This window comes from Erpetoichthys calabaricus, chromosome 6, assembly GCF_900747795.2.
Source record: "Erpetoichthys calabaricus chromosome 6, fErpCal1.3, whole genome shotgun sequence".
Classification (NCBI taxonomy): Eukaryota; Metazoa; Chordata; class Cladistia; order Polypteriformes; family Polypteridae; genus Erpetoichthys; species Erpetoichthys calabaricus.
The window spans coordinates 177,393,235-177,537,413 of record NC_041399.2 but is presented as its reverse complement, the minus strand read 5'-3'; the positions used below and the strand labels follow the sequence as shown (position 1 = coordinate 177,537,413).

At 37.4% G+C, this 144,179-nt stretch overlaps 2 protein-coding genes across 3 annotated transcripts in view; both read right to left on the bottom strand.

The window, feature by feature from the left end:
* The window catches only part of ptprn2 (protein tyrosine phosphatase receptor type N2), a 1,061,581-nt gene extending 1,053,762 nt beyond the window's left edge, over positions 1-7,819 (bottom strand). For both annotated transcript variants that reach the window (XM_028804141.2, XM_028804142.2), the window contains exon 1: positions 7,500-7,819. In XM_028804141.2, the coding sequence (XP_028659974.2) occupies positions 7,500-7,581 (82 nt within the window). In that variant the 5' untranslated portion in view covers positions 7,582-7,819. The remainder of the gene's footprint in view (positions 1-7,499) is intronic.
* A 39,948-nt stretch (positions 7,820-47,767) lies between these two features.
* ncapg2 (non-SMC condensin II complex, subunit G2) lies at positions 47,768-133,779 on the bottom strand. The gene is made up of 28 exons (XM_028804138.2): positions 133,663-133,779; positions 129,846-129,952; positions 126,170-126,361; positions 123,369-123,483; positions 123,063-123,220; positions 121,917-122,051; positions 120,906-121,000; positions 120,186-120,255; positions 119,908-119,994; positions 119,703-119,795; positions 119,142-119,267; positions 115,769-115,948; positions 100,710-100,862; positions 96,331-96,553; positions 88,165-88,268; positions 84,108-84,281; positions 78,148-78,218; positions 77,908-78,061; positions 76,202-76,375; positions 75,452-75,568; positions 73,725-73,871; positions 69,951-70,050; positions 69,553-69,743; positions 68,872-69,015; positions 66,778-66,881; positions 54,619-54,719; positions 49,355-49,457; positions 47,768-48,479 (listed from the first exon to the last, which is right to left on the bottom strand). Exons 2-28 carry the CDS (start codon positions 129,921-129,923, stop codon positions 48,428-48,430), a joined length of 3,441 nt encoding a protein of 1,146 aa, XP_028659971.1. The 5' UTR covers positions 129,924-129,952; positions 133,663-133,779; the 3' UTR covers positions 47,768-48,427.
* Positions 133,780-144,179: the final 10,400 nt, after the last annotated feature.

Sequence of the window (144,179 nt, the reverse complement as noted above, 5' to 3'; positions counted from 1 at the left end):
TGCAGTGGGCAGCGCTGCTGCCTTGCATTTAGGAGATCCGGGTTCATGTCCCGGGTCCTCCCTGTGTGGAGTTTGCATGTTCTCCCCCTGTCTGCATGGGTTTCCTCCGGGTACTCTGGTTTCCTCCCACAGTCCAAAGACATGTAGGTTAGGTGCATTGGTGATTCTAAATTGTCCCTAGTGTGTCTGCACGGCCTGTGGTTGGCTGGCGCCCTGCCTGGGGTTTGATTCCTGCCTTGCGCCCTGTGTTGTCTGGGATTGGCTCCAGCAGACCCCTGTGACCCTGTAGTTAAGTTATAGTGGGTTGGATAATGGATGGTCAATTAAAAATTTACTTATACATACACAGTTACAAGAATGTACAGTATACAATAAAACTTACATCTTACCCAAATAATATATACTTAAGCATAGTATATCTTATAGTGGAAAAATATCTAGAGTGAAATGTCTGTAGAAAAGTACAGTGAAATTGGTTTTGCCTATTATCATTATGTATAGTACGCATATATCAATAGTTTCAATGTACATGAATACTGTTAAATATAATGAACCCATGTACTTCACTGCTATTTAGTGGACAGCTCAGGTTCCGTGAACAAGGCTACATCATGGGCAGACATGGCACCTTGTGCAAGTCCAATACTGCCAGAGTTAGAACAGTTAGCCATTTTACATAAATCACACTTAGCCTGGAGAAATATATAATTGACATAGGGAAAAAAAGAGAGCAATAGTATGAGAGGTGCATATCTCACTCTTTTTTACATCCCAACAGATGACTGGGAATGCATGAGACACATCTCGCTTTTTCTTGCTCTAACATGAAGAGCAGGGAGTCTAAAAAAATAAGCATAAGGAAGGAGGACAGCGTGCTCTTTCTTGTATTAATGTATATCACAGAAAGGAAGAAGAAGAAAGAAAAAGTACATTGAGAAGAATGTCTTGTGGAGTAAGAATACAACAGACATTATCTCACTCTTTCTTGCTCCACTATGCACCCATTGTGAGTGAGACACTACAAGAGTATGAAAGTCCTTCTTGTTCTCAAATACAGAAAAAGAGTATGTCACGGCAATAATTTAGATTTTTATATTTTTCTCCTTCTTTATATGTGTGTTCATATACAATAAGAAAAAACACACACTGTGGGTGCCATTTCTGTTTGCCTGTCTGTCTGTCTATCCACATTTATTCTTCAGTGAAATTTGAGATGTCTCTATTTGAGCACACTGTACAATGTTCTGCAATTTCAAAATCTCCCATTGAAAAGTTGTGGTGAATTTGTCAACTCATCTATCTTAATATTCTGTGTGAATTAATTATGAATTCATTTACTGGTTCAAATTTAATTTGACAGCATTCCATTCAACTTGTGCATTTTTATATCTTCCTCTTTTACTTGTCAAAAAGCCGCACCAGATGGCAAAATCGATTCCAAATACAAGTTATTAAAAACACTGGAACAGGAATGAGACTGATACAGCGACTCGCTTTTCCTGCTGTGTGGTAAGTTAACTGCAAAAAATTGACTTCTCTAGAAATTCATGTAAGAGGAAGAGAATTATGTAAGTATTGCTCTGTAGGCAAAGATTGCACAAGTAAGTCTTCAGTATTTACATTACACTAATAACATGTGCATTATCAGCACATAATAATGAGTCAATGCTTTTCTGACATTACAATTTATCAGCAAAGCCTAGATCTTCTCTATGTCTTTGTCTGAAGCAGCCAACCATTTTAACTTAGAACTCAAACAAATATTTTAACTCTCCATCAAGTATTTCTTTAAAAATATTACAGTATGTTTAATAAATTTCAACTACTGTTAATGACAAACCCTCCACAGTCAACAACCAACAACAGGACATCAATCACACCATTTTTAAATTACTTCTGCAGGCTGTGAAAGCATTTGAGCCACCACAAGCCTATTTGGTCTACATTTTTAATTACATGAAATTGGAAAGTGCTGCTTAACAGAATGAGTTTACTGTAGAATACTAATGTATCTAACTGCATTCTGTTATCACTGTTATTTTTTAATATGACTTATTGTTTTTTAATAAACAAAAATGAAGCAACTGACTCTTTGATAAGGTTGTTTAAAAAATGTTAAATGCTCTAATTTTAAAAAAAGTAAAGTGATTCTCTGAACTCACCTAAATATTACACCATGTGTACATTTCCTAAGTTGTCTACTGCTAGTTCATGCCAAGCTGAATGTGTATGTTTAATTAATGAAAGCTAATTTTCTGCATTATATTATATATATATATATAGTGATAAGGACGCTGTATAGCGCCCGACCCAACACAGACTCACACTGAGGCACATGTAAAAGCACAAGAACTTATATTTTTCTTCACCTGTGGGGCACGTCTTCCCCGTGAACCCCACAGGCAATACACAGTCCCCCAAGCACTCAAGCCAACACAAAAACACTTTTCTGGCACCACAACTCCTCCCGTCTAGTTTCGTCCTCCACCTCCCGACTCTGACCCCTGAGTGGTGGTGGCTGGCCCCTTTTATAGCCCACCCGGAAGTGTTCCAGGTGCTTGACCACCTGGTCCCAATTGCACTTCCGGGTGGGGCTGAAGATTTGTCCAGCCGGGCTGTGGAATCCACGCAGCACTCCCTAGCGGCCACCCCAGCTCCCAACTGGGCTGTGGAGGACTCCTTCTCCCATGGAGCCCTGCGGGAGGTTGGGGAATCACCGTCGGCCAGAGAGGCTGCCACCAAGTGTCCCGGGGGAGGTATTGAGCTGCCCATGGTTGCTCACCTGGAACATATGCAGCAGGGGCGTCCCGGCTGGACATGGGACCCGGCCGCCCGTCACAATATATATATAAACAATTTATGCATATGATATATACAACTCCAAGGTATCCTGTCAAGCAGTGAAAAAATGTTTGTGGTTGCTGGTAACATTTGCCAAACATCAGTAACAGCAGAATTCTGTGAATTTCATTTTGTCATGTTTTATCACAGTGAAACTTTAACCTATAGTTACAAAAGTAAAATGTTTGCTACAAGCTTCTACAGGTTGTTCTTAATCCTATAACAAAGGGATTAACCAATACTTGGAAAACAGTGTCACAGCATGATAAATTAGTTTCAGTCAATAAGGGGTTATAAATAAAATATGGCTATTAGATACAATGTTAACATTATTTCTGATATTTTGGATTGATATGACAAAGTCTAATTCATAAAACACAGAAGCACAGCTCCACACAAGCTCCACACAAAACGTTTATTGGATATAAAGTTGGTCATGAGGTCTTTCTTCACTGTAAATGATAACAATAAAAAGCAGTATATATTAACTTGCTAATATCTTGTTAGGTCTAAGATAAAAAAATAGTCTTTTAAATGGAGCTCCACCCAGACAGGTGGGTTATCTACCAGAAAACCTCACCTTTCTGTATCACAGGCTGAAGCTTCTTTGTTAGTCGACCTTTAAATAAGAAGGCTAAGGCATTCAGTGAAAATCACTTGAAAGTAAAATCCATTAATCTGATATGTAAGGCTGCTCTGAATTGTACCTGAGTAAAATAATTAATAAATTACATTAAAAAATTGTATTTTATAGATTAGTTTCTGAAAGTAAGTTAACTGGCAAAGGTCAAAAATGTTTAAGGGAAAAAAGTTTCTCTTTTAAGTAGTATGTACACATCAATTTTTAATTTGCATATAAAACAAAATGCAGAAAAAAAAGAATAAAAAACAAAAGGAAATAATATCAATATTGGTTTTGGAATTGGCAGATACAACAAATGGAATATTGATTATCAGTATTGACCCAGAATTCGCATTATCAGTGCATCCCTAGTGACTATGGGTCACAACCTAATTTAAAAAGCCAATACGAAACTGATTTTAATGCAGCAGCTGTGGATCTCCCATCGACTATTCACAGTGAAATTTTGTTAAACAGCAAGTCAAGAATGCAACACAGATTGTGGTTATAAATGGAACCTAGAACAGCCTACATACGAATGCAAAAGGCTGAGAAAAAACATGTTAATCTTTTGTAATTAAACTTAATTTAACCTGTATAGTTAGGAAAGCATTCATACATCATTTAGTGTCTATTTAGTGCTTTCACTACAAGTTGTGATTTTAATGGCACTTAGAACATCCACCAGTACAAACAGAAAAAGCTCAATAGGAAAGCATTGGCCCATCTGTGAGTGTCTGTTTAGCATGTCCTCTGCTATGAAACTAAAGTACACAGTACTCCAGATCCATGACTCCTAACAGGTGAAGTAAAATACTGACCTTAATAATAATCTTTACAATACTCATTTATAGTGAAAATTTTCATAAAGATCCTTATACAAAAAATTTGAAAAAAATACTTTATAGGTTCATTGATTACCAAACATTCAAAAAGGGAGTTTTAGGAACTGAAGGTGAATTTCATTGTCTCTATATGCCATGTAATTGTTTTGAACTTTTATTGATTGTAAGAGTCAGCACAATGGAGCATAATCAAATCTTATTTAATTTACAATTATATGTAAAGCAACATACTGTATAAGGTCAACTATATAAAAAACAATGACATTTACTCAAGACTTTGCTGTCTATCGTGAACCATACATTTTGGGACAATCTCAGTAACAAGGGGGGGATCTCAAAAAATATATTAACTAGGCACAATTATATTCACCACAAACTGAAATTCAATTTATATAATCAAATAATAAACAGTAACTTTTCCCTCCACATCTTCAACCTTTATCCATTGCAAATAGTAGCATAAATTCAGCTGACAAAATAAAATTATTTTTCAGTGGACAGGTTTGTGTGGCTCAAACACATGACAACTTTACCACATGGTAATATGACAGGACGGCACAAAATTACAACACATGCCCAAAGAGGGTCAGAATAGATGAAAAACAATTAGCTGATGTTTTATAATGAGAATAAATTGTGATTTCTAGGTATGATCCATTAGAATTGTCTCCTAAACACAAACTCAACAATTTATAAAGTTACAGAAAGTACACATTTAAGCCAAATATCTCATAAGACATTTTAAAACCAACAAAATCCAGAAAATCCCTTGCTTTATAGCTTGCCATTAACTTCTGCTCGAATTTACATTTTTATATTTTTACATGCTTCCTAAATTGATACAGCTGTAAACAAAACTTGTTTCTACCAATGTCAAGCTAAGAAGTGGGTAAGGCATTTACTATGAATTTCCCAACATATTAATTTCCTCTTATTATCTTGCAAGTAATACCCAAATGCAGTAAAATAATGTTTCAGGAAAATACACTATTAGTTAACCAAGCATCTCTTCTAAGAGGGTACAGAATACAAAATGTTTCAAAGTGATGAATCTAATAACTTTATAATGTACACACACTTTTTCCAAATCTGTTTTCTTCCAGTATTAGTCATGGGAGCCAGTTGTACAGAAAAAACAATGAAGCAGTAAAAATCAGTTTCTGTGAATTATCACACATTGGGCCACTCTTTGTTATCCATTAACATGACAGTTTGTGTTTAAATTTTTTTGGGGGAACCAGAGACCCCAGAGGAAATCTATGAAAACACAAGGACATGCAGATTTCACACAGAAGGCATTTCAGCTTGGTCTATAGTGAGGTCGAAACCTCAAAGTATATCTTAAGCATTTTTCATTTATATGACCCTGGATATTGTTTACCTTAAAAATCTAACTGCCTCACAAGCATTTAAGGCTGTTACATGTCCTGATGGAGGTGCCTTCTGAGTGAAGTTGCATTTTGGCAACATGTTTACATGAATACTTATCAGATTTACTCAAACATTGCAAAGATCTGCTATTAGGTTAACTCGCAATACTAAACTGTCTCATTATATTTAAGTGTGTGAGTGAGCTTCAGAGTTCCCCGCTATTTAATTCTGTCCTGTCCACAGTCATTTTCTGCCGTGAACCAACTGAAACCCTGACAAATTCTAGTTTTTAACAACAGTACCTTGCAATTTATTTAGATATATATTTATTATAAGGGGGAAATTGCTTAGATAGATAGATAGATAGATAGATAGATAGATAGATAGATAGATAGATAGATAGATAGATAGATAGATAGATAGATAGATAGATAGATAGATAGATAGATAGATAGATAGATAGATAGATAGATAGATAGATAGATAGATAGAACTGACAGTGGAGTTGTACCTAGATTTCCACTCTGTTAGCTATGATAAACTTCAATGTCATGTACTACTCATAGTAGTATTTTACTATGGCTGTTTTGACTGTAGCCTGAACCTACTTCAGTATGACAAAATCTCTTGTTTTTCAAAATTGCTTCCATTTATTGTATATGTACAATTACACTTTATTTGCTTATACTGGTACAACTCAAGCAGCTCTGCCTAGTGACAAACCTTTAATAATTATCTTGATTTTTGCAAGGACTGCTGTTTGTGTATCACTTGACAACAGCTGTTAGCACATCAACATAAGGGGATTTCTGTGTGAATGAAAGAATCACAAAACAATAAAAATAAAACACTGAGATGCATGTGCTGCTTGTCGATAAAATGAAGATAGGTATCCTTAAACGACTGGTTACTAAAGAGTATGCTTTAAGTGGATCTAATGTGTCACCAAAAGGTGTTATTTGGATTTTTTCAGGTGATTTAATATCTACTGTAATTGATTCTTAAAAAGCCTTCGTTCATTAACAAGTTTAACACAGCACAGACTTTTGTTGTGCTTTGTAAAATATAAGACCACTACCGTACTCGTAATAAACTGTCCGAGATTTTGTTCTGCATGCACAGTATTGACTGGGATGAAATGTCCTCAATATTTTAAAAGTAGGCTGAGGGGTAAGCACTTTTTCTTTTCACTTTCCCTTCCTTCGCAACGAAAAGCCGATTATGTAATCTCACTCCCTTTTCCTATCATTGACCTGTCTGCTTACGGAGAATTCGAAAGCCTCCGATTAAGGCGCTATATTAAAAACTGGTGCATGTCCAATTCTGTTAATTCAAAACGTTTGAAGTGGTTCCTGCTTCGCTGTCGCTCTCCAAGGCTTTGCTGTTTTTCCACGTATCAGGAAGCGGAAAGCCCGTTCGGCACGTGTATTTTTCTTCGTGTGACACGCTAGGGATGCGCGTTCATTTTTCTTGCATTGTGTGCGGCTAGTTTTCAAAATGATGACGGAGTAAGATGGTAATACTGTACTTTAGAAGAGACAGATAAACTGTCCCGTGTTCAAGGTCATCGGACACGAAGATGCTCCCCAGACAGAAGTCATCGCTCCCAAGGAGTGCGCCCTGATGCCCTGAGTGCTCTGTCCCGGGGGAAGTGCAAGAGCAGGCACAATGCAACTTTAAGTGAGTCTTCACTCCGGGTTGCATGTTTGTGAAAAGGTGACAGACAGAGCAACTACAGATATATACCAGTAGATGCAACATCTCGGCGTGCGACAGTTGGTATCTAAAGCAGTCAAGGAGATGCGATACGGTCACCTTACCGAATTTTCTGTCGGCTGAGGCACTGGGATGTGTGAGGAGAGCCAAAAGGGCGATGAGAAATGAGGCGAGCGAATCCATCATTCTTGCTGATCCATTGCACGCTTTCGTTAACAATCCATGGTTTGGGAAGAGGGTGCGGATTATTTTGTTTGCCGGTGCGGGGAGGAATGAATGATAAGAAGCGAAGGACAGACGGGTGAGGGTAGTAGCTCGAGCGCTTCAACTCTCCGTCCGTCCTTCTGTCAGTCAGTCCGAAGCGTAGAATCAGCACTGTGAACAGCGGCCGATCCCGCCCACCCGTGACGTCACATGCACGCGTGCGCGCATCCTATAGGTGGCACACGCCGAACGCTCTTATGTGGTCAATAAAAGCGGCGAGTGGCCATACATTTAATTTTAAATGAATAAGAGCAGCGGATGCCCTGGCTCAGAGAGAAGTGCGTGTTTATAATGATAACATTCACGTAAAAGAGCCAGTTCCACGTTTCTCATGCTGCACATGTCGCTGTTTTTTTATGCATTGCTGTTGTCACCCTGGCTGGTACTGTCAGACAAACGACACGTGCTGTTTAAACCACATGAGGCCAGTCCCCCTTCGGCCCCGCAGCGTCACTTGCAAAGACCACGCAGGTGTCGGGGCACGTGAGCAGCGTGACGTGTGGACGGGAACGCCCGAAATGTGTTTAAACACAATAAAAACATGAAATCAGATCAGCATCATTCAAGATCTAATGGTAAATTACAGATAGGGTGATTCATGATATATTCCCAGATGTAGGTGTTCAGCTTTGTTTACAGTGCTTATTTGAAGATTGAGTGTAAGCACAGTGAATCCTAATCAATTTAAGGCACAAGGGACGAGTGTGGCTGGGATGGGCGCATCTCCTCATCTCATTGAAAACGCATCGCTGCTTTCCATACTGCATTTAGTAAAGTGCCTGTAAATGTAGAACAAGAAGGATGCTTTACAATGGTCGCCTTTTTGATGAATCAAACTTAAGTTTTAAATATTGGGTATGTATACATTGCCAATCAAAAGTCTGGATACACCCAGAAATGTACATGTTTTTGATAGAAATGGATATAACTATAGCTAAGACATTGCTACTGTCTCTAATGGTTATTACTGCTTGAAATGACTGTTATTTCATTTATTTTCACATATGGCTACAAAGCCCCATTTTCAGTAGCCATTCATTCAGTGTCCTAATGATCAACTCTCTTAGTTTATACTTAATTTGTCATGTTTAAATGTTAATTCATTATGAGAGAAATTCTTATAATTGCATTAGCACTTCTGAAACATGTTATTCTGTTCACTTGTAGGGAATAAATTAAATTCTGTGTTTTAATTAATAAAAAATTAAACCACACATACCCATCAATTTTGAAAGTTTATCAGTAGGGTGGCTTTAAGGTCACAGCGAAGAGTGAAGTAACTCTATTCTATTGGGAGGCTCACATTACAATTTCAGTAAATTTTAACATTGGTTTTAAAGTGCTTAATGGTCCTTACAACTCCAGGAGAATAGGTGGAAAAGCAGGTCAGTAACAGAAGAGAGTGTCCCTGCTTTCCCTGGTAGTGCAAGGCTATTTCCCAAGGTAATCTGGTTTTACTCCAACTACTTAAACATGTTGCAGGTTATGTTGACTGATATTAAATTCTCCTACCATGAGTGCTTTTGTGTAGGCAAGTATAGTATGTGATGCTGTTTCCTGCTTTGTGCCCTACGCTGCTGGGATAGTTCCTTGTTCCCACAATCCATAATTTAGTTTATGCCGGTTTAGTAAAAGATGGATGGCTTTAGTGTCAACATGTAACATGAATGTATTTGAATGGAGTTGTAAACGTTTTTGAGAATTTAGTGTAGACACATCGACAAAATACTTGGGCGATGCTTGAGTCTTCTCTCGTTTTTCCATTTTATGTATCAGACCAAAAATTCTTACACCAGTACAAGATGCACTACAAAGCAAAGAAGAATACATTATCCATGTACTGTACATGCCACTCTCCTTTTGGCACATATTTTGGAAATGTCCTCTGGTTTTTCATTTTTAGTCCAATCTCTCTATTATAATAAAAAAAAATCTTGGGACAAGACATGACTTTCACAGAAAGACACTTTCACGTCCCACAAGACGAGACTTTGTGCCATGAGATTTATCCACGCCTGGGGCCGGAAATAAAAGACAAAGATTAGATGACAAAGTAGAACCTCGTAAAGAATTCAAAAACGTTGATGCGATAAACATGCAGAGCAAGTTAGAGATAATGGAAATATGAAAACTCAAAAGTCCAAAAAAAAATGATAGTAAAGACCGCATTACCGCAAACCAATGGAAATTATTACTTGGTGAACTAACGGAACAGCAAAAAGAGATTGAATATATTGTTTGGATTTAAACTTTAAGTCGGAGACTTGTAGATTGTCTAATTCGTGTTGCCATTAGGGAAAAGTAGTGTTTCTTCCCAAAGACGAGGACTATAAAAGTTTTGTTGTTTGGTGAAAGTGAAATCCACATACGTGTAGTGCAAGCAGGGGTGCTGGCAAGCAAAACGAGCAGGGGGTAAAGCCACCTAGTTTTTCTAATTTTCTGCTTTCCATCCTCTGCTAATAACTCGCTTCTTTAAAACTTTCTCATATAGGACCTATCTATGCTTATTTAATCTCTCTTTAATCCAGCAGAGCTCATTTGCCTGAGGGATAATTGGGGCAATGGTAGCCCTAGCCACTCGCTGGATATGTACAGATTTTCTCTCTCTGTTTGGAAGTTCTCTTCTTTCAGTTTGACTCCACAGATGATTTCTGTGGAAAGGACCAATGGTATATATGGCTCATGAGTTGAAAAATGGGACTAAACAGTATGGTTAATTTAGATTCACATGTATCTCTGGTCACTGCCACAATCCTATATCCTAACTGCTTTATCTATAGCAAGGATGGCTGTAGTATGGCTTCCCTTTTCACCAGGATTCAGGTCTTTCCTTTGAAAATACAACCTTGCAATTAATGAATATACAGGGCTGGATTTATATTTGGGGGGCAGGTGTGCCAGTTTGTGTCAATGGGGAGAGTTGTTGTTTTACTATTATGTTAAAATTGGTGCAAATGTCATTCCCCTCTGTTTTTTACCTTTATGTGATTTCAACATAAATTTGAACACAACAATTAGATGTGTTCAATTTTTTGAATCCTAAGGCAATGCAAACAGATTATTAAGGAATACCATTTCTATTATGTCATTTTGTCCTGGAAAGGTAATTTTGTTGACAAAATGACAGGAAATGTACAGAATCTAAACATTTTGACCTCAAAACCATTTTGCTTTTTGTTTTTAAATTATTAAAGGATCCTGGTAAATAAATTCTTTTGTGATAGACTGATTTTGAAGCTATAATTAAAATAAAATTTTACATTGGTTTACATGATATTTTTTCCTTCTTTAAGTTTAATGTTTAAGGATTTTTGGGCAAAATGGTAAACTTGTCAAGGAAATGTGCACTGCAAAGACAAAATTCTAATTGTGTGGACTCGATAACTATTTTTGGGTAAAGTGAAAATTTTGTTTTGAAGTTTGCATTTTCCATAGAAACTGAGGATTATGTTGAAAAACATGCTTCAAACGTTTTTGACAATGGATTTACCTAAGGTAGGCATCACTGAACACAACTGACCACGTTTAGAGCGATTTATGTGTGTCAGGATTTCAGTCTGTGGACTTAATAACTCAAAAATAAATCATTTAGTTTGAATGAAACTTGGCAAAAGAATAGAATAGAAATATACTAGAAGAATATTGATTTTGAACAAAATCACTATACTAGATTTTGCTCTACAGAAATCATGATTGTGATGTTTTTGCTTACATTTAAATCTCCAGTACAGCAGAATTTGGAAAGAGAATGTTCATTTCTTCAACAAACCATACTACGTGCACTTCAGAAAAGGTCATCTAGGTGAGGCTAAGCATGTTTGGGCCCAGCCAGTACCTGGATTTGAGACCGTCTAGGAAAAGCTTGGGTTTCTGTTGGAACAGTCGTTAGTGAGGCCAGCAGGGGGTGCTTACCCTGTGATCTGAATGTGGACCCCAATGCCCCAGTGCAGTGAGGGGGACACCGTGCCATCCTTTGGATGAAACATAAAACCAAGGTCTTGACTCTTTGTGGTCATAAAAGATTCCTGGGCATCCTACATAAAGGGCAGGGTATTTTATAATGTCCAGCCTAAATTGCCCTCCTTGGCCTAGTCAATCTGGCCCCATTCCGGCTATCTCTCTCTCACCACTTTACCCACTTATTATGAAAAACACTTTGAGTAGTGAGAAAAGCGCTATATAAAGGCATGGGTTCAAGCAAGAATATAGCCCGTCACTTGGTTTGTGTAAATGTCAGTTTAAATGTAATGATAAAAACACAAAGTATTTTGCATTGGCCACAAAAACATTTGGACTAGGAGAGTGGAAATTTGAAAGTCAAACAGTCAATCCTTATGTAGCACACCACCAACACATGGATACTGGGACAGACTACTGCTGCTTGCAGCCACATTCAGTTTCTATACATTCAAGAAAAGTTCAATAAAAGATGGATGGATCCACAGAAGCCAGACTTGTAAAGGTGCAGATTTCAAACAGACAGATGTATTAGTACAATTTTCCTGAAAAGAAAAGTAAGGACAGTAAAACAGTTTATCAACCCTATGCATTTGGTTAGTATATTGCCAGACTGCCACAACCAAATAATATAAAATTTATTCTTGGGATAGAAATGTATGTGACAGATTTCTATTATGGGTCATTTTTTCTTATGCCAGTGTTTTCTAGTCTAATGCAAATGAGGAGGGTTTTGTAAGTAGGAGAGGATGCAATTGGAAAAAGGGAAGAGAAAGTCCAACAATACATTTTTGATTATAGATGTTATAACATCTTACTCAATCTTGTTGAATTAAACATGTTTGCACACAATACATGAAACTCTCTCAGACCACAGAACAGAGTAACCAACGTTAATATGCAAGATACAAGAGAGATAATATACTGTATAAAGATGTATTATGACATATTTTTATTGAACAAATAGGACATAGAGGTGAACAATCAAAAGGAATAGGATTTTGAACAAAGAAAAACAAACAAAACCCTACTATTTCCTTTAAGCTTCTTGTAAAGAGTAGTCCCACTCATCAAGTAGCAGTTTTTCTATAAAACCCTGCTGATCTTACTCTGACGCTACCTATAAAGATAGGTCCTGCCTGTCAAGCAGGAAAGACTTGTCCCTTGGCTTTCTATGTACCACACCAGACTCTCCTGTCTCTCTCAATCCCATATCTTTCCTCAAACCCATGACTTTTGCCTCATTATGTTCTTTTCTGTAGTTAAATGGGGTTTTCACCCAGTTGGTGTCCCAATATACTCCTTAGTGGTTTGTGTCCTCTGTTACACAATTATAAACTTTAAACTATGCTTTGTGCTCTTGCCTCTACTTGACAAAACTGAATTGATTTCCTGTTTATTTTACTTTCAGTAATTAATGTATTGGAGGAGACAGATTTGCAATGTAGATGGATCAGTTTTCTACTGCGTTTTCAAGGTTTGTCTAGAAAATGTAGGCACTGTGGGAAGTTCCTCATATATTTCCTCATGTTCAAAGCAATCTGGCACAGCATTTATGAGAATTGCAAAAAATTCATTCTGCACAAAAGGTTAATCATTATTGTGCTAAGGGGGATGTCTTCTGCACATCAGAAATGTATGAATAAAGAATTTCTGATACTTTTGGATTCTCTATCCATCCTCCTACAAACAATATCCTTAGTTAAAGCACCATGTGGACTCCTTAAAAGACTATCTGTATGCAAATTATGATTCCCAGCTATAAAAAATAGAAACAGCCAAAGTAGAAAGAACAGCTAACTGCATATGACCATCAGTATCTAACCTTCCTGAAATACAATTTTTGAGTTATTGCCATACATTAAACTTCATATTTGTTGCTCATTTTACACCTCACTTAAGACAGGTTATCAAACTTCACTCTTTGAAAATAATTGGTTAACATCTGCCTTCCTCTTAGTACAAGGCGGCTTCTCATCTGGCAGAATGTGCATGAATATTGATAATGAATATATACCGCTCAAACAAATTTAATCAGTTAATCAGTTTCAGCTGCTTTGGTGTTAATGAAATTAGCAACAGGTGCACTAGAGGGGCAACAATGAGATGACCCCCAGAATAGGAATGATTTAACAGGTGGAAGCCACTGACATTTTTCCCCCCCTCATCTTATCTGACTGTTTTTTCACTAGTTTTGCATTTGGCTACAGTCAGTGTCACTACAAGTAGCATGAGGCAATACCTGGTCCCTACAGAGGTTGCACAGGTAGTCCAACTTCTTCAGGATGGCACATCAATACGTGCCATTGCCAGAAGGTTTGTTGTGTCTCCCAGCACAGTCTCGGGGGCATGGAGGAGATTCCAGGAGACAGCCAGCTACTCTAGGAGAGTTGGACAGGGCCGTAGAAGGTCCTTATCCTATCAGCAGGACTAGTATCTGCTCCTTTGGGCAAGGACGAACAGGATGAGCACTGCCAGAACCCTACAAAATGACCTCCAGCAGGCCACTGGTGTGAATGTCTCTGACCAAACAATCAGAAACAGACTTCATGAGGGTGGCGTGAGGGTCCGATATCCTCTAGTGGGCCTTGTGCTTACTGCCCGGCACCATGGAGCTTGATTGGCATTTGCCATAGAATACAAGAACTGGCAAGTCCACCACTGGCACTCTGTGCTTTTCACAGATGAGAGCAGGTTCACCCTGAGCACATGTGACAGACGTGAAAGGGTCTGGAGAAGTCGTGGAGGTGTGTCAGTGGTGGTCTGGGTAGGCATATACATGGAGGGACACACTGTCTAAAGGCTAGACAATGGCACCTTGACTGCCATTAGTTATCGGAATGAAATCCTTGGACCCATTGTCAGACCCTATGATGGTGCACGGGGTCCTGAGTTCTGCCTGGTGCACAACAATGCCCGGCCTCATGTGGCGAGAGTATGCAGGCATTTACGGGGAAATGAAGGAATTGATACCATTGACTGGCCCATACGCTCGGCTGACCTAAATCCAATAGAACACCTCTGGGACAGAAACACTGCCAGGTTAATATTGCACCAGGTTGCATATTAAGAGGTCAACAAATTCAAGGACAGGAGGTCTGGTAAATTTTTTTAATACAGTTTCAAATGCATGTTAGTTACACATGTCCAACAGCAACTGAAGGGCTTTGTAACATTTTCTCTAACTCGAACTTTTAATTTTTTATTTTTCTTCCTAAGAGGAATGCACCCTAGTTCTAGGTTAGTTAGTCCATCCACCCATTGACTGAAACTGCTGAAACAATTTTTAAAGCTTTGCAGACAAACAAAGCCCAGCCCACTGAGTGTAACGGTGAACGTCCTGGATGAAGCATTAGTCCAAGGTAGGGCAGAAATTCAAATGTGTACATGAAAGTAAATCCAAATATAACATAGGAAAATGTTAACCAGTCATAGGGGAAATGATAGACAGAACTTATTATAACATAGGAAAATGGAAACCAGTCACAGGGGAAAATAAAAGAAATTATATTACAGCTAACAATTTCATTTATGCATTTTTAGAAGCAGCTTTTAATAATCCAACGTCATGGCAGAGAATAAATGCTCTTTTAGCAGCTTTAAGCATATACGGTATTATGGAAATTTACCTGTTTGTTATTTTTGTTCACCAACCCTACATAGTTATAACCAACAATGATACCACCAACATGTACAGCTTTACCTGCATGTTCACAGCTGCCTTAAACACAATGAAACTCCAGCGTGGCTGCTTTATAGCACCCCAGATGTATGGCTTCACCTATACTTGGGCAGTTTCCTCAAGAAAAGACATCTACTAGCTTGGCATAAGCATCACTCAACACCTATGCCACTTACTAAAGCAGATGGTGACTCGTAGTGGTGTTTCTTTTCGAAGGCGTTCCTTCTTAGCTGCTAACCTTTGTGGGAATATGTCAGTCACCCACAGTACATGCTCTCAATACTATACCTTGCAACCAAATAATATAAAATTGCTAGTTCAATAAAAAATAGCAATGAAACACAGTAAAACCAATAGCAAAATGCAAGAAATGTATTTGAGAAGAGTCTTATAGAACAGTACTAAGCTATTAAATAACATTGTGTCACATTCCAGAAAAAAATAACTGAAATTTCTAGCAGACTGTTCTTTTTTATTGAGGGTAGTGGTATTCAAAGGGTTAGATAAAAGATACAAGTTCAAGTTAATAAAAAAAATTAGATTTTAAGTCAACACCTAACAGTTTGCACTTACATCATTTAAAAGATTCAAAGTATCAAATAAAGATTTCACAGGTTAAACTGTAGCTTGCTTGAGCAGTTATGTATGGCTTGTTTGAAAAAACATTTATGTAGCATGCGTTTATTTTGGCTAATAAGTCAGTAAGTCACAATTCAGTATAGTGAGTTTAAATATTTATTAAATAAGTTTGGTCAATCACACATTCCATAACATGGAAACCAAACAGTGATAGTATATTCACTGGTCATATTCTCACACATCCAACTTCACTGAGCGAATGAATGGTTGCCAGCCAAACTAACGCCACATTCCTGGGAAGTTTGCCCGTAACACCAGAGCAAACACAGAGACACGGGAGACCACACAAACTGCACATACTCCAATTTCAACCTATGACTCCAGAGCTGTGGGGCAGCCATACCAACTACGGCACTCCCCTCTGGGCATTCTACATTTGATAAAATATTATAACTGAAATAACTAAAACACAACCATTACCGCAAGAATATAAAACAATTTAAATAATCCATTTACTGGCAAAATGATTAAAAGATAAAGTAAGCAGAACCTGAAAAGAGTATATATATGCATTTTAAATGTATAAAAAGAAATAACTTTGTCACAGTATATACATCTACTCAATATGTTTTAAATAAAATAAAGGTGGGAATTACCAAATGGGGTAATACACATAAAACAAAAACTATTACCACAAAAAAACTATTACACAAAAAGTAACCATATAGAAAAGTAGAATGTTCCCCAAAAAAGTAATACAGATCCAAATTTAATATCCCATATGTAATACAACAAATTATGTATATTCAGCAAAACAAAACTCAATAAAAAATGTTCTGTTCATGTCAGTGGATGATACAAAAAATTGTAAGTACATATATATACAGTACATTGTGATAACGACGCTGTATTGCGCCCGACCCAACACAGACTCACACTGAGGCACGTGTAAAACACAAAGGACTTTTATTTTTCTTCAGCTGGAGGGCACGTCTTCCCCATGAACCCCCCAGCCAAAACACAGTCCTAGTAAGCACAAATCCAAAACCACAAACACACTCCCGTTTGGCATCACCACTCCTCCTTGACAACCTCATCCTCTTCCTCCCAATTCTGGCACCTGAGTGGTGGTTGCTGGCCCTTTTTATAGCCCACCCGGAAGTACTCCAGGTGCTTGATCACCTGTTTCTGATTGCACTTCCAGGTGGGGCCGTATAGTTGTCCCGGCCGGCTCTGGGACCCATGCAGCACCCCCTGGTGGCCACCCCAGATCCCAACAGGGCTGTGGAGAACTCCATCTTCCATGGAGCCCTGTGGGAAACTGAGGAACCATCATCAGCCAGGGAGGCTGCCACCAAGCATCCCGGGGAAGGCACTGAGGAGACCATGGTTGCTCTCCCGGAACATATGCAGAAGGGGTGTCCCGGCCGGGAATGGACCCTGGCTGCCCGCCACAACATATATATTAAAATATTTATATTTATAAGCAAAAAAAAAAAATCTGTATATACAATAGATATACAGCAAACAACAGAAAACAAAAATAGAAAAAATAACAGAACAATAAAAAAATAATAAATAGTTTGAGCCAACTAGAAATAAAACGAACAGCCCATGTTGTTTACAATAATTATGAGAAATAATATCATGATGCTTAAGTAGGTATAACATGCTGGATTCAGAACCAAATCAATTATGCAAGATGCAGATCTGGCCTACGTGTTTCGAGGAAAACCTCTTCTTCAGAGCACAGCAAACTAATAATGAACTATGATTTAGGAACAGAAACAATCAATCATCTATCAGTCAACTGACCCAAAACCAAAAGCTAACCGATGTAAAAAAAAAATGACTTTCATTTCCGGTCACAGAGATACAGACATCTGTGTTATGTGGAGTGTGTGAGCTAGTATCAAGCCCCTCGGTTGATTTTCCTTGATATTTACTTTTTTTTCTTGGAACTTTGTGCTGAGCTGACCCCAACATTAAAAAAACAGACTGCCTGAAATCGGGCTCTACCTGTTCATATCCAGATTTTAAGAATGGCTGGCTTTCTAAGAAAAAGGCACCTATCAGAGGGAACTGCCCGAGAGTTAAGGAATATCTCAGCTAAGCTTCAGCTCCATCATGCTGACTGTACTGGAAGCCATAAACTGACCAATGAGCTGCTAAATTCAGTTTCTATACAGTGTGAATGTATAGGACAACATAAAAATGCAATTTGTAGCTGTGTCTGCTTTTCCAAATTTAATTGGGGAAATTGACAGCACTTAAATTGCAATAAGGGCACCTGGCGAAAATGATGCTGCTTTTCTTAGACATAAGCAGTGACATTCCATTAACACACAAGTCATCTGTAATGCGAAGATGAGACTGACAAACGTCTTGGCTCAATTAACTTGGTCAGCTCATAGTTTATTTATCCATTCATCCATTTTCCAACCCGCTGAATCCGAACACAGGGTCACGGGGGTCTGCTGGAGCCAATCCCAGCCAACACAGGGAACAAGGCAGGAACCAATCCCAGGCAGGGTGCCAACCCACCGCAGGACACACACAAACACACCCACACACCAAGCACACACTAGGGCCAATTTAGAATCGCCATTCCACCTAACCTGCATGACTTTGGACTGTGGGAGGAAACCGGAGCACCCGGAGGAAACCCACGCAGACACGGGGAGAACATGCAAACTCCACGCAGGGAGGACCCGGGAAGCGAACCCGGGTCCCCAGGTTACCCAACTGCGAGGCAGCAGCGCTACCCACTGCGCCACCGTGCCACCCTAGTTTATTTATTTTGAGGCAAAATAGCATTGATGGATGATTTGCTGAAGGTGCTGTACATTATAATAATGTGAGGTAATGTAAGGTAACTGCCTGTACCCTCACTTTTTCATTACTTTGCAAGGCATTTCCTTTGGCCATAAAAGTGGGAAAGCGATTCTTCTGAAAGTACAGCTGTAGACCATCCCTTGTTAAATAAACATGCCCATTATTTAGCTTTACTCTCATTCTGTGTGTGTGTAAACACCTTTCCACCTCTGTGTTCAATACAGCATTAGTCTTGAAGCTGCTGCAAACTGGTAACCATTTCATGCCGCTTAGTGCAATATTCTAGATTATTATGTTTTCATTCCTTTTCTTCTTCTCCTTCACCTACTACTTTGAATATTATTATCTTTGTAGTGAAATCTTAGTGTTAGTAACAAAACAATAAAATTGTTAATTATAAAATGATGCATTTGTTTTATAAATCCATCCACCTCAAACTGTTTCAGTGCATTACTTTTTATGTGAATTTTTTTCTATAAATGTTTTTCAGAAAATTTGATAACATTTTCATTGATTCAGAATTATAAATAATTATGCAACTTTTCAACACTTTAGTAAATTACATTTAGCAGACATCCATTATAATTAAGTAGTTACTGTATGTGCACTCTTGATAATTCAAGTACTGTGTTCAGCATCCTGCATTTCTTTTAAATCAAAGCATTTTGTTTATTCAGACAGTTTCCTCCCTTTAAGGTAAGAAATTTATGCAAATAACAACTGTGTAACCCGAATGTATTATACTTGTTAAAAAAATTACGATATACAAAATTGTGTCTAATATTGTTGGACTATTATTAAAAGGAAATTTTTTTGATGAATCCGTTTTTGTTACTCTTTTTTCAGTCTCTTATTTTGAATCATTTTAATTTGGTTTTGTAACTGTTCATAATTTTTTATATTCACAAGAAATATTAACTTTTTGAGACCACCTTGAGGCCTTTATTCTTCCATGAACACTGCCATTTTATGTGGATTACAGTTATGCTGCATTCACATGCTATCGGACAAAAACAAGTCAGAAATTCCATCAGAATCAGAAATTCCAGAATTCGAGCCAGCCAGTTTGGAGAAAAAGCTACTCAGGTTCTCTAGGTTGTGATGTAACACTGAACTTACACCTTAGTCAATTGTACAAAATTAAAAAGATAACCTGCTAAGCCAGAAATGCATGATTTGTAGTCAAACTGCATTTGGAGAGATGTGATACACATTTAGCACATTTAGTTTGCTGTTTTATTTTTACAAAACAAATACAGTTTATCTTTAAATTACTTTTTTGCAGACCAAGTAACACATCAAGAGTGACCTTGCATTTCTCTAAAAAGTCTCATAATAAATATACGTAAACACACTGATGTGTAAAGTTGGAGCTCCGAAAACTCAGACAGCATGTGAAAGTAGCATTACTAAACTAAGTGTCAGTCACATGACATGTTTTGTGATTAGCACCTGTAAGAAAATGATGGCATACAACATCTGACTTTAGTGTATTGGATGTCATGTCATTTTCTAACTCACTTAATCCAGATCAAGGTCGGATTTTGGGGATTCAGAGCTGGAGCCTATCTCATCAGGCATAGGGAGCAAGGCAAGAACAAAACCTGTTCATGGTGCTCGTATAGGATACACTTTAGAAGTCAATATCTGTTTTAGAGGTAGTTGGGGAAATTTAAGGTAAGTTTGCGATGGGATTTTTGGCAGAGTTCTTTGACACACATATACACACACACACACACACTCCAATTCTGGTTGACATCTCTGATTTGTTTATTCAAATCTTCTTTCTATTGGCTTTTGACCCATTCGTTTTTTGCCATATCCTACATTGGTTCGCTACCTTCCATTTGCTTCCACTCAATCTCATTCTGATCACAACAATTTCGCCACCAAAGCAGCCATTCGGTTTTTAGAATAACTGAACCAATATGTTACGTTGTGCATAATAACTATGAAGACTTTTCTGGTCTTAAACAGCTGTATGCTTCTCTTACTTTTATTCCTGAAAGGGAGTGACTGGTTGATTTTTGTAAAGCACAAATCATTGAATGCTTCCACCTGGTGACTTGAAGTAAATACAAAATAACAGATGCATTGACTGGTTTCTCAATTATGATTCTGATTTTATTTTATATAGTGCCTTTCATGCCGCACCATCTGTAATCACTTTTAGAGCAAACAAGAGTTCATTGTGAACAGACACAACGTATCAGATATGCCATCCTTATAAAATGAGTTTGTCTACAAGCCTTTCTTATATTTTGAATCCACACAGCATTACTTTTGTACTACAATTCATGCATTTTTTAAGACAGATTTAAAGAAGTTAATTTTACTCTTTGTACATTCCTTGGAGTTTTCTCCAAGGTTTACTTATAATTATTAAACTTACACCTTCCCAAGCAACCTGGCTAGGACTCCAAGCAAAGGTAATACATTAATAATTTAGGGTAGAAATTGAGACATTCTGTGCACTTTTCTTATTTGAAATTTTTGAAAAGAAACCAGAGGTCTTTAAATAAAAATCAAGGAGTCTAAATCTTGTGAATTTTTTTTGCCTTTCAGCACTTTCCTAAAATACAAAGTGGTACCGCAAAATTTAGTTTCCCCTTAGTGAATTTTTGAAACACGCCAGTCTTTTTGCAGGTATTACAAACTGTACTCGTCAATAACCACTTGAAAATAATTTTTTGTTCTTTCACTCAGATGAGTTCAAGTTGGTTATTACAGACAATATTTAATTAATTTTTAACAATATATTGCCAACATTTATAGATTTTAGTATCCCATGCCAATTAAACAAATAATATAATCAAGGTTTAGACATAATTTTGAAGTATACTTTTTGTTGTCTTGAATTGATTTTGCACTTCATTTCTGTATCTCTTGCGTCTTGGGCAAACAAACTCCTAGAGATTTGTTTTCAAAGGCTGAACATTTCTATAGTGTTTGCCATTCTTAATTTTGTCACTTACATGCGCAAACATGTTCTTACTTTCAGCTAGCATTACATCAATGCTGTCAGTTTCAGCTCAATGTATGAATTTGTAAAGGTTTAAAACAATAGGTTTAACTCTTATCTGATTTAATTAATATGATTTACTCAATAGCTTTATTCTCTTTTATAATCTGTTTTCATTCTTTGTTAATTTTTGATTGTCTCTAAATTTGCCACAAATCTGTAGCTGCAGCTCTTAACTTATTCTAATTTATTATTAAGTTCTGTTTTCCTATTTTTTAAGTACTCTGCTTACTGTAGCAGCTGCAAATTTTACTTGTACTGGTCATAGTCAACTTACTTTACTAATCTATGCCTTAACTTAAAACTTAGCCCTTCTATTTCATATCTACCTGTAACTAGTGCAGGCATGCTATTTGCCTGATTTGTCTACCAGACATCTCTGCTTGCATGGACCTGAGGTCTCCTAGTTTTGCCTAAAGCCAACCACTGTTTTCAATATGAAGACTTGAGATCTGCATCACACTGCAGTGCCTCTCTCACTTTCTGGAATACCACTTTTCACCGACACCCACATCAATGCTCTCACTAGGGCTGTTATCTGAATTATGGTGGACTTGGCCACCTCTCAGCACCTTGTGCTGAGTGCCCTCTCAATTTGTGATTGACTCTTGTATGATTTCCAGTCTTTGGTAGGTTATAATGTAAGACACTTAGTCAGTCCCAGAAACTGACACTATGCTAAGCAAAACAGTCACCTTCACTATAAATGTAGAAACTTTGCAAGGTAAAATAAATAAATGCATGCAATCAACTGATGTTAGCATATTCACAACAAGTCTTAGTGAGTGAATACTTTATTTTAATAGATACACACCTGGATAAAACATTAATGCAAAGCAGAACTAAAGACCCTATCACATAAGATCACATAAACAAATCAGTGCTGCCTGATGTTTTGCTAAGCAAAGCAAAGACATTGCTGCAAAAACTTTATTTAGTAATATATCTGTGAAATCTCTTTAAAAAATTATACAAACACACAACCACACACTTCAGTGGTCTATGAAATTAGCAATGCCATTGCAGTAATGGTAAAAGGTGAAAAATTACATTATGGGAAATACAGCGCAATTAATATGAATGCTGCACACTGGGGGAGCAGAAGAATAGTCCCATTTAAGAGAATTACTTAAATATGCATTAAATCAAAATTAAGGTAATGACATTTTAGGCATGCATTTTTAAGATCCTCTATAAAAGGTTGTGTTACAATAAGTATTGTGTTCCTTGAAATAATCTAGACTTTCTAATATTTAATTTATCTCAGTTTAACCCTCTTTTCAAGCTGTACATCTGTACACTGTTACAAACATATGAACATAAGATGTCTGAGAAATGTGAAGAGACCACTCAGTCCATTAAACTCATTTGGTTGGCTAATAGCAAAGTTGTCCAAATATCACTTCCAGATACTTGTTACATTTTAAATGGTTTTTTCTTAACTATTTGCAGTATTGTAGCTAAGTAAATATACTTAGTTACTGTACTTGAGTATACAGTACTTTGAAAATAAATCTACTTTACTTGGGTATGCTGCCATGTTCAGATACTGTCCTGAAGGAAGTCTGCAGAATGGAGTGGGGCTGATCTTCAGTCTTCTTCAAAGTGTACTTCTCAGTTCACATACTGTGCTTCACTCATCCTACCACATGTGTTGCTTACATGTTTTCTTAACAATATCCTCTCACAGGCACACTAACTCTGAGTACTTTCAGCCAACAAATTGGCTAGGGACATAAAGTTATATTTGCCTAACATAACAGATACAGCGATTTACTTCAAAATGAATACTTAATGTTTTAACATGAACAAAACTCAAATTTCCATTTGCAAGATTTCTTTACACATTTCACAAAATGTTCCCTGGGGTGAACCTGACATTAGGATGGCACAGGAACATAGAAGACCCTGCACAAGACCGCTATAAAGCAAACTCCCCTGGCAATGATTTTATTTCAGCTTGCTAGTATAGAAAGAAGTGTGTCACGGGGGTGGTAAGCTCTGGAGTTGAGTGCCCCTGAGGTAATATATCTAATGCCAACAGAGAGTGGCTTTGGATGTAACAGCCCCAGTTGGCTCAATAAATAAACAAATGAAAGTATAAAAAAGTAAAATAGAGCATTACAAGATGTTAGTAAGAAGACAAAAGAAAAAAAACACACATGATGTAAAAAAAATCTTCAAGCCTAAAACTCTGTCTCAGAATGATGAAACTGAAAATGTGGATCCACAAAAGCTTATTTCACCCACCTTATCCAAACCATAGACATTCGGAATAAGCTACCAAGTAGTCTGTTAGACAGTAAAACTTTAAGGACCTAGACTTTATGTTTTTTATAAGAATTAAGTGGATAGGACTGGTGACCTTTGTTGGGCTGAATGGCCTGTTCTCGTCTAGATTGTTCTAATGTTCTAATAACTTGTTTGACATGGTTTCCTACCTTCATTTATAATGCTTAATGAGCACAAAAACATCAAAGTTCATAAGCAAAAGGAACAAATTATAGGCAATAATTGTCAGAACAGAAAAAGTACAAAGAAAGAAGGCTTTCAGCATCATAATAACAAAAAAATGTTAAAAATAATTGAGTGTGGCTGATCCAAAGTGGACAAATGTAATATCTGAATCAGATATCTTTTTAACTTTCTAAAATTTTTATTTTTATACTGTATTGAGGATTTGTTCTGTTCTGTGTATTGTATTGTATTGACCCCTTTCTTTTTGACACCCACTGCACGCCCAACCTACCTGAAAGGGCTCTCTTTTTGAACTGCCTTTCCCAAGGTTTCTCCCATTTTTCCCTACAAGGTTTTTTTGGGAGTTTTTCCCTGTCTTCTTAGAGAGTCAAGGCTGGGGGGCTGTCAAGAGGCAGGGCCTGTTAAAGCCCATTGCAGCACTTCTTGTGTGATTTTGGGCTATACAAAAATAAATTGTATTGTATTGTAACAGGGAAAATGAGTACCAAGATGTCACATGCAGATACAGTGTTGTGTGATACAACCATATCAGTTGTGTGATATCACAATGTTGTTGACATCTACGATTTGGGTAATAAAGGTAGATCTCCAAGCAAAGAAAACAAAGAAAAACAAAATAAAATCAGGTAAAATGTCTGCAAGCACTGACAGAATACTCTTATGTGACAATGGACAATGGTTGGGAGTGAGTCAGAACACTTTCTGGTCAAAAGGGGGAAACAAAGTTGAGACAATGTTGTGAATTTAAGGGCGAGATACAGAAACTGCAGCACACTGTTCACAAGTGAGAAACATGGAAGCAGGGTGTTCATTTAAGATCCTCAGGTCAAAAATGGCTTGACAGACCTGATTCTTTAAGGGCTACATATGACTCAGGAGTGCCTCACATCCCTGCCTCTTTAGAGGGCTACCCGACCCTGGAAGTCTAAGGAATGAAATTTAATATCACCAAAAGCCACATATTATATTGAGTCTGGAATCAAGAGGAGAGCTTCAGACAAAGGCATATTCATTTGAGTAAGAATCCATAGACTGGGAGAAGAAAAAAAAGCCACTCTAGTCTGTTTAGGTAGAGCCACTGCATATGTTTCCAAGGATTTATATGTTTTTCTTACCTTATTTATATTAGCTCATTTTAATACATTTTTAACCTTTATATGGAGAGATGTGACCCCCTTTTTCTGTTAAGGTATACAGTAGACAACAGTTCCAAAATATTTTTTTTAGGAGTTACTTTGCAATTGGATACTGTGAATGCATATTCACTACCACTGGAGAACTCAGCTGAAGTCTGTTTTGTGAATAACCCAAAATCAAATATATTAAAAGCCTTCCTTTTTTATTTATTTATTTATTAAAATTAAATGTGCTCTACCAAGGTCATAGCCAATCCCTGTTAGGTTTTAATCGGCATAGAGGCACATCTAACAATAGCTGATATGAAGATCTTAATGAGCTGGTAGTGGAGTGGGAACAAAGCAAGTAAACAATAAAAGGTGGGATCAATCCATTTAAAGTTTTAAAAATAAAGAGCAATACTTTAAAATGAATCCTGCGATTACAGACAGCCAATGATGGTAAGCTAAAAGAGTAGTAATGGAACATCTTTTCTTAGCACCAGTCAATAATCTCACTGCAGCATTCTGTACTTTTTGCAAAGGCAATTGACTGATACCCATACACAAAGAATTTCAATAATCTAAATTAGATTAGATAAACTTCATTAATCACAATGAGAAATTCAGATGCATGGAGCAGCACAAAAATTAAAAAGGACAAATAATAGCCAATCCATCAAATAAATAAATGCGTGAAACACTCTCACTAAATCAGTAAATGATAATATTGCTTTCACCTTAGAGATCATTCTAAGCTCAAAAAAACCTACCCTTGATAAGTATGTTATCTTATTTATGAAATTTGAAGTCTGGATCAAAAATAACCCCTAGATTTATAACCCGTGATTTCACTTCTATTGACAAGTGCTCTAGGCGTTCAGAGATTCTCACAGTACTTTTAGGCAGACCAGACAAGATCACCTCAGATTTACTTTCATTCAGTTGGAGGAAATTATTGGTCAACCAGCCTTTAATCTCCCCAAAGCAGTCATAAAAGACCTTCAAAGAACAGGCATTGTTAAGTTTCACCGACCATTAAAGCAGTATATCATCAGAATAAGTGAAAAGAAATATTGTGTTTTCTAATCATCTACCCCAATAGTGGCATATAAATTGAAAAGAGTACAAGCCCAAATATAGAGCTCTCTGGAACTCCACAAGACAACAATAGATAAGAACTGATCTTCAATATTGGCAGGAATGTGCAGTTACAAATCAACTTTTATTGTGCAAATAAAAAAAATAATAAAAACAATCCAAAGTGTACTTTGAATCAAAGTGAATAATAAAACGTGATGAGAAAACTTAATAAAGTGAACAATAAACACATCAAAAAAGAATGCACAGTTTCTCTCAAATATTATTATTGCATTCATGGGCCCTTAAAAAATGAGCGTAGCCCCACTTTAACAGGTCTCTCTGTCTCCCTGATTATCTAGGCAGTGGTTCTCAAACTCGGTCCTGGGGACCAATTGTGGCTTTTGTTACAACCAGAGTCACAATTAGTGATAATAATTGATCTCATATATTTAGCTAGTCTTTCTTTATCTTCTGTTATTCTTCATTCAGAACTGGGCACAGCAATGTGATTTTTATATTTGTAGGACATTTAGAAACATTTCTGTTTTTGTTATAGTTTTAAATACTTATCTCTCTTTTCCTAATATTTTACCCTTTTTTCTGTGTACCGTTGCCCTTTCATTGTATCCTAATAATTACAGAAGAATTACAAACAAGCAGAACAGACACTTGGGCAAACCACACTAAATGATGAAAGGCTACAACTACTTCAGTGTCAGATCCACTAATCTGGAAAAAAAAGATTAAACATCTAGAACTCCTGGAATAGCAGAATGAAAAATCTGGGCGAAATATTGTTAAAAAGTTCAATTTCAGCCATGGCTGCAGAGCATACACAAGTACATTCTCCTCATGTGACTGCTTAGTACATTTTAATAAAACAGTTTTGTAATTTTGGCATTGACTCCAAAACACAGAAACTAGGAAATAACAGCTATTAACACTTATTTCGAATTGGAGTCCAATTTAAAACAGAAATTGGCTGGAACAAAAATCCCACAGCTACACTAAGTCCCCAGGACTGACAAACAACTCACCTCAAAATATGAAGTCCTTGCAGCCCAAATGCTCATCTTTTCCTAGGCAAAGACACAAAACAGACCACCTGAGATCTGATTTGATTTGATTTAATTTAAATGAATTATACATTGCGCTCAAATAAAACTGCGAACTCCTTCATGGGCGCGCGCTGGTGGCTTCAGCACCAAGGGGCCGAGTCACGTGCCCGCGCATTCCTTGAAAAAGGCGCGCGCGTGGCTGTTCACACACCATCGTTTGCGCCACTCAAGGCGAAGGCAAACACATCGTAGCTACCTGCCACTATCCAGTGCTTCTCACTATCAGCGGCAGTCCCAAACATGCACCAGGAACCGATAAGAAGTTAATGCCAATTGCACATGATCCACTTGTTTGCACGCTGCGTTCGAACCAGGTGCACCTGCCGATACCGACTTCAATCTCTTTGCTCGACACCGCATCCTCACCAGCGAGTCGGTAAGTAAAATCTGCTGTTTTTAAAGTGATAAAGGAAAATAAGGAACAAGCAAGACGGATATTGTGGATATTAATTATATAGCAGCATAACACTGCCTCTGCCAAATTAGTGAATTTGAATGTTATACATTACCTCTTTGGCAAGAGTTAGAGAGTGGAAGAGAAAGAAAATGAAATACACTATAGGACCAACAAGTATAATGCCCCTTTTGCGTTTTTCTCAGATTATAAAGTTACAGAGTCTACTAACACCATCTAACTTCAGTTATGGGTTTTTAATGGGCTCTTTTAGTATTCCAAGCAGGCTAAACGAAACACTGTGCCGCCAAATTACAGAAATTAATCCAAGTCTCTGTCAAATATTGAACTCTGTCAGTTCCTTGACATCTTATCGATCTCTTGGCTCACACGGCTTGTAGACATTTCACATAGTAGCATTTTATAGTCAAGTCTGCTTTAATAGTACATGAAGCTACCCACCACACAGAAGCATTTAAGATCTACATTTTAGATTTATTTCTACCTGTTAAGAAAATTTCACTTAGCATTCCTATATTTGCATGTGAGAGCACAACACCCTTGCCAGTCTAGAGAAAATGTTGGCTTTTGACCTTGATCCTATAATCATTTTATTTTTTCCATCATTTTATTCAATTGTTTATGGTTGTAAGTAAAATATGGATATTTTTGACCTTTGAAATCTCAGACCAATCACTTCAGACAATAGTTGTGCTGAAATGTCATGAAAAAAAAGAAAAAGACTTGTAGGTGAGGAGATTTTTAACACTTCAGTCCAGTTATAGTGTCAGCTTTGGTCACTATTGAAAAGCTGACTTTACGTTCACTAAAAGTATGATAAATTCTCTATGTGCTTATTATTCAGTTTGAGTCTTGTCGGACTAAGAGAAAAATTACAAAGGACCAAAATTATGTGGCCTCAAGTTGTTTGTTTTTAATAATAGGAATCTTGTGGAAATAATAGGAATTATCCTCCTGAAAAATAAGTCTATTATCATGACAACTGCATGAATAATATCTATTATGTGATGTCAATGATATTTTTTGCTTTGATATATTTAAAAGATTGGAAATGTCTTCAGAAAGTTGAAGGGAATACTATGCAGCACCCATGTAGACTGATCAAACCACATAGACACTCTGATGATCCTCATATCGGTCAAATGTTATAGTAGCCAACTGGGTCCTGGTTCAATGATGTGCCTTTACTAGATACATAATATGATATCCCAACTAAAAGCAGCCACTCTTTACCCAGTATGCATCCAATAAACAATTCCATGCCAATTGTGCAACTCCCACTACTTATATTTTTTTTTTAATCCAACAACAACAGCATTTAATGTAATGCTATAGTACATTTTCATACAACACATGTAGCTCAAATTGCTTTATATAATGCTAAAGAAATATACAATGCAAGTAAAAAGAAAATGAATAAATTAGAACTAGGTAAGTAGATGAACGAAAAAATAAATAAATGCCAAAAATAATAAATAACAATAAATCAATACATATTTGCATAAAACATATAAACAAGTAACCGATCAAATATAGTCCTTAATTATGGATTAAATTACTACATTCATTTTTAAAATCTCTAACAATTATAACAAGAAGTCCGCTCTTATGGTCAGATGGCCAGTAAGGACAGAAAAATAAAAACTCCACTTGGCAAGATGCTGGAGGAAAAAACCTGCAGGGTTGCGAGGTTGAATGGCAGCCCAGTTCCAACCAGGCTGTCCTCCTTGCAAAAATGTGCTTAAGCAAAGTAATTTATTGTTTTTATGCTTTGTTGTAGAAGATTCAATGTGGTGGGTCGCATTGACAATTTGAGTAACAACATTCCTACCAACCTCACAGGCAGCTGCAGAGTACTTTGATTGCATGGTGGAGCAAAAAAGCTGCTGCAAAAAAACGGAAAAGAAAACTGAGAACAGAGGTTATTAATGTTTGAAAATCCAAGAAGTATATGATAATCCAATAAACATATAGGGCCTCATGTACGAGGGCAATCCCAAAAGTAAGGTCTCCTATTTTTTTAGAAATACAAACAACCGTTTATTTTCTATAATGTTTACATCATTTTAAAGGTTAAAGACTTATTTGTTTTTCTACATAATCGCCATTTCGGTCGATGCATTTTTGTAGACGCTGTGGTAGTTTTAGAATGCCAGCTCGCCGCCATGTCCTTCAGGAAGCGTTGAACCTTATCTTTCGCCTCTTCGTCGGAGCAGAATCGCCTTCCGGACAAATGTTATTTCAACTTAGGGAACAGGTGGTAGTCACTGGGTGCCAAGTCCGGACTATAGGGTGGGTGGGTGATGAAGTACCAACCGCCGATCTTTACGCATGTTTTCCTCAACCTTCGCGACTGTCTCGTCGGAAATTGACAGTCTCCTGCGTGAACTTCGCACTTGTCGGTAGCGTTCAATGGGAGCTCCATTTTCAAGGGCTGCCAAGCCAAGATTGAGCAGCCCAGCAAAGCCGCACAAGCTTTGTTTGGGAGTGGAGGAAGCACCAATCACAACAGTGTGGCCAACAGCCGTACGAACAGTTTCTCTACGCCCCCACCGCTTTGGAGACCTTACTTTTGGGATTGCCCTCGTATAAATAAAAATGTTGCATATGCCCGTTTCCACGCTCACATTGCAATATATAATAACTAAATGTGGCGTAAAGCCACATACATTCTCACAGCAGCCTCTCCATTGTGTACACACTTGTCTGCTCGGTTTTGCAAACTGGTGGTACCTAGCATCAAAGCAGTGCTACTGTTTCTGTGTGGTCTCAGTCTTTTCAGATTCAGATTAGTGACATGGGACTTATCAAATACACCAAAATTAATTGCATATTGTTTACAAATTTAATTCACTTGATTGTAATCATTCTGTAACAATATAATGGTGCACTGAATGAACAAACTATTCCAAATACCATAGATGCTTTAGTGTTGTTACTGAAGTGCACCACTGAGAGTTTTTTAACCCATTGTATGTGTGTGTGGTATCATAGCTGCACAGCAGCAGGTCAGAAAGCCCTACAGCGGGTTGTGTAGAGAAAACAGAGGATTATCGGGATACAGTTTCCAGTCCTGGAAGATATTTATAGCACACACTGCCTAAGGAAAGCTACCAACATCTTCATGGATTCCACTCAGTCATGCTGCATTCTATTTGAACTTCTCCAATCTGGCTAACACTTCAGAGCCTTTCCTGCACATACCTTGAGGCTCAGAAACAGTTTCATCCCAAGAGCTATAAATGCACTCAATCACTCCATCAAGTGCACCCAGTAGAACTGCTTGTACTTATAATTACAATTACCTAACTGTAAACCTGCACTACAACTGTGCAACATTGCACAACCTGAGGCATTTTATGAACCATTGGCACTATCTGCACCGTATGTACATGTTTATTGTACTTATGCTCTCATATTGTGTATTTTTCATTGTTTTTATTGTATTATTATTATTCCTCTTCTCATTATTATTATTATTTTATCATTTTATAGGAAAATAAGTTTATGGAGGATCTGCATATTGAATCTCATTGTACCATACAATGACAATAAAGGAATTCAGTTCAATTCAATAGAAGAGAGAGCGTATTTACTGGCTTCTAAGTCGATTTAGATTTCCTAAAGCTATCCAATTGGAGATGTGTGCTGTTAGAATACTAGGATGTATACTTGATATCCATTAAAGTACGCATATTACATTTTACAAATAAATCATTAACTTCATTTAAATAACGTATACTGTTAACAATTAAACATGTGAGGGCACGGTGGCTCAACGGTAGCGATGAGCTGGTGCACCATCCAGGGATTGTTCCTGCCTCACACTTGATGCTTGATGGGATTGGTGCGACCCTGGATGGTTGGAATAATTAAATATGTATAACAAAGATTTTGCAATGTTCCATAAAAGTTCCAATCAGCGTTCTAAGCTTACAGCTGGTTTTACATTTATTACAGAGCTCATTGTGTGAGGATTGGTTGCATGGGGGTTGGTACATTTGACAGAGACAGTACTGCTGTTTTAAATTATGCCATTCAGGGTCGCATGTGTCTCAGCATGCATCTTGTGTTAGGTAGGAATAATCCCTGGACGAGGGTGCCAGCTCTTCACTACCACTGCGCCACCATGCCCCAAAATGTTTAATACATGCTTTAATGCATTTAACCATGAAAATGATACCAAGTATACATATTACTATTCTAAAATGTTCAGAGAGCTGTAATATCATGAATGTAATATATTCTGTGTTGCAAACACTGCCCGGGCGCTCCTGTTTACTAGAAAGAAAGCCTGTTTAAAAAGCATGTAGCAATTAATGACTGGGTTGAGGGACACATGCTACTTTAGTTGTGATTGGAGAAACTCTAGTAAATTAAACATAGATTTAAAGATAAATTTTCGACTTCTACTTTAATGGTAAATTCAACTATGAGATTAAAGTAGAAATTTTGAGATTAAAGTCTACTTTTCGACCTTATTTTCCTCACTGTGTCCCTAATTTTTTTTTTGTCTTTTCTCTATACCCTAAATACACTTCCGTATGACACTGTGACGGTGGGCTATGACTCACCTTTTCACCTCAACTTTGACATCTGACCACCTCTTTTTTATTTCAGGTGCTGTGCGTCTTTCTGAACTTGAACATGTGAGTGTCTCCACCACGTTGTATCACTCCATCACTTTCCTTTTGTTGCTTATTACACTGCTTAAGCCAACAAGTAGTACATTTTTCCTTGCCTCTACTTTGCATTCGTTGAAGATTTTTTTTTTTATTATTATTATTCCCATGCTTTTGCCATTGTCTTTTCACAAAACACTGAACTTAATGGGCTATTTATATTTGATTTGTTCTGTGTATTGTATTGTATTGACCCCCTTCTTTTTGACACCCACTGCACGCCCAACCTACCTGGAAAGGGGTCTCTTTTTGTACTGCCTTTCCCGAGGTTTCTTCCATTTTTTCCCTACAAGGGTTTTTTTGGGAGTTTTTCCTTGGCTTCTTAGATAGTCAAGGCTGGGGGGCTGTCAAGAGGCAGGGCCTGTTAAAGTCCACTGCGGCACTTCTTGTGTGATTTTGGGCTAAACAAAAATAAATTGTATTGTATTTGCATATTCAAAGGGGTGTAATTCTAGGAGGAGTCAGGGTGGGGCAACATGTGTGTGCATGTGCATTACTTTTCACACTGATTTATGGAGCTGAAGTGCATGGAAGTTGGCTTACGCAAGGTTTTCTGAATCTTAATTATTTTGTTCATACACCGTGTTTTAGTGTGAATTCTACACACAACGTTATATATATATTTTTTTTTTGTTCCAACTATATTAGCCTGCCGTATCTCTCTTGGTAAGACATTCCAGATTTCTGGGACATAACGGCAAAAATCACCTCATCCCTTTTTTATGCTTAGCTCTAGTAATAATAAGCAAAGCAGTGTTCAAGGATCTGAGAATACGGCTGGGAATAAAAGGGGCCATATTCTAAGTTAATATTTTTATCATAATATTACTTCACCATCCTCATAACATATCCCACTTGGACAACATAATTTACAACATAAATTTAAGCTAGAAAATTGAACTATTGCATTTAACTTAATTTTTTCTTTTGCTTGCTCTTTCTATTTTGTCCTGGTCAGTGCACTGCAATACAGAAACTCATTCCTGTTTAAAAAACATTAAGGCATTTATATAATCTCTGAAAAACTTAATTCAAGTTAATTGCACACTGAAACCTACAAATAAAGATACATTTTGGCAGTTGAATCTTCTTCCAGTTGTTTGCCTGGTGTGCAGTGTGCAGAGAAGAGTTTAAAGGTGAAAATGGGGTGGTAGAAGCAATGTGAAAAAATCAATGGGAGAGAAAAAACATTGAGGGAAATTAAATGTGCTACAGTATGCTTAGTGAAGTCATAACTCTCCCTATATAGGAGATTTGTTCCCATTTTCCTTCCTATGTGGAGGATAAAGTGATTTAGTGAGGTACTTGTATGTTACTGTTATTTTACATGTTCCACAAAGTGACCTGTTTTATTTCTTTTTATTTCATTCTTGCACAGTGCGGTTAAGAATGTCTTTGGATGCCTCCATGTTGTTTATAGTTGCCAATCACATGACCAGAAGTCACAGGATATATTTTGTCATTAGGGGCCATGTAAAAAAAGATGGCACTGTGCTTCAACTTGTATTTTAAATATAAAAACAAATCTTTCCAGGAATTACTTTAATTATCAATAAGATTTCTAGTTATGTTAGGTACTCTCCTTTCATTATTTTGGCTACCATTTGTGTATTTAATTTTTCAATTTTTGACCATGGCACTGATTTATGGACTACTCTAAGATGGCCTCCAAGGGTAAAACTCAAAAGCAAAATATTTAATACAAAAACATGAAACCCTACCTTGCTGGCTCAATATATTTGACCCCACCTTCTCATGATATCTGTGCCATTAAAGGTTGATTCAACATGAATGCTTATTAAAACAAATATATTCTACATCTAATTTGCTGCTGGTGTACTAATTCACTAATGAAATAAGTGAGTTCTGAAGATGGATGGATAGAGACAGACAGTCTCTACTCATCCTGAGCTTAAATGGTTTCTATTTAGAATAGCTCATTGTTTGATTAATATAAACTTGAAGTATAATATCTACAAGAGATCCTTATGAGGCTCTTTAAAAGTTTCTTAAATGAATAAAGTTGCAACAGTGATGGTATTCAAACATTAGAACATTCTAGACGAGAACAGGCCATTCAATCCAACAAAGCTCGCCAGTCCTATCCACTTATTTCTTAGAAAAAAAAATTAAGTCGAGTTTTGAAAGTCCCCAAAGTCTTACTGTCTACCACACCACCTGGTAGCTTATTCCAAGTGTCTATCGTTCTTTGTGTAAAGAAAAACTTCCTAATGTTTGTGCGAAATTTACCCTTAACAAGCTTCCAACTGTGTCCCTGTGTTGTTGATGAACTCATTTTAAAAGGACAGTCTCAATCCACTGTACTAATTCCCTTCATAATTTTAAACACTTCAATCATGTCACCTCTTAATCTTCTTTTGTTTAAACTATATAGGCTCAGTTCTTTTAATCTTTCCTCATAATTCAAAAATTCATATTAACTGGTAGACTATTGAACCTCAAACAGGGCAAAACATCAATAGGAAAATATTTTATAAATTTCAACACATTAGTGGCTGAAATGAACTCGAAAGGCACCACGTTAGTTTCAATCAGATCCATGCAAGGCCCAACACATGATTATAAGAACTTTATCGTCAAGTAACTGGCACATAATTTTTACACTACAGATACTTCTGAATGCAAAATTCACTGTTATGCAGCCTTAAGGACCTTTATATATTGAATAGCCTTGCTTTTACAAGTTGTGAAGCTACATCACTATTGGCCAAAATGGGTAGTTACCTGCCACTTGGTATGGGGAAGTATTAAAAAGACTTATAGGCCTTATTTCCTCTATAAATTTGTATTTCATACATGGCTACTCACCTTAACATGAAAAGGTTAAAGCAGCTGGCCTACTTCTTTCAGTTATATGTATGTAGTAGGCTCTATTTAATTTCATGTTTGTCCTAGCTGTGTTACACAATTAAAAAAAAAACAAGACTGCGGTTGACAACTCAGACCTCCACATCCCCTGTAGGTCATTCATTCTAAGATTTTGTCAATGGCATGGAAGCTGTTGTACTTTTCACATTACTGTGCAGACCAGAGTAAAGAATTGGCCTGTCAAATACAGAACTGTAAGTCAATATTACAATTTTATTAGGTAGTACAGTACATCTGGAAAGTATTCACAGTGCTTCACTTTTTCCACATTTTGTTATGTTACAGCCTTATTCCAAAATGGATTAAACTCATTTTTTCCTCAGAATTTTACACACAACACCCCATAATGGCAACGTGAAAAAAGTTTACTTGAGATTTTTGCAAATTTATTAAAAATAAAAAAATTGTGAAAAGTGAATACTTTCCGGATGCATTGTAAATATCCTGAACATGTCAGAGGCCTTATGATGAAGATGTCATGAAGAAAAATTTACTCTGGTGACAGTACACTTTTTCAGAATGTAACATCTAACATAATAATGCTGCCTTGCAGTAAGAAGACCCGGGTTCGCTTCCCGGGTCCTCCCTGCATGGAGTTTGCATGTTCTCCCCATGTCTGCGTGGGTTTCCTCCAGGTGCTCCAGTTTCCTCCCACAGTCCAAAGACATGCAGGTTAGATGTATTGGTGATCAAAAATTGTCCCTAGTGTGTGCTTGGTGTGTGAGCCTTGCGGTGGGCCCTGCCCAGGGTTTGTTTCCTGCCTTGCATCCTGTGTTGGCTGGGATTGGTTCCAGCAGACCCCCGTGACCCTGTAGTTAGGATATAGCGGGTTGGACAATGGATGGATGGATGTAGTGTACCGTCGATTCATTCAAGCCGTAATGGCGAGCGACGTCGGCATAACGCTTTCCTTCCATTCTTAGAAGATGCAGGACACTTGGGAGCCATCGTAGGGCTTAAAACAAAACGACAAGTTCACAAAAGGTTTGCTCACAACAATCGGACCACAAGCAAGGTATGCGATACACAGAGAACTGAGATGCGTCGGGGACCCTCACTCGCTGTTCTTGCAAGATTACACCGCTTTAGCAGCAGCCAATCTGCCCAAGAGAATGAAAATCCTGCTCCGATTGGTTGAGTCTCCTTTTTCAGCCAATAACGGGCCTAAGAAATCATCTGGGTACTGTAACGCAAAACTCTGTCTACCGTAGTGACTGCTGAAAACTGTATGCTTTGTTATGAATTGGCTGAAAAATACACTACAGGTAGGATGTACTTATTGATTTTTTCCACAATATAGCAGGGGTGCGATAGCTGAACCGTGATACAGTGGGGGATCACTGTATTAGAAATATATGTAATTTTCGAACGCTGAGATGACACCACATATATTGCCTCTAATTTTTTTTTTTTTTTACTGCTGAGCAGGTGTGACCTATATATATACAGATTCCAAAATAATATATTAATTCTAAGTCTAGGTCTGCTGCTAGTGGGTGTGGGTTGTTATGGTTGTTCCCTATGAGGCGCCATAAAGCTAGGACACACGATCGACACCCAGAGTTGGGTTTCTCTGTGAAACAAGTGAGCACCACAAAGCACCATTTACCTGATTGGCTGTCAGGAAGGGGTTGGGGGGAGATTCAATTTTCAATATGCCATGCTTGTAGTGTGAAACAATTATTCCTGGATGGCAGAAAATTCCACAGCAGGAGGCTTATTTATGAAATTTTTCTTTTATTCAAGTGTGAAAATGTATCTGTGCCAAAACAAAATTGGATTTATAAAACCTAGTGTATGCAAATATCTACTCAACATAGCTTGATAAATCACAATCACATTGAAGATGTGCAACGTGAATGCACTTCAAAACAAATATTGACATATACATTAAAGAAATGTTACTGCTTACAGTTAATAAAAGCAGCTTCACTCTCTCACTAGGTGTTCTTATTACAATATGAGAGCAGTAAAAGTACTTTGATTATGTTGGAAAAACTGTACACTGCTGCAAATTGCCTTTTAATATTGGCAGTAATGTTATTATTTATATATATATATATATATATATACATCAACATCATACAAAAACAATGTAGTGCCTCGTCAGTTGGTTAATGGCTTCCAGCACAGCAGGTATAATGGAGTGAAGCTTGGCTGAGATATTCCTGACCTATCGGTCAGTTCCCTGAGAAGTGACAACAGGTAGACTATGTAAACTAACAAAAAAAGAACAAAAAGTTATTCAGTACAAATATACAGCATTGAGCCTCTTAAAAAGGAATTACAATAGTCTGTACATCATATTCATCACTTTTGAGGTTTAATGTGTTTGTCATGTCAATGCACATAATAATGGCACAGTGATATGAATTATTATGTGTGAGTTGTCATTAAGGTTTGGTTGCCTGTTTGATCACGTGTCCCCAAGATATTTCATTATACTGTACATATCTAAACATTTCATAATCTGAAAATATCCAAAATGCTTCTGATGCCATGCATTTCAGATCAAGGATACTCAACCTGCTCTGATATTTACAGAGTCATTAATCATAGTGATGTCTAAAACAGTCAAATTTAGATTTGCATACAGTTTTGCGATGCTGCCACTAAAATTAGTTTTGCATGCGATTTCACAATTCTGAAAAGTTAAACCATTAAATTTGGAATTTTAAAGTTTTATATTTTTGCCTCTTGTTTACAACATCATGTAGGAGTGCAGACAATTTTTTTGAATGTGATGTACATTTACCACATGAATATTCACTAAAATACACCATCATGCACACTATTGTATTTTCTACACAGGAGAATACATACGGAAAATCACAGCTGCCAATCCTCCACCCTCTGCTCATTTTCCTAGCAACCACCTTATCCTTGTTGAGGATATGCATGGGACTTCCAGGGGTTTTTTTTAAACTAGAGGTCTTAATTTAAATAAGAAGTGACATGGCAGATGCATGCAGAGTTAATGCATAAAAACACTTCCAGATAGGCACTAAACTAAAATCAATTTTCTATTGTGAATGGCACGAACTCCACTGGATGCAAAACAATTTATTTTGTGTTTTTTTGTGAAACACTAATTTTGTTGCAAATTCAATTTTGTACAACTCATTTCATTTATCAGTTATTATAGGCTTTGAGGATATTAACATGTGTACAGGGTACAACAACATTTATTTATATAGCACATTTCCATACAAATAATGTAGCTCAGTGCTTTACATGATGAAGAGAGAGAAAAAAAGACAAAATAAGAATTAAAATAAGAGAACACTAACATAGAATGAAAGTAAGGTCCGATGGCCAGGGGGGACAGAAAAAAACAAAAAAAAAAAAAACTCCAGACGGCTGAAGAAAAAAATAAAATCTGCAGGGGTTCCAGGTCATGAGGCTGCCCAGCCCCCTCTAGGCATTCTACCTAACATAAATGACCTCAATCAGTCCTCATTGTATTCAGGGTTCTCATGGAAGGACTTGATAATGATGGTCACGTGGACTTCTGGTCTTTAATCCATCAATGTAGGGACATCAGGGTGCTTTAATTAGGTAGTGGTGGCACAGATCGCCACCACAGAAAAAGTACAGAAGAGAGAGTAGGGGTTAGTACGGATTTTGGAGCCACCATGAATAATAATGATAATTAATTGAATATACAGAGCATCAGGATTAAGCTAAAATGAAGCTATGAGAAAACCATGTTAAAGTAATGTGTTTTCAGCAGTGTTTTAAAGTGCTCCACTGCATTAGCCTGACAGTGAAATTCTTACTTACATATACTAATCAGCTTGCAACACATGGCAGGGACCCTCTGGGAGCTATAGTAGGACTTGATAGAGATTTAAATATATTTGATGAAAAATGTGAAATTTAAGAATAACATCAGGTGTACAGCAATTCAATAAAGCTAATGAAAAAAGAATGACAAGGATAATTTTCAAAACATGGCAACCTTTTGGAAAGTACTGTAAATATACTTCACTGTACTCCAAGCTATAAGACTATCCAGGACATTATATATGTAGTACAAGAATAGCCACTGCACTCTCTACATCAGGCAGTTTATATATGAATCCTATTAGCTTTACAAGTTGCTACTGTACACTAAGAATTCGCCTAGGAGTCCACTTCATCACATGGCAATTGTTAGTAACATATTTATATCCTTGGTATAAATTATTCAATAACAAACATTAAAAAGGGCACTTTTTACCTCATTGATGAATGTAATTCACAAGAAATCCAATTTACTATAAATTTAGATACTAAACAAGGAAGCTAATGAAGATACATATCTTTGATGATCTACTGAAAAAGCGTACATAAATATACCTTGTTTTAATGCTTAACTGTAAGAATAAAAGTGTTTGTCAAGAGGACTGCACATATGGTGGTTTGTTTTTAGAGAGAATAAAATTTCAAATTATTGTCTTGTTTATTAAAATATTAAATATTTTGTATGATTATCTTTTCAATTTGATCCTAGCTGTACAACCATGAGAAAATTACAACTTTCTGGTAGCAGTTTATAAATAAGAAAAAACCCACTTGAGGCCAATAGAAATTTCAATGAATCAGTTGTATGGCTGCAGAAGATATCCTGTATTTATAAATAATTAAAAATACAGTGATTCCCCCGCTATATCGCGGTTCAGCTATTGCGCCCCTGCAACATCATGGATTTATTAATATTATTATTATTATTACTAGGGGGCAGAGCCCCCTGCTCGCTTCTCTTGCCCACCCCCGCGTTTGCTTTACCGGATAAACAATTTAAAGAGATTGTTATTTTCATGGGAATTGTTACATATACATTATTTTCATTTTTACTTTAAAACTTTTGTAAAAACAATATTTGTCCTTTATTTCCTGCCCCGGGCGTGGTTAAATCTCTTTCTTGCGGGACTTGTAATGCTGCTCGCGTTGTGAAGGGGGGTCTGAACGGACGCTAAAGAGATGCGATCAGTTCAGCTGGTGTCTTGCTGCTGCCACTGGCCAGCTGTGTGTTGTGCTTGTCGCGCTTTGCGTCAATCACTTAAAAGCCTGTACAGCAGCTGTCATTTTGCCACTTTGCGTCTCTGCCACTCGCTTTGTGAAGGGGGAGCTGAAAGCACGTTAAGGAGAAGTGGACTTTGTGCTGCTTCTGCTAAGATGCTTGTTCTGCTTGTCGCTCTGCCCGTCAATCATTTAAAAGCCCTGTACAGCAGCTGTTCTCACTGTTCTGTCTCACTGCCTTGTCTTGCATGACGTTAAAATGTTTTATAATAGAGAGATGTTACTCATATTCTTAGCCCGACATCCACATATCATATGTGTTTACAAAGTGTGTTTTAATAAGTTTACATGTGTTTAAAGCGTGTGGAAGGGGTATTTTAAGGCTTAAGCTATAAAAAAAATGTTTATTTATATGGTCTTTCTATATCGTGGATTTTCACCTATCGCTGATGGGTCTGGAACATAACTTCCGCGATAGGCAGGGGATCACTGTAACAAAAATCTGGCAATTTCATGTTATCTTTAAACAGAAGATGAAGTGGGTAACATCCATCCATCCATTATCCAACCCACTATATCCTAACAGTGGGTAACATAAAAGCAGAAATGTTTTGTATTTTAGAGTGTGGCCCTAAGGTTCCTAATTCTGTCCCTAACAGACTTGTACTTGCCAGTTATGTAACTGTAGGAAAGAATGGAGGCAACTATGGATGTGTAAGTTGCTTTGGTTAAAAACCATCTTAATCATAGCAAGCACTTTTTTTTAGACATAATAATCTTTCCATATTTATAAAAGAAAATAACGATGAAAAGGTAGTTTCCATTTCCCGATTTCTCTATTATTATATATCTTTTACACTGAATTTTTAGATATTCAAACAAAATCAGTATTAGATGAAAGGCATCAGAAAGAAATAAAACTTTTAAAATCATAGATCATTTATCTTTAATGAAAAAAGGTATCCAACACCAACTGGCACTGAGAGAGGAAAGTATTAGTCACCAACTTAAATTAACTCAAATAAAAAGACAGACTCAGCTTAGTGAATAAACCAGGCTTGATTACAGCCAGCCTTATTCATGACAGAATTTATTTTGGCCCTTAATATCCGAGTCAAATTACCACATAAACAGTCAACAACCAGTAGAGGGGAAGCTGGTGCATGCATGTTGCTGCTGCTCCTACTATACCTATTAACAACAGTTTTCTTTAAAATTCATGTTAACCTTGCACTTTTTGTACTTCTTTCACCTTCTCTTACTGTATATATGGTTCATGGATGCAATTGACTGTGGTGGGCTAGTGCCCTGTGCTGGCTGGGATTGGCTCCAGAAGACCCCCGTGACCCTGTATTAGGATATTGCGGGCTGGAAAATGACTGACTGGATGCACTTGATTACTTTTTTAATTAAATTAAATTTTTTTTTTTTTGTGGACTTTGCCTTGACTGAGTTCGTAGCTTCAGGGACAACAGAATCTTTTTGTGGTTCACTGGGCTTGACTGGCTGATGCCTAATTTATGAACATTATTTCATTGCATCATGGAGATCTAGCAGCTGTGAATTTCCCATCTCCTTGATTATAACAGATGTGCCAGATTGCTGTAGATTACTTCTATATTTGCTTCAACTGGAGAAATGACGTGCTATCTACCTGACTTGCAGCACTGGGGCGATCACACCTATAATACCCAGCATTATATGTATGTGGCTGAATGTTGGAACCTGAATTCTGCTAGTTATCTGTCTGTGCATCTTATAATATCTCCCACTATGTTTCTTCTGGATTTTTTGCTGCTTTGCTATCGATGCTCATCTGTGACACCCAACCCCGCAAGTCTCACCTACACTGCTGAAATGTGCTCTACTACTGTCAGATAAGTATTCGTTCTCTACTATGCTGAAATAACTCTTGCGATAAACTCCTGCATATTAAACAGTTTGTCCAGAGAAAATGGTGAGACTTGAATGTCCTAAAAGATACTGGTATTGTGTTGAGCCTGATACATTTACATTGCAGGAATGGTTACCGCTACCACTGGGCTGAGAATGGAAAGTTTACTAGCAGCATTTGCTGAGGAATATGCCGTCTTACTCATGGCTATGGAAATAAGAGTGTCAGTGTGCCAGATTTTCAATATGCTAAAATAAACTCTGGTTATGGATCTGTGCACAACAAACCCTCACTAGCTAATATTGCATTGTTTAACACAAGATCTTTTCATGGCAAAGAAATCTTGTATGTGAATTAATTAGATTCCAACCTTGATATGCTATGCTTAACAGAAACTTGGCAAAAGCCAAACAAATTTAAGTCTGTAAACAGAAGTGACACCACCTGGATACATTTACTCCAGAGAGCAAGACAAGAAGGTGGGGTCGCACTAATTGTTATAACCAACTAACATCAAAAGAATCCCAATTGGCTGTCCACCGTCTTTTGAGTGTAAAACTAAGTAAATCTGGTCTCTACTGTGCATCCGGAAAGTATTCACAGCGCATCACTTTTTCCACATTTTGTTATGTTACAGCCTTATTCCAATATGGATTAAATTCATTTTTTTTCCTTTTTCCCTCAGAATTCTACACACAACACCCCATAATGACATGAAAAAAGTTTACTTGAGGTTTTTGCAAATTTATTAAAAATAAAAAAACTGAGAAAGCACATGTACATAAGTATTCACAGCCTTTGCCATGAAGCTCAAAATTAAGCTCAGGTGTATCCTATTTCCCCTGATCATCCTTGAGATGTTTCTGCAGCTTAATTGGAGTCCACATGTGGTAAATTCAGTTGATTTGACATGATTTGGAAAGGCACACACCTGTCTATATAAGGTCCCACAGTTGACAGTTCATGTCAGAGCACAAACCAAGCATGAAGTCAAAGGAATTGTCTGTAGACCTCCGAGACAGGATTGTCTCGAGGCACAAATCTGGGGAAGGTTACAGAAAATTACAGAAAAATGTCTGCTGCTTTGAAGGTCCCAATGAGCACAGTGGCCTCCACCATCCGTAAGTGGAAGAAGTTCGAAACCACCAGGACTCTTCCTAGAGCTGGCCGGCCATCTAAACTGAGCGATCGGGGGAGAAGGCCCTTAGTCAGGGAGGTGACCAAGAACCCGATGGTCATTCTGTCAGAGCTCCAGTGGTCCTCTGTGGAGAGAGGAGAACCTTTCAGAAGGACAACCATCTCTGCAGCAATCCACCAATCAGGCCTGTATGGTAGAGTGGCCAGACGGAAGCCACTCCTTAGTAAAAGGCACATGGCAGCCCGCCTGGAGTATGCCAAAAGGCACCCGGAGGACTCTCAGACCATGAGAAAGAAAATTCTCTGGTCTGATGAGACAAAGATTGAACTCTTTGATGTGAATGCCAGGCATCACGTTTGGAGGAAACCAGGCACCGCTCATCACCAGGCCAATACCATCCATACAGTGAAGCATGGTGGTGGCAGCATCATGCTGTGGGGATGTTTTTCAGTGGCAGGGACTGGGAGACTAGTCAGGATAAAGGGAAAGATGACTGCAGCAATGTACAGAGACATCCTGGATGAAAACCTGCTCCAGAGCGCTCTTGACCTGAGACTGCGGCGACGGTTCATCTTTCAGCAGGACAACGACCCTAAGCACACAGCCAAGATATCAAAGGAGTGGCTTCATGACAACTCTGTGAATGTCCTTGAGTGGCCCAGTCAGAGCCCAGACTTGAATCTGATTGAACATCTCTGGAGAGATCTTAAAATGGCTGTGCACCGACGCTTCCCATCCAACCTGATGGAGCTTGAGAGGTGCTGCGAAGAGGAATGGGCGAAACTGGCCAAGGATAGGTGTGCCAAGCTTGTGGCATCATATTCAAAAAGACTTGAGGCTGTAACTGCTGCCAGAGGTGCATCGACAAAGTATTGAGCAAAGGCTGTGAATACTTATGTACATGGGATTTCTCAGTTTTTTTTATTTTTTAATAAATTTGTAAAAACCTCAAGTAAACTTTTTTCACGTTGTCATTATGGGGTGTTGTGTGTAGAATTCTGAGGAAAAAAATTAATTTAATCCATTTTGGAATAGGGCTGTAACATAACAAAATGTGGAAAAAGTGAAACGTGAATACTTTCCAGATGCACTGTAAATCCTCTCCCAAAATACAATGGGTCTTTCCTATCTGATCTTACTGAATTATTAACCCTCTTAGGTTCCCTTTCCCAGACGGTCATTCTTTTTGGTGATTTCCACATCCATATTTACATTCCTTCATGTAAACTAAGAAATGAATTCCTGTCCTTGCTGGACTGTTTTGACATGTCGATTTCCCTACCTATTCTGGAGGGTCATATATTGGACCTGATCTGCACATATGGCTTATCTGGCGGCAACACTTAAAGGAATTAGGGATATGGGACCCTCTGATCATAAAACATCACTTTTCAACATCTCATTACCTCTCCCTTCTTTTACCTGTAAACGTCAAATTTCTAAAAATATCTGTCCTTCTATCCTTCTTGGATCTTTTTCAGTCCTTCCCTATTCCATCAACACTAGATAGTCTTGTTGTCTATTATACCTCAGTGCCCTTCATTCAGCACTACATAAAACAGCTCCTTTAACACATAAGGAGGTTTCCTTTAAGAGTTCAGATCCATAATACAATTTAGAATAACGGTCTATGAAAGCAGCTGGCCAACACCATGAGAGAATATCACATTAAACTGACCTCAATGTGGACACCCTGGCTCAATTACCTCCTCTACTGAAGTTTGTGAAAAATTCCTCCTTTTCCATAAAAATTCAAAATCTAATTAATTCCAATAGCATAAATCCATCATCCATGTACATTTTTCCCTGTCTTTCCACTGACACCACTTCTGTGTTTAGGGTAACTAATATTTGCTTATGGCAGCAGACACTTGACAAACCAGTATATTAATTCTGTTAGACTTCAGTGCAGCATCTGACGCTGTTAAAAATTACATTCTATTGTCCATACTGGAGAACATTCTGGCTATCTCTGGCACTGTCCTCCAGTAGTATAAGTCCTATCAGATATATAGGCAAGAGTTTGTTAGTCTTTACAACAGCAGATCCAACACAGCACCAGTCACACTAAGAGTTCTTCAGGGCTCTGTCCTCAGCCCTCTACTTTTCTGTATCTTTATGCTTCTGCTTTGCTATATTATACATAGCTTTGGACTGGGTTATCATTTTTACGCAGATGACACTCAACTCCATTTCAATTTTAAAGTGAAATTTCATCAGAGCATTCTCAGCTCACAACTTGTTTCAGTGAACATAAAACCTGGATAGAGCATAATTCTTTAAAATTAAATTGCAACAAAACACTGAGAAACTTGTCCATGTTTTTATCACATCCCCACATCGATTACTGAAACTCCCTACTGGCATCATAGCTCCAGTTGATTCAAAACTGCCGCAAGAATGCTTAACGAACCAGCAACAGTGAGTACTTTCACACCTATACTGATTTAGCATTACTGGCTCCTGATGTCTTACAGGATTGAATATAAAATTCTATTAATAACATACAGAGCTTGAAATGGCCTTGCCCCAGACTATATCAGTGACCTTCTCCATCCCTATGCTCCTATTTACCTCAGGTCCTCCGACTATGGCAAACTTGTTGTGCCCCACACTAAACCGCACTCTGTGGGTGACAGGGCCTTCAGCTATAGCACGCCCAGATTTTGGAATGACTTCCCGAAATTAAATAGATCAGCTGAATGAATCCATTCTTTTAAAAAAAAAATAAATAAAAAAAACAATTTAAAACTTACCTGTTCAGGAAGGCTTTTAACTTAACCTAACATTCTGACCCTTCTTTCAGTTTACCTCTTTGTCTGTGTAAAGCAAACATGGTATTCTACAGTAAAACCACCTTGGCAAAAATCAAACTTGGTGGTTGTAGTGTGACATTGAGTCTTAAAGCAGCAAAGAATCACTTTAAAGTATTCTGCTCTATATCAGAGAATTCTTAAATGGATCATTTGGTCATCCGTCTGAGAGCTGAAGCATATTTGGGTTATTTAGTAAGGCAATAATCCAAAATATAAAAGCAATGTAAAAAAAGGTTTTAGATTCACCTAGTCAAAGTCCAGAACTAAAGCCTTTAGAGATGATGCAGCAGGATATGAAACAAGCTATTCATAATTGAAAACCTACCAGGGATTCTGAAAATATAGCACTTCTACAAGAAAGTGAAATAAAATTCCTCCAAAGCGATGAGAAAGACCAACGCTGAATTAAAGGAAGAATCTGGCTGCATTGGTGCAACCAATTAAGTGTAGGGGGAAATACTTTTTCACACAGTACCAGTAATTTATTTACTCAGCAGGGATTGTGGAAGAGAGGAGAAAAAAAGTGCATGCAGGGTGGAATGGATGGAGAAGAGTGACAGGAGTAATTTGTGACAGACTGGTATCATCAAGAGTGAAAGAGGACGGTAGTGAGACCAGTTATGTTGTATGGGTTGGAGACGGTGGCACTGACCACAAAGCAGGAGACAGAGCTGGAGGTGGCAGAGTTAAAAATGTTAAGATTTGCATTGGGTGTGATGAGGATGGACAGGATTAGGAACGAGTACATTAGAGGGTCAACTCAGGTGGACGGTTTGGAGACAAAGCCAAAGAGGCGAGATTGCGTTGGTTTAGACATGTGCAGATTAGAGATGCTGTGTATACTGGGAAAAGGATGGTAAGGATAGAGCTGCCAGGCAAGAGGAAAACCTAAGAGAAGGTTCATGGATGTGGTGAGAGAGGACATGAAGGTGATGGGTGTAACAGAGCAAGAAGCAGACGACAGGAAGATATGGAAAAAGATGATCCGCTGTGGCAACCGCTAACTGCAACAGCCAAAAAGATGATGACCAGTAATTTATTTACTCAGATGCCCTTTATCTAATATTAGAATATTTTATTGAAGACCTGAAAAAAACTGCAGTGTCAAAAATTTGCAGGAACGGAGCAATTTAAGAAGTTGACAAATACTTTTCTAACAGCACTGTTGTAATCAAAGAATAAGTGCAATAACGAAAACACAAATCATAGTTTGTCATGTCCACCTGTACATTGCCTGAGTGAATAATGTTTGGCAATTGTTGTTAACTTTCTTTTCCTTAAAAAGATTACTAAATGGGGCTACACAATTTGTACCCCAATCCTTTGCATCTGTCTGTTCCTCATGTGAGAAGTGAAAGAGTGGCTTTATTGCTGGTTAAAATAAGTAAATTAACAAATAAATACATCTAAAGACTTGCTTTTATTTAACTGTAAATGTTCGAAAGACAGTTACAATTTCCAGCTGCATGCTATTGCTAACAGTGCATTTTGGTTTCATGAACAAAAATTGTGAAATGGCATTAGTTCATTGGTATCAGTGGGTTATCTATGCAAGAAAAAAAAAAAGTCCTGCCTGCTCTACTTTCATCATCAGTACGTAAACAAGTAATAACACAGACATACAAACAGCCGGTCTTGTATAATAAAAATATATCAGATATAAAATATACAGAATAAATATTTTTAAAAAAAATTTTGCACCAACATTACAATCTCCTTCAAATTTTTCAGTAATTGAAGAAAAAAGCTTGCAGTACTTTACAAAACTTTGCAACTGTTCATATTAATTACATGAAAAGTAATAAAGTGAAACACAAAACAGCAAATGTATAAATATCATACATGTTAATATTTTATAACATTAAAAATGAGAGTAACACTGTACATATACTTCACTAAAAAAAGGCAAGTAACACAGTTACATTTTTTTGTTGATATCAACACAAGTCCAACACCTTTTACTTCTACGCTCTACTAAATGTGACATAATTAAAATTATTTAGAAATATTTATTAGCCGTGGTCATACACACACAATCAAAGCAAGAAAATAAGTAATATATCATAACTGCAGAATTTTATTCACCAGCTGGACAGATAGTTGATACACTTTCCTAAAAAAAAAAAAAAAAAAAATTATCTTTTGTACGCTTGAACAAAACATCAGGTATGGTCTTGCAGGTTAAAGAAAATGTTAATCAATTAGAATTATAATTGAAAGAGCCTAGTAAAATAAACACACACAAAAATGGCATTCCACTGATAATAGCTTTAATGAACTTAGTTTTTTTGAACCTAGAAAGCAGCCCTATGGTTTATTTATTTAATATATTTTCTAAATTCATACGCTACAAAACAACAAAACACACTTCTGCTCAATGAAAATGAGGTGTTTGTCTCACACAGGACTGAAAAAAAAAATGTGTAAGAGTGTGCTTAACTGGTAAGAGGCTGCCCGAGGAAAGGCACCATAGGATGGCACAGGGCAAGACTAAGTTCTACAGGAAACCAGCAGGTAAAAGAGAGGGAGGGAGAGGGACAAACAGCAGGCAAGTTTCTGGGGCAAGTTGGGGCAGTGTGCCTTACATGTGTTCTGTTTATCCTATAAGAGCATTAGACACAGGCACCAGACCAAATGACTGAAAGTGATGTTGGGACTTGACTGGGAGTGACCTTTTTTCAAAGCTAAGTACAGACACCTGGATCTGGAGACATTAAGAGGGGGACTGTAGATGTGCAAAGGGGGACTTTACTATGGTAATATGGTAGATAAATGGCTCAGCATAACACTAGACAGACAATATCTGCTTAGAAAGACCCAGACGGAAGCAGGATTCTATTTATGTTCTGTTTATACATACTTTCAATTTACTCTTTTGTGGTCGCCACAATTAACCATTTTGTTTAATAAAACACTCTTTGGGTTATTTCTCATTGCCACAGGCTATGAGGGTCCCATTCTATTTATTAAACCTGATTTTAAATTTACCTTTCGAAAGAAAGATCATCTTCATTTAAAAGTTCACAGTGTGACTGCAGTCTTCTTTGAACAGAGGCAGTGGCAATCTTGATGCTAGTTTCTTTATATTTATCTGTTAAAAAATGAAAGCATTTTCATGATTTAATAAAATTTGGGATGGGAGCAAACAATGGATTTTAATGTGAACAGAAAAGGTCTAAATCCTACTTTTCACAAGCAACTGCTGTTTAAATAAAATATCTGTCTTAAAAGATTAAAAAAATACAATCTTCCAATTATAGTATAAATAGTGCTAACCATTCTTTAAGAATCATCCATGGAAAACTCAACTGAGTCATTAAGAAAAAATTGCTCTACATTCAATTTTACTTGTTTGTTCATTATTCTTTACTAGAGAAGACAGCAGAGGAGAGCTTAACATTAGCACTAGCCGTCAGAAGACAAAATAAGCAGCTTAATTTATTTTTGTTTTGTTCCCTGTTACAGTGAATCAACAGTAGAATGGTTTTAAAGGTTCAGCAGCATTTGGGAATGCAAACCACCCTGTACTTCAAGGAAGCACCAAATTTTATTTTTTTTTAAGGTAATGTCTCTGAGCAACAACCAGGTGCCAGGAGTTCAGCGAGTATACTAATTCACACAATTTCCTAAAGCAGCCAAGTTTGAATTACTTAGGAAATCAGAACCTTACTGTATTACACAAAGTTATATTTCCAAAAAAACAGAAATATGGGACAGTCTAAACAAACCAATGTTTGTCATTTTTTTCAAATTGGAGTTTAATGTAAATGGGCAAAATGGCACGTGAACATAATTCCTCAACACATTTTAATCACATTGTTTTAAAGGAGCTGAGGAAGCTCTGATGTACATTCTCCACAGAGCTTTTTACATCTGGACAAATCTGGCACTAAAGGCTATGGTCAGCTCTTTAATTCCACCATTGTCCTTAACACTTTCCAGTGTATCAGCTAGGGGAATACACTGGGGTCAAAGTTGTTTTATATGGAATGGTCTGCTAGAAAAGGAACACCACCTATCAAGAAGTCAAATGGCTGAATAAACTGATCAGATATGAGAGGTGCATTAAAGAACAGATCCTGGACTCACTGGAGAAAATGGCAGAGTGTGGATCATCTGCAGCCTGGAGCCTCCACCCTGGAGCTCCAAGTACCATGTGTTCACTTAATGGATAATTGTTATTATCTGAGTCAGGTAACCCTATTCACATCTAAAGCGTAACCGGATGGAGCTCTGCAGCTAGACTATTGGTATCGACGAGCCAGCTGTACCTGTTTGGAGCTACAGTATAGATTCTCTGGGCTATATATACTTGGAAAAATGGCCAACAACAAAATTAGAGACAGTCATGACTAATGCTGTCCATGAAGCACCAACAACACCATGGTGGACTAAAGCCCATGCTACGTTAGAAGACTTTTCCTCAGATTTTCATAATCTTAAGGTAGTTGGAGGCAAGTTTGAATGAAGCCGATTCCCTAATGCAACAAACATAACCACCGAGACCAACTAGTCTGGTACTGACTATGACAAAATCAGAAAGGCTTGATTTTTTCTTTAGTTGGAGGGGCTGGTTGTGTGCCCAGGAAAACTTAACAATGGACGTTTATTCATAAGTAAAATTTGATAAGGCAGTGACAAGAAATAAGGAACAGGCATGTTTTGAACCTCGCAAAAAGAAAAAAAAAGGCTTCTTTTTCTGATGTCTCATGGTGTACATACTAAAACTGAATGGGAAAAAGAAAAAATGTTTGAGACTGCAGCTCAGATCATCACAGCTGTGAACCCTTCGCACAGAGCCAGCTCTTTCATGCAGGAACACAGGGCTTTGGACCTCACAAAAAGAAGACAGGCTTAACTGTCTGATGTATCAGGATTTAACTACCACAACAATATGGAAAATAGAAAACAAATGGGCTGAGATTGCTGCTGAACACCCTGTAGTTGTTAACCCTTCATATAGTGCTGTCTCCGTTAGGCAGCACACTGTCAGCCAAAAAGGGAGAGCATATTGGTGCTACAACATTGTTCTTTAGCTGGTAAATGTGTATTGGCTCCGATTTTCAGTCGTGTAAACTGACATGGTGTAGTGAGGAGACCAGTGACTGTGGTCAGCAAATCTGACATACCCCACAACAAAAAGTTGCATAATATGACAGTAGACAGTAGTACTTAAGGGCTCTTCTGTGACTGTTTACTTCAGCTGCCATTAGATTATGCAATACCTTCTTCCATCCCATCTGTCTACACTGAAGCCAGACATATTGGCAATAAAATAGTATTTCTTTATATTATTATAACATTGTGAGTATAGTTCTTGATCCTGCACTTATGTAATAGTTTACCCCTTGTATCATGTTTTATGTTGCTGTTTTCAGCACAGGAATTTTCTTTTGGGAACAAAGATAAACAGATTGACTTGCTGGTTGGCGACCAGTCTATCTATATTTAAGCAAGATGAAAAAAATAATTATAGTGTCCACATTAGTCTTTCTTTGAATACATGTTGATTTTTGCAAATAGCATTTGCCTATATTAAAATAGTCCATGGTGAAAACAAGCTTTCAGAGGCCTTCAAACATCAAAGGTGGCAGACTGGCTGAAAAAAATGAGGGGACTATTTAAACTGTATAGGTAATACAAGAAATTAATTCAGTGAATGGCTGGATTTTTATTAATGAGATTACATTAAGACTACAACTTTCCAAGTCTCAAACAAGTAAATGACTGTAATTTTAAAGGAATTTTCTTCAAAGAGATTAATCCTCATTGTAAAAAAGCAGTGCCATCAGGTGTTGTATTAAGGCCTCTATAAACAAACCCTAAATGAATACATAGTATAATTTGTAACATGCAGCAGAGAAGCAAGTCAGGGTGTTACAGGAATAAAGCAGCTGCCTGAAATATTTATCTGGAGGAGGAGATTTTGAGCTGAGTGGAAATGGACCTGAAAAATACATGACTACTGTGTGGCCCTCTATCATATTTTGAATATCTGCCTTATGATGTGTTTCCATTCCTAAACTATACGTTATATTTTATCTTTCAATATTAAAATAACACTTATTACCCAACATTTAGTCTGTCTGTTAAACACCTACATTTCATAAATCTAGTTTCATTACATCTCTACAAAACAGAAGTGCTTTGTGGTTAACTAGCTATTTTTATAACCTTTGACTAATACACCAAACACCAAATAATTTAAAGGAAATTATATACATGCTGTAAATGTAAGTGGTCACTACACTGTATTACTATGCATTATTTAAAAAAAACATTCTTAGTTTTTCTAAATGGCTTAAAAGACCTTAGAAAAGCTGTCTCGTGTTTATTATTTGGTCATATAATAAGTTTTGGATTTCAGCCTACTGTCATACATTCTTGTTTACAATATTGATGTGTTGTAGGCTGAATGAACAATAAGGATTTCATTGTACTCTGCACAAATGATACTACTGTACTACTACTGCTCATGGTTAATAATTTTCTTTCACTATAAAGTATTCAACTTTACATGACATCTCTAATGTGGTATGGAAACAGAGGTAATAAGTTAATTAGTTAAACTGATTTATGCTTTTAATAATGGCATTAGAGCATGGAGAAGTGTTACATGCTGGTCAGACATGCAAGAAATAATTTACTGTACTCTGCACATGTAACAATACTACTACGACTGTTTTTGTATTTGTAAAAATATATATTGGTTAGTCTTTCCACAGAAGCAACACATTTATCTTGAAGTTCTAGTTGGAGAGTAGTCTGTGTGGACACTAAACACACTTTGTCTTAGAAATATAATAAACTCTCTTGACTCAATTCACTAATAATTGAAAACAGGTGTCCTTTAGAGCAAATGTACAGTAATTTAAGATAAACTGTTCATTACTGTACTCTCACAGATGATATTTCTACAGTGTCCTGGAAGGACTAAGGGGTACATGGAGTGTCCATCTGAGATTCTGGAAAATGGTCATATCTCCTTAATAATGTTAATGAAGTTTAACATAAGTTTTGCACAAATTTAATATAAACTAATCATGATAAAATAATAGTAATAATAATAACTGTGTTCATGTACATAAAATGTTGAATGGATTAGCAGTCAGATATTGTGGATTAAGTTGTGATTTGTGCAAATGCTACAAATCTGTACGCAATGAAGATCACTGCACAAAAATAAACTAAACTGATGAAAAATGTGAATCAAAAGAAAAGCAGATTATTGAAAGGCATTTTAAATTCTCAAGTACAGCATCTCACATGAGAATGCAGATGGTAAGTTAGTAAAAAATACTAATATATAGAAAAGAGTCTCTAAAAGCACCTCTGCAAATGCACACTACTTAATTTAATTTAAACTGAATATCCATAGTAATTAATCACTTAAATAATTGGTTAAAGTTTAGCAGTTGTAATTTTTTTTTTCCTTTTACAAAGGTGGATCCAAAATTCCCAGGAACTGATAAACAACTATCATACTACTTACAGCAATTCCTTTTTAGTCACTGTCACAATACCTTGAGATGCAATAATCATCTTTTGTTATCATGTCTATAGCCTCTTGTGATTTTTTTCCTGAATAACTAAAACAGATTTCCAAGACAGTAGTAAATTATCTTCCCTTCAGTCTCAATTTTAATTTGTGGAACAAAAAAATCTCACAGGATCTGGCAAACACTAGAGATGTGAAGAAACAAGGACATTGTTTTTGGTCAAAAACCTTTTGACCGATAACACGGTGTGTGCAAGTGTGCAGTTATGATGCAAAATCCAGTTTTAGACATGCCACTGCTCCTGACATTTTTTTCCAGATGCTTTCCCGCAGGTGTCTCAGCAGTTTGCTATAATGTTGCGGATTAACAGACTGTACGCAATCAACAAACTCTTTTTAAAAATATAAATAAATAAATCAATCAAATCAAAATCGCTGGTTTCATACACATGACTGTAGAATGCGTATCTCAACACACTTTTGCTCAGTGGACAAATTAATAAAACTGTAGGCATATGATACCTAGCGGCATAGTCAATACCTAACGTATACTTCTATCCTACTGACTGAATCGGTACCCTTCTACCCAAGACCAAATGAGTCTTTAAAAAGTTAATGCGTTATAAACTGGAGCTACAGACGATGTAACACTTTTTTTTCCCCAATTTACTATAGAACACGGATACAAATTAACAAAATATTTGACTATCATTTTCAAGGTTGATATTCAGATGTATTACATGAATAAACTTACTCAGCACGAGTACTTTTAATATGAAAAGGACAACAGCTAATGAATGAAGACCTTCCACTGCTTCAGATTCAACAGATTCAATCAACTCCATTAGAAGTGATCTGTAATGACAAAAAGGTATATTGAAACAATAACTAAAACAAGAAGGACATGGTCAGTAATTCAAGTTGTGTTTTTCACAATCGTGGCATACATTTATTTGTCCAGGAAATCTGAATTGTTAAGAAGTGAAGCTGTACATATACATTTAAAATAATAAAATGAAAACTTGTATTCCCCATCAGGTTACAGTTGTTGCCAGTGGGCCCCTAGAAAAAACACACAGTAAAACAGAAGCATTAAACGTTACTGAATGTGTTTACTTTGAAGAGCTGAATGTTCCAGTTATTAATTCATGTCTTGTAACTGCACATATTGGAAAAGTGAATGCCAAATCACAAAAGCATGCTTTATAATTTTTTTTCAATATTTCACCATTTTAAAAAAAAGGTTTGATTCCGTTTAGCTTATACCTTATCATGCATAATAAATAACCTTTTACCTGCAAATGCATGATTACTGGGAGCTAGATCAGAGAATACTTAAGTTGCAAATCTACTTTGAATAAAATGGAAACTATGCAATCATAATGCATAATCAGAATCATTGAAAATGATATGCAAAACTTATTTTACAGACTTATTCTTGATGAACATTACAGCTGGTATTTAAAAGAAGAAGAATGCATTAAATGCACAACACTCAGCTCATCTTGTGCTCTTGGCCCCTATCTTACAGATGAAACTAAACAGTATACTTGAGGCAGCTTTTGTCAATGCTTTGTAATGGTTTCAACTTTCTTCCTCTTGACGTTGGCAACAGCTTTTAAAATGATAAGCTTGACCTTAAAGTTAAGACTTGCTGCTACATGCTTTTTTGGCAATTATAAATTTAGAGCATATTCATACTGTTGTTCTAATGTGCCAGCAATAAAATTGTCCTGGACAGAATTTGGTCTCGTACATTACGGGAGATGGACGTCTGAACCGGAGCTCCGTTAGCAGCAGCTTTATTTTTCCTCTTATTTCTTATTATCCCGAGATATCCTGTATTTACCCAACCCGAGGAGTTTCTACTACGGTATATAAACATGAGCAACAGGAAAAGGGGTCAGAAAGAAACGGAAAAGAAACCTAAAGATACATCTAAGTCTAGACAAGCATGAAATCCAAGTGCAAGGCATGACCTTTCAGAGACTGAACTGGAACAGACAGGCGAAAGCACAGACTTCCCAGGACCCAGCTCCACTGCGTCGTCTCCAGTCGAGAGCGAAAATGGGAGTGAAGGTACAAATGATGCAGGTCACGATAGCTCACCGATTTCAGAAGATCACTTGAAACTGGAGATGGCCTTGCAGTCATCGCTTTCATCTACTCCCCGCGAGCTGGAAGCATCGGCTCTAACGGGGATTGGCACTTCACCCACGAAGCACAAATCTTAGCTCAACAAATCCACAAGCAAGAAGTTCGCAATGCAATCCCGGCAATCACCAACACGAACGGAGATAAAATCATTGACCATAAAAATATAATGCACACATTTAGAGAGACTACTATAAATCCTTATATTCTATTGAGTTTAAAGAAGACAACACACAATCTAATGCATTTCTGGATGCATTACAGATACCACAAAGAGATACTCTTAGTGCAGAGGAATTGGATAACCCAGCCACAGGGGATGCACAAACCAGTGTGTTTCTTTGTGCCGGTCCCAAGCCCAGATAAACGGGGAGGGTTACTTCAGGAAGGGCATCTGGTGTAAAATTTTACTAAATCAATATGTGGACAACAATACAAATTTTCATACCGGATCGGTCGAGCCCCCGGTTAACAACGACCGCAACCAGTACTGTTAGCCAACAGGGTGCTGGCGGAAATTGGGCTACTGTTGGCCGAAGAAAGAGAAGAAGACGGGGAAGACATGTCCGGAGGCAGGAGGAGAGGAGTAAAGTAAAGAGAGTGGAACTGAGGGTAGGAACTTTGAATGTTGGCAGTATGACTGGTAAGGGAAGACAGTTAGCAGATATGATGGAGAGAAGGAAGGTTCATATATTGTGCGTGCAAGAGACTAAACGGAAAGGGAGTAAAGCCAGGTGGATTCAAATTGTTCTATCATGGTGTGGATGGGAGGAGAAATGGGGTAGGAGTTATTCTGAAGGAACAGTATGTCAAGAGTGTTTTGGAGGTGAAAAGAGTGTCAGGTAGAGCAATGATTATGAAGCTGGAAATTGGAGGTGTGATGATGAATGTTGTTAGTGCATATGCACCACAAGTTGGGTGTGCAATGGGTGAGAAAGAAGATTTTTGGAGTGAGTTGGATGAAGTGATGAACAGTGTACCCAAGGGACAGAAAGTGGTGATTGGAGTGGATTTCAATGGGCATGTTGGTGAAGGGAACAGTGGAGACGAGGAGGTGATGAGTAGGTATGGTGTCAAGGAGAGGAATGAAGAAGGTCAGAGGATAGTGGATTTTGCCAAAAGGATGCACATGGCAGTGGTGAATATGTATTTTAAGAAGAGGGAGGAACATAGGGTTACGTACAAGAGTGGAGGAAGATGCACACAGGTAGATTACATCCTATGCTGAAGGAGATTGAATACTGCAAAGTAGTGGCAGGGGAAAGTGTAGTTTAGCAGCATAGGATGGTAGTCTGTAGGATGAAGAGGAAGAGAGTGAGGGCAGAGTCAAGAAATAAAATAGTGGAAGTTGAAAAAAGAAGACTGTAAGGTTGAGTTTAGGGAGGAGGTGAGACAGGCACTGGGTGTCAGTGTTACCAGACAGCTGGGAAACTACAGCAGATGTAGTAAGGGTGACAGCAAGAAGGATGCTTGGCGTGACATCTGGAAAGAGGAAGAAGGAAAAGGAAACCTGCTGGTGGAATGAGGAAATACCAGAGAGTATACAGAGGAAGATTATGGCAAAGAAGTGGGATAGTCAGAGAGATACAAAAAGTAGACGAGTACAAGGAGATAAGGCGCAAGGTGAAAAGAGAGGTGGCGAAGGCTAAAGAAAAGGAGTATGATGAGTTGTATGAGAGGTTGGACACTAAGGAGGGAGAAAAGGACCTGTACCAATTGGCTAGACAGAGGGACCGAGCTGGGAAATATCTGCAGCAGGTTAGGGTGATAAAGGATAAAGAAACGTACTCATAAGCGAGGAGTGTGTTGAGCAGATGGAAAGAGTACTTTGAGAGGCTGATGAATGAAGAGAACGAGAGAGAGAAGAGGTTGGATGATGTTTACATACTGAATCAGGAAGTGCAATGGATTAGCAAGGAGGAAGTAAGGACAGCTATTAAGAGGATGAAAAATGGAAAGGTCATTGGTCCAGATGACATACCTATGGAAGCATGGAGGTGCTTAGGAGAGATGGCAGTGGAGTTTTTAACCAGATTGTTTAATAGAATCTTGGAAAGTGAGAGGATGTCTGAGGAGTGGAGAAGCGTACTGGTGCCGATACTTAAGAATAAGGGAGATGTGCAGGACTGCAGTAACTACAGGGGAATAAAATTGATGAGCCACAACATGAAGTTATGGAAAAGAGTAGTGGAAGCTAGGTTAAGAAGTGAAGTGATGATTAGTGAGCAGCAGTGTGGTTTCATGCCAAGAAAGAGCACCACAGATGCAATGTTTGCTCTGAGGATGTTGATGGAGAAGTTTAGAGAAGGCCAGAAGGAGTTGCATTGCGTCTTTGCGGACCTGGAGAAAGCATATGATAGGTTGCCTCAAGAGGAGCTGTGGTATTGTATGAGGAAGTCGGAGTGGCAGAGAAGTACGCAAGAGTTGTACAGGATATGTACGAGGGAAGTGTGACAGTGGTGAGGTCTGAGGTAGGAGTGATGGATGCATTCAAGTTGGAGGTGGGATTACATCAGGGATCGGCTCTGAGCCCTTTCTTATTTGCAATGGCGATGGAGAGGTTGACAGACGAGATTAGACAGGAGTCCCTGTGGACTATGATGTTTGCTGATGACATTGTGATCTGTAGTGATAGTAGGGAGCAGGTTGAGGAGACCCTGGAGAGGTGAAGATATGCTCTAGAGAGGATAGGAATGAAGGTCAGTAGGAACAAGACAGAATACATGTGTGTAAATGAGAGGAAGTTCAATGGAATGGTGAGGATGCAGGGAGTAGAGTTGGTGAAGGAGGATGAGTTTAAATATTAGGGATGAACAGTACAGAGTAATGGGGATTGTGGAAGAGAGGTGAAAAAGAGAGTGCAGGCAGGGTGGAATGGTGGAGAAGAGTGTCAGGAGTGATTTGTGACAGACGGGTATCAGCAAGAGTGAAAGGGAAGGTCCACAGGACGGTAGTGAGACCAGCTATGTTATATGGGTTGGAGATGGTGGCACTGACCAGAAAGCAGGAGACAGAGCTGGAGGTAGCAGAGTTAAAGATGCTAAGATTTACACTGGGTGTGACGAGGATGGATAGGATTAGAAATGATACATTAGAGGGTCAGCTCAAGTTGGACGGTTGGGAGACAAAGTCAGAGAGGTGAGATTACATTGGTTTGGATATGTGCAGAAGAGAGATGCTGGGTATATTGGGAGAAGGATGTTAAGGATAGAGCTGCCATGGAAGAGGAAAAGAGGAAGGCGTAAGCAAAGGTTTATCGATGTGGTGAGAGAGGACATGCAGGTGATGGGTGTAACAGAGCAAGATGCAGAGGAAAGAAAGATATGGAAGAAGATGATCCGCTGTGGCAACCCCTAACGGGAGCAGTCAAAAGATGAAGAAGAAGTGCAGAGGAATTGGATAAACCTCTGGCACTATCACAATTACTAGAAGCTATAAAGTCATTTCAGAGTGGGAAAGCAGCAGGCCCTGATGGCTACCCTGTCAAATTTTATAAGAAATTTTCCACTCAGCTAGCTCCCCTCTTATTAGCAACATTTACAGAAGCTAGAGACAATCAAATTCTACCTCAAACTTTTCACCAAGCATTAATCACCGTCTTTCCTAAACAAAATAAGGACTTATTACAATGTGCATTATACAGACCAATTTCACTTCTGAATAATGATGTTAAGATACTCTCCAAAGTCCTAACTAGAAGGATGGAGAATGTGCTGCCTTTGGTAATATAACAAGATCAAACTAGATTTATTAAAGGCCGACACTTAGCTTCCAATCTGCGACGCCTGTTTAATGTAATATAAGTCAAACACCCCAGAGATGATGATATCGTTGGATGCAGAAAAACATTTGATTTGATTGAATGGAACTACCTTTTTTCACTACATTAGAGAAATTTGGGTTTGGCCCAAACATTTGTACATGGATCAAACTACTGTATACCAATCCAGAACCTTTAGTTTATATTAACAACACTTGTGCAGACTACTTTAAACTAGAATGTCGTACCCGACAAGGATGCCCCTTGTCATCACTGCTATTTGCAATCGCCATTGAACCACTGGCAGTTCACTGTCGAAATGCTTATCAGATAAAGGGGATTATCAGAGAAGGACTTGAACTGAAAATTTTTCTATATGCAGATGATATGGTACTGTATATATCAGACCCACAAAATACTGTGCCTGCAGTCTTAACAGCACTTACAGAATTTCAAAAGATCTCTGGTCTCAGAATTAATTTGAATAAAAGTGTGCTCTTTCCAGAGAATTCACAAGCATACAATATTAGATTGGACACCTTCCTTTTTATCATTGCAGATCAGTTTAAATACCTAGGGGTAAATATCACAAGTAAACAAAGCTCTTAAGAAAATTTCGCAGTCTGTATGGAAAAAATTAAACAAGACTTGCATAGATGGTCAACCCTTCATCTCACTCTAGCTGGAAGAATTAACGCTAAGATGAATATCCTCCCTAAGCTTCTCTTTTTATTTCAAAACATTCCAAAATACATCAATAAATCATTTTTTAAGCAATTAGATTCAACCATAACCTCATTTATTTGGAACTTAAAACATCCACGTATTCAAAGAGCAACCCTACAAAGACCTAAGGCAAAAGGTGGCATGGCTTTACCCAACTTTCTGTTTTATTACTGGGCAGCAAACATACAAGCTATAAAAACCTGGACACAAATAGATGAACATACACAGGATTGGTGCACAAAAGAAATAAAATCCTGCAGTACTTCTTTATAAACCCTGCTTTGTGCCCCTATTAATGCAAGTTATCGCCAATATACTAATAACCATATTGTGCTTCACTCACTCAGAATATGGAACCAATGTAGAAAGCATTTTAAGATGGAGAATCTTATCTGTGGCACTTCTGCAAGAGAACCACCTTTTTCAACCCTTGCAAACATATGCAGTTTTTAATATCTGGAAAATTTAATTAGAGATCTTTACATAGACAACATCTTTGCATCCCATGAACAATTTCATTCCAAATTTAACTTCCCAGCAACACATTTCTTTCACTATCTTCAAATTAGAAACTTTGTTAAACAGAACTTGCCGATTTTCTTAATCTCACAACTTCCTCTATGCTGGAAAAAATATTGCTCAGTTTCAAGGACTCTTGAAAAATTATTTTACAGTCCCTCCCTTCCAAAGATCCAAGAGGACAATGGGAAAATGATCTCTCACTCAACATATCAGAAAAGGAGTGGAAGGTAGCAATGCAGAGAATTCACTCGAGCTCCATATGCACAAAGCATACAATTATTCAACTCAAAATTATATATCGAGCATGTCTGTCTCCCTTAAAACTGTCCAAAATGTTTCAGGGGCAAGATCCAACCTGCTAACGCTGCAATCAAGTTCCAGCCTCACTGGGTCACATGTTTTGGGCCTCCACCAAATTAACATCATTCTGGACAAAGATTTTTTTAATGCCTTTCAGACAGCCCTGGTGTCACAATCCCTTCTAACCCATTAACAGCTGTGTTTGATGTTCTTCCAGTGGAGAAGGACAAACAAACTGTGATTGCCTTAACTACACTATTGGCACGCAGACTTATTTTGCTAAACTGGAAGTATCCTAACTCTCCTCTTTTAAGTCAGTGGGTAACTGATGTTTTATATTATTTGAAATTGGAAAAAATCAAATTCCCACTTAGAGGGTCTGTGCATAATTTTTTCAAAACCTGGCAGGATTAATACTATTTTAGAATAAGCTCTTAAAGCACTGAGGAAGCATATTCTCTTTCCATTTCTTTTTCCTCTCTATTTATCTTTATCCGCCTATTAAACTCAATTTATTTATTTTTACTAGCTTTAAGTTTTACCCCGTTGGCCATGCTCTCTCTCTCAGGGGTGGGGGTTGATTTGTTTTCAATCCTATCTTCTGTAAAAATGGATGTTTGTATGGAATGATTATAATAAAATCAATAAAATAATAATAATAAAAAAAATTGTCCTGGACAAATATAGGACTTTTTTATACACCCAATTAATCAAAATTGTTGCCTTTTCATCTGTGTCATTAGCATAACCTTGTTGTTAGACGGCAAAGTTTGTTGCACACAGGTCTTTCGTAGTAAGGTGCATGCAATCGCAGAAAAAGATTAAAAGTGCATGTATGCGGACTGCTCCTTACACACACGTCTTTCGTTTATATACAGTTCTGTGCAAACGTTTTAGGCAGGTGTGAAAAAATGCTGTAAACAAAGAATGCTTTCAAAAATGGAAGTGTTAATCATTTCTTTTCATCAATCAACAAAATGCAGTGAATGAACAAAAGAGAAATCTAAATCAAATCAATATTTGGTGTGACCACCCTTTGTCTTCAAAACAGCATCAATTCTTCTAGGTACACTTGCACACAGTTTTTGAAGGATCTCGGCTGGTAGGTTGTTCCAAACATCTTGGAGAACTAACCACAGATCTTCTGTGGATGTAGGCTTCCTCACATCCTTCTGTCTCTTCATGTAATCCCAGACACATCGATGATGTTGAGATCAGGGCTCTGTGGGGGCCATACCATCACTTCCAGGACTTCTTGTTCTTCTTTACGCTGAAGATACTTCTTAATGACTATGGCTGTATGTTTGGGGTCATTGTTCTGCTGAAGAATAAATTTGGGGCCAATCATACGCCTCCCTGATGGTATTGCATGATGGATAAGTATCTGCCTGTATTTCTCAGCATTGAGAACACCATTAATCCTGACCAAATCTCCAACTCCATTTGCAGAAATGCAGCCCTAAACATTCAAGGAACCTCCACCATGCTTTACTGTTGCCTGCAGACACTAATTATTGTACCGCTCTCCAGCCCTTCGACGAACAAACTGCCTTCTGCTACAGCCAAATATTTCAAATTTTGACTCATCAGTCCAGAGCACCTGCTGCCATTTTTCTGCACCCCAGTTCCTATGTTTTCGTGCATACTTGAGTCGCTTGGCCTTGTTTCCACGTCGGAGGTATGGCTTTTTGGCTGCAACTCTTCCATGAAGACCACTTCTGGCCAGACTTCTCCGGACAGTAGATGGGTGTACCTGGGTCCCACTGGTTTCTGCCAGTTCTGAGCTGATGGCACTGCTGGACATCTTCCGATTTCGAAGGGTAATAAGCTTGATGTGTCTTTCATCTGCTGCACTAAGTTTCCTTGGTCGACCACTGCGTCTACGATCCTCAATGTTGCCCGTTTTTTTGTGCTTCATCAAAAGAGCTTGAACAACACAACTTGAAACCCCAGTCTGCTTTGAAATCTTTGTCTGGAAGAGACCTTGCTGATGCAATATAACTACCTTGTGTCGTGTTGCTGTGCTCAATCTTGCCATGACATGAAACTGTCTTCCACACCCTCACCTTGGTAGCAGAGTTTGGCTGTTCCTCACCCAGTTTTAAGCCTCCTACACAGCTGTTTCTGTTCCAGTTAATGACTGTGTTTCAACCTACGTGTGACATTGATGATCATTAGCACCTGTTTGATATAATTGGTTGATTATACACCTGACTATAATCCTACAAAATCCCTGACTTTGTGCAAGTGTACCTATAAGAATTGATGCTGGTTTGAAGGCAAAAGGTAGTAACACCAAGTATTGATTTGATTTAGATTTTTCTTTTGTTCGCTCACTTTGCATTTTGTAAATTGATAACAATAAACAATCATTATTTATATTTCTGAAAGCATTCTTTGTTTACAGCATTTTTCACACATGCCTAAAACTTTTGCACAGTACTGTATGTCTAATGTTTAGCACGTGAACTAGGATAAGCAAGAGCCGGCCTGATTAAAATATTAATTGAAGTCAGGTGGCTCAGTGGTTTGTGATTTTGCCTCACAGCTCCAAGAATCTAGTCCAGATGCTGGTGTAAAACACTCATTTGCAATTGAAAATAATTATTTGACTACAACCCGCTGAAACTTCTAATCCGTACAGAGTGATATAGTATATACTTTACTGTACCCGCCTAACTCTGCAGTATCTTGACATCAAAATGCCCAGGTACATAATGTAGTTATACAAGAAGGATCAGTAACATCTACTTGTTCTGACAAAATTCTATTATCTTTCAGTATCCCTTGGATTAATGTGTCTATATATTAACTGAGAGGAATTAGTATGGTCAAATCCACAATTATAACTAGTATTTTCAGTTCTCAGAATATTTGACATTTCACCAAAGCAACCAAGTTTTTAATTGAATTGAAAACATTTTTATTTAATGTAAAAACCACACTTAAGATTTACTTTGACACAAACAGTGCTTGTTATCAATTATGTTCATACATATTATGAACCATAAATATGTCCCTTCTTTCATACTCATAAATTTCTTTGATAAATAAAGAGTTAAAGATTTAGCAAATTATGAACGATACAAATTAGTAATACTTATGGATCTGACTTGGCATCTGTTACTATACACAAAATTAATAGCTAAAAATATGTATTTAATAATTTTTATGCAAGTACAATTAATTTTTCTTTTTATTTTTTAGATACATTTTGCTGCTTACCTTAAGCTTTAAGAAAACTGAAAAGTATTTGTCTTAACCCATCTATACCATATATCCTATATACATGAATTAGTATTTTTTCAGGTATTTATGTCAGTAATTCATGCCCAGTAAAAGAAGCTTATATATTAATTTTTCAATGTAAAAGATACAGTGCATCCGGAAAGTATTCACAGCGCATCACTTTTTCCACATTTTGTTATGTTACAGCCTTATTCCAAAATGGATTAAATTCATTTTTTTCTGCAGAATTCTACATACAACACCCCATAATGACGTGAAAAAAGTTTACTTGAGGTTTTTGCAAATTTATTAAAAATAAAAAAACTGAGAAATCCCATGTACATAAGTATTCACAACCTTTGCTCAATACTTTGTCGATGTACCTTTGGCAGCAATTACAGCTTCAAGTCTTTTTGAATATGATGCCACAAGCTTGGTACACCTATCCTTGGCCAGTTTCTCCCATTCCTCTTTGCAGCACCTCTCAAGCTTCATCAGGTTGGATGGGAAGCGTCGGTGCACAGCCATTTTAAGATCTCTCCAGAGATGTTCAATCGGATTCAAGTCTGGGCTCTGGCTGGGCCACTCAAGGACATTCACAGAGTTGTCCTGAAGCCACTCCTTTGATATCTTGGCTGTGTGCTTAGGGTCGTTGTCCTGCTGAAAGATGAACCGTCGCCCCAGTCTGAGGTCAAGAGCGCTCTGGAGCTGGTTTTCATCCAGGATGTCTCTGTACATTGCTGCAGTCATCTTTCCCTTTATCCTGACTAGTCTCCCAGTCTCTGCTGCTGAAAAACATCCCCACAGCATGATGCTGCCACCACCATTCTTTACTGTAGGGATGGTATTGGCCTGGTGATGAGTGGTGCCTGGTTTCCTCCAAACGTGACGCCTGGCATTCACACCAAAGAGTTCAATCTTTGTTTCATCAGACCAGAGAATTTTCTTTCTCATGGTCTGAGAGTCCTTCAGGTGCCTTTTGGCAAACTCCAGGCGGGCTGCCATGTGCCTTTTACTAAGGAGTGGCTTCCGTCTGGCCACTCTACCATACAGGCCTGATTGGTGGATTGCTGCAGGGATGGTTGTCCTTCTGGAAGGTTCTCTCTCCACAGAGGACCTCTGGAGCTCTGACAGAGTGACCATCGGGTTCTTGGTCACCTCCCTGACTAAGGCCCTTCTCCCCCGATCGCTCAGTTTAGATGGCCGTCCAGCTCTAGGAAGAGTCCTGGTGGTTTCGAACTTCTTCCACTTAAGGATGATGGCGGCCACTGTGCTCATTGGGACCTTCAAAGCAGCAGAAATTTTTCTGTAACCTTCCCCAGATTTGTGCCTCGAGACAATCCTGTCTCGGAGGTCTACAGACAATTCCTTTGACTTCATGCTTGGTTTGTGCTCTGACATGAACTGTCAACTGTGGGACCTTATATAGACAGGTGTGTGCCTTTCCAAATCATGTCCAATCAACTGAATTTACCACAGGTGGACTCCAATTGAGCTGCAGAAACATCTCAAGGATGGTCAGGGGAAACAGGATGCACCTGAGCTCAATTTTGAGCTTCATGGCAAAGGCTGTGAATACTTATATACATGTGATTTCTCAGTTTTTTTATATTTAATAAATTTGCAAAAACCTCAAGTAAACTTTTTTCATGTTGTCATTATGGGGTGTTGTGTGTAGAATTCTGAGGAAAAAAATGAATTTAATCCATTTTGGAATAAGGCTGTAACATAACAAAATGTGGAAAAAGTGATGCGCTGTGAATACTTTCCGAATGCACTGTACATATGACTTTTAAGGTTCACTTGTAAAAAATATAATACTTTAATATCTTCAAGATGAACTTAAAGTTCAGTTTAGATTACACTGTTAAATGTGAATTACAGTGCACTGTTCTTTGCACTATTTACTTAGTGTCTCTTGTAATCCCTAGAATCTATATTCCATAATAGCTGGCTTACAATGCAGAGAAAAGACAGGAAACCTACAACAATCCAAAACTGAAAGCATCTATGGCACAACTAGTACACATTAGTAAACACATATGGTTTCAACTTTGAAGGCAAGATTTGTTTCTACTTTTAAAAGGTATGTTTCCTGAAATATGTAGATTTTTCTGCCAACAATAAAGGAAGCTTTAATGATACAAAAATGTTTGCATAATCTAGAGTACACCTGTCCAATTACTGATTGTTCAATGAATCACTTTCATCAGTAATCCTTACCTGATTAGTTTTGGCGATTTAAGAATGATTTTCAGCAACAAGCAGGATAAAGGAGGCAAGTCTTCAACAGAATTTGGAGGATTTAAATCTTCAGGACAGGAAATCTGAAATATTTGATCAATTTGTAAAACGTGGTTTGATACAATTAAGCTCTTTAATTTTATAAAAAGAAAACATCAAACAATCAAGCAGAGCTCCTGATCCATTGCTGTTAACACGTGTAATAAATGCATTAAAAAGTTCTGCAATTACATTTTTTAATGCAGCTCCTAAATGAGTTAATTTAATTCGGTCAATTTGACTTTGCTTTACACTTAATGAAACAGTGTGAAATGAATGAAAGTCAACTAATAGTGTTTCACTGTTTTCAGCGTTGTTTTTTGATAATAGTCTTCGACTAGACACACCAGTAGTGTTGCCATTCGTCCCTTGAGGTATGGGATTGCCCTGTATTGGAACACAGAATCCAGCTTATCATACTGAATCAGCGCAGGACACAATTTGATCTGTATTTTCAAGTACATCATTTCATATATATATGCTACCTCTTCAAAGTGCTGAGAATAGCATGAGAACAATTAAAATCAAACCAGTTATACAAGTGTAGTGAATAAGTTTCATATTCAAACCTCGTTAATGTTGCATTTGGACAAGAACTATGTGCTTAATGAGATTGCCCAACAGCATCATTCTTACCATTATGCTGCATTTATATACTGAAAAGTTACATCAGCGTACAGTGAAACATCGAGGAGACGATGCTACAAGCAGTGATGTCTGCTAATGCAGGTTCGCTCTTGAAAAGTAAGACGCTGTCAAGGTTTACGTCTAAGTGTGAGAGAGAATGTCAGTGGGTCATCCCTATACCTGGTGACAAATACATTTGCCATAGAGCTTGCCTAGTTGCAGGGTTATCAGAACTGAAAAGGCATCATGCAGGTACTACCCATGCTCGAGCACCTAAACAGGAGATGACACAGTGTTATTACTCGAATCCTTATACCTCACTCACTCCTTCATTAACACAGACATGGTATGCTGTTAAATTGATTGTATTTTACCTACTCTACAGTCTACATTATAACCTACGGTGGCCAATATTATACTGCAATCAATAAAACTAAGCAATCAGGACAAATTGATTGTGGTAATATTTCCATCCATTTGGGCTGAAGGTTAAGAGAGTTAGACTTATTTTAAAATTCAAAAATTATACACTCTATGATAATGTGCAATTTAAAACATTTAAATAAATAGCCCTATCAGTTACATATTTTTACATACTGTTTATATATAGTTTTTTTTCAGTCTATTTTTGCTACTTAAAATCGTAATTTATACACATTTTAAATATAATTAATGACTTCTCCTCTCCAAGTAACAGCTGAGGAGTTGACTCATGTGTATCACGTAGTTAATCACAACCTGGGCTATAGTAGTGCTAATTGTTCACTGATTCTGAACCAGGATTTTGTGTTTCTGTTTTTAATATTTAATTGTTTGTGCAATTGTTAGTGCTTTTGCTATGTTGTCTTTCAACACAGTAGTTAAAACCATATATACTGGTTTCACCAAATATTACAGCAAACTCTAGGCGGCAGGGGTAGGGTGTTTGATGGTCGTTGGGCATTGATTGTTACACAAAACTGTTCAATAAACTAAAAGTAGTATTTTATTATGCATAGAAAGTGATTATTAAAACTGTTTCTTATTAGAAATTAATCAGTTATTTTTACATAATAGAAAATATTAATGTGTGAAAGAAATATAATTAACTGCAATTAATTCCAGTCAAACATTTTAATTATTCAATTAATCATCATTACATTTTTCAATCGAACATCAGCCCTACAAACAAATAAAGGTTTAGCAAGACACTAGGTCATAACTCTGTGCTGCACATTTATTGATTTATTACACACACATATTAAGTTTTTTGTGCTTTTTTGTTTCATAAAAGCAATCAGCATATTCCATTTTATTATGTTAAATCATTACATTGATAAATACATGGTGAACTACAATGCATTTTCTGTCAAGAGAATGAATGGATACAACTTCAACTGTATAACCTTAATTATCATGTCAACTTGCCTTTTGCAAAGTACGGGCCATTTCCACCAACATTGCAGCTAGTATACTGGAGAGAACACCACGAAGAACAGAGGTATTAGGGTAATGCCAGTCTTGAATTACACAAATTAATTCTCCGAGAGCCATTTGAATCGAATTAAGCATCTGAAATATGCATAGGATAAAAAAAGAGACAAGTTAAGAAACCGAGACTGGCTAAACATCCCCAGTGATCTAGAAAGAGATAACTTCTTAAAGAGTGGTTTCTGTATGAATATTAAAAAAAAAATCTCATTTCTCATCATACTTCTTCACCACTAGTATATACTGTATATTGTTTAAGCTGTGAGCCCAATGAAGTATAATTAACATTTTTTTAATTAGACCTAATTAGAACTACATATGATTCAACAGACAGACTCTCTATGTCAAATAGTACCTCTTATTTAACTATTTATACAGACAGAATAGTTTTTAATATAAAATTTCTGGATACTAGTAGTCATATGAAGACATCTTACACCATGGACAAAAATGTTTCAATAACACTCCAATATAAATACTAATAATAATGTTTGAAAAGCTTATGATCCAACATCACTTACAGTAAATTGTATTTTCTTTTCTTGGGTAATAGCAAAAAATATTAAGTTGTAATATATTTTTCCCATAAACACATTTTAAGGACACAGATCAACATACCCGCAATGCTTCTTCTCTATCTTTGCGCAGTGTGCTTGCAATACTTTCTAGAATTTTTTGGAAAACATTCTGGATAACCACTAAAAGTAATGAGAGCTCTTCGCTTTCACTATGGTGAGACTGTGCCAGAGCACACAAAGTAATTTCTTTCAGAACAGGGATCATTACAGGTAGGCACATATATCCTCCACCTGTAGAAGATCAGAGATGTAAACATTAGATCCAAGCATGCTATTATATAAAAGAAATGATGTTCATTATCCTTTTTTGTGAATGTCATATTTAACTATTCCAGCAATTAAAGAAAATATTTTAAATAAAATGTCTGCCAACTTCAGAACAGATCTGTTTTGCATTTTGCCAAAAACATTTTATCTTGTTGAATAATATATACTTGCCAGTTTGAAGAACATCAAGGCAGAGTTGCAGGCTTTGTCCTTGAAAGTCAATGTCAGCAAAACCTATCATTATCACATCCTTCAATACTGACAGGAATGCCTATGAAAAACACACATGCACGCACAAATAAATGAATGTTAATGAATAGATGGAGAAAAATTCCAACATCCTTTGCATATAATAACCTCAAACCAGCAAGACTTACTCATACAAACACATCCTGATCAAAAATTATTCATTATATTATACACACCATAAAATATTAGCTGTGTAAATAATGTAATTTTTGTAAAATATAACAAAAATATACTGTATTTTACTTGTTGATAATACATATCAGATATATCTATAGATTTGTAATTGTTTTATATTATTATACTATAGCTAAAGCCAGTGGTTCTGAATCTTAGGATTGCAAGCAGCTTAGTGAATGTGGGGTCTGATGCTGGTAACTGTTCTTAGTCATTGTCAGCATGAACATGACCTAGGAGCAAAATAACATACATTTTATATGCTTAATTATTTAAAAAGATGAATATACTAAAGTGACATCAAAAAGACGAGAAAGCAAATGACAGAGTGAGCCGAGAAGGTCATGCTCTTCAGAAGCTGTTACAAGCACGCATCCCAACACATTGTTCATACATTTATTCAAGAGGCTGTACTTAATAAACTGTATATTGTGGCTTATTTCACTTTTTCTGTCTGTTTTATAGCAGTATATCAATTCAACACAGACAGGTATTTTGAAATTAAACAAGTTTTTTTTTTAAAGTGTTGTTGTAGATATTATATCTGAGTATGTGTGCGCAGGAGTGTTTGTGCGATATTATTCTTGTTAGAGATATTATTTCTACTATCTAAGTTTTATTGAAACTCTATACTATCATTTTTCTTTGTGTTCTTTTCTATTGAAATCACTTACGGGGAAAGAAGGTGAGGTTTTCGCTATCAGTTGGGGTAATTTCATTATAAATGTTGAACCCCTCTGTGGTGAGCTGGCGCCCTGCCTGGGGATTTGTTCCAGCCTTGCGCCCTGTGTTGGCTGGGATTGGCTCCAGCAGACCCCTGTGTTAAGATATAGTAGGTTGGATAATGACTGACTGTTAAACCCCTTTGTTGTTACCAGTTTGGATTACTCTTTTCATGGATTGACAATGTAATTGTGAGTATTCGTATGTTTCATTTTTAGCTTCATGGAATCCTTTTGGGATTCAAGTGTAGAATATAGCAAATAAAGTATTGCTTTCCCTTTAAAAAGGGGTTACTTTTTTCCCCAAATACTGTAAAACAGTTTGAGAACCACTGGCAATGTAGTGTTCATCCTGGGAAGCACTGCATACTAGTGCACCAATGTTTTCATGTCATCATATTTTTCAGTTTTAAACTGTGCTCTGTAATTACATTATATGTCTTGTAACTACTGAACAGGCAAGTAGTCTTTTCAGTTTTACTAATTTTTTTGAAGTATTTACAGTACTTACTAGTATGTTTATCAAACTGAGCCAATAAAGATGGCCGTGTACATATATGCATTCTACAGTGAAGTATTTTTTTTTTTTATACCAGGCCTGTTCTTAAAATGGAAGTCCTGGGGCAGGGTTCCACACATAAATACAAAAACCTTAAAAGTTACCGAATATGTCCACTCTGAAGTGGCAAGGGTTTCACAATGTAAGAAAACGGGCCTTCTGCGTATCTGAGGGATGTTTGTGACAATGAAGTAAATTGTAAGGAATGAATTTTATCACAGATTCTTGGAACTATTTTCTTGAGGCAAGGATACATTTTGTGTTCGCTTGTCTACTCACATCATGGATGGAGTTTGGAAAGTTTCATCTTATGCATAACCAATTGGTACTTTTGCTGTAGCTTCACACAGCATGTTTTCCTTCTTTAGCCTATACAGTTCTGTTTCATCAATGGGTATGTTCTGCCATGATTTGTAACAAATGATGCTCTGCAAAAAAATGTGCTAAGTGTCTGATAGAGCGGTAGAGGAGTCAGTATGCCATGAAAATGTCTGACGTGATTCAGAAGTTTTGCCAGCCCCAATGGCACATGCATACTCCAATTAACAGTTTTTTTCTTATGCCATGTGTACTCAAATCATTTTTTTTATATGCAAGGCTGTTACACATACTGAATCATGTATAGAAACGTAGTGTAACAGCAGATGCACAATTGAATCATATCATTATTTTTTATAATTAGTTACATCATTGGATCAATCTCAGATACATGTCCACATCAAGCAAAGAATGGTGATTATTTATTGTCGCATGTTCATGTTGTCGGTTCTGCAGTGTCTGTGAGTGTGCCACCTTGAAACATTGTACACTTAGCCTGTGGCTTGCTCCTTCAACTCTGTGCTATCTTCTCTTTTCTACAATAGATACTAGTGCAAGCTGTGTGCTAATTATTAAAAGCTGCATGAACAACACTGTAATGCCGTTCTGTGACTTTATATAGGACTTTACCTAACTGAAATGATGACCCACAGAACTGTGAAATTATTGTGGCAAGGTCGGTTTTAACTTTACTTTCCGTGTTACCCTATTTTACATAGCCTACGGAGAGAATTTCATGTTGTATGACACAGTAGTGTCTACCAGTCAAGCATGCATACAAGACTTCAATTGCTTTTCATCACATGACAATAAATAACTAAAACTGAATACACTACATTTTTTTTTAAATCAAAACCTTAGATTTTCAAAGTCACCTGCTTGCCAACACTAGGTTAACAATGCCAATCGGCACATAAGTGTTATTCACATTTTGTGGCATGCTGTGCACACCATGACAGAAATGTACTGGGGAAATAAAAAGGTAGGTTATATGATAGAACTAAACCACAATGAAACAGACTGAAGAGCCAGACACTAATTATTAAATTTTATTGTGCATGCTGAATGGCTTTTTCTGATGATGTGGTAATAACATAACCGCTGAGGACATTTTTGAATTAGTAAAATTAATTTGCAACTTAGACAGTTTCTGTCTGGGGTGGGGAAAAAAAAAAAGGGAACTCCAGTAGGTTTTTCAGATTTGTCTTCATCATGCATAGTGAAAGACGGTGTTATTTAAAGTGTGACACTTTGTTCAGTGATTATTGTCTACCTGTTGACAGAACAGTGACAGCAGTTTGCTCTGGCAGCAGTATTCTTAATATTAATCACAATAAAGGTGAAATGGATATGCTTGAGGAAACCACACCGCTGGAACTAAAAGGAGGATGAGGAAGAAGACGACGACAAGCAGTGAGATGAAGCACACAACCAGTATGTTTGTTTTTTTCCCCTCTTTCTTCCTAAAATGACATGCATAAGCTAATTTACAAAATGTATTCAACAGTAAGATGTGACTCAATACTCAATAACACTTTTGGCTAGAAAAACTGATAAATTAGGTAACTTTTAAGGCATTTGTTTTTAGGTTTGGATCCCAGCCCACAACTTCATTTGGCAAATTAATATATACTATTATTGTGAAGAAATAACCTGACTTAAAAATCTCTGCACTTATCGTTTAATAATCCCTTGTTTAATATGGACGTCATTGTCTTTTAATTGGGAAGACTGGAATGTCACATAACAAAAACAATTTGTAACCCCTTAATTAGGCTAAAAATATTGCACTGTCAACAGTTGGTGAAAATCTAAACAGTTGCAGAAAGTTTGTGCATTTAATATTCACATATAGTAAATTGTTCCTTAAGATCAACATGTAAATATCACTATCGTTAACTTGCATTACTTTGCTTTACTCACTTCAATAACCTCTTTTGCTAATGCAGTCTGGTTCTTTATGGACTGATCCTCACTTCTTGGCCCTCTCAAAAAAGGTAGGACTTTCTCAAGTAGCTCCTCAGAAGTGTTCTCCAGAAATGACAGATAGTTTTTTTCACTTGTGTTAAACTGAAAAGACAAACATAATCAGCAGTTTGTGCTTTAAGAAAGTTTTTTGAGAATTTGTGAATCACATTCTTTTTAATTTATCCATTAACTTACTGTGATATTCATGGGTACTTATGCTTAAAGTAAATGATATAAAAAGATCAATAAAGTGATCCCTCTGCTCATGTTCACATTTTATACATTCATATTACTTTGCCAAATATAAGTGCCACCCAGCAGCATTTAGAACGATAATCAAGCTTGAGTTAAATGCTTGTAAATACATCTTGAATATCCTATGTACAGAACAAGACAATGAGCATAGGGGAGCAAGGAAACAATATAGAGTGGCATTTACCCACTATTTCAGCCATTTAACTTTCTCTTTCCTTTTAATTCCCTAATATTTTGTGTCTGTCTGCTTTGTTGTTGATGTGAGAAAAACAACCTCACTCCCATTAACAACCAAAAAACACCCATGCAACCGATACATTTTGAGACATTGAAGTCCTTTCAATTTTGCAGTATGTTAAAGGAAGGAAAAATAAAATTTAAAGACCTATTTAGAAAAGCTTTACATGCAGCTTTGCACACTTATTTTTAATCAGAAAGACAGTTATGGGCAGTTGGATTTTCCAGAAGCCTAATACAGTATACTTGTATACACTTCTGATAAGCAAAATATTAATCAATCAATTTTCTTACTCAAATTCTTCCTATACAGGACTGAGGCAAGACATAGCCTATTCGAGCTGCAGGCAACCTTCACCGGATATTAGTCACGAAACACTCATATACAGTTAAGTTCATAAGTATTTGGACATTGATGCAATTTTTGTAATTTTCTCTCTGTATAGCACCAAAATGGATTTGAAATGAAGCAATCAAGATGTGACAGAAATACAGACTTTCGGCTTTAATTTATGGTGTTTAACATTTATTGCATTAAGCTTTCAGAAATTACGGCCATTGTTCAGAGTCCTTCCATTTTCAAAAGTAATGGAACAAAGTAATATAAAATAAAATATATGTATAGTTTTAATACTTAGAAGAAAATCATTTGTAGTCAATAGCTGTTTGAGGTCTGGAACCTATGAACATAACCAAATGGAGAGTTTCCTCACTTGAGATGCTTTGCCAGGCCTTTAATGCTGCCACCTTCAGTTGCTGCTTGTTTGATAATCTTTCTGCCTTCAATTTTGTCTTCAGTAACTGTACACATGTATGCAGGGCTGATTTAACAGCTACCAATTAAGTTACCATGCACCATTCTTGTATATGAAAGATAAATGAAGGGGGGCTGTGTATTTGGGGGCTGGAGAAAACCAACAAGGACATGATGAGAGTGTAGAACTGCACACAGTGACCAGGCAAGGGGTCAAACCATTATCTGAGCTGATAGGTGAAAAATACTACAGTACATATTAAAACTAATTTTGTTACAATTTGCAACTAATTTAGTTGCAGTCTGTAACACTATTTGACAACTGAAAATTACAAAAACCACATGTAATATGATGAATGTAGAAATAAGTAACATAAGCCAACAATGTAAAGAATGAGTTAATAGAGTATATGTTAGAGAATAGATCTTCACAAACTTTGTGATGAAGATGGACACTTAGACGACAGTGAATCACAAATCCTCTGAGTGCAGTCTGTGTGTCAGTCTCGCTGGCTTCAGCCTCAGATGAGCTTATACTTGAAAAGAGCATCTCCTAAAAGCAAACAACATTTGTTAATTTATAGCATATTCAACTAAAATGTTGATACATGCATCGCTAATATACATTAATGTTTTTTATTATAGAATTTATTTTATCTTTTTTTTTTTTTTTTTTTTAATTCTGATTCTCGTACTAAGTAACATTTTTGTGCATGAAGATTTTGGTTTACACGAAAATAAAATGCAAAGATACTTGCTAACAACAGAAACCATTTGTGTCTCTTGACTGATGCTAAACATTTATCAGTATACTGCACTAAAAGATCAGCTCATCTAATTTTAAACAAAAGTAAACCTGGAATACAGTGATGTCCAAAGCCTTATTATGGAAGGCCTAGAATATTTACTGTATCTCCTCTATTCTTTGGTTTCTCCTGAATATCTAGCAAACAGGAAATTTCAATTTTTCATGGAGACTCTACTGACTTGTGTTGGGTTTATGCACATTTACAAACATAACAAAGATTACAAATCCAAGTATTTAGTCGTACCCAGGAAAAGTTAAACGTATTAAAATTAAACACAGAGACATAAAACCTAACGTTGTTAGTGTGGCTTAAGAATATTTTGATCAATATATGCTTAGAGGAGTTTTCCATAATACAAATACATAAAAATCACATACCTTTAATGACAAAAGTGATTTTAGAAGTTGATTTAATTTATTCTGAGGCATAGCCAGCAAACATTCACGATTGATGGTGTGTGTCAATATGTACTCTAAATAGACTATTGCCAGGTCTGGTTTGGATTCCATTACTTCCTGGATGCGGACTCTTCGCTGAGAATCTCTTTTACTCTAACAGTGGAAAACAATAAAACATTAAAGATAAAAGCAAAAAGCAAAATTACTTGGATCATCTCCCTTAAAATGATTCACTTGATATTTTTCAAGTCAGTTATTTCTTCACAGTCACAGTATATGGTAATTTGTCACATGAAATTGCATTCCAGAGTAAAGCATATTTTATACATTTTCAGAAATAACTAGCCTGCTCTTGCGTTTTATACAGGGAATGGGTACCAATGTCCAAATGTGGAAAAAAGCATTAACTTACTCCACTCACTCATTTTTAAAGAAAAAAATTTTACAGCACAGTGCTGTCATTCACACTAAACAGTGCCAGGTTCTGCATGGAGATTACACGTCCCCCCTTAAATATTTATGTTTTGATTGGTATCAATGAGTGTAAGTGAGTTAACCCACTCAATAATGTTACATGTAGGTCCTTTATTACCATATCTTCAGCAAGAGCAACACATCACGCCTTTAAAAAAATGGATAACTATATTGTGGAGCTTCGATCTTTTTTATTGTGGTTGGGCTCTACCGCACACTTTTCCCTTTTTATTTTCTGTGTATATATTTTTTTTGTTATGTAGGCACATGAAATACCATGGAATGTGCAACATCTAAGATTTAGCTCTTTCAAAAAATCTAAGGTTTATTTAAAAAAATGTCTAACAGTGTAATCAGTTCAGATGTATTGTTAGGTGTTTAAATTACAATAAAATTTTTGCATGTGATATTCACAACAGCGTTGCCACTCATAGCGAATCTTGCTCATTTGGGCTGTGTGAAACAATAGCTCAGAGTGCAATTAGTGAAAAGTGATTTGAGTGCAGATCTTGCCTTTTGTTACAAGCCATGACAGAACATGACAGTGGATAAAACAGAATTGCAGAAGCAAAAGCAAGATAATTATTTGCAGCATAAAGCTTGACAAATTGTTGGGAGATTGTCATAACTCCACCCATGACGCCTGCTGCAAGCAGACAAGAAAGAAACAAACAAATTAATTTCTCTAAAAAATAGCACCAAGAATCTGCAATAACATTTATTATTTCCGGTTCACTTCTGTTGTCACATGCATTCGTCAGAAACACAGAAGACAGGTTTTCTTAAATCAAACCCTTTTCTACTTAAAAGTGGACAAATTCAGTAAGTTTTAACAATTTTTTCACATTAGGATGCTGGTATCCATTAGCTCCATTATAAAACACAAAAACAGGCTAGTTCATTTTTTAAATTAATAAAATATGGTTCACCTTAGAATGCAATTTCATGTTGCAAATGAATATATACCATGGCTGTGGAAAAAAAAACTGACTTGAAAAATACCAGACCTATCCTTTAAAAAGAAAATCAACTATTACCATTATTTTAACACATCTAAAGTAATCCAGTCATTAATAAAAATAATTTTAATATAGCCAAGAAATTGTTTTCATGGAAAAGAAACTGTCTACATTTTCTTTTTAAATCACAATTTAAATAACATATATAAATTGTGTGGGATCTTAAAATACTAGCCTACAAATAAAATATACCTTTTTCTGGGAAACTACATCAGTAAGCCAATCTGTGATAAGCTCTGTAAGATGTCCGACTTGACCCCACTGACAAAGACAATCAATAAGCAGAGAGTACTTGCTTTCTGGGGCACCTTTCTCCAGATTTCTCAGTTTTGACAGAACTCCACAACTGCAGTAGAACAAATATATCTTAAATCATACTTTAGTGTTAAAATAGAACAGAAAAAAAGAAAACAGAATAAAAGTAACCCCTACCTGAAGGTTGGAATAGTTGCAGGAGGCATAAAGGAAGCTAGTATTATTAATGGAGCTATACATCGGTCATCCTGGGAAGGAAAAAAGTAATGTGTTGACCTCAGTATCACTACTTAAAGTTTACAAATTGTTAACTATTGTGCCTCCTTTAGTAGAGGAGAAACAACTTCAACCTTTATTTTCAATTATTACATAATTTAACAGGAAAAACCATACTGAGCCACTTCACACACAACTATTAACATAGAGTGCTACTTAAAAGTTTGTGAACCAGTATTTGTGAAAGTGTTACATTTATCTTATCAAATTCTTCTTTTATTCTAATGTATTATATAACCACATATTATGTGAATGGAAATGAGTGGAGTCCCCACCCTGCTTCCTCTGTTACCAACCATAGTCTGTTTCTTATGCTATACATTGAACCAATAAGATTGAGTTCTGTTTTATGGTTTACAGTACCTTGATATGAATGTTTATGTATGTAAATATTTTAAGATTAAGAAAATTACACAAACAGCATTATATTGGCGAATTTATTTAAATACTCATAGCCTGTACACAGCGGCTAAACATGCACATTTATCAAACTGAATATTACTTAAATGAACAGATCAATGCAACAGACAACAAAATAGGTAAATAAAAATTCTTATATCAAACCACACGTTTCATTATCTCAATAAAGAAAAAAAAAAAAAAAAGGGTAGCAACTTAAGTCAAGCAACCAAAAAGGCAAATTTTGACAAACCCTTTATTAAATAATGATAAGAAATCTAGTCACATTGGTCTCATCCACAGAGATCATGGAAACAAATTAGGTCATAATCTAAATGAACATCAGATGATTCGAATAAGAAAGTTGAAAATGCTTTTCACAACCAAATATTTAAAATATATTAGTCCACTGTAAAATAAACAGCTTAACCTTGGTGTGATCAGCTATTATATTAACCCAAATAGCAACAAGAAAGATCATGTATGAGGTCCAAAATACCTCAGGGCAACATCCAGTGATCATCAGACCTGCCCTTATGTTCCCAAATCAGCAATGCAATACAAGCTAAACAAGAAATGACATTTTAAAGACTATGAGCAGTTACTTAAATAATCTTGAATTTATTTATAAGAATGCTCTCTGGAAAAATTAGACTTATCCCCACTAACAAAAACAGTAGCAACCGTGTCTAATGTTTTTCTGCCTGGGAATCTCTATGACTTGCGATGAACAACAAAGAAAATATGAATACACTGTCATATCATCTTATTTGCACAGAATAATAACAAGCTATCCGTACAAGAATTAATGCTGAAAAGTAATCATAAATATTCAAGCAAAACTAAAAAGAATGTTTTTTCAAGAAGAAAACTTGTGTTTTTAAAATGTCTGATTCAATATCCAGATCTCAACCCAATACAAATGTTGAATCACCTGAAATGGGCCATTTATGCAAGAGAGTCAACCAATTTTAAGTGGTTTAAACAGTTTTGAAATGAACAATGGTCACATGCACTTACTGCTTATGTTTACAGAGGACGTTAATAAATAATTTAATGTAAATATATGAAAAGAGGTAGAGATGGTAGAAATATTAGATTTAAATATATAATGGGAGGTCTGAAACTTGAAAGTACACCTTAATAGAAGGAACAAGGATTCATACTGGATTCATCACTGTCTGCATCAAGATAGTGTACAGAAGCAAATCAAGGAGGCTAAAAGGATTTTAGGTTATGTACTCCACACATCATGATGTAAGTTTATGGGCATTACACTTAAGATATATAGCACAATAGTGAGGCCTGTATTGTTTTGGACTCCTTATTGTAAGACATAGCAGCATTAGAAAACGTCCAGAGAAGAATGACTAGGCTAATTCAGGGACAAAGAAGTATGAGCTATGAGGAGAGACAGAAGGAGATTAAAAGACGACATGCTCTAAGTGTTTCAAATTAAGAAGGGAATTAGTATAGTGGATACCAGCTGTTCCTTTAAAATATATTCTGCAACAACAACATAGACACATGGTTGGAAACTAAAGTAGATTTTGCAATTAAATAGAAAGCTTTTCTACATTCAAAGAACCATAAACACATAGAATAAATTACCAAGTAGTGTTGTGAAGTGCAGGACTTTAGGGATCTTTCAATTCGTGACATGATATTTTTGAAACACTAAGTGAATAAAATGGATGTACCTGTTAGTCTGAATGACCCATTCTTAACACAATTGTCCTAATGTTCTAAACAAAGTACAGCAGACCACCGCAAAGTTGCGGTTCAGAGTTTGCGGCCTCAGTCATTCGCGGATTTTTCCTTAGAATCTAACTAATAATTGTTAGCCGAAACCGCAAATATCCTCCGCAATTTTTATGGCTTTTTTCGTGGCAATACTGTACTGTAAAGAGAACAGGAAGCAGCTGTAGAGAAAACTGCGACTTGGGATGGTGAAAGTAGCCAATAGAATTTGAAACTGTAACTCCCAGCAGTGGCTTTGATTGGTCTTCTGCTGAGGGTGCTGGGGCTGTTGAGGTCAAAGGATGTCACCACGGCTTTTAAAAAGGGGGCCGGTGACCAAAGGCAAAAAAAAAAAGTTTTTGTAATTTGTGTTTCAAGTTACTGTCTGCCTTCTGTTGGGTTACCTGTACTTATTCATTTTGTCCTGGATCGTTTCGTGCGTCTGGATTGTCTGCCATCTGCCTGTGTACATGAGGACTGTAAGTGGCCATCCTGCAAAGAAAGGAGCGCTCCTGAACCCATCCACCCGTCTTCACCATTTCAGGAACTACCAGTAGGACAATCTGTACATTCCCATTCAACGTGCAGATTTCTGAATCATTACATTTCATCCGTTGCCGTTTTTCATGATTTACTATGTGTGTTTTGTTTGTGCTTTGTTGTATTTAATGTGTAATCGCTGTAAGGGGAACAGGGGTGGTACTGCTGTTTTCATTACATTCTTTATTTGCCGTTTGATTACCGGTTTGCTTTGTTTTTGTCTCTGTTTGTGCGCGCCTCGGTCAAGGCTGGAATCTCCACCATAAAAATAAATAAATCACCGTCTTCTCGATTGCCACTTCTCGCACTACGCTTACTTAAAAGCCTGAACGTACCTGTCCTTTTTGGCTGATTGCTTTCTTTCTCTCTCCTCCCCCCGACATTCTCCTATGATGTCTGTCTATTGTTTAATCATTAACTAACTGCATGCTGAGCACATTTTACTTCTGAAAGACATGTTTGTTTGAAGTGTTTGAATAAAGTTCAGGTCTCTACAATCTCCTGTGTTTGTGTGCAATTCTGTGACCCAAGCTGCACTAAGACTAGCCTGCAAGCATCAGCGATTACCTCTGTCTGCTTGCGTGCAGCCAGTTTAAGCGCAGTTGGCTCAGTGATTTACATCCATGGCGTCAATTGCACTTTGTACATATTGTTCAAGTAGTTTTTTAAAATAGTTTTTACAGTTCATTAGCACTGTGTAAAATGATCAGTGTTGCAGTAATTGTGATGCTCTTCACATGGAAAAAAAAATGTGTTCCATTAAAATTTCACTTTTTCTTTGTTAATTGTGACATTTACTTAAAGTGCAGCAAAAAAATATTTGGCATCCAGGGATGTATTAACCCCAAGTATGTGGCAGTTTAACGGTTAAAACCCCATGATGCCGCCGAAACGAGCTGCACCATCTAAGGCTTCTGGCAATGAAAATGCGCTTGCATGAGTTACACTGCATATAGCAGTAACATTGGTATTTTACATTCTAGCATTGCAGGAGACATAGCAGTACAGTATACAGGTTCACCTTTACGCTCTATTTTTAGGTAATGTATTAAGCGGAGTTTGAAATTAAATTAAAGTGTTTTGGGGGCATATAGGGATTAAACTATGAAAATAGGCATTTTTTAAACACAAATCCAAAATTTGCGGTTTTTCGCAATTCGCAGGTGCTCTAGGAACGTAACCCCGCAAATTTTGGGGGTGTACTGTATATTAACAGTTAGTCTCAGAATAAATTTTGTCTTAGAAGTACTAAAAGCTTATATATCCCTGGCAATAACCACAACCCATTTTACCAATGAAAACATATTGGTCGGCTATTTCTACTAATTAGGTCTCTACACATACATTTCCTCAGTATACCCACACAAAGGCAGCAATCCCATGTTGGTGTAATGTCACTGACCAGTTACAAGTGATGATTAATCACAAACCAGTTTATGCAGTGTGCATCAGAGACCTTCCAACTTGGCCATTACTATTTTTGTTGGCAATTACAGAATGCTTGTAGAACACAAAAAATAAGTATGTTTTACAAGAAAAAAAAGCAAAGAACATAATTTATTAAGGGAAGCTTCACAATATTGTACTGTTAGTGGCTTCAAGAAACTGATGGCTGGAAGCAGAGAATCTTAGTGAAAGAAAAAAAAACTTTATGTACAACCCCCCTATCTGTGTTTTGGAATTCACAAGGCTTTTCATGATTTGGCAGTTAATGAATTAGTATATGAATCTTTAAATGGTTTTGTATGATTGTTTAAAGTATTGAATTTCAATGTCTTAGCCCGATTCTTTACTGAGACACTAACAAGTGTCAGACTGCCTTGAAATAAGGAAACTGGACAAAAAAATTATTTTTTTTTTCTTAATTGAAAATTATGGCTTGCTCATTTATCAAAACCCATTATACATACAAACATGCAGGTACAGTTTTCTACAATGTTGTTTTATGCCCTCAACATGAAAATCAATTTACATGTGTACTTTCAGATACAGCTTATTAAGACTAATGTTGATAAAAGATGATAAATTTAATTTGTTGGGAAAATTAACAATATTCCTGAGCATGGCAAGGCAAATCTGAAAAGCAGTAGGCTCTGAGAATACCTGATATATCTATCTTATTATAATATAATATTATATATATATATATATATATATATATATATATATATATATATATATATATATATATATATATATATATATATATGGGATGCCAGGAAGGACGGGAGTAGTGTCTGTGCCTCCTCCAGATCACGAGGGAGCGACCTGGTGGCTTTGGGGACCACAGCTTAGAAGCTCAACCCTATAGGGGCCCGTGGTCACCGCCAAGGGGCGCCCCAATGTCTGAGGAGCCCTGGCCCTCAGCACTGCTGCCACACCTGGAGTGCTTCCGGGTGCGCAGCAGGTACTTCCGCCACACTTGGGAGTGCTGGCAGAAGCTAACCGGGAGGCACCTGGATCACATCCAGGTGTGTATAAAAGGGGCCGTCTCCCTCCATTCTATGGCTGGAGTTAGGAGGAAGATAGAGAGAGTCTTGGAGGAGAGGAGTGGAGGCGGACCTGAGGAAGGCATAAATAAGGAAGGCCTGGACTTTGGGGCAGTACTGGGATTGTGTGTGTCACCTTTGTATATAGAAGTATGTATAATAAACATGTGTTGGGTGAACCATCGGTGTCCAGGCTGCTTTCCACAAAAAAAAAAATAGAGAGAGTAAATAAATAAATACATAAAGAAGTAAAAACTACTATAGAACAAAGGACAATTTATAGCCTTGCTAAAACATGGGGAAGGTTTGACTGTGTGAAAAGCTGTTTACCTTAATTTTCTAACTTTCCACATTCTACAGGATTATGAATTGCTGTTTAACGGTCATTTCTTATCTAAACCTATATAAAAAGCTTATTTGGAACTTTTTGCACATAACCACTGATGCCTATGTAGTTAATATAGAATATACACAGTACTCCCACACAATAAATCATATCCACCATCCTGAATAAAGAATAATTAGTGCCAAAAAAACATAAAAAAATGACAGCTGAAATGTGTATTTTCTCTCAAAGCTATTTACATTATGCAACAATGTATTTACAAAATAAATGTTCGAATTAAACGATATTAGCATATTTAAACTTTGATAGTGAAAGTATCATAACTGATCAAACAATAACTAACATACCTGAAATAATTTGAAGTACTCCGGCATCACAGAAGCAAATTTAGCAACAGTAAAGCTGAAAGCATCTTTGTTAATTTGTAAAGATTTGTGAATGGTTCTCCACAGAATAACAGTTACTTCCAAAAGTCCAGCTACACTGGCAGTGTCATGAACAGACAAAACTTCTTCCAAAACCTGATATATTCAAGATAAAAATATTTATTCTATAGATGTTAAAACGATCTTATTATAAAATCATAAATTGCATTACTAACAAATGAGCAATCAAAAAAGATTAATTCAAACACACTTGGTTACATGGACAGTACACAAAAATAAATGCTGAAAGAGTAAAGACTCATCAAATAAATAAATACAAAAAGTAAATAAATACTAAAAGTAATCAAAGAAGTTGGAACACCTGTGCAAATTATTTGCTTCAACTTGCAAGTCTTAATTTACTTTAATTGCTGCAGAACAGCTGTAGATATTAACTCCTTAGTTGCTCCCTAAAGAAGGCCCATTTGCAACATTCTGAATTTTCTTCCCCCCCCCCCCCCCAGTTTTTGCTAACCTAAAGTTTAAAGTTAAACCTCTGGCAATTTACTGCTTATCTTGTCACCATTTTAGGCCATTCATTGCATTTCAGCTGATTAAATGTGAAGAAAAACTGAGTTGTTCTTTTTGACTGGTAGTTTGAGTGTTTTATTATATTATATTATATTATATTATATTATATTATATTATATATATGTAGATATTTAGTTATTTATTTTAAATAGCTAATATTTTTGGTCCTTGCGACTCCCAAGACATTTGAACTGTCATGACACAATAAACAAAAAACAGGAAAACATGAAAATATTAGCAATAGATTAAGTAAGATGGAAAGGGGGGAAAAAGTGAGTGGACAAGCAAAAAAAAAGCAGAAAAACAGAAACATACACATTAACATCTCTTAATGTAATTAATTTTGTTTTCCTTTTTTCTTCAATTCAAAAAATTCATTCATTTTTTCTATATTTGTGTAATTTATCAATTCCTTTGTCTTTAACTGCTTCTCTCCCTCATTCTTATAATAATAATAATAATAATAATAATAATACATTTTATTTATATAGCGCCTTTCCCAAGCTCAAGGTGCTTCACGGAGTCTTAAAAAAATAAATAAAATATCTGTCATAGTTCGGTATGAAATAAAGCTGGCAGGAGTATATTCATGACTTTGGGCATATCATGTCTATACAGAACCTAAAACAGATTCTTTCTGATTATCTTATGTGTCCAACCAATGCTTAATATTATCATAGGTAGTTCTATTTAAACAATAGTGTTGCATAAAATCCTAAAAAAATCATGTTAAATCATTCTCATATAGACTTTCTCTCTTTTCTCTTTACTGCAGTGCAATAAACTTCCTTTGTTCTAAACCCTTACAGATTTAACATGTAAGGCCTCAAGTGAACTCCAACGTGAACTTACTGGAAAAGACAGAATACATTTTACATTACAATATTATACTCCATTGCGGCCATTCCTCTCTTTATGCATATACTGTATCTAAGCTTTTTTTTATTTCCTTCACAGGAAATAAAAGCCAATCCAACAATACTATCTCTTAAATCCTTTGATTTAAGCATATTCCACACAGTCACATTCAAAAATTCCAATTTTTTTCCATAGCTGCTTAACACAGGTAAGCCACAGCACTCCAGTCAAATCAATTCGATTTTATTGTTATCATTCTCATCATCACAGAGAGCTGCAATGTTTTGTATTTTTTAAAATGTGATATGCTGCATAATTTTCATAAAAAGATACAGTATAACAAAATGCACCATCATGCACATCCTGTACAATAGGTTTTCCTGCAGTCCCTCAGTGAAATCTCTACCCCTGGTTGCCCCTTACTTGATTTCTTCAGATAAGGGCGAGATTATATCCATGAGCGTTGTGGAGCTTTGAGTATTGTTTCTGTAACAACGCATCTTTAGGATTGGGATTGCCAAGATTGTCTTTAAACTAGCAATGTGGACATTATACTAACAGAACCACAAAACACCTCAAAAATGTCTGCATGTGATAGGAAATGAGTGTTGTGATTAAACAAACTGCTCAAAAAAATTAAAGGAAACTCAGAAAACACATCAGATCTCAATGGGGAAAAAAATCATGCTGGATATCTATACTGATATGGACTGGGTAATGTGTTAGGAACGAAAGGATGCCACATCGTTTGATGGAAATGAAAATTATCAACCTACAGAGGGCTGAATTCAAAGTCACCCCGAAAATCAAAGTGAAAAAATGATGCGGCAGGCTAGTCCATTTTGACGAAATTTCATTGCAGCAACTCCGAATCGTACTCAGTAGTTTAAGTATATGGCCCCCACGTGCTTGTGTACATGCCTGACAACGTCGGGGCATGCTCCTAATGAGACGACGGATGGCATCACTGAGCTCCTAGAGAGTCAGAGGTGCAACCTGGCAGTGTCAGATGGACTGAAACATAATGTCCCAGAGGTGTTCTATTGGATTTAGGTCAGGCGAGCATGGGGGTCAGTCAATGTTATCAATTCCTTCATCCTCCAGGAACTGACTGCATATTCTTGCCACATGAGGTAGGGCATTGTTGTGCATCAGGTGGAACTTAGGACCCACTGCACCTGCATAGGGTCTGACAATGGGTCCAAGGATTTCATCCCGATAACTAATGGCAGTCAAGGTGCTGTTGTCTAGCCTGTAGAGGTCTGTGTGTCCCTCCATGGATATGCCTCCCCAGACCATCACTGACCCACCACCAAACCGGTCATGCTGAACAATGTTACAGGAATCATAACGATCTCCACACTTCTCCAGACCCTTTCACTTCTGTCACATGTGCTCAGGGTGAACCTGCTCTCACCTGTGAAAAGCACAGGGCGCTAGTGGTGGACCTGCCAATGCTGGTATTCTATGGCAAATGCCAGTTGAGCTCCACGGTGCCAGGCAGTGAGCAAAGGGCCCACTAGAGGATGTCGGGCCCTCAGGCCACCATCATGAAGTCTTCTGATTGTTTGGTTAGAAACATTCACACCAGTGGCCTGCTGGAGGTCATTTTGTAGGGCTCTGGGAGTGCTCATGATATTCCTCCTCGCCCAAAGGAGCAGATACCGGCCCTGCTGATAAGTTAAGGACCTTCTACGGCCCTGTCCAGCTCTCCTAGAGTAACTGCCTGTCTCCTGGAATCTCCTTCATGCCCTTGAGATTGTGCTGGGAGACACAGCAAACCTTCTGGCAATGGCAGAGAAGTTGGACTACCTGTGCAACCTCTGTAGGGTCCAGGTATCGCCTCATGCAACCAATAGTGACACTGACCATAGCCAAATGCAAAACTAGTGAAAAAACATAGGAGGAGGGAAAAATGTCAGTGGCCTCCAACTGTTAAACCATTCCTGCTTTAGGGGTCGTCCCATTGTTGCCCCCATTAGTGCACCTGTTGTTAATTTCATTAACACCAAAGGAGCTGAAACTGATTAACAACCCTCTCTGCTACTTAACTGACCAGATCAATATCCCAGACATTTTACTGACTTGATGCTATACTCTGATTAAATAGTGTTCCTTTAATTTTTTTGAGCAGTATAGATAAATACGTAGAAGAAAGGTATGTGTATATTTTAGTAGAGAACTTTATTTTAATACTAAATGACAGGTAGACACATGCATGAATTTTGGTGGTAGGAAAACACCATCTATTTTGCAAAGCTCTTGAGCTTCACTGTGAATTCAAGTTGGTGTCAACTCCTTCACTCATCACTCTCAGCAGCATCTCATGGACTGTTTAATCTCAACATGCGTTTAAACAAACTAGACAAAAAGAAACCAATAAGGTATGTTGGACTAAAGGGCATGTTCTTAGATTTTATTAGAAAAAACTGTCAATGATTTGTGCAGATTAAATTTGTGTCAGCTGTATGATAACGAAAACTGGTGCAAACAAAACAATTAAGAAAAAACATAGAAAAAATGACTACATATTTAAAAAAAACAAAAAAATAAAATTACAATTCTCTGAAAGGAAAATTATTTTACTTACACTTGAATTTTCCTTGTTGCTTTCCAAAGCTTCATCTTGATCTTCTTTCATTGATTTCTGAATTAGTGTATTTAAGCATCGACGAATAGTCAGCATAAGTTTTGCTGAAATTAGTTTAATAAACAAATTACATGACTATACAATGAAGACAAAAAGACAAAATTATGTCTAAAAAATTGAAATGTTTATATACACAAGGATAAAACTGCTATTGTTACCATGTGCTCAATAAATTTTGACTTGAGGTAAAAAGTTATAAATATGGGGCAATAAAGTCCCTTTTTATTTCAGAGTATTTCTACCAAAATAAGCTTTAGCATTTGAGAGTACCATAATATTTTGCTCCATCGTCCCATTTTACGCAAAAATTTACACTATAGCAGTTAGCTGCTGGGTACTCCTTATTGATCAAGTAGTTCCTGTTGCTTTAGTCGTACACCATTAAAAAGGTTTCAATAAGTAGCACTGGATTTAGTTTTCCGTTTTCCAACATTAGGAATTAGTTCTCTCCCCAGTAATAAACAGTTTGGGTTCTGACAGAAAACAATAAGACATAACCATAACACAGAATATGAGTACAGTAGACCCACGCAAAGTTGCGGTTCAGTTGTTCACGGATTTTTTCCTTACAGCCTAACTAATAATTTGTTAGCGGAAACCACAAATATCCTCCACAATTTTTTATGGCTTTTTTCGTGGCAATACTGTACTGTAGAGAGAACAGGAAGCAACCATAGAGGAAAACATGGCTTGGGATGGTGAAAGTAGCCAATCCGAGAGCGTTATTAATTTTCCCTTGCTGCTGATTGACTGCTGCCCTGTGACGCATCTCCAGCTGAGTGTTCGTGTTTTCCGTTTTGTTCTTTTTAAAGCCGCAAGATGCTGCCGAAATGCCCTGCACCTTCTAAGGCTTCTAGTAATCAGCCTAAGTGCCAGAAGAAGTTTAAGACACTCCAGGAGAAGGATGAGCTACTGGATTTGCTCCAGGAACTAAAAAGTTATGCCACAGTAAAGCGCAATTATGGCATCAATGAAAGCAGCATACGCTACATAAAGAAGAACGAGACAGCAATCAGGAGTACCATCTCAGTAAGTTTCTGTGATAGTGCCAAAAAGGTAATGACCATAACAAATAAGAATATTGTCAGGATGGAATCTGCCTTGGCATTGTGGATCACCGACTGCAGTAAGAAGAACATCCCCTTGGACGGTAACACCATCCATGAGAAAGCATGGAAATTGTACCAGCAGTTCGCTAAAGGAATCGTTTAAGAAGTTACTGAAGTACCGCAACCACGACCATCAACAACACCGGAACCTGAAGATTTTCAAGCCAGTAAGGGATGGTTTGATCATTTTCAGAAACGATTCAATATTAAAAGTATTTCTCTACATGGAGAGGCAACATCTGCCAACAGAGAACTACCCCGAGACCTTTAGGAACATCATAGAAGAAGAGGCACCACCCGAGCAGCTGTAAATCCTCTGCATCATACTGCACAGCTAGTTCATCATCATCATCAATATCATTCATTATTAGTTAGTACCTGTACATTTTACTGTATTTTTTATTAAATTATTACGTATTTACCCTGCTTATAACAAAGAAAATGACAGCGCATACCAAAGAAAACGCGCTTGCATGAATTACAGTACATATAGCGGTAACATTGGTATTTTACATTCTAGCACTGTGGGAGACATAGCAGTACAGTACTGTACAGTATACGGGTTTACCTTTACATTCTTTTTTTTAGGTAATGTATTAAGCTGAGTTTGAAATGAAACTAAAGTGATTTGGGAGCATATTTAGGGTTTAATCTATAAAAATAGGAATTTATAGGCATTTTTTTTAACCACATCCAAAATTCGCTGTTTTTCACAATTCGCAGGTGCTCTAGGAACATAACCCCCGTAAATTTCGGGGGTGTACTGTACAGCAAAATCGACAATCTATCAAGACCTGTAGTATTCCAAAAAGCACACTTAGAAAGTAAGCCTCACTTGGTAACCGAGGCAGCTAAGTGTCATTGTCTTAGTGGAGTGTTTTGGATTGACAGTACATGAAATTCCGATTTAAAGAGAAACAAAACCTCAGAACAGCTCCTGGTTTTTATTTGTAGCATATCTAATGTTTCTGAATTCACATTTAAATTAATCTTATATATTCATTACAAAATGGTGAAACATTATAACTTGAACTATTCTTTGAAAGTAAAAAATACATTTCTGTCATTCATTACTGTACTACCTTTTTTTCAGCGACAGGATTTTTTGTCATATTTAATGTTGCTGAATTCTCAGTTAGACTGTTGTTTAAATTAATCAGATGTTTGGTTCACAGTGGCAAAACATTAAAAGTTATATGGTTTATTGAAATATTAATATTATTAATATACACATATTTACATACATACATACATACATACATACATATATACACATACATACATACATACGTATACATACATACATACATACGTACGTATATATACATATACAGGCAGTCCCCGGGTTACTTACAAGATAGGGACTGTAGGTTTGTACTTAAGTTGAATTTGTATGCAAGTCGGAACAGGTACATTATTTTAATAAATGCTATTGTTGACCGACTGCAACCAAGTGCTCTGCCAATGAATGATGAAGTTTCACCTGTCTCTGACCTTTTTATTATTTCTACTTTATTTTCAATGGTGATGGTTTTTCTCTTCTTTACTGTATCACCAACACTTGCATCAGATTTGTGTTTCAGTGACATTCTTGAAGGGTGAAGACAAAAGGTTAAGATGAGCTCTTCTGCAAGGCACTGTACACGTTATCACAGCAGGCAGGCATCCCTCGTCAGCACGTCTGGTGTACTGACAAGAGACAACTTCCTGCTATGTACGTAACAGTACAAGCAGGCTTGCTATTGAGAATGAATGGGAGTAGCGAGGGGCGGTTCACCACCCACCCACCACACAGTCACCTCCACTACAGTATGCAGCCTGCGTCCGCCCACCGAGAACGAACACGGTGCGGCCAAAGGCGTGTAGTGAATCGCCCAACACCGCCATACTATCACTTCCAGGACTTCTTGTTCTTCTTTACGCTGAAAATAGTTCTTAATGACTATGGCTGTATGTTTAGGGTCGTTGTCCTGCTGCAGAATAAATTTGGGGCCAATCATACGCCTCCCTGATGGTATTGCATGATGGATAAGTATCTGCGTGTATTTCTCAGCATTGTGAACACCATTAATCCTGACCAAATCTCCAACTCCATTTGCAGAAATGCAGCCCCAAACGTTCAAGGAACCTCCACCATGCTTCACTGTTGCCTGCAGACACTCATTATTGTACCGCTCTCCAGCCCTTCGACGAACAAACTGCCTTCTGCTACAGCCAAATATTTCAAATTTTGACTCATCAGTCCAGAGCACCAGCTGCCATCCGGACAGTAGATGGGTGTACCTGGATCCCACTGGTTTCTGCCAGTTCTGAGCTGATGGCACTGCTGGACACCTTCCGATTTCGAAGGGTAATAAGCTTGATGTGTCTTTCATCTGCTGCACTAAGTTTCCTTGGCCAACCACTGCGTCTACGATCCTCAACGTTGCCCGTTTCTTTGTGCTTCTTCAAAAGAGCTTGAACAGCACATCTTGAAACCCCAGTCTGCTTTGAAATCTTTGTCTGGGAGAGACCTTGCTGATGCAGTATAACTAATTACCTTGTGTCTTGTTGATGTGCTCAATCTTGCCATGACATGAAACTGTCTTCCACAACCTCACCTTGGTAGCAGAGTTTGGCTGTTCCTCACCCAGTTTTAAGCCTCCTACACAGCTGTTTCTGTTTCAGTTAGTTAATGACTGTGTTTCAACCTACGTGTGACATTGATGATCATTAGCACCTGTTTGGTATAATTGGTTGATCATACACCTGACTATAATCCTACAAAATACCTGACTTTGTGCAAGTGTACCTATAAAAATTGATGCTGGTTTGAAGGCAAAAGGTAGTAACACCAAATATTGATTTGATTTAGATTTTTCTTTTGTTCGCTCACTTTGCATTTTGTAAATTGATAACAATAAACAATGATTATTTATATTTCTGAAAGCATTCTTTGTTTACAGCATTTTTTCACACCTGCCTAAAACTTTTGCACAGTACTGTGTGTGTGTGTGTGTGTGTATATATATATATATATATATATATATATATATATATATATATATATATATATATATATATATATATATACACACACATATACACACACACACACACAGTGGAAGAGAAGGTCTGTGATACGGTTTGCATATTTGCAGCTGGAGATCCACAAAGGAAGAAAAAATGAATCACGTATCATAAAGTAGTTTTTATTCCTGAGCTTTCAACCCCTACCAGGGGTCTTCATCAGAGGATAATGCTTAGACTTACAAGAATCAAAGGCAATATATAGCAACACATATTATACATATTATATATATATATATATATATATATATAATATTTAATACATATATATAGATATAGATAGATATATATATATATCTCTCTCTATATAATATCTCTCTCTCTCTATATAATATCTCTCTCTCTCTCTCTATATATCTATCTATCTATCTATCTATATCTATATATATCTATATCTATATAATATCTATCTCTATATATATTACATCTATATCTATATCTACATCTATATCTATATATATATATAATATCTATATATACATCTATATCTACATCTATATATATATATAATATCTATATCTATCTATATCTATATATATCTATATCTATATATCTATATATATCTCTATCTATCTATCTAATATCTAGGGAGTGCAGTGGCGTGTGTATGCCTGATGAGCCCATAATGAGGGTGAAACACGTGTCGCGTACTCTTTGCATTTATTTGACAGTAAACTATTTCAACCATATATTATATATATATATATATATATATATATATATATATATATATATATATATATATATATATATATATATATATATATATATAATATGTATATATATATATTCATATTTTTGCCTGCGGTTATGTTTGCAGCGCTTAAGATTTGTGCACTGACACAGACCTTCATTTGAAAAGACAGCCCTTCACAAAAACTGAATTTTCTGTGCATGAAAAGTGACTCATACCCATACAATTGCTCGCAATTACTTAAACACATTAAACAAACGTTACTTTAGACCCTGCTCCCTGCCCCCTTGTCAAGGGCTCTACTATGTGCTTTTCTAGTCTGTGATTGCAAAGGACCTGAAGTCAGTGCTCACCTGTATTGTATGTAAGTAGAGGCACAGCAAATCTATTCACATTTCACAAAAGGATTTACTGAAAGTACTAATTGTTGCATTGTAATGTTCTTTAAGTATTCCCTCCTCATTATAATTATTTGGAACGTTCATTAACAGAAACTTCAAAATTCTGCTACTAAGTAAAAAAAAAAAAAAAAAAAACAAAGGTAGGTAGATCAAGTGTGCAGAGCAGCCCAGTTTAATAACCTTGTAGAGCGTAGAGAGGGTTAAACTAAACAAGATTTTTCCCCCCCATTACAGATGCACAAAAATATAACATGTAACCTTAATATTTTTTTCTCCTTTGTTTTAGGAATTACAGTATGTATCAAGCCAGCAGCATCAAAAAATCCACCCAAATAGGCTTTAATGACACTGAAAAATTCTCTTTAAAATGTTGATTTTAAAGCCATTATAATAATAAAATAAAAATCAAAAATACAGCAGTTATTTCCCATTAAGTTTAATGAGAAAGGAAATAAGCCTTTGTTTGCTATGATGAATGCTTACGGTTTTAATATAAATAAGCCACCAAATCACGGATCTTGGGTTTACAGGATCAGGAGCAAAGTGATACATTTTGGGTAATAGAGAAATGTTTAAAACCTGTTGTTAGTATGTCCGTTAACCAAAAGGCAGAGGATTGTGGTAGAAAAATTTGTCCACTTTATAAGTGATCATGCAAACTAACAAATAAAAAAACTATCAAAACGTATGGAAGTGATGTGAAATAACAAGTCTGGAGTAACAAGATACTGAAATTAGTGCAAGGTTTTAATATAAAAAAAAAAAAAAAAAAAAAAAAAATAAAATCTTAGAGTCGAATGTCAGTGTTTGCCTTTGAATAAGAATAATTTTAAAACAGATTATAATTCTATTTGAATAGTAATATTCATTGTGACAGCTCTAGTCCATATAGGCGTTCCTCTCAAATACACAAAATTATGTGCATGTATAATGAATTAAAGCGTTACTAATCCCGAAATCTGTATAGTGCTATTGTAAATGACTATTAGAAAGTTTAAATCTAACTCATATAGTTATAGTGTGGCTTCTATTAAAGCTGCAATATGGGATTAAATATAGGTGTTAGGGTGCGGAGGTAAGTGAAAAAGATGGCCGTCGTGTGTGTGTGACTTGTGAACAGCTGCCTTTGTGAAATTTTCGTTTAGTTGAAGTTATTGTGCATTAATAAAAATATGACAAAATTAAAACAGTTTCTTACCACGTAGCTATACGAGGGTGAGTCAAAAATCATCTGCACTCCGGTTATATTAAAATTTCTGTTGGCAGCACTCTCTTATTAGCACTTTCTGTATAAGGACTCTGTCTCCCCAATCACCACTATGCTATGTAACTGTGGTGCGAGAAACAATGGCTGCCCCTACTTTTGTTTTGCACAAAAGAAGAGCAATGTGCAGGGATTCGTTTTTTGTGGTCTGAGGGTGTGCCTGGTGCCGATATTTATCCAAGTCTGTGTGCACAGTACGGAGAAAGTGTTTTGTTGTGAAGAAGTGTGTATGAATGGATAGAAATGTTCAAGGAAGGTCGCACAAGTGTCAGCCATGAAGGAGGCGCTGCACGTCTGTCCACGTCCATGACTGACGACATCATTGGGCATGCATGTTAAATGATTCTGTTGAATAGACAAGTGACAGTAGATGATGTTGCAAATGATATGCAAACCAGCCATGGCTCTGCCTATGCAATAATCCACGATAGACTTGGGTTTCGAAAGAAGCCCTACGAGGAGAAAGATTCACATCTGACGAAGAGGTGTAGACAGCGGTGCATTCATGGCTCATAGATTAGCCTAAAACATTTTTAATGAAGGAATACGAAAGCTTGCTAACAGATGGACAAAGTGTATTGAAAGCAGGGAGATTATGTCAAAAAATGATGTATTTGTCTTTTCTGAAAGTTGATCAAAATAAATTCTACAGCCCCAGTGCGGATACTTTTTGGCTCACTCTTGTAGTAAGCATCCTAAAGAGCTTCTTAATTTTTACAGTATATCTCATACAGAATTGAATTCTGCAATGCTTTATGGTCAAGTTGCTCAAATCAAATCACTTCATATTCTATAGTTAACTCAAAGGCAAAATATAATATTACTGCTTAAATGTCTTCACTGCTGAGTGCAGTAAGTTAAGGGTCAATATTAGAATTTTCTCTCTGACATATAAAGTCACAAGAGGTTTTGCTCCACCAATTCAAAAAACATTTTACATTGTAATAGCAACATATGAACCACCTTAATATCTGCACTAGAAGCTATGATCAGAAAAACTAGGCTTACAAAATTCTTATAGGGAACAACAATGTTAACATTGCAAATTTTTTTTAAAATTCATCTTTAACAGTACAATTGGAAAATATAATAAGCTGCACTGAAAACAGAATCCAGGATAAAGTTTTTCAAACACAGTTGAAACAAACTGTCAAATCATTCAGTCGTTGCTAGTCTTCCATTGTTTAAAGAACATAAAGAAATAAATTAATGAATAATTGACCCAGCAAATGAAATAAACCAGACCTATATGGTGTTCTCTCTCTCTCTCTCTCTTTTATAAAATATCAATACTCTAATAGTAATAAAAATATAATAATTAAAATATTAGTGTTAAAAATGCTTGGAATTAATCCATTTTACTTTAAAAATGTAATTTATTTCCATTTAACAAAATTAAAAAAAAAAAAAAGTCTTGATTTGTTTGTTGCTATGTTAATACTGCATCATGTATAATTTCACAAAAAATAACACTGCAGTATTACAGACTGTTTATCATCAACATGTATAACTTCACCATGGTCTCATTAAGAATGCTTGTTTTTTGATTACAACCTGATGAAATCTTACCTATATTTGTGGGGGCCGTATAAAAATATGCATACTGATAGAACTTTCTTGCAGCCATTGGATTCATCTGAATTAGTGTAACACATCGCTCACACCAGACTACTTCAGATTCATTAACAGGGAAGAAGGAGTTAAAAAGAAGGTTCACAATTCGCTTGGAAACAGGTGGAGAGTCAATTTCAAGTCTGACCAAGAGGTGTTCCATTGAGCACACTTTCCAAAACTAAAGCAAAATAATTAAACACATAGTGAAATAATTTAAAATAAATGCTAATCTGAAAATTCTTTTTATTAAAGCATGATGGACTACCACATTTTTCATTTATCATAATGTACTTTGTTACATTTAGATCCTTAGAAAACTGGACAATAATTGAACAAACAATACAGAATCACACTTTGAAATGGTTACAACAGAATGAAGTAAAACAAACTTCATGTTTATTTTCATTGAGAGTAAGTTAGAACAGATGAGGACAATGATAATGACCACAAATATACTGATCAAAGATTTAAAATATTTAAATGGATGGTGTCTTCAAACAGTTATTGAAAGCTTCATCTATTTACTGTGCTGTTAATCCCATTATAAAGGAAAGATGTGAAGGCCAACAGAAGGTTGCATAATTCTGCCTAGTTTGTGGTGTTTTTTCTGCTTATTTACTACTTAGTTTATCTAAGGAGGAATTAAATTCAAATTAGCTTGTTTAGAAAATTGATAGAAGTACACAATGGTAAAGAAGGAAACCATTACCATTAAGACATACAGTGGAACCTGGGTTCACGAACGTCTCGGTACACGTACAAATCGGTTTACGACCAAAAAGTTGGCCAAACTTTTGCCTCGGTTCACGACCACACACTCGGTATACGAACAAGCCAGTTTGGTTTGTGCGCGCCAATGATTTCCGCACGTGTTGCATTGTTCTCGGTCAGACGTGCGTGCTTTCACTGTGAACTATTTGTGCTCTATTTCCCTTACAGTTCGTACACGCCGATTACTGTATTTAAGCACATGTTCAGCCTCTCCCTGTTCATTGTTCTCAGTAAGACGTGCGTGCTTTACCTGTGCACTCTTTGTGCTCTACAGCAGGGGTAGGCAACGTCGGTCCTGGAGTGCCACAGTATGTGCAGGTTTTTGTTCCAACCCAGTTCCTTAACGAGAACTCAATTATTGCTGATGAAGCACATATTGCTTAAGTGACATTTTAATGTTTCATTTTAGTGGTCTCGCTTGTTAAGGTTCTCCAACCTTAATTGCTTATTTCAATCTTAAACTGCTGCATTCAGTGTTTTAATTGCTCCTTATTAGCAATAAGATGTAAAAGACAAAGCAGCCAGCAGTTCTCCAGCTAGCTTTTTTCCAATTACATCTGTGTGTGTTCATCATGCACGGTTTGATTTAATAAAACACTTAATAGAAAAATGTGACAGACTGAAAATGATCTGTTTTAGGCTTCAAATCATTTGGATGATATCCTTGGAAAGGAAAAAAAATCTACGATATAAAAGCCTTACATTGCACAGACTAACAAGCCATAAAATTAAATAAGGTCTGAGATTGGCAATGATTGGTTTCTAATTAAGCAATTGGGTTGAATGAAAACCTGTAGCCACTGCAGCTCACCAGGACCGACATTGCCTACCCCTGTTTTACATCTTATTGCTAATAAGGAGCAATTAAAACACTGAATGCAGCAGTTTAAGATTGAAATAAGCAATTAAGGTTGGAGAACCTTAACAAGCGAGACCACTAAAATGAAGCATTACAATGTCACTTAAGCAATATGTGCTTCATCAGCAATAATTGAGTTCTCGTTAAGGAACTGGGTTGGAACAAAAACCTGCACATACTGTGGCACTCCAGGACCGACGTTGCCTACCCCTGCTCTACAGTATTTTGTGTGCTTTTGCAGTTAACCATGGCTTCTAAGCAAGTGAAGAGTGGTGAGAAGAAAGTTTTGCAGAAAATTGAAATCGAAGTAAAGAAAGAAATTTTTGACAAGTATGAGCGTGGCATTCGTGTTACTGATCTTGCTGCCGAATACAAGAAGTCAAAATCTACAATTTCGACTATTCTAAAGCAGAAAGAAACTATTAAAGCAGCTGATGTTGCAAAAGGAGTTAAAGCGTTAACATGGCAGAGGCCTCAAGTGCTGGAAGAGGTGGAAAAACTGTTGCTAGTGTGGCTGAATGAGAAGCAACTTGCAGGGGATAGCGTAAGCGAGGCGATGTTATGCGAGAAAGCCAGGCAGATTCATGGTGATTTGCTGCAAAACTATCCTTCTACGAGTAGCGAAAGTGAGGAATTTAAAGCCAGTAGAGGATGGTTTGAAAAGTTTCGCAAGAGAAGTGGCATTCATAGTGTGGTAAGGCACGGACAGGGTGCTAGTTTCGACACTGAAGCTGCGAAAGAATTTGTGAAAAATTTCACAAAATTAGTGGAGGACGAAGGCTACATCCCGCAACAAGTCTTCAGCTGCAACGAGACCGGATTGTTCTGGAAGAGGATGCTGAAGAGGACCTACATTACCCAGGAAGAGAAGGCTATGCCCGGCCATAAACCAATGAAGGACAGGTTAACCATTTTACTGTGTGCTAACACTAGTGGTGACATAAAAATCAAGCTGCTACTTGTTTACCAATTTGAGAACCCTCGTGCTTTCAAGCAGCACAATGTAAACAAAGCCAGACTGCCTGTGATGTGGAGGACAAACACGAAGGGGTGGGTCACAAGGGCTTTGTTTTTGAAATGGCTGCACAAGGCTTTCGCTCCCACCATGAAGCGATATCTCAAAGAGAATAACCTGCTTAAAAAATGCCTTCTTCTGATGGACAATGCATCGGCACACCCTCCAAATTTGGTTGACACGATATGGTCTGAAAAATTTTAATACGTAGGAAAAGGCAAGTCACATTAGACAGCTATTTCATGAAGTCTGATCCACCAGCTAAACAGCTAAAAACACCAGAAACCCAAGAAATCACAGAGAACAACAACAACAACATTTATTTATATAGCACATTTTCATACAAAAAGTAGCTCAAAGTGCTTTACATAATGAAGAAAAATAAAAGACAAAAATAAAAAGAGAAAACACCTGAAGGAGAACATCCCTCCATCGCGGAGCCGGACTCTTCCTCAAAACTGTAACCTCCTCTCCACTCAGTTTCTCCTCACTTCCTTCATGTCAGAACTCAACTCATGCAAGGCGAGTTTTCTTGGTGGTTTATGGTTAGTTTTTGTATTACGGATTTTTCAAATGTTCATTTTTCAGTTCGTAGCATGAATTGTTGCAATGTTACTTTTCTTGGTTGTTTATTAAATTTCTGATTTTTCAAATGTTCATTTTTTCCCTGTGCTTAAAACTCATTTAAAAAGAGTGTTTACAGCGATCGGGTTTTAAGGCTATTAGCGTGAACTCCTGCAATGTTACTTTCTTGGTTGCTTATGGTTGGCTTTTAAATAAAGTTCGGATTTGTTCAAATGTTCTTTTTATCCCTGTGCTTAAAACTCAAAAAAAAAAAAAAAAAAGTGTTTACAGCGATTGGGTCATAAGGCTACAGTATAGCGCAAACTCTTGCAATGTTAGTTTTCTCTGTTGTTCAAGTTTTTCTCTGTGTTATTCAATGTTTTTACATTTAGTTTACTATTATGCTGTGCGATCTACGGTTTAATTAACTATATTTGTGCTTATAAATTAGAAAAATATATATATTTACATACAGTTCGTATGGTCTGGAACGGATTAATTGTATTTACATACAATCCTATGGGGGAAATTGCTTCGGTTCACGACCAAATCGGTTTGCGGTTGAGTTTTGGAACGAATTATGGTCGTGAACTGAGGTTCCACTGTACATCTTTTCACTAACTTCAGTCACAAAACAATTCAAGCATGTTTTTGACACCGTTAATTCTTTTCCATTTTTCTTTTGTTGACTACAGTGAATTGGAGAAAAACAACATACAAACTAAGCATGTTGTGAAAGAAGATTGTGATTAATAATTAATAAAAAAAAGTCAGAAATTTTACAAGTCAGAACATAGAGCCTGTTTCAAACCGATTTGCTCATTTTTTCACATCTGGAAAGAACAAGAAATTGATGCATATTTTAAAAAATAAAAGACATGTATCTTCTACCACTTTAGTTAAAAAATACATTTAAATTCACTTACTAACAGTATGTTGATCAATTCCTGTCCATTTCCTCAACTTTTTAGTATTAGAGAACTGTTTTATCTTGCATTTAATGAAATATCCTATCAAAGTTATTTCAGGGCTACCAGCACCAAACCATAATTATTCTTCATTTGTTCATTTGTACATTAACAAAAGCAATCCAATGTCTGCAAGTACTTAGATAAAGATGCTTACCTTAGCCGCTTTGACAGCTTTGATTTTTTGCAAAAGATCCACAAAAGCCACTCTGACTTTCTCTGAATGATCATGCAAGCTGTTTTTAAGAACTGGTAATAGCTGTTCAAGAAGAGGGTGGCTTAGTTTGTTGTCCAAAATTACTGTCATGCACTGAAGGGGAAAAAAAAACACCTTTACTGTGTTAATAAAATAAATTCAAGTTAAAATCCTTCATCAATCACATTGAAATCACTCTAAATGTACCCAAGGCAAGATTTAGCTTGCGAAGTGTGATTTAGCACCAGCATCCCTAAGCTGTATGATTTGGAAAGGCACGAAATTAACATCATTTTGGACAAAAACAGTCTCTCCTAATTCACTAACATACATGCAATATTCTTTATATCCCCAGAGGGATAATTTGTCATAATATCCTATACAACACAAAAACCTTACTTTGCTTAACTGGAAGAATCTGAATCCACCTTTTATAAGTGAGTGGTAAGGTGATATTAGGCATGCTGGGCTTGTGGTTAAATCCCTTATCCTATAATTTTTTTTATTTTCCATCCATCCATCCATTATCCAACCCGCTGAATCCGAACACAGGGTCACGGGGGTCTGCTGGAGCCAATCCCAGCCAACACAGGGCACAAGGCAGGGAACCAATCCTGGGCAGGGTGCCAACCCACCGCAGGACACACACAAACACACCCACACACCAAGCACACACTAGGGCCAATTTATATAATAATTATATAAAATAAATAGCTATGCATTTTTTTCTGCTCACGTTTTTCTCTTTGTTTCTTTTCTCTTGGATAGGATTTAAATCTTGTTTTGTTATTTTTGTTTCTTTGCATTTTTAATTTCTGTTCGTTTTCTCTGGATTGATTTTAACGTATATTGTTGTTTGTGTTATATTGAATATCTGAATTTCCCCTTGGGATTAATAAAGTATCTATCTATCTATCTATTATTACTGAACGAGTACTATGCTGTTGTAATGCTTTGCTTTCTGTGTATATTAGTACAATTATGGGAGATGCTACAAATATCTAAATAAATACACACATCTCTCTATTATAAAAAAAAAAAAATCCTTGAGAAAGACTAGGGATACGAGATGACACTTAAAAGACCTGCGAGACGAAGCGTCTTGCGGGGACGTAGAACATGAGATTCTTGTAAGACACGCCCCTACTTGCAGCCAATATCAAATAAGACCCGGGCAGCAAAGCACTCAGTCGTGTCGAGGCTTTGGGCACACACAGATCCAGGGCTCTCAGTGCATATAAAGCGTATAAGGACAATGCGTTATAGATAAAACGTCGATGACTAAGTGAAGAAGTATACACATATATTATATTATATATATATATATATATATATATATATATATATATATATATATATATATATATATACACACACACATATATACACACACACACACACACACACACACAGGTGCTGGTCATAAAATTAGAATATCATGACAAAGTTGATTTATTTCAGTAATTCCATTCAAAAAGTGAAACTTGTATATTAGATACATTGATTACACACAGACTGATGTACTTCAAATGTTTATTTCTTTTAATGTTGATGATTATAACTGACAACTAATGAAAGTCCTGGCCGGGTAAAGACGCTGCCATCCCTCACATATTTTATATGTGTATACAGATATACACATATATGTGTATATCTGTATACACATATAAAATATGTGAGGGATGGCAGCGTCTTTACCCGGCCAGGACGCCTCATTAAAAGGAAGGACATGGGGAGATGGCTTTTGAAGGGTGCCATCTCCCTTGAACAACTACTTGGCAGCCCCCCTGGGTTGCAACGGTCCCAAGGATTCCCATAGAGCTGTATGGGAATTGGTATTTGGCGGCTCAGCCCTGATGGGTTCTGTTCTGTGGATAATCCACCTGGAGCTATAGAAGCTGCAGAGCCCTACTTTGGGTTTTCACCACACCTGACAGTGATTCCACACCTCGCTAATGAACCACCTGAAGCACTCAAAGATGCACCATAAAGGGAGGGAGGGAGAGGACAACACTTGCCGGAGGAGGAGTAGAGGCAGAAAGGACAGAGTGAGAAAGAGAAAAGAAGAAGAAAAGACCAACTGCTGTATTGGGCTCATGGACTGTTTCTTGGTAAGGTGGTGTGGGAAATGAGTAAAAAGTGTTTTTCACACAGTATAACTGTAGATGCTGGCATGCGCAATGTTTTTTTTTTTTTTTTGCCCTGATGGTTAATAGGGAGTGGCAGTTAATTGAGTGATGGATATTTAAGTTTTTACTGTAAATATATAATACTGGATTAAAATAGGAGTTTTCTAACTTTACCCGGGTAATCTCTTTGGATAATGCAACCTTTACCCAAGTAAGATGGGTTCTCCAATTTCTGGCTTTACCCGTAACATACACACACACACAGAAACTCTTACGATTTTCTTTTATGTGTAGCTCTTAAGTAGTCTTACGGCCTGCAAGAATTAAGAAAAGAGAAAGTGACGGCGCAGGATAGCTGCTAGCTTCTAACAACAGACCTAAAAAATTCTGTTGGTTGAGAATCTCTGGTACCAAGAATGGAAAACGCTTTGAACATGCACTTTTTCAGGCAGAAAACCAATTACTACTGTGACTGATAAAAATGTACACTAAGAGCAATGAAAAGGTCTATTGTATCTCACAATTCAGTACTCTGTGATTGTATTCAACTTTTATTAAAATGTGCAGTGTTAAAGTATTAGGTTGGAAATGGGATAAGTTGATTGGCACAAACACCTCATGTGAAAATGAGGTTGATCAGAATATCTTGAATATTTTAAAGCATTTAGTACTGAAAATGAAATAGCTTTAAAAATGACAGAAAATCAAATATATTTAAACAGTGAAAAATAATGATATGCCAGTACACAGTAAGTTGTATTTTGGTACAGATATTTACCTTTCTAGTAGAAAAAAAAATCAACATTTAAAGCCATAAGTTTTGTGCTCTGAAAAGTGGAATGAAATTAAATAAAAAATTAGGGATGCACCGATATGGGAATTTTGGGCCGATGCCGATATCCGATAATGTCTATGTACTTATCTGCCGATGCCGATATACATATTTATAAGATACAGAGAAAAATGAGACTTGATCTGATTGGACAAGAATTACAGACAAAGTGAACATTTATTTTTAAAACAATTTTGCACACCACATTCAATCATTAAAAACAAGATTATATCTGCCACATTTGGCTGGCTACCTGATGGTTATATGGGAAACAGTTTTGCAGGTTGATGCTTTAAATAACACTTTTCTCTCTCTTTTTGATGGAACAAATACAACAAATTCAACAATAATCCAAAAAAATTAAAACTGAAAAAAAAATGGTAAAATGTACAATGATAATGAAATAAGCAATACCACTTAAGAATAACATTTACAGATTATTTACAATCATTAAAATGGCTTCTGCTCAACCACATTTGGCTGGCTATCCGATCCTTTGTGTTTTACAGTCTCCAGTATTAAATACTACATAATACTTTTTTTCTTTCTTTTTGATGGAATAAATGTAACCCATCTATAATTAAAAAAAAAAAAAACAGAAAAGGGTACAACAGTAAAGAAATAAATAACTTTTTGTCTGGAGGCTCATCATTCTTTTCTATTTTTTTAAGCATGATGGGGAGGTTTTTCTTAACGAACAAGAGCATCTCTGCCTTGTCACAGGAAATTCTGTTTCTCTTTTCGTTGATCACATTAGAAGCCAAACTGAATAATCTCTCGCTGTCCATGCTAGTACATGGGGCCGAAAGGAACTTGCATGCTACTTTGGAAATGGTAGGAAACCGACTCCAGTTGTTATTCCAGTGGATTTTCATTCCTCGGGATTGGTGCTTCAGAAAGAAATCCCTGCACCTCCCGAGTAGCATGCATACATATACAGCATTATTCTGTGTCATCTTTCATATCTAAAAGATAGATCTGTATTTTGGCTTTTACCAGGGCTGTCAGATTAAGATTAGAATCCTTATAATAAAAATAAGTATATGGCATTTGAACTGAATGCATGTCTGTATTGTATTTGCTGTTTTTTGAAATATTTTATTATTAATATTTTTGCTTTTCACTGTAGATCATGGTCTGCTTACAAGTTGCTCATTATTGCTTAAGGGACTCGGGTGAAAACAGTGGCTTCCATGAATGTGATTGGCTCTCCCACAAAAAGCAACGCAAAGAGAAATAAGATACGCATCGCACTGGCACTTTCTAACAACAATGTTCAAAAGAAAAACAAACAAATTTATCAGAGATTGCTCAAACAAACTAAATGCACTCATTTTTTTCTTTTTTTCCCCTAGAGGCTAGAGGACCTTATATCACTGTGTCTATTTTTTACAGTAAATAAACTGAAGCATTGTGACCCTTTACGTGTTTTACAAATGAAACAAGTGTATTAAATGTTACTTTGTGGTGGTCTTTTAAGTATTTTGTGTGTTATAATCAATTATTTAGCAGACAGCATTTTTCAAAGTAAACTCATTTTACATTTTTTTTTTTTTTAAGTGTTTATTTATGAAACTATTTAGTTAACATGCAACAAACAAAAATGTGAAGCAAAGAAGCATAGGCTATAGTTGCCTCAGTCACTTGATGAAAACTAGCGATCTTTAAAATGTGTGTGTTTAACACAGAAGATGCAAACCGTTTAACTAATGACTAATAACAATATGGATTAACAATTCAGAAACATGTATAGGCTGATCCTAAAAGGTTAAGTGCAAAAACAGATCTGTAAAATCCCACAACAGTGTCCAGCACGTCTTAAGTTACATGAAGCCAAAGTTAGTGCGAGATAAAACCAACTGCTCTTTTACATTCAATTGCCGTTTTTCTTTCTTGCCAAGATTTTTTATACATTTGAATTATGTTAGAATAGTGTCGATCCAACAGCCCATGTTATTTACTTAAAACAATGTTGTAAAGATCTCCACAGAGCTTTTATTTTTTTAATTCACCTCTGTTGTCATCTGGCTGTTTTCCTGAGGCATCAATGTGTTCTCTTCAAGGATTTCGTTGTACATTTCGAAGAGAGTGCATGCCGCCTCGTCATTTATCTTGGTCCTTTTCTGTTGTGGACAATCTGTGATTCACTCGTTTACATTTCGTTCAATGCAAGTTCCATCTGAGCTTCCAACATTTTGAGTGCCAGTGATTTTACATCTGCATTGAAATAGCGGTCTTTGCATCTTGGGTTTACAATAGTGGCAACACAGTACACGGGTTCTGTGTAAATCTCAATGAAACGATTGTTTACAGCATCCAAGAGAGAGCTTTTACTGGTTTTGACTCCAAAGTCAGTATGAGCGATTTTAGTCAACAGTCGTTTTAAAGCATTAACTAAGGGAATAACATTAGAAGCCAAGGCTTCAGACTGGCAAATTTCTTTTGTCAGTTGTTCAAATGGAGCAAGGAGTGTGATTATGTTCTCGATGAAACCCCACTGCTTAGGTGTTAGAGTTGCAGGTAACTCAAAATCGGAGGTATAAGCCCAAAGGACTCTTTTCTGCTCCAGCAAGCTTTGCAGCATATAAGAATGTGCTGTTCCATCTAGTCGAAACGTCTTGTTGAAGCATTTTCGACTGCATACCAAGTTCAGTTTGTATAGTTTTGAGACGCGAGTTGGCTAACAGTGAATGCTTAAAGTGACCGACTATTTTTTTGCCGATCGCTATTGTATCCGAGATGCTGTGCTGGGATAGTACGCTGTCGTTCACGGCATGCTGTAAAGTATGAGCCATACATGCCAAACTTGGGATCCCGCATTCCTCCATAGCCTTTGTAACATTGCATGTGTTGTCTTGTAGTACTACATGAACATCCTCTTTGGGTATTTTTGCATGTTTCAAACATTCTTTTAAATGCCACTGTGAGTGCAGCACCCGTGTGTGATCAAGATTGCTTTCTGCAATTCAAACTTGCAGTCGATCCACTGAGCAGTTAAACTAAGCATACTAATAGCACTTGTATCAGATGATCATATATCAGTGGTAATGATTATGGCTGTGACATCTTCAGCAAGGAGTTTGTGCACATAACGTTCCACAATCTTATGTAACTCTGGAAGCGCTATGTCAGAAAAATAACATTGACTGGGTATCTGGTAACGGGGCTTGAGATGCTCAAGCAGCCTTCGAAATCCCGTATCTTCTACAACAGAAAATGGCTGATCGTCCAGAACAATAAATTCCATCACTTTTCCAGTAATTGTTTGAGCTTTAGGGTTATCTTTATCAAATTTCTTTTATTTTTCAAGTAATTGATCAACACGTTGAGCAACTGCAGTTTTTGATTTTCTGCGCGGTGGCGCAGGATTCTCCTCTTTCGCTCTGAGGAATTCTGTATATTTGTCAGGATGGCGTGTCTTCAAGTGTGCAATTAAGTTGGTGGTATTGAAATTTCCCACTTTGGTCCCTCTGCGCAAAACAGTAGTGGAACAAGTGTTGCAAATGGCATATTTTATATCACTCTCACTCACTTTGAAAAACTTCCACACTGCAGACATTTTTGCACAGTAGCCCAGCGGCGCCTAAACTTCTGGCACATCCAGAACACAGTGAATGCGTCATCAATATCGGTTCGAATTATCGGTTAAATTTAGTCATCGGTCCGATGTCAATAAAATTATTTTAACCCATTATCTGTCAATCTATACTAATAAAAGGCAAAGCCCTCACTCACTCATCACTAATTCTCCAACTTCCCATGTAGGTAGAAGGCTGAAATTTGGCAGGCTCATTCCTTACAGCTTACTTACAAAAGTTAGGCAGGTTTCATTTCGAAATTCAAAGCGTAACGGTCATAACTGGAACCTCTTTTTTGTCCATATACTGTAATGGAGGAGGCGGAGTCGCATATCGCGTCATCACGCCTCCTACGTAATCACGTGAAACGCCTTGGGGCCGATCTGGAAGAAGGTAGCGCAGCGCCTTGATTTAAACGATTCCATGTCTTGGTGGGTTTAATACTGTGTAAGCATACATATTAACACATGTGCAATTAAACGTGTGCATTTACTGGGTGATTTCTCAGGCTTAAAAGCTCGCCTTTTATTAAAAAAGTAAATGCAAACTGTTTTCATTATTAAGGGCACAAACCACGTTGGATTTTGTAATGATAGTTGATTAGTAAGGTCTATTAAGGGATACTTACAGAATGATTAGTAATGCCTGTGAATGCCGATGCAAGTAGGAGAATGGGCGTGAACTACAGAACGAGTAGTAACATGTACAGTAAATGTCTCTAAAGTCTGTCTATTAAAAAGATATTATATCTTTCAATCCTGTGTATTGATTAAACTACGAACCTAACAAGATCACTACATGGTGTCAGAAGTGGCGGATTGGAAGAGGAATGTGAATAAGAGGTTCAGCTTTTGAACGAGTCTCGTGTCTGTGAGTAACCCGAAAACGTGGTCAGAAAGCGCTAAGACGTTCTAGCAAAAGAGAAAAAAAAATATGGAAGGATTACAGCCCCCACCAAATCTCCAGTTAAAGCGAAATGTAACTGAAAATTGGAAAAGATTTAAACAGAGATTCGAGTTGTATCTTGCTGCGATTGAAGCAGATAGGAAAAGTGAAAAAATGAAAGCGTCTATGCTTCTACATGTAATTGGCGAAGAGGCTCTAGAGGTGTATAACAATTTTCAGTTTGAAGAAGATGGAGACAATATGAAATTGAACAAAATAGTTGAAAAATTCGAAGCGTATTGCAACCCAAAGCGCAATGTGATGTTTGAGCGGCACAAGTTTTTTACATGTTTCCAGAAAATTGGCGAAACAATAGACCAGTATGTGACGGAACTGCGTAATAGGAGCTGTTCTAAGAAGAAACTGTCGAGACATCAAAGGACCAATAACCTCTAATCAGAACACTAACACCAGCGAAACAAATATTAACGAGAAAACAAGTATAAATCAGGAAAGAACATCTCAACTGCAAACACAATTAACTAGAAGATCAAAACGTCAAGTAAAACCACCAGAACGACTCATTGAGACATGTTGAGGATTAAAGGAACATTTTCAACTAAGAAATGCTGAATTCCTTTAACAGTTGTGCTTTTTATACATAGTTTGAATGCTGGATGTATGCCTGAAATGTTCTGGATAGTTCAGTTGTTTGAAGTGATAAAGTTTATCAAAGTAGCATTTGAAATGTATAACATTACTAAGCTTATAAGTACTGCCTTACTTCTCTTTAAGAAAGGAAGATGTAATGATACTTGATTTAAACGATTCCATGTCTCAGTGGGTTTGCGTAGCTTATTGTCAATATCATTACACCTCTTTTTAAGACTTACTGACTGAAACGGGCTTTCACAGGATACACCCTCCACAAGTTAAGGAAGTAAAAATAAAGGTATATATTTCTGTTTTATTTAAACCTTTTAAGTTCGTATGCATAGCCCCATTTGGCTGTTTCAGGTTTTTTTTTTTCCTTTCTTCAGTAATATTTAATCTCCTTAAAGAAAAACAACATATGCATTTTACTTTTTTTGTATCTCTTTAGTAATATTTTAGTGTAAAAGGATAACCAGTATTTAACCCTTTTATGTTACTTTATAAAGTTCTTTTACACAATGTTGAAAAATTAATAAGAAAGCTACATATTTTGGCAGCTGCTGCTTTAATTTTCAATGAAATGAAAAAAGCTCTCCAAGAGAAAACCTCAATAAAGAAGAAACAGTTTGCACTATCTAAAAAGGAGAAACCCTCATTTATAAAGGTTTGCTGCAGATGACTTAACTGAAAATCAATGAATAGTTCCTATGTGTATAATACATATTTATCTATTTGACTTATGCCTTTATTCCAGCAACTTGCAACATCTGGAGGTACAATTTGTTACATTACTTTTGTTTTTTGCAGCACAGGCAGGTGAAGTGACTTCCTCAGGGTCACACAGTGGTGTCAGTACCAGGATTTGAACTGACAAGCTCCGGGTTTGCTGAAATATTACTGAAGAAAGAAAAAAAACGAAAACGGGCAAATGGGGCTATGCATACAAATGTCCATCCATCCATTATCCAACCCGCTATATCCTAAATACAGGAGCAAATCCCTGCCAACACAGGGCACAAGGCAGGAAACAAACCCCGGGCAAGGTGCCAGCCCACCGCAGGGCGCACACAACCACACACCAGGGACAATTTAGAATCGCCAATGCACCTAACATGCATGTCTTTGGACTGTGGAGGAAACCGGAGTACCCGGAGGAAACCCAGACAGACACGGGGAGAACATTCAAACTCCATGCAGGGAAGCGAACCCGGGTCTCCTAACTGGCACTTTTCACTGTGCCACCATGCCGCCCGCATACAAACTTAAAAGGTTTAAATAAAACAGAAATATATACCTTTATTTTTACTTCCTTAACTTGTGGAGGGTGTATCCTGTAGCAAAGCCCTAACTTTTTTCATGAAAGCCCCTTTCAGTCAATAAGCCTTAAAAACAGGTGTAAAGCTAAACTTGCAGCACCACTATTCAATTACACTTGCCTAACGCCTCTCCTAAGGGGACATACTGTAGGATCTAGGCATCAGTCAAAGCACCAATCACAGGCCCGATTAGAAAGCGGGAAGCTGTGATTTGTTGTCTCCCTCCCATGTAACAATCACGGCCCGTGTTACAACGCACTATAATATATATATTATATATGTGTGTGTATACCCATCCTCGAACCGCCACCTTACCGTGGTGGAGGGGTTTGCGTGTCCCAGTGATCCTAGGAGCTCTGTTGTCCGGGGCTTTATGCCCCTGGTAGGGCCACCCAAGGCAAACTGGTCCTAGGTGAGGGATGAGACAAAGAGCGGTTATACAAACCTCCTATGACGAATAAAAAATTTGGATGGTGTTTTCCCTCGCCCGGACACGGGTCACCGGGGCCCCCCTCTGGAGCCAGGCCTGGAGGTGGGGCTCGATGGCGAGCGCCTGGTGGCCGGGCTTGCACCCATGGGGCTCGGCCAGGCACAGCCCGAATAGGCAACGTGGGTCCCCCTTCCCATGGGCTCACCACCTATGGGAGGGGCCAAGGAGGTCGGGTGCATTGTGAGTTGGGTGGTGGCCGAAGGCGGGGACCTTGGCGGTCCGATCCTCGGCTACAGAAGCTGGTTCTTGGGACGTGGAATGTCACTTCTCTGAAGGGGAAGTAGCCTGAGCTTGTGCGTGAGGTTGAGAGGTTCCGGCTAGATATAGTCGGGCTCACCTCGACGCACAGCTTGGACTCTGGAACCAATCTCCTTGAGAGGGGCTGGACTCTCTACCACTCTGGAGTTGCCCCCGGTGAGAGGCGCCGAGCGGGTGTGGGCATACTTATTGCCCCCCGACTTGGAGCCTGTACATTGAGGTTTACCCCGGTAGACGAGAGGGTAGCCTCCCTCCACCTTCGGGTTGGGGGACGGGTCCTAACTGTTCTTTGTGCGTATGCGCCGAACAGCAGTTCGGAGTACCCACCCTTTTTGGAGTCCCTGGAGGGGGTGCTAGAGGGCATACCATCTGGGGACTCCCTCGTACTGCTGGGAGACTTCAATGCTCACATGGGCAATGACAGTGAGACCTGGAAGGGCGTGATTGGGAGGAATGGCCCCCCCGATCTGAACCCGAGTGGTGTTTTGTTATTGGACTTCTGTGCTCGTCACGGATTGTCCATAACGAACACCATGTTCAAGCATAGGGGTGTTCATATGTGCACTTGGCACCAGGACACCCTAGGCCTCAGTTCGATGATCGACTTTGTGGTCGTGTCGTCGGACTTGCGGCCACATGTCTTGGACACTCGGGTGAAGAGAGGGGCGAGGCTGTCAACTGATCACCACCTGGTGGTGAGTTGGCTTCGATGGTGGGGGAGGATGCCGGTCAGGCCTGGTAGGCCCAAACGTGTTGTGAGGGTCTGCTGGGAACGTCTGGCAGAGCCCCCTGTTAGAAGTAGCTTCAACTCCCACCTCCGGCAAAACTTTGACCATGTCCCGAGGGAGGTGGGGGACATTGAGTCCGAATGGGCTATGTTCCGTGCCTCTATTGTTGAGGCGGCTGACTGGAGCTGTGGCCGTAAGGTGGTCGGTGCCTGTCGTGGCGGCAATCCCCGAACCCGTTGGTGGACACCGGCGGTGAGAGATGCCGTCAAGCTGAAAGAGGAGTCCTACCGGTCCCTGTTGTCCTGTGGGACTCTGGAGGCAGATAATAGGTACCGGCAGGCCAAGCGGAATGCAGCTTCGGTGGTTGCTGAGGCAAAAACTCGAGCATGGGAGGAGTTTGGGGAGGCCATGGAGAACGACTTTCGGATGGCTTCGAGGAGATTCTGGTCCATCGTCCGGCGTCTCAGGAGGGGGAAGCAGTACAGTGTCAACACTGTATATGGTGGGGATGGTGCGCTGCTGACCTCGACTCGGGACGTTGTGGGTCGGTGGGGGGAGTACTTCGAAGACCTCCTCAATCCCAATAACATGCCTTCCAATGAGGAAGCAGAGCCTGGGGACTCGGAGGTGGGCTCCCCCATCTCTGGGACTGAGGTCACCGAGGTGGTCAAAAAACTCCTTGGTGGCAGGGCCCCGGGGTTGGATGAGATACGCCCGGAGTTCCTCAAGGCTCTGGATATTGTAGGACTGTCTTGGTTGACACGTCTCTGCAACATCGCATGGACATCAGGGACAGTGCCTCTGGATTGGCAGACCGGGGTGGTGGTCCCCCTATTTAAGAAGGGGGACCGGAGGGTGTGTTCCAACTACAGAGGGATCACACTCCTCAGCCTCCCTGGAAAAGTCTATTCGGGGGTTCTGGAGAGGAGGGTCCGTCGGATAGTCGAACCTCGGATTCAGGAGGAACAGTGTGGTTTTCGTCCTGGTCGCGGAACAGTGGACCAGCTCTACACCCTTAGCAGAGTCCTGCAGGGTGCATGGGAGTTCGCCCAACCAGTCTACATGTGTTTTGTGGACTTGGAAAAGGCGTTCGACCATGTTCCTCGGGGAATCCTGTGGGGGGTGCTCCGGGAGTATGGAGTACCGGACCCCCTGATAAGGGCGGTTCAGTCCCTGTACAACCGGTGTCAGAGCTTGGTCCGCATTGCCGGCAGTAAGTCGAACCCGTTTCCAGTGAGAGTTGGACTCCGCCAGGGCTGCCCTCTGTCACCGATTCTGTTCATAACTTTTATGGACAGAATTTCTAGGCGCAGCCAGGGTGTTGAGGGGGTCCGGTTTGGTGGACTCAGGATTGGGTCACTGCTTTTTGCAGATGATGTTGTCCTGTTTGCTTCATCAGGCCGTGATCTTCAGCTCTCTCTGGATCGGTTCGCAGCTGAGTGTGAAGCGGCTGGAATGGGAATCAGCACCTCCAAATCCGAGACCATGGTCCTCAGCCGGAAAAGGGTGGAGTGCCCTCTCAGGGTTGGGAGCAAGATCCTGCCTCAAGTGGAGGAGTTCAAGTATTTTGGGGTCTTGTTCACGAGTGAGGGAAGAATGGAGCGTGAGATCGACAGGCGGATCGGTGCGGCGTCCGCAGTGATGCGGGCTCTGCATCGGTCTGTCGTGGTGAAAAAGGAGCTGAGCCGTAAGGCAAAGCTCTCAATTTACCAGTCGATCTATGTTCCTACCCTCACCTATGGTCATGAGCTATGGTGTAATGACCGAAAGAACGAGATCGCGAATACAAGCGGCTGAAATGAGTTTCCTCCGCAGGGTGTCTGGGCTCTACCTTAAAGATAGGGTGAGAAGCTCAGTCATCCGGGAGGGGCTCAGAGTAGAGCCGCTGCTCCTCCGCATCGAGAGGAGTCAGATGAGGTGGCTCGGGCATCTGATCAGGATGCCTCCTGGATGCCTCCCTGGTGAGGTGTTCCGGGCACGCCCAACCGGGAGGAGGCCCCGGGGAAGACCCAGGACACGCTGGAGGGACTATGGCTCCCGGCTGACCTGGGAACGCCTCGGGATTCTCCCGGAAGAGCTAGACGAAGTGGCCGGGGAGAGGGAAGTCTGGGCATCTCTGCTCAAGCTGCTACCCCCGTGACCCGACCTCGGATAAGCGGAAGAGAATGGATGGATGGATGGATATGTGTATATGTAGATATATACACACACACACACACACATTATATATATATATATATATATGTTTACATAACCTCTTTAACACACTACTCCTCCGCTGTGAAGCGCGGGTATTTTGCTAGTACAGATATAAATCCAATATTATCGTGCAGTCCTATAAAAAAAATGTTAAAAATATCTTTGAAAGATATCTCTAAATTATGCTAAGCAGGAACAGGGGGTGTTGGTGCTAGTAGTAAAAGAGTATGCTTTAAAGAAAATGAAAATAACATACAGTGATCCCTTGCTATATCGCGCTTCGACTTTCGCGGCTTCACTCTATCGCGGATTTTATTTGCAAGCATATTTAAAAATATATCGCAGATTTTTTGCTGGTTCGCGGATTTCTGCGGACAATGGGTCTTTTAATTTCTGGTACATGCTTCCTCAGTTGGTTTGCCGAGTTGAGTTCATACAAGGGACACTATTGGCAGATGGCTGAGAAGCTACCGAACCAGAGGTGTATTACATATTAAATAAAACTCCTCAAATATATTATGAGCACAGGGGCTGTTTGCACCCCTAAAGGATACGGCCGCTCCCCAAGAAACGCTGAAAGATTACCTTCACATTGCTCCCTTCCTTGCTGGGCTTACATGTGGCTGCCTTGTCAAGCAATATGCTTCCCGCACGGTGCTTCGCATACTTAAAAGATCAAACAGCACGTATTGATTTTTGATTGTTTGCTTTTCTCTCTCTCTCTCTTGCTCTGACATTCTCTGCTCCTGACAGAGGGGGTGTGAGCAGGGGGGCTGTTCGCACCCCTAGACGATACGGACGCTCGTCTAAAAATGCTGAAAAATTATCTTCACATTGCTCTATTCCGTGCAGCTGCTTTGTCAAGCGACACGCTTCCCGCACGGTACTTAAAAGCTCGAATGGCACGTATTGATTTTTGATTGTTTGTTTTTCTCTGTCTCTCTCACTCTCTCTGACATTATCTGCTCCTGACGGAGGGGGTGTGAGCAGAGGGGCTGTTCGCGCACTGGCCTAGAGGATACGGACGTTCCTCTAAAAAAATGCTGAAAGACTACCTTCACATTGCTCCCTTCCTTGCAACTGCTTTGTCCGGCGGTGCTTCGCATACTTAAAAGCCAAACAGCCCTACTGATTTTTGATTGTTTGCTTTTCTCTCTCTCTCTCTGACATTCTCTGCTCCTGACGCACATTCCTTTGAAGAGGAAGATATGTTTGCATTCTTTTAATTGTGAGACGGAACTGTCATCTCTGTCTTGTCATGGAGCACAGTTTAAACTTTTGAAAAAGAGACAAATGTTTGTTGTTTGCAGTGTTTGAATAAAGTTCCTGTCTCTCTACAACCTCCTGTGTTTCTGTGCAAATCTGTGACCCAAGCATGACAATATAAAAATAACCAAATGGTTTCTACTTCGCGGATTTTCACCTTTCGTGGGGGGTTCTGGAACGCAACCCCTGCAATCGAGGAGGGATTATTGTATTTACCTCAGTGTAGTATGTTCTTAACACTGTGTCAATCTGATTAAATCACCTTGGTAAAATGCTATATTAAATTGTTCTTTGGACAGTTAGAGGCAGCACCAAAAGCCCTTGTCCAGATAAGTTGACTCTAAATCGGTTCCTTACAAAACAAGTTATTTATTAAAAGGTTCATTTCTTACTGCTCAGTAACCATTGCAGATTTGAAACAAAACAGTATCTTCAAAAAGGTTGTGGAAAAAAAAACACACACACACACAGAGTATATCACACTAGCAATATTGCATTTAGTCTCAAGTGAGAATACAACTAGTAGTCACATAGCTGCAATTTTATACTGAATGTTCAAATCAAGAACATAGTTTAAAAGAAATACCCAAAATAAATGCAAATTAAAAGTTAATTTTCATCATATTCCAGTTACAAGTTAACTGCATTGAGGCATTTATCAAATATAGTAAGAAAATAAATTTACCTTAAAAACAGAACACCGAACTTCAGCAGAACTCATATCTGCAGACAGATCAACTAAAAGTTTTTTTATTAGGTCTGTAATGATGGCAGGAGGTATCATTTCCCAGTACTTGGCAACTATTGTGCACACACCAAGTATACCCGATGAGCGGACAATTGGTTGAGGGTCTTCCAAGAGTTTCTGTAAAACAGAAACAAATGAAGATTAATAAAAGATACAAAATAAAAAATAAGTTCTTTATTTAAATGGATGAGAGCTTTTAGACTAGGATATCAACAATTCATTTTAACCCATCTACTGCCATTTGCGTTCTTAACTCTGAAACTCACAGTGGTAGGTAAGCAGTCAGTACAAACTATTTAATACAATCTCAGTGTTACCGTTCAATAGTGCAAAGAAAACCTGGAACAAGGATGAGGTCTACCTGCGCTGACATTTTTTTTTGTACTGCATACAAACATGTTTTCTTTGTTCCAACCAAATGTGGAAGAAAAATAAGCTGCCACATTAAATGAACAAAGGGTTGTCATTTATTAATTACAAGGAAACAGCAACATTCCTTAATTCAACTGTTCAACAATATTTAGAACAACAAACCAAACTTGTACTGAAAATTTAGGAGGTGACTCAAAGCCTACATTATAAACTTTCCACCTCTGAAAAAGGACAATAATAGCTAAATACTGATTCAATGTAAAATTTATACTGTACTCTGTACACTTATATGGGTTAGTGCATATGCCCCACAAGTTGGGTGTATGATGGCAGAGAAAAAAGATTTTTGGAGTGAGATGGATGAAGTGATGAACAGTGTACCCAAGGGACAGAAAGATTGAAGCAGATTTAAATGGACATGTTGGTGAACGGAACAGAGGAGACAAGGAGGTGATGGGTAGGTATGGTGTCAAGGAGAGGAGTGAAGAAGGTCAAATGATAGTGGATTTTGCCAAAAGGATGGACATGGCTATGGTGAAGACGTATTTTAAGAAGAGGGAGGAACACAGAGTTACGTACAAGAGTGGAGGAAGATGCACACAGGTAGATTACATCCTATGCAGAAGAGTCAATCTGAAGGAGATTGAAGACTGCAAAGCAGTGGCAGAGGAAAGTGTAGTTAAGCAGCATAGGATGGTGGTCTGTAGGATGATGTTGGTGATCAAGAAGAGGAAGAGAGTGAGGGCAGATCCAAGGATCAAATGGTGGAATTTGAACAAGGAAGACTGTAAGGTTGAGTTTAGGGAGGAGGTGAGACAGGCACTGGGTGTTAGTGAAGAGTTACCAGACAGCTGGGAAACTACAGCAGAAACAGTAAGGGTGACAGCAAGAAGAGTGCTTGGCGTGACATCTGGACAGAGGAAGGTGGAAAGGAAACCTGGTGGTGGAATGGGGAAGTACAGGAGAGTATGCAGAGGAAGAGGATGGCAAAGAAGAAGTGGGATAGTCAGAGAGATGCAGAAAATAGAAAAAGAGTACAAGGAGATAAGGCGCAAGGTGAAGAGAGAGGTGGGGAAAGCTAAAGAAAAGGCGTATGATGAGTTGTATGAAAGCTTGGACACTAAGGAGGGAGAAAAGGATCTGTACCGATTGGCTAGACAAAGGGACTGAGTTGGGAAACATGTGCAGCAGGTTAGGGTGATAAAGGATAAAGATGGAAACGGACTCACAAGCGAGGAGAGTGTGTTGAGCAGATGGAAAGAGTACTTTGAGAGGCTGATGAATGAACAGAACGAGAGAAAAAGGTTGGATGATGTGGAAATAGTGAATCAGGAAGTACAACGGATTAGCAAGGATGAAATAAAGACGGCTATGAAAAGGCCGTTGGTCCAACTGACATACCTGTGGAAGCGTGGAGATGTTTAGGAGAGATGGTAGTGGAGTTTTTAACCAGATTGTTGAATGGAATCTTGGAAAGTGAGAGGATGCCTGAGGAGTGGAGAAGAAGTGTACTGGTGTCGATATTTAAGAATAAGGGGGATGTGCAGGAGTGTAATAACTACAGGGGGATAATATTGATGAGCCACAGCATGAAGTTATGGGAAAGAGTAGTGGAAGCTAGGTTAACAAGTGAGGTGATGATTAGTGAGCAGCAGTATGGTTTCATGCCAGGAAAGAGCACCACAGATGGAATGTTTGCTCAGAGGATGTTGATGGAGAAGTTTAGAGAAGGCCAAAAGGAGTTGCATTGCATCTTTGCGGACCTGGAGAAAGCATATGACAGGGTGCCTCAAGAGGACATGTGGTATTGTATGAGGAAGTTGGGAGTGGCAGAGAAGTATGTTAGAGTTGTAAAGGATATGTACGAGTATGACAGTGGTAAGGTCTGCGGTAGAAGTGACGGATGCATTCAAGGTGGAGGTGGGATTACATCAGGGATCGGCTCTGAGCCCTTTCTTATTTGCAATGGTGATGGACAGGTTGACAGACAAGATTAGACAGGAGTTCCCGAGGACTATGATGTTTGCTGATGACATTGTGATCTGTAGCGATAGTAGGGAGCATGTGTGTAAATCAGAGGAAGGTCAGTGGAATGGTGAGGATGCAAGGACTAGAGTTGGCGAAGGTGGACGAGTTTAAATACTTGGGATCAACAGTGCAGAGTAATGGGAATTGTGGAAGAGAGGTGAAAAAGAGAGTGCAGGCAGGGTGGAATGGGTGGAGAAGAGTGACAGAAGTAATTTGTGACAGACGGATATCAGCAAGAGTGAAAGGGAAAGTCTACAGGATGGTAGTTACACCAGCTACGTTATATGGGTTGGAGACGGTGGCACTGACCAGAAAGCAGGAGACTGAGGTGGCAGAGTTAAAGATGCTAAGATTTGCACTGGGTGTGACGAGGATGGATAGGATTAGAAATGAGTACATTAGAGGGTCAGTTCAAGTTGGACCGTTGGGAGACAAAGTCAGAGAGGCGAGATTGCGTTGGTTTGGACATGTGCAGAGGAGAGATGCCAAGTATATTGGGAGAAGGATATTAAGGATAGCGCTGCCAGGCAAGAGGAAAAGAGGAAGGCCTAATAGAAGGTTTACGGCTGTGGTGAGAGAGGACATGCAGGTGCTGCGTGTAACGGAGCAAGATGCAGAGGACAGAAAGATATGGAAGAAGATGATCCGCTGTGGCAACCCCTAACAGGAGCAGCTGAAAGAAGATTTTTCAGTTACTGGAGAGAAAGTGTCAAAGAATTTACCTATTCTGTTCCCTTTATAAAAAATGTAAATTGTGCTTCTGACAAATTACCACAGAAAAGTTAAGACAAATGTTTTAAAAAAATGATGCTAATTGAGAAACGGGTGCTAAAATGATGGAATTAAGTGTGAAACAGTTAATGTGTCCAACATAAGTTTGTGACATTCTGTATATAAAAAGATTACTTACAAACAAAGTTTCAAACTGTTTTTGAATTTCATTATCCATAGTCTCGCTGTTAAAACTGGGATCCCGAACTGGGAAGGCCTCTGTAAACAGCAAAGCAGCATTTGCACGAACATCTGAATTTCTTGCCTGTGTGTTATGACAAGGTTATAGGTGTTAAGAAAACAAACAAAAACAAATATTTTAACGTGAGTTAAGCATTATGAAGACAAACATTTTGATATAAATGTCTATCCGTCTTCTGAATCCACTTTCCATTGCAGTGTCTTTGGAAGCTGTGTAAGTCATAATTACCTAATGAACTAGAGCTTTAACTAGACTGCTTATCTGTATAATGTTCAATAAATATGAAAGTCCAGCTAATGTTTTGCTAAAATAAGCTGTAAAAATCACTTTCACAAAAGTTATACTTAAAACTCTGCTTAAACAGTAGCAAAACAAAATACAACTAATTCCTGCAGGAGTTAAATAAGCCACTGGAGCAAATAAATATTAAACTTGTCAATGGAAGATAATGATACAAATGATAGAATTAAACTAAGAAAGGTTAGAATAATAATTTACCTTCAAACCTCTCCAAAGAATAGGTTGATATAGTCTATAAAGCATTTCTTCTACGCCTTGCCGATGTTTCTGGTTGTGAAAGAATCTCAATATCTGCAAAAGAGTCAGTCTTTACAATACAATATTAACTTTTATGTCGCTGAAATCAATCAATGCTTAAGAAGCCACAAATATTAATCAATGTTTAAAAATATGCCAGTGCTACCTGACGAACTTTGGAATGTACAGGAGAACTTCTATATAGATGAACACCATGGTGCATTAAATCCTGGATGCATACATTTTCAATTTCCTGAAATTTAAAGGAATAAATTAACTCACTAAGAGTATTATATCAATTTCTTACTTTTGCCTAAAGACATGCTTTTAAGTAAACTTGACCCTCTACAGTGGTTTGATGAAAATCAAAATGAGTCTACACATGAATATGTCTACTATATATTTATACAACGAATCTCTGGCAGCACAAAGTTAAATGTCTACCTTTAAAAAATCTCCCGATGCTTTCTTCCAGGCTCTAAAGTATAACTCTGCAACATTTTCTACAACAGACCTGAAAAACAAAAATTTAAAAACAAAATGTACAAACATTAGATAAGATATGACAGTTGGAACCAAGCAAATACACACCCCATTTTAAAAATATCAATATAATGTGGACCCAGGACATCTGGATAAGTACAGACAAGAACAAGGAAGAGAGAGGAGGAAGAAAAAAAAAAAAGCCAAAACATAACCCTGCCATAAACCAGTACCCTTTTCAGGGTAGTCAGTACAGGTTAACTAAAACCCAGACTGAATTATACAGGTTTGAGAATGTTAATTGTCATACTGTATCTGTTTCTTCTTTCAATAAATGACATAAGAGGAAAACAAATAAAAGTAATTTGTTCACTCGGGTACTGTTTATCTAAAATTAGATTTTGGTTTAGAGCCTTAAAACTGTCAATGTAGAAAATATGCAGAAACTGACAAAAATCAAGATGGGGCAAATATATACTGTATATAAAATGCCATAAAATCATGCATACCATATATATATATATATATATATATATATATATATATATATATATATATATATATACACACACACACACACATACACACACACACACACACACAATAAGCATAATAGAGGAAATATTTTGAAAGAATTGCTTTGGGATTAATAAAGTATCTATCTATCTTTAAAGCACTTACTTTGGAAAATACTGCAGCTTAATTTTAATAGCTTCATGAATTAACTTGATAAAATTTGCATTCCAGCTAAAAACAAAACTCAAAAAACGCCGTCCCTGGATGACAAGAAAAAAAAAATTAAAACCTTGAAGATAAAATTTAAACTAATTCTGGGGTGTAATAAACATCAACAACTACAAATTGAAAACAAGTTTAATTAGGAGTCATAAAGATTAATATGACATAAAGAATTAAAATATGTTAATACAGTTAATATGAAAAATTACCCACATGAAAACACTCATTAATATAAATCTCAACTGCACAGTACATACAAAAGAGAAATAGCATTAAAAATGTTACATTTAAGATTTAATACAAGTAATTCAGCATCGAGTCCCAAAACCTCTGGGCAGTGTTAGACTGGGGTTATAAGTATCTTTGAATAATATATAATAAAAAAATTAAAAAATGGCAGAGGATAGGACTATTAATTCATGGCTCTCCTTACACAGATGTTCACGTAGCACATCCAACAAGATTTCAAAACTACTGTAATAGTCTAAACAAAAAAACAAAAAAAAAAACTCTGAAATGGAAAATAATTGTCATACTTAAATAAATTGCCATCTATAAAATTAGCCTTAAAAGCCCGATTTTTTAAATCATGTTAGTTATGCATTAAATTCGAAATGGTTCACACTACAGAACATTAAATTTTATTTTCTGATGTTCTCTGTCCTCACAGACCACCTAAATATTTTTCAAAAAGATCAAAATATACATTTCAACAAAAGATGCATTTAACTCATTCATTACTAGATTCACCTTGAAGAAATACACAGCTACTTTATACATCTGTTTAAAGTCTACATTAAATTTGGCAGAATGAAGCATCATAACAAATTATTGCTTTAATTCAAGTGTTAGCAGGAAACTGACAGCTCATTCAGAATTAATGATCAAATGTCAAATCACTTGACAAAGTAAGGACAAAGCAACAATCACATACACTATAGAAAATCAATATACCTCTTCCCGCTTTATATGGTTAACACTTAAAAAGCACTGCAACAGCATGTTCTTCAGCTCATCATTTTCATGACAGTTGTAATCAAAGCTTAGAAGAACAGGGTGAAGCTTCCATAAGCGCTGTATGTCTCCAACCTTTTAATTTAAAAGCCAAGAAACAATCTTACATTTTTTTTTTAAATACATAATTAGGCTAACCTTTACTAAAGAATTACACATGTGTAATGAAATACCTTATACTAAAAATCAACTGCTTATACAAAATGATTATGGTTTAGCTCACAGATCTGTAATAAAAATGTGCAGTCTACAGCTGTGAATTCCTTTCTATATTTTAATCATCCAGTTTACATCTGTGAAACCAATGTCCAAAAGGCTTCTCAGCCCATTACAAAAACAGGCCAAAAAATATGAGAATGACAAGTTTAAACTACAATTCACTTGAATGAAGAAGAGTTTTGCAAAGTCTAAATATCAACTACTGACAATCCATGCATAGCTAATTAAATTTAAAAACATAGGGTCACTAAAGTATTTATATTACTTTCATATTGCAGTTTAATAAAGTTATCGTTTAGGTTGATCTCAAAATGTAATTGGAATTTCTTTGGCATAAATTCTTGCAATTTTAAATAAAATCAGAGCACATTTATGCAACTGACACCTAGCACTAGTAACACAGTGGTGGTTATATTACACCACAAGTTTAGCAGTTTAAAAATCTATATTATTTATATTTTCTTCCAAAATATTTCAGTATGCTGTTAGCATGAACAATTCTTATTTTAACCTTAATAGTTTTGATACAATTACAGAATATTCTTAAAATGGTGAACATTTGTTATTTAAATAAGAAATACAGCTGCTTTTAAATCAATATATAACTTGTATGATCTTGCTTGCGCCGTTTTTCTACAGTAGATTTCATTTTACAACAAGTCACTGTTGCAACAGCTCCACTATGTGGACCTATTAGGTCTTGAAATATTGCAACAGTCAAAGCCCATAGTATAATGAACAATAAAGGAAATGTGTGTATATATGTTTCACAGTATACATTATAAAAAGTAATTCAGTGAAAAATACTTATACATGACATATTGTAACAATAATCATATAGATGTTTTAGATATAGAAATAAGATACCAAGTTATTTAAAAGCAAACTTTTCTCCAAAACCATAATGAATGCAGTTTTTCCAAGCTCATCTTTGCCATCAAGTCCATTTTTCCACCAAGCTCCACAAAGTTTCTGTATTGAATTTCTAATGATTATCTGTGATTGGGGTAAAGCATTCACAATGCCTGTAGAAAAAAGAAAAGGAGTCAAATTGTCCTTGGATTATGAGGATTTTCAACAAAAACATCTTACAACTGAAAGTTTTTCCTTCATCAATTTCAGAATAAGCAGTTCCAAATTTGCAAGAAGACACAACAAAAACATTAAACATACCGTTTAATATAACTGCACATTCTGTAAGGGCTCCATAATCAATGTCCTTTTCTATTACAGGAATTGATGCCTCTGTTATCAGGACAATCCCATCAATTACATTAAAAGCATGTTTCTGGAGGAAAAAAATTAATTATCAAGCAAAATCTGAAAACAAAAAAGACAAAATTTTGCAAGGCCTTACCGGGTCTATATAAAATACTAACACTTAAAACAGTGTCATACTGATATCCAACTTCAATCTAATTCATAGCAACATTTTGCTACATGCAATTATTTAAAGTTTATCTTTATACATATAATTTCTATTTTGTTGATAGCTTGCTTGCCAGATCAACATATTGGGTAGACAGAACATTGTGTTTCTTTCAGACAGCAGTGTCACACTCAGAAAATGAATCAACACTGTTTCAAAGCAAACACTCGAAAGCTAAAGTCAAGAATTTATTGCATCACCTTGAAACAACTCAAATCTAGTAGCTCTACCAAGTTTTAACTTCTGCAATAAGTCCCAAAACAAATAACTTACTCAGTCTTATACAGAGTGTGCCTATGTAAAGAAAAGATTTAAATGTGGCTTGTTATTTTTGAAATGCTATTCAAAAATATAACAAAAAAAAAAATATATTAAACCAGCATAGATGTAAAAATTCCAAAAGGTAGCAACATAAATAATTCTGTCTTGAAGGAAAGATGATACCTCTTTTATTTGCTTTCACATAGCAAGGGTCAATAAGACCCCTCTCAGACCATGAGATCTCATTGATGCTGAAACCCTCAAGTCCATCTTCTTCAGTTAACCAGTGACTTTTACAGCCAGTCAGGCTCAATCTAGTGTTGCACTATTTGGGCTTGTAAGAATCCACAGCAATATCTTGTGTGAACAACATTCAGATATTGTTTGCACAATATACAACTTGCTGTCTCAAGGTATTGCTTGTGCCCATAAAATCTTGTATGCACAAGATTAAAAAGACACTGCTTTTTGGGACTTCAGGGGCTCCAAATAAGATAGCTTAATAAGAAAAAAAAAAAAAAGCTTACCTCAATATCCATCCATCCATTTTCCAACCCGCTGAATCCGAACACAGGGTCACGGGGGTCTGCTGGAGCCAATCCCAGCCAACACAGGGCACAAGGCAGGAAACAATCCTGGGCAGGGTGCCAACCCACCGCAGGACACACACAAACACACCCACACACCAAGCACACACCAGGGCCAATTTAGAATCGCCAATCCACCTAACCTGCATGTCTTTGGAATGTGGGAGGAAACCGGAGCGCCCAGAGGAAACCCACGCAGACACGGGGAGAACATGCAAACTCCACGCAGAGAGGACCCGGGAATCGAACCCAGGTCCCCAGATCTCCCAACTGCGAGGCAGCAGCGCTACCCACTGCGCCACCGTGCCGCCCGCTTACCTCAATATGCTTCTTTTAATTTGAAGATGAATTATTGAATGCAGGTACTATTTTCAAATACAATTTTGGGGGAAAGTGCACATTCAGTTCCCATGTCTCAACAGAAAGCAGGAAGCTTGGGAACAGCTTACCAGATTAGCAGGGAAAGGTGTGCTATTATTTTTGAATAATACATGGCATTCTATTGGCTGTGTATGAGCAATGCTGAACTATAACATAAGTAGACAACACCCCTGATAGGTGTCTTTAATTAATTTATAATAGTTTGGTCTGTGTGACGAGTAACAAGGACTTGCTGGAAAAATGTAATGAAGTAAAAAGTATGCCATTTGACCTAAAATTTAGTAGTGTAAAAGTAGCCCTAAATGAAATTCACTTAAGTACAGATAGCTGAAAAATATACTTAATAAAGTAGTACTTCATTTTTACATCTCTAGAAACCAGCATTAAAAAAAAAAAAACACACTATCCATGCATTTTGATTAAGTAATGCAAATGTTTTCACTTAGAAGTCTACAGGAAATGTTTCTTATATGATAACAATAAGGTATATCACCCTGCTAATAATGTTCAAAGCAGGCTGTGTAGCCATTTTCTCCCACTGGTGACCCCAGGTGTTCCTGTATTCAAGTCTCTAAATTTATATAAAGGGACATACTTTCTACTGTGTATTAAGCAGCAAGGTTCCAGAAGTCCTACTGCTGCCTTTTACCAGAAAACAGGACTACTCAATCATTATGGTACAATATTAGCACATACTTCTGAGAAATTAAACACATCACAAATTACAATAACACCTGCCTACCCACATTAAACACTTGGACTATCAGAGTTTCCATTTAAATTCCCATCTAAAGCATCTTTGGCACTTGAAATACAGATTCATACAGATTTGTTCCTGTCTGCCATTTTCCAGCTGTGCAACAGTGTACAATATTACATTTTTGTTACTTAATTCACCGATTTAAAACAGTAACTTACCTGTACATAAGATCAACATTTTTTTCTGCAGGAAAAGAAGACACTTTTATCATGTTATTTTATTACTACAGAATTTTGACGAAGGGTTGCTATAACATTTTCAGTATTTATTTCATTGTCTAAACTCCTTTAACCTAATAAAACCGTTGAGCACATCTATTCCAATGATAAAGTGTGCAAGTCACAGACAAACCATAGACAAGCTGCTAGTATGTCAGACAGCATGATCATTCATAAAGATATTCTAATTCTGAGCATGATCATTCATATAGCCTCATTCACTCACACATGACCCTAAACTCCAGCTTAGAGTATCCAGGTAATTTATCACACATGGAAACCAAGGTAGACACAGGGAGAAATGCAAAGCACATTTCCTAGGGATGAAAGAACCTCACCAAGTCATCAGAGACTTCTACTTCCATTTCATCACCACTTTCCTGTTCAAGATCACAATGCCATCTTTCCATGGGATGCTCCATTAGAATATCTACCAGGAGTTGTAATAATTTATTCCACAGTTCCTCTTTCTGTTTTCTTGGCAGCTCTTGGAGCAGCTCATCCAAGTCAAACTGATCTGAGCTGTCCTTCTGTGAATGAGATGACAATAAATAGTTATTAAACACTATCATAACGTGCACAGTTGAGAAATATTGTATCCATCAAATTAAAACCAAGAAAAATTAATCAGCCCAGTTGAGCAAAAAGCAAAAAAAAAAAAAACCAAAACAAACATTCATTGACAAATTTGAATTCCTCCAAACAAATGAATATTTTACAATCCTTTTGTTAGTACTGGCTTTAGTTATCTATAAAGATTATTCTTCACTGGAATGCTGAATAAAAATGTAATTTGTTCTCCTTAATTTATAGTATCTCACAGTACACTTAAACCAGAAATGTCTTTTGAAGCAAAATGATAACTAGTGGAACTGCAATATTCCTTATTCCCCAAATCAGCAAATTTATGAATGTACCACCTTTAGACTGCTTTAGTAAATTGATTTCTAAAAACTAATTCTTAATCTGATGATAACTGAAGTCAATAACATATTTAAAATGTTGTTCAGTAATATATATTAAGAAATAATGAGAAAAAAATGTCAATAGTGGGTACTGCTGATAAAATTAATAAAGAAAAATAAAAAACATGAGAAACTGCTTTGAACTTTATTTTTTCTGGTTATCATCTATGCTTTGTTATTTTTTTTAAATGAAAATGACATGCATTTCTTGTAATGAGACAAATAATTCCATAATAAATGGAAATACTTTCAACTGATCTTCCTTTACTTCTGATTATTGTAACTTAATTAATGAAAACCTCGTTAATATTTATAATTTCAGTCTCTTCTATAAAGCAAAAAGGCATTGATTAAAAGTAATTTGATCTATGATCGATTCAGGAAAATACAAATCTGTTAATAAAGTACTAGAAGACATAATGTACTGTATATAAGATAATTATCAGTGAGTCTTCAGGGCTGATGCAACATACTTTTAAATTAAAAAGTGTAGCAGAGGGCTGGGCAATACAGAAAAAAACATATATATCACGATAGTTTTTTTTCTTATCAGTCAATATCATGTTATAAATCAAACCACTATTTCTGTCAAGCTTAAAGGTTTGTTTTTACTCTTAAGTGAGATGTGAAGAAATCATAAGATTACGTTTAGATTAAATATTATTTATTTTCCTTCAGAAGTTGAACTTGCTAAATGCACTGTAGAACATTATACAACTGTATTTCAAATAAATAACATAGGTATGTATAATAAAATAAAATGTTAATTCTATCCAATCAAAACCTTCAAGTGTTAAAGTAGAACACAAACAAAATGCCCAACTAAATTCTTTGGTCGATTCCAAATAAATAAAATAAGTATACAAAATAAAATGGTCTCAATTCTGACCAGTCAAAAGTTTTCAGGTTTTAAAGGAGAACACACTACATTTGTTGGTCAAATCCAAATACAAATTAGTTAAAATCTTAAAGGTTTTCAAGTTTTACAAGAGAAAAGGTCATTTCTTTGGTCTGTTCCAAATAAATAAAGTACAATGAAGATATAAATACAAAATCTCAAAAACTACCTCTATACTGTATCCTTTCCTTTATATAGATTCAAACTGTTTTAAATGGTTGGGAAAGAAACCCACAAATAAATAGACAAAAAACATTCTGTATATATCCTCAGTACAAATTCAAGTAAATTTCAAATGTGAACGAAAGAGAAACAAAACTGACATATTCACTCAATTGTGGTCAACTTATGCTCCAAGGCAAAAAACAAAGGCACACAAAATCCCCATTAGTGCAGCACTTGCATAGGTCTGGGCCAGTAAAGTCTTCCATTGTGCGTGCTCTAAAGGATGTCACTGCTCCAGATAGTTCAAAAGATTAATAGTATTACCTGTCTTTGTGAGAACATGTTTTCGACACAATTTCCAAAGCACACCACTCTACTTTTTGTTGGACATTAAATAGCCAAAATATCTCCACACAACCAAATTCTGTCATCTTCAATAATGCTAACTTTGAGTTTTCATTAACATCCCCTGGCGTCATTTTCTTTTTTACCTCGCTCCCACTCCTGACGTGCTGGCATGCGTGGCTGTTGCAGCCCAAACATTAGCACGTGTGTTATTGCCAGCTGTTACATGCAGTCCATGCTGTGTGCATCAATGTAACCTGAAGTGGCTGTAACACTGTTTTGTTATTTAGGGCATTTAATTGTGTTATTTTTACTTTAAATTATGTGTATTTGCCGTTTAAGTTTATCAAATGAATATCGTTTAGTGTCTGGAAACGGACTGATTCACTTTCCATTATTTGTAATGGGGAAAACTGATTCAGACTTCGAACAATTCAGAGTTCAAATGGTCTCCCGAAACGAATTAAGTTCGAAGTACGAGGCACCACTGTAATTTAAAACTTCTGTACACGTGTTATTAAGACAACTATTGCAAGCACAAAAATGCATTACAATTCATATAATCATCACTTAGAGACTTTCCATTCAACTTTAAAAGGTTCCATTTCTAAACTAAACTAGGCTTTGCAATTAACATAAATAAAGCTTTGAGTTAAACTTTAAATATTGTGGGAACAGACTTCATGAGTATTGCAGTTTAACAGTTCACTTAAGCTTAAAAAAATAAATAAAAATTGGTAATGGTTTAGGGGTGAAAACGAAAACCAAAGAATCAGGGATCAGTGTAAAGAAGAAATACTGAAAGTGAGAATTAATGATGTGGGGCATGCATCACACATTTTCTCATAAAGCAAACAGTTTTGCCTTCATTGTCTGGCTGCAATGGATGTACAGCCATACAGAGTAAAAACTGAGACAAGTGTCAAATTAAATGGCTGTCTCCCTACCTATACTTAATCTAAAATACTAATAAAATTAGCTGCTCTATTTTCTTTATCCATTCTGTAACTGAATTCATAAATCTTTCTTCCAAAACTCAAAACATCACCTCGGCCAGAAAATACAGCATCTAAAGTGTGTTGAACGTACAGAAAACACATATTGTAGATATTTGACTAGCATGTTAGTGACCAAGATGCTGTCTTCAAATATCAGTAGATTAATAAATAACTAGCTCATACCTCTCATGTTCTATGGCAAATTCAGAATGAGTGCAGACATAAGCAGTAGAAAATGTTTATCTCTTACATGAGATACTATGAAAACAAAGTAAATTATTTTGAAATAATAATCTCTCAGCAGCAAATGACTGATAGCTGGCAATAGGACTTGTTGAAAAACTTGACTGAAAAATTTTGTTAATATAAAACTAAGTCATGCTTTACATAAAAGTATTGATAATTTCAAATACTACATGTTCATTTGTCATTGATATTGAGATTTTCATATCTTGGTTTACATAATTTGAATTAAACATTGTTTTTGATGTAACAAGTTTAGATAAAATAAGTAACCTATGATGATCATATACTGTAATATTCTTTCAAAAATGAACACTGAATACCATCCCATTCTATAATCCATTTTCATTAGGTTCATTCCATAAAGAAAATATTTTTGGAATAAAACTTGAAAACTTACATTACGCTTTGTGAAGTACAAAAAGGAATCCACATTCTTCTTGCTGATTGCCTGTAGAAAAGCTTCTCGTTTTCCCATTCTGGTAGAAATATTCTTCAATAGGTTTACTGAAAGAGACATTTTACATATAAATGGACTTTACATACAAGTAAAAAAATGAACTTTTTTTCATGAAAAGTCGTAAATATCACAGATAAATCTATTGCATCAGTTTTCTAAACCTAGTAAAAAGTATACACTAACAGTAATGGATGGAAGACTGAAACCAACTCAAAAAACAATGACAATCCATTATAAGGCACATATAAATACCAGGCTATATATGATCCAATATTAGCTTAAATGTCTTTTGTTGGACCCTGACAGGCAATCAGAATCCATAAATGAAACACACACTGCAAAGGAGAGAAAAGTGCAGTCTCCACAAAGGCAGCACTCATGTAAGAAACCACACCAATGTCCATCGGCTGTGAACCAGTGCTACATTGTAAATATTTAAGAAATGAAGTAAAGCTTAAATATTCATTTCAATAGACATTAATAAAGCAAACCACAAGAGTATAACAGCCAGTCATATTTAAAAAAAAAAAAAAAAAAAAAAGTGCATAACAGAAAAGATTATAGTTGACTTGGGAATGCAGTAAAGTTAACCTGGAATGTTCTATTTAAAGGTTCAATCAATATCTCAGATGTGCAGGTCTTAAATATAGCATTTGATGAATGGATTTGTTTAATACAAAAATTAATTTTTCCTAAATAATTTGCAGTCAAATAATGTAATTCCTATAAATCAATTATTTTTGATAAAATTTAAGAAACCATTTGTTGAGTTGACAGCATGCCTAACACAGTTTCCATAAGCAACACCAACTAAAAAAAGTTAATCATTTTTACAATACAAGATCCTGTTTATTACCTACCAGAAAAAAAACAAAGATTAGAGTACATGTGAGTGGCATACTCTAATTGAAATGCATGATCTGCAGCATATGCGTACTTGCAGGAAAAATTAAGCCTTTATCTACACTATAAATAATTTATTGTTATGTATACATAGTACAATTAAATTCTTACTTGGGTAAGTACAGTATATACTGTATGTATGTTACAATCTTTGTTGTTACGATAGTGTGTTCAGTAACCTTAAATCCTCAAATGGAAAATGTCCCTGAATCTACTGTTGTGTGTGCCAAGTGGCTGTGCTATACTGTACTGTTTGCCAAAAGGAGTAAAAATAGTAACTGCAGATTTTGCCCATGTAAAATTCTTTCCTAAAAAGGTATTTTTAACATGAAACATCTAAAAGCTTTTTTATATATATATAATTATTTATAATGATTATGGCTAGTATGTAATTTGTGTTACTATTTCATTTGTATTTTTGTAATCTTACTTTTTCAATTGTATAAGTATGCATTTCATTGTTCATGGGGCACATTTGACAATGTCACAATAACAATTTGACTCAGAAGTGCAGAGATGGGGCTGGTTTTAGCAACTGGTTTAAGCAAACACGTGGAACACTAGCACATTTATTTTGGAACTGTCCCAGCCTGGCTCAATTCTGGTCTTTTATCTTTAACGCACTCCCTGCAATTTTGAGAGCAAATATTCAACCGACTCCTTTATTAGGTTCTTTTAGTGTTGTTCCAGACCATATCCCACTAAGAAAAGGCAGGCTGGTACATTGTCATTTGTAACCCTTCTTGCAAGATGTCTCATTTTAAGATGCTGGAAGCAGGCAGCTCCACCCTCGCACATGCATTGGGCTAGGGCAGGGGTGGGCAAATTCAGTCCTGGAGGGCCACAGTGGTTGCAGGTTTTTGTTCCAACCCAGTTGCTTAATTAAAAACCAATCCTTGTCAATTATTTAATTGCATGGCTTGTTAGTGCTTTAACTCTGCCATGTCAGGTCATTCTCATATCCTAGATTTATTTTCCTTTCTAAGGATATCATCCAAATGATTTGAAGTCTAAAACCGATGAGTAATTCTCAGTGCTTCACTTTTTTCTCTTCACTTTCCTTCCAAGTATTTAATTAAACCAAATAGTGCGTGGTAAATACACACAGGTGTAAATGTAACAAGCTAAGTGGAGAAATGCTGGCCTCTGTTGTCATTTGCGTGGTATTGCTAATTAGGAGCAATTAAAAACCAAGAATACAGCTGTTTAAGACTAAAATAAGCAATAAGGGTTCAAAATCTTAACGAGTGAGACAACTAAAGTGAAGCTGAAGTGTTACTTGAGCAATAAGGGTTTCTTATTAAGCAATTGGGTTGAAGCAAAAACCTGCAGCCACTGCGGCCCTCCAGGACTGAATTTGCCCACCCCTGGGCTAAGGACATAATACTCTTCATTATGCCAGAGAAAATAAGATTCTTTACTCTTGGCAAAGCAGATACCGTACATTTTATTCTACCTGGCAGCCCTTTCAAGATCTTTTTTCAACATTTATCACCCCCTCATAATTTTTAGGTGTACTCCTCTGCAAATATTTTTTTCTATCATTATACATACAGAAATGGATAATACTCAGCTGCACTTTCCCTCAGCCCTTTTTTTCCCTTTACACTTCTCTATAATGGGAGGGAACTCCTGCAGTCACTTCGTTGTTATGATTTATATTAATATTATTGTTCTCTCAGATATCACATTTAGAATTTAGGTAGTAACAATTTCCCTGTTATCCCCTATTACTCAGTTGATTTTTGAGCTGTGTTTTGGTAATGTGTAAAATGTATAAATAAAATTTAAAAAAATATTTAAAGTGTACATCTTTCTATTTACTGTAGGCAACTATTGCAATATTTAAGCATATTCTATTTAAACAGGTCAACACATGACAAAATAACATCTTGAAATATCCAAGCACATACCATAATAAACAATAATATCACGTATGCAGTAATTGCGTGAACTTCAAATAACCTCTTAAATAAAAGCTGTGGTAGTAGGGGTCTTCTACAAAAAAGCACATTTACTCTGTGCCGGAACAAACGACTGTAAACATCACTGCATTTATTGTAATATTTTGATGTTGACATTCAGAATAAGTCATGGCTTCCTGTTAAATTCAGTTGGTTTGAAAAAAATAGATGGATAAATAAGTTGCATGCATTTTTAAAAGTTAAAGTGAGGTCGAAAAATGCATCCTTTAGAAACTGAGGACTGAAAGCATATCGTTAACACAAAAAACTGTCCTTAAAGTAGTTTTACGTTGATACATACAGTATATACTATAGCTGCTGACTTACAGTTGATATAATTTGTATTCCTGTTAATGAGGAAAATAAATTGCAGTGTTTCACAGAATTGTGAATGGAAAGGGTTCGTTATTTAAGCAGATCTCATTTTGCAACATTCTTCTTAGCGGGAAGAAGAAAAGCCAAACGAGAAACAAAATTCATCTTTGTTTAACTTCAGGAATGTTCTGAATGGGAGATACGTATTTGCATTTCAGGTCGCATTTCGGATCGCTGTGTGCCACGCTCTCACAAAGCCTATTACGATGAAGATAAACAAGGCAGTGTGTGCTGGGCGCCCCGAAGATATCAACAGCAGAAATTTGAACCAAAATACAACTATTATCAAAACGACTGCATGAACTCGCCCTCTCCTGTGTAATAAGTGGCACATTAAGAAGTTCTTGTTTACTTTAATGCTTAAAGCAACACAATTTATAGACAATACTAAGAAATATAGACACACACTAAATGATCGGCGTGGAACTAAAGAACCGAATAACATTTAGCCCTCTTTTCGAATTACCTTCCAAATGTAAAAGTATAACTTAAATAAAACAGAAGCACACACTTACAGTTTACGAAAGTTCATCCAACTGTCCCAACCCCGCCGTCGGTTTTTCTTCTTGCAGCGCGCGTAAATTTCAATTTACATTAAACTTCCGGGTACGAAACCTACACCCGAGAGAAACTTCCGGCACACGCAACTTGTAAGTGCGCGCACGTAGAGTTATCTCGGGGTTACGACGTGGACATACGCTCGTTGATTTTTGCTATTAGTTAAGTAAGTCTTTTAAACTTGTGTTACCTGCTTCAAATTTTGAGACGCTGTCTAGGCAGCGTACCGCTATAGAAAAAAATCGTCTGTACATGGACACGCAGGTTAAAGTCGCCATGTGTCAGGAAACCCGACGTGACGGGAGAAGGATACTTTGTAAACTCCATAAAGAATGATTGCAGTTCGAACCTACTATATATAGGGAGACATATAAATGTTGTTATAAATGTGTGTTCAGTTGTGTTCTGAAATGTAGCCTGACAAGTGCATTGTTTATCATTGACGTTGTAAAACAAATGTGTGTGTGTTTACCCTGCGATGGACTGGTACCCTGTTACTGCAAGCACGGATAATGTGCTCTGCCATATGTGTTCACCAGTCTTAACGGATAGTAGAAACTTTCGTAAATGATGACATCCTATTGACTCGTTCTTACTAAAATATAGTTTGGACGATTCTTAAGTGCGGTATCGTGTGTTATGTACAGGCTCTTAATACATGGCCATTGTAGCGACCAAGGGGGCACTTGCACCAAGAGAGGAGGTTGGGAGCGTGTGGTGACAGCGTGTTGCAGCACCCCTCACACCACCTTGGATTGGGACCCGAGTGCAGCAGGTGACACCTCAGCACCACGCTGAAACAGTGTGTGTGTGTTTTGTTTTGTTTTTTTACAGTAGCTGGAGTGGCACCCCTGCCCCCAAGTTTTTCTTCTAAGTTGGAGGACCTGCTTGCAGGGCTGGATGTAGATTGTCACACCCAGGACAAAGCAATTACAGGTTAAGGGTCTTGCTCAAGGGCACAGTGGAGAAGGGTCACTTCTGGCATTTACTGGATTCACTTCCAGTTGCCACAGCATATCTCTAGCCTTGGAGCCACCACTCCACCCCCATACCAAGATGAAGGTAAAAAAAGGAATGCAGTGCATAGGCTGTTTATTCGAGTGTAATTGAAATAGCACAAAGTGAAAAAAAAAATTAAAATGAAGTGAAATTCTCAGAATACGCCATGTGGATCACTTTCCACTCGTGCTGTGTAGTAAGTACTTCAACAATTTCCCAGTCATGCATCAACTTTTTATATGGTTCTGGCCTTCCTTTATATGCCTTCCTCATATGCTGCCCCCTGGGACTTCCAGATGCCCTCTTTGTGTCCCAAGCCCCTCTGCCTTTCAGTGGACCTTAACTTTGATTGGTCTGTTTCTATTTATAGCAGCAGATGCTGTCAGAGAAAGAGAGAGAGGTTAGGAGCATGCACTGAAACAGTGCATTGCTGCACTCACCACTTGACAAACCACCTCAGGATCCCAGATTAGGACCCGAGTGCAGCCATGCAGTGGGTGACACCTCAGCACCACACTAGTTAAGATGGAATGGAACAGTGTGAGGTTTTTTTTTTGTGGTGGCTGGAGTCCCAATCCTGCCACCAACCCCCAAATTTTCCCTGCAGGTTGGAGGGCCTACTTGCAGGGCATAGATAGATGGATAGCACTTTATTTGGCCCAAGTGGAAATTTGGCTTTATACAGAAGTTCAATAAATAAATATTATTTTGTTATGATGAACGACAAACACATACCAGAATGACTTAAAACAGGGGAGGGCAAAGTCATTCCTGGAGGGCCGCAGGTTTTTGTTCCAACCCAGTTGCTTAATTAGAAAACAATCCTTGCCAATAATTACATTTCATGGCTTGTTAGTGCTTTAACTCTGCTATGTCAAGTCATTCTCATATCCTAGATTTTATTTCCATTCTAAGGATATCATCCAAATACTTTGAAGTGTAAAACGGATGGGTAATTCTCAGTCCTTCACTTTTTTTCTCTTCTCTTTCCTTCCAAGTATTTAATTAAACCAAATAGTGCATGATAAATACACACAGGTGTAAAGGGTAACAAGCAAAATGGATAACTGCTGGTTTCTTTTGTCATTATTGCTAATAAGGAGTAATTAAAAACCGAGAATGCAGCTGTTTAAGACTTAAATAAGCAATAAGGGTTCAAAATCTTAATGAGGGAGATAACTAAAATGAAGCAGAAGTGTTTCTAGAGCAATAAGTGCTTCTTATTAAGCAATTGGGTTGGAAAAAAACCTGTAGCCATTGCGGCCCTCCAGGAATGACTTTGCCCACCCCTGACTTAAAAGAATGAAAACAAAAAAGAAAAAATCCTGACTTGGCTAAAGAACAGTCACAGTGATTTGTTGTATAGTTGTATTGCTATTGGTATAAAGGAGTCCCAAAATGCTTCCTGACACACTGACTGAAAGTACTCGGTTTTAGTGTCAGAGCGAGGATGGGCCGCGTTGTTCATATTCACAATGGCGCTCAGTTTTGTTTCCAATCTCCATCCATCCATCCATTTTCCAACCCGCTGAATCCGAACACAGGGTCACGGGGGTCTGCTGGAGCCAATCCCAGCCAACACAGGGCACAAGGCAGGAACCAATCCCGGGCAGGGTGCCAATCCACCGCAGGACACACACAAACACACCCACACACCAAGCACACACTAGAGCCAATTTAGAATCACCAATCCACCTAACCTGCATGTCTTTGGACTGTGGGAGGAAACCGGAGCGCCCGGAGGAAACCCACGCAGACACGGGGAGAACATGCAAACTCAATCTCTACTGTAAATTGCCACTACCTCCAGGGGATTCAGAGTGCATCCCATAAATAAGCCTCCTTGTTTAATCGGCTTGTTGATTTGGTGGGCCTTTGTTGATGTGATGTTACTGGCCCAGCACACCACAGCATAGAAAACTGCACAGGCCATCACAGAGTTATAGAAGGTGTGAAGGACAGCATTACACACATTAAAGGAATGCAGTCTCCTAAGGAAAAAGAATCTGCTCTGCTCTATCTTCTATAGTTCTTCTGTGTTACTAAACCAATCCAGTTTGTCATTGATGTGGACCCCCAAATACTTGTAGCATTGCACCACTTCCACATCCTCTCTCTGATCAGTGACCAGACATAGAGGCTCTTTGTTCCCTTGATAGTCAATGACCACTTCCTAGGTTTTGATGATGTTAAGTTACAGACAATTGTTTCTTCCAACACTGAACCAATAGATAGATAGATGTACTTTATTTGTCCCCAGAGGAAAATTAGAACTTTAAAGAGGCTCAAGAGAGAGAAAGAAAAATATATAAATAATAAAACAAACAGCAACTCTCTAAACACATATAAGACCGTCTGGCTTGGGCACTGGAGAACTGCTGCAATCAATAACAAGGGCTATAGATAGCAATAAGATGGGCACTCCTGTCCAGATGTCATTTGAAGGTGTTAACATTTGAATAAAGCACGTCCAGCTTGTTGGGTCCGAAAAAGGAACATTCCGTTAGACATTAGTTCAGAATTACTAATTGTTCTGTTGCCAAGTTTAAAAATAAACATCATCTGCTCCTAGGCAGTAATGTGGACAAATACAACCAGCAGAGTAGCACTTTAATAATAGTAAAAATATGTAAATAAATAAAAATAGAATAAAAAAAGAGGGAGAGAATCCATTTCCTAAATTTAAATGCTTATTCTAAAATGTTATTTATCAGATCCTGCCAGGCTTTGAAAAAAGTTTTGCACAGATCCTCTAAGTGAGTATTTAATTTTTTCCAGTTGCAAGTAGTATATAACATTAGTTACTCACTGACTTAAAAGAGATGAGTTAGGATTCTTCCAGTTGAGCAAGATAAGTTTACGTGCTACTAGTGTAGTAAAGGCAATTACAGTTTGTCCTTCTCCACTTTGAGCCCATCTAGAGGTACACCAAACACGGGTGTTAGTGGATTAGGAGGGATTGTGACGCCCAGGCTGTCTGAGAGGCATTTAAAAATGTTTGTCCAAATTGATGTTAATTTGGTGCATGTCCCCAAAACATATGGCCCAATGAGGCTGGAACTCGATGAAGTTCACAGGTTGGATCTTGCCCGGGAAACATTTTGGACAATTTTAAATGAGAGAGGTGCACTCGATATAAAATTTTAAGTTGAATAATTGTATGCTTTGCGCATATGGAGCTCAGGTGAATTCTGTGCATTACTACCTTCCTCTTCTTTTCTGATTTGTTGAGTGAGAGATCCTTTTCCCAATGTACTCTGGGATCTTTGAAATGTTTCATATATTACAGAAATGCTTTTTGAGTCCTCAAGACTGATCAATATTTCTTCTGGTATAGAGGTAGGTGGGTGGCGAGGGAAGTTGGGTAGGTTTTGTTGAACAAAGTTTCTAATTTGAAGGTAGTGAAAGAAATGTGTTGCTAGAAAGTTAAATTTGGGGTGTAATTGTTCTTAGGATGCAAAGACGTTGTCTATGTACAGATCTCTAAGTGATTTTAATCCTGGATGTTTTCCAGACATTAAAAACTGTGTATGTTTGAAAGGGTGGAAAAAGGTGGTTCTCGTGCAGAGGTGCCACAGATAGAAGGTTCTCTATCTTAAAGTACTTCCTACATTGGTTCCATATTTTGAGTGAGTGACGCACTATTGGGTTGTTAGTATATTGGTGATGACTTGTACTTATTGGGGTACAAAGCAAGGAATATAAAGAAGTAATGTAGGATTTTATTTCTATTGTTGACCAAGACTGTGTCTGCTCACCTAGACGTGTCCATGTCCAGGTTTTTAAAGCTTGTATATTTGCTGGCCAAGATTAAAATTGAAAGTTAGGTAGAGCCATGCCACCTTCTTCCTTAGGTCTTTGTAGGGTCCGCCTTTTAGATACGTGGATGTTTTGAATTCCAAATAAATGAGGTTATAGTTGAATCTAATTTCTTAAAAAATGATTTATTAGAGTTAGGTAGGATATTCATCTTGACAATGTTGATTCTTCCAGCTAAAGTTATTTGAAGGATAGACGATCTATGCAAGTCTTGCTTAATTTTTTCCTTGCAGACAGCGAAATTTTGTTGGTTTTAATTGTAATGTGCTTGCATCTCCATTATAAGTCTCCAGACCTTGCCCTGCTTTTACAACTCTGTCTGATCATATCAAATGAAAACTATCCTGCATTAGCTTGCATCCGAAATACGCTTAAGCTGCTTCTTAGCAATAAACGAATATACAAATGCTACAGTAACAGAAACATGTCTGTGACTCAACATAACACATAACATTTCATCCCACTCTACATTTATGGAGACAAGCCAGTTCTGAATCTTTTCCACTTTACTCTTATCCTTGCTCCGTATTCTTTCCATCTTTGGATGAACTGCTTCTGTGATAAGGTGCAACAGTCATCGGTGATCACAGAGCTACCAACTGATCAGGGGAACATTTGATATTTTCCACTTTATGTGCTCAGAGTTTCCTACATTCTCCAATGTTGCAGACATAACCATCAGATTCTTTCAAACCTGTTTGTTCTCACTGTGGTATCTTTCAAGTTCCCAGCTTTTCCAAAAAGCAGTTGAAACGAGCTGACCACTCAGGTCTGGATGCAAAAGTGCTCCATGTTATTTTTGTTTTCTGAGTATTTCTACAGTGGCAGGCTGCATGCTGCTGGGACTAGTCCAGGTTTCTACCACTACAAAGGCTGAATCTCTGAATACCTTAACAAGGGCAGGTTGCAAGCTGCTGGGACCAATCTTAATCCCAGTTTTACACTCCCTACAAGGGCTGAAGTTGCTCTCAGTTTCCCCCACTACAAGGATGAAACACATCTACCAGGGGATGGCCACCCTGAAAGAATTGCACTAAATACATTAACAAAAGACAGGAGTCAGCTCCTGCAGGGATCACAAACCACCATTTGCTCCTTGTTTGCTTCCTTCCAAAGGATTAAACCTGTACTAGCATAACTTGTTATACTGCTGAACCTCTCAACACTTATGACCCAGGTTAATATCCTTCAGTAACTGGATTAGTATCTCAGTCACTCATCCTATAGAACCACCGACCCTCTGGTGATTGCTGGCATCAGTAAACAATAAGGAAGAGTAAGGCCTAGAGTACTTTTCACTTGTTTTGCTCAATTTTGGGAATCTACTCTTATAACATTTGTTTCAAAACAGACACCTAACTGATGTTTGCTTGATAATATTGGCCCCATGTTCAAGTCAGTTTGAACAAAAGCACCTGCTTAAAGAATAAATGAAAGAGTGTAAATGTAAATAAAACAACACTGTGGGTTTTGTGAGATATTTTAACCAGTTGTGTAATAGTATACTCCCAATTACCAATGGTATGCTAGTAGAGTGCAATATTAACCAATCTTCAGCAAGCTGCTGCCTGTGAGTTGCGGTGAGCACATTGTGAGAATGATTCAAAGTCAATGTTTAAGATGGAATCAAAATTGGTTAAGGCTGGAGAAGACACAAACATTTGAGATTAAACATTTAGCAGATTTAAAAATGAAAACCACTTAGGAAATTACAAAACTGTTAGCACCTAAGCCCCTCCCCAGATCATAATGCACTTTACAAAGGAAACAAGATTTTGATATAGCCTCCTTGTCAAACTGCATGCTGATAATATAAATCAAAATTGTATAAATGAACCAAGTCAAGTATTATAAATAGCAAAGATATTTAGCATTAGCATTGCAACTTCTTTTCTTCCTTCACATCTCTCCTCTTCCTCCACCACCTCTCCCCTCAACCTCCTTGGCTGTTGATGATTTTGAAACAGTTTTTCAGAAAATGGCGGCTGTCATCAGTAGTCAATTAACATCACTCCCTCTGGCTAGTCTGCTCCATCCTGAGCACACCACAACATTCTCATCTTTCTCTCCTGTCTCCACCACTGATGTTTCCAACCTCCTCTCTAGTCGATCCACCCAGGCTATCTCTCACTCATTTCAGCAATTAGACACGTCATCAACACCTAACTTAGCACAGGCACTTTTGCTACATTGTTCAAACAGGCCCTAATAGCTCCTCTTCTTAAGAAGCCCACTCTTGACCAGTCTCAAGTAAGTAAGTACAGTACACTCCTCTCCTTTCTATTCAAAACACTGGAATACATGTCTTTAACCAAGTTTCCTCCTTATATCTACAGAACAGACTGCATGATCCTCATCAATCAGGCTTCAAGAAGGGCCATTCCACCAAGATGGCTCTACTGAGCATTATCAACATGTTACAGTAGGTTTAGTGTCTAAGCGTTTAGTGAATGATCCCCCTTATTTACAGTTCCCCTTTCATTGTGATATTTTGTTTACATATGAAATAAGCAAATCTTGCATTTGGGGACTGTAAATTCTTTCTCCCTGTGCAATAGCATTGAAGTGTTAAATATTTTTAAGTGTAGCTCTCTTTTACACATATTGCATACTTCTTAGCATTTGGCGTAATGGGAGATGAGCACACATGTGTCTAGAGTGGAAAGCAGTGCACTCTGTATTGCATAAATAAGCCTTATCTAGGTAGATAGATAGATAGATAGATAGATAGATAGATAGATAGATAGATAGATAGATAGATAGATAGATAGATAGATAGATAGATAGATAGATACTTTATTAAATAACACTTACCCTAAACCATCATTCAAGCTCCTTTTTACTTGATTCCCTTTTTAATTTTTTTTTTAACTTTTACTGAATTTATTTAAAGCTTCGCAATTTCGTCTATCTGTATACTTGTATATGGTGTAATAAAGACACTATATAGCGCCTGACCCGGCACAGACTGACACAGAGGCACATCTTTTATTTTTCTTCAGCCGTGGGGCACGCCTTCCCCGTGTCCCACAGGCCCAACACAGTCCCAAAACACTCTCAAACTAACCACAACACTCTGCTCTTCCTTTATCACCACTCCTCCTCAGCCTTAGTCCTCCTCCTCCCGACTCTGGCTCTCCCGAGTGGTGGTGGCTGGCCCTTTTTATACCCCACCCGGAAGCGTTCCAGGTGCTTGACCACCTGGTCCTAATTGCATTTCCGGGTGGGGCTGAAGGTTCGACCAGCTGGGCTGCAAACTCCATGCAGCTCCCCCTAGCGGTCATCCGAGCCCCCAACCAGGCTGTGGAGGACTCCATCTCCCATGGAGCCATGCGCCAGGTTGGGGTATCATTGTCCGCCAGGGAGGCTGCCACCAAGCGCTCCGGGGGAGGTATTGAAGTGTCCATGGCTGCTCCCCCGGAACAGATGCAGCAATGGTTGAGATGACAATAAAGTTCACTTTGACTTTGACTTTGATAAATCAAGTAACATTCCATACAATGAAGTCAAACGTAACAAAACTAAATTCAATTCAACCTCCACCTATGAGAAAGAGAGAAAGGCCAACAGCCAAAGTAAAACTTCTGAGAGTAGTATAGAGGGAAAGGAGTCTTTCACCCCAATATAAGAGCTTATTCTAAAATATTATTGATTAGATCCTGCCAAGTTTAAAAAAAGTTTTGAACAGATCCTCTAAGTGAGAATTAGATTTTTTGCAATTTCAAATAGTATATAACATCAGTTACCCACTGACTTAACAGAGGTGGGTTAGGATTCTTCCAGCTGAGCAAAATTGATAGATAGATAGATAGATAGATAGATAGATAGATAGATAGATAGATAGATAGATAGATAGATAGATAGATAGATAGATAGATACTTTATTAATCCCAAGGGGAAATTCGCATACACCAGCAGCAGCATACTGATAAAGAAAATATTAAAGAGTGATAACAATGCAGGTATACAGACAGACAATAACTTTGAATAATGTTAACGTTTAGCCCCCCGGGTGGAATTGAAGAGTCGCATAGTGTGGGGGAGGAATGATGTCCTCAGTCTGTCAGTGGAGCAGGAAAGTGACAGCAGTATGTCGCTGAAGCTGCTCCTCTGTCTGGAGATGATACTGTTCAGTGGATGCTGTGGATTCTCCATTATTGACAAGAGAAGTCTATGTGCTAATATTGAAGTAAAAGCAATTACAGTTTGCTTGTCCTTCTCCACTTTAAGTTCATCTGGGAGTCCACCAAACACAGCTGTTAGTGGATTAGATGTGATTGTGACACCAAGGCTGTCTGACAGGCATTTAAAAATCTTTGTCCAGAATGGTGTTAATTTGGTACACACCCAAAACATATGACCCAGTGAAGCTGGAGCTTGATAGCAACATTCACAGGTTGGATCTTGCATTGGAAAACTTGAATTCCTTTTAACAAGCAGAAACCGGAATAATCCGCTAGTAAGGCACAAGCCGCCCCCTTCGTGCTTACTGTGCTACCATCTTTTCACACAGAGTGAGAAAGCAAGACAGAGAGCAAGAATGGGAAAAAGAGAAAGACACCCTAAAAACAAAGAAGAGAACGCAGGCTGTACATCTGAAACCCCATCTCCCAACTTATAGGTATCAACCAGCTGCATAAGTATAAAGGCCAAAATAACTAGCAAAGCCCTCCAGTGCTCAAATATAATACACAGAACCATGCTGAAAATTAAACATGCAAACTTTGAGCTGCTGTAATCTGAGATTAAGGTCAGAATTTTGTGTAAACATTTTCACATTTCTGATCCTTTATATTTAATGTTTACCACATTTCTTGGTAACTCTTTTATTTTGAGCAGATGCACAGAGAGCCAGTTGTGTACTGCCTCACTGGAGCTGTACAGCGAGTGATGATTCTTCTTACCCATACACACGAGGATTCCATTACATTTCAAAAGCACTTCAATTGAATTTTATAGCATTCTCTTCTTTAAAATTTTTAGTGTGTTGTTCAGATTTTCTGTAAGTAGTGGGGTATAGTAGTTGTGTTAAGGCCTTTCTTGCTATTTAACCCTGAACTTTATTTGATTTAAAAATGTTTTGAAGAATGATACAATTACTAATCTATTGTGGTGGTTGCTAACACTGGGATGTGCAAAGCAGTGTATGAAGACAAAGTTAAACCAAGCTCCATTTCCATCTGATGGGGGTATCAGCACAGGAATCCATACTATGCTTCACTCATTTACTAGAACTTGGCCACATGTGATGGAAAGCAGAAACAAAAACAAGAGGAAAGCTGTGGCATGGCTGAGAACAAGAGGGCTTGTTCACAAATAAGCAGGAACGTCCTCACAAGAAAAAAGGAAAATCATTCTTGGTAATAGAGAACAGAAAAACAAACTGAAAAAATTTCAGGACCTAGAAATCAGAGCTCTAAGACAAGTCATTGTTAGAGAATACCCTTGAATAGCTTCTCAACAAGAAATGATGAGCATGTAAAAGTAGGATAATAACATGTTACCAAGTAACCAAGCAAGCTGCTTGCTTAATTATAGTAAATTTTTTCAGGACAATAAACTTGAACTCTGGAGCCAAAAACCTCCTAATTAAAAATGAGACAAACATTTCCATATTGGCTGTGTTACCAATAAGACATTGTTGCATAAACAGCTT

Bases quoted from the DNA above. Each gene is read 5' to 3' on its own strand.
- ncapg2 (XM_028804138.2), bottom strand. From the start codon at position 129,923: ATGGGAAAACGAGAAGCTTTTCTACAGGCAATCAGCAAGAAGAATGTG. The intron at 120,256-120,905 runs GTAAGTGCTTTA...TTTGTTTTTCAG, and splicing joins AAGCTGCAGTATTTTCCAAA to GTCTGTTGTAGAAAATGTTG. The intron at 54,720-66,777 runs GTAAGGATTACT...TTGTCATTACAG, and splicing joins AAATCGCCAAAACTAATCAG to ATCACTTCTAATGGAGTTGA.